Raw genomic sequence first — 144179 nt, forward strand, 5'->3', positions numbered from 1 at the left:
CACCTCTGTTTTCTTCCAAAATTTTGGATGTGTCCACATTGCACTTTGGGGCGTTTCCTGTCGCGGGCGCTAGGCCTACCCACACAAGTGAGGTATCATTTTTATCGGGAGACTTGGGGGAACGCTGGGTGGAAGGAAATTTGTGGCTCCTCTCAGATTCCAGAACTTTCTGCCACAGAAATGTGAGGAACATGTGTTTTTTTAGCCAAATTTTGAGGTTTGCAAAGGATTCTGGGTAACAGAACCTGGTCCGAGCCCCGCAAGTCACCCCTCCTTGGATTCCCCTAGGTCTCTAGTTTTCAGAAAAGCACAGGTTTGGTAGGTTTCCCTAGGTGCCGGCAGAGCTAGAGGCCAAAATCTACAGGTAGGCACTTCGCAAAAAACACCTCTGTTTTCTTCCAAAATTTTGGATGTGTCCACGTTGCGCTTTGGGGCGTTTCCTGTCGCGGGCGCTAGGCCTACCCACACAAGTGAGGTATCATTTTTATCGGGAGACTTGGGGGAATGCTGGGTGGAAGGAAATTTGTGGGTCCTCTCAGATTCCAGAACTTTCTGCCACAGAAATGTGAGGAACATGTGTTTTTTTAGCCAAATTTTGAGGTTTGAAAAGTATTCTGGGTAACAGGACCTGGTCCGAGCCCCGCAAGTCACCCCTCCTTGGATTCCCCTAGGTCTCTAGTTTTCAGAAATGCACAGGTTTGGTAGGTTTCCCTAGGTGCCGGCTGAGATAGAGGCCAAAATCTACAGGTAGGCACTTCGCAAAAAACACCTCTGTTTTCTTCCAAAATTTTGGATGTGTCCACGTTGCGCTTTGGGGCGTTTCCTGTCGCGGGCGCTAGGCCTACCCACACAAGTGAGGTATCATTTTTATCGGGAGACTTGGCGGAACGCTGGGTGGAAGGAAATTTGTGGCTCCTTACAGATTCCAGAACTTTCTGCCACAGAAATGTGAGGAACGTGTTTTTTTAGCCAAATTTTGAGGTTTGCAAAGGATTCTGGGTAACAGAACCTGGTCCGAGCCCCGCAAGTCACCCCTCCTTGAATTCCCCTAGGTCTCTAGTTTTCAGAAATGCACAGGTTTGGTAGGTTTCCCTAGGTGCCGGCTGAGCTAGAGGCCAAAATCTACAGGTAGGCACTTCGCAAAAAACACCTCTGTTTTCTTCCAAAATTTTGGATGTGTCCACGTTGCGCTTTGGGGCGTTTCCTGTCGCGGGCGCTAGGCCTACCCACACAAGTGAGGTATAATTTTTATCGGGAGACTTGGGGTAATGCTGGGTGGAAGGAAATTTGTGGCTCCTCTCAGATTCCAGAACTTTCTGCCACAGAAATGTGAGGAACATGTGTTTTTTTAAGCCAAATTTTGAGGTTTGCAAAGGATTCTGGGTAACAGCACCTGGTCCGAGCCCCGCAAGTCACCCCTCCTTTGATTCCCCTAGGTCTCTAGTTTTCAGAAAGGCACAGGTTTTGTAGGTTTCCCTAGGTGCCGGCTGAGCTAGAGGCCAAAATCTACAGGTAGGCACTTCACAAAAAACACCTCTGTTTTCTTCCAAAATTTTGGATGTGTCCACGTTGCGCTTTGGGGTGTTTCCTGTCGTGGGCGCTACGCTTACCCACACAAGTGAGGTATCATTTTTATCGGGAGACTTGGAGGAATGCTGGGTGGAAGGAAATTTGTGGCTCCTCTCAGATTCCAGAACTTTCTGCCACAGAAATGTGAGGAACATGTGTTTTTTTAGCCAAAGTTTGAGGTTTGCAAAGGATTCTGGGTAAGAGAACCTGGTCCGAGCCCCGCAAGTCACCCCTCCTTGGATTCCCCTAGGTCTCTAGTTTTCAGAAATGCACAGGTTTGGTAGGTTTCCCTAGGTGCCGGCTGAGCTAGAGGACAAAATCTACAGGTAGGCACTTCGCAAAAAACACCTCTGTTTTCTTCCAAAATTTTGGATGTGTCCACATTGCACTTTGGGGCGTTTCCTGTCGCGGGCGCTAGGCCTACCCACACAAGTGAGGTATCATTTTTATCGGGAGACTTGGGGGAACGCTGGGTGGAAGGAAATTTGTGGCTCCTTTCAGATTCCAGAACTTTCTGCCACAGAAATGTGAGGAACATGTGTTTTTTTAGCCAAATTTTGAGGTTTGCAAAGGATTCTGGGTAACAGAACCTGGTCCGAGCCCCGCAAGTCACCCCTCCTTGGATTCCCCTAGGTCTCTAGTTTTCAGAAAAGCACAGGTTTGGTAGGTTTCCCTAGGTGCCGGCAGAGCTAGAGGCCAAAATCTACAGGTAGGCACTTCGCAAAAAACACCTCTGTTTTCTTCCAAAATTTTGGATGTGTCCACGTTGCGCTTTGGGGCGTTTCCTGTCGCGGGCGCTAGGCCTACCCACACAGGTGAGGTATCATTTTTATCGGGAGACTTGGGGGAATGCTGGGTGGAAGGAAATTTGTGGGTCCTCTCAGATTCCAGAACTTTCTGCCACAGAAATGTGAGGAACATGTGTTTTTTTAGCCAAATTTTGAGGTTTGAAAAGTATTCTGGGTAACAGGACCTGGTCCGAGCCCCGCAAGTCACCCCTCCTTGGATTCCCCTAGGTCTCTAGTTTTCAGAAATGCACAGGTTTGGTAGGTTTCCCTAGGTGCCGGCTGAGATAGAGGCCAAAATCTACAGGTAGGCACTTCGCAAAAAACACCTCTGTTTTCTTCCAAAATTTTGGATGTGTCCACGTTGCGCTTTGGGGCGTTTCCTGTCGCGGGCGCTAGGCCTACCCACACAAGTGAGGTATCATTTTTATCGGGAGACTTGGCGGAACGCTGGGTGGAAGGAAATTTGTGGCTCCTTACAGATTCCAGAACTTTCTGCCACAGAAATGTGAGGAACGTGTTTTTTTAGCCAAATTTTGAGGTTTGCAAAGGATTCTGGGTAACAGAACCTGGTCCGAGCCCCGCAAGTCACCCCTCCTTGAATTCCCCTAGGTCTCTAGTTTTCAGAAATGCACAGGTTTGGTAGGTTTCCCTAGGTGCCGGCTGAGCTAGAGGCCAAAATCTACAGGTAGGCACTTCGCAAAAAACACCTCTGTTTTCTTCCAAAATTTTGGATGTGTCCACGTTGCGCTTTGGGGCGTTTCCTGTCGCGGGCGCTAGGCCTACCCACACAAGTGAGGTATAATTTTTATCGGGAGACTTGGGGGAATGCTGGGTGGAAGGAAATTTGTGGCTCCTCTCAGATTCCAGAACTTTCTGCCACAGAAATGTGAGGAACATGTGTTTTTTTAAGCCAAATTTGGAGGTTTGCAAAGGATTCTGGGTAACAGCACCTGGTCCGAGCCCCGCAAGTCACCCCTCCTTTGATTCCCCTAGGTCTCTAGTTTTCAGAAAGGCACAGGTTTTGTAGGTTTCCCTAGGTGCCGGCTGAGCTAGAGGCCAAAATCTACAGGTAGGCACTTCACAAAAAACACCTCTGTTTTCTTCAAAAATTTTGGATGTGTCCACGTTGCGCTTTGGGGTGTTTCCTGTCGTGGGCGCTACGCTTACCCACACAAGTGAGGTATCATTTTTATCGGGAGACTTGGAGGAATGCTGGGTGGAAGGAAATTTGTGGCTCCTCTCAGATTCCAGAACTTTCTGCCACAGAAATGTGAGGAACATGTGTTTTTTTAGCCAAAGTTTGAGGTTTGCAAAGGATTCTGGGTAAGAGAACCTGGTCCGAGCCCCGCAAGTCACCCCTCCTTGAATTCCCCTAGGTCTCTAGTTTTCAGAAATGCACAGGTTTGGTAGGTTTCCCTAGGTGCCGGCTGAGCTAGAGGCCAAAATCTACAGGTAGGCACTTCGCAAAAAACACCTCTGTTTTCTTCCAAAATTTTGGATGTGTCCACATTGCACTTTGGGGCGTTTCCTGTCGCGGGCGCTAGGCCTACCCACAAAAGTGAGGTATCATTTTTATCGGGAGACTTGGGGGAACGCTGTGTGGAAGGAAATTTGTGGCTCCTCTCAGATTCCAGAACTTTCTGCCACAGAAATGTGAGGAACGTGTTTTTTAAGCCAAATTTTGAGGTTTGCAAAGGATTCTGGGTAACAGAACCTGGTCCGAGCCCCGCAAGTCACCCCTCCTTGGATTCCCCTAGGTCTCTAGTTTTCAGAAATGCACAGGTTTGGTAGGTTTCCCTAGGTGCCGGCTGAGCTAGAGGCCAAAATCTACAGGTAGGCACTTCGCAAAAAACACCTCTGTTTTCTTCCAAAATTTTGGATGTGTCCACGTTGCGCTTTGGGGTGTTTCCTGTCGCGGGCGCTAGGCCTACCCACACAAGTGAGGTATCATTTGTATCGGGAGACTTGGGGGAACGTTGGGTGGAAGGAAATTTGTGGCTCCTCTCAGATTCCAGGACTTTCTGCCACAGAAATGTGAGGAACATGTGTTTTTATAGCCAAATTTTGAGGTTTGCAAAGGATTCTGGGAAACAGAACCTGGTCCGAGCCCCGCAAGTCACCCCTCCTTGGATTCCCCTAGGTCTCTAGTTTTCAGAAATGCACAGGTTTGGTAGGTTTCCCTAGGTGCCGGCTGAGCTAGAGGCCAAAATCTACAGGTAGGCACTACACAAAAAACACATCTGTTTTCTTGCAAAATTTTGGATGTGTCCACGTTGCGCTTTGGGGCGTTTCCTGTGGCGGGCACTAGGCATACCCACACAAGTGAGGTATCATTTTTATCGGGAGACTTGGGGGAATGCTGGGTGGAAGGAAATTTGTGGCTCCTCTCAGATTCCAGAACTTTCTGCCACAGAAATGTGAGGAACATGTGTTTTTTTAGCCAAATTTTGAGGTTTGCAAAGGATTCTGGGTAACAGAACCTGGCCCGAGCCCCGCAAGTCACCCCTCCTTGGATTCCCCTAGGTCTCTAGTTTTCAAAAATGCACAGGTTTTGTAGGTTTCCCTAGGTGCCGGCTGGCTAGAGGCCAAAATCTACAGGTAGGCACTTCGCAAAAAACACCTCTGTTTTCTTCCAAAATTATGGATGTGTCCACGTTGCGCTTTGGGGCGTTTCCTGTCGCGGGCGCTAGGCCTACCCACACAAGTGAGGTATCATTTTTATCGGGAGACTTGGGGGAACGCTGGGTGGAAGGAAATTTGTGGCTCTTTCCAGATTCCAGAACTTTCTGCCACAGAAATGTGAGGAACGTGTTTTTTTAGCCAAATTTTGAGGTTTGCAAAGGATTCTGGGTAACAGAACCTGGTCCGAGCCCCGCAAGTCACCCCTCCTTGAATTCCCCTAGGTCTCTAGTTTTCAGAAATGCACAGGTTTGGTAGGTTTCCCTAGGTGCCGGCTGAGCTAGAGGCCAAAATCTACAGGTAGGCACTTCGCAAAAAACACCTCTGTTTTCTTCCAAAATTTTGGATGTGTCCACGTTGCCTTTGGGGCGTTTCCTGTCGCGGGCACTAGGCCTACCCACACAAGTGAGGTATCATTTTTATCTGGAGACTTGGGGGAATGCTGGGTGGAAGGAAATTTGTGGCTCCTCTCAGATTCCAGAACTTTCTGCCACAGAAATGTGAGGAACATGTGTTTTTTTAGCCAAATTTTTAGGTTTGAAAAGGATTCTGGGTAACAGGACCTGGTCCGAGCCCCGCAAGTCACCCCTCCTTGGATTCCCCTAGGTCTCTAGTTTTCAGAAATGCACAGGTTTGGTAGGTTTCCCTAGGTGCCGGCTGAGATAGAGGCCAAAATCTACAGGTAGGCACTTCGCAAAAAACACCTCTGTTTTCTTCCAAAATTTTGGATGTGTCCACGTTGCGCTTTGGGGCGTTTCCTGTCGCGAACGCTAGGCCTACCCACACAAGTGAGGTATCATTTTTATCGGGAGACTTGGGGGAACGCTGGGTGGAAGGAAATTTGTGGCTCCTTACAGATTCCAGAACTTTCTGCCACAGAAATGTGAGGAACGTGTTTTTTTAGCCATATTTTGAGGTTTGCAAAGGATTCTGGGTAACAGAACCTGGTCCGAGCCCCGCAAGTCACCCCTCCTTGAATTCCCCTAGGTCTCTAGTTTTCAGAAATGCACAGGTTTGGTAGGTTTCCCTAGGTGCCAGCTGAGCTAGAGGCCAAAATCTACAGGTAGGCACTTCGCAAAAAACACCTCTGTTTTCTTCCAAAATTTTGGATGTGTCCACGTTGCGCTTTGGGGCGTTTCCTGTCGCGGGCGCTAGGCCTACCCACACAAGTGAGGTATAATTTTTATCGGGAGACTTGGGGGAATGCTGGGTGGAAGGAAATTTGTGGCTCCTCTCAGATTCCAGAACTTTCTGCCACAGAAATGTGAGGAACATGTGTTTTTTTAAGCCAAATTTTGAGGTTTGCAAAGGATTCTGGGTAACAGAACCTGGTCCGAGCCCCGCAAGTCACCCCTCCTTTGATTCCCCTAGGTCTCTAGTTTTCAGAAAGACACAGGTTTGGTAGGTTTCCCTAGGTGCCGGCTGAGCTAGAGGCCAAAATCTACAGGTAGGCACTTCGCAAAAAACACCTCTGTTTTCTTCCAAAATTTTGGATGTGTCCACGTTGCGCTTTGGGGCGTTTCCTGTCGCGGGCGCTAGGCCTACCCACACAAGTGAGGTATAATTTTTATCGGGAGACTTGGGGGAATGCTGGGTGGAAGGAAATTTGTGGCTCCTCTCAGATTCCAGAACTTTCTGCCACAGAAATGTGAGGAACATGTGTTTTTTTAAGCCAAATTTGGAGGTTTGCAAAGGATTCTGGGTAACAGCACCTGGTCCGAGCCCCGCAAGTCACCCCTCCTTTGATTCCCCTAGGTCTCTAGTTTTCAGAAAGGCACAGGTTTTGTAGGTTTCCCTAGGTGCCGGCTGAGCTAGAGGCCAAAATCTACAGGTAGGCACTTCACAAAAAACACCTCTGTTTTCTTCAAAAATTTTGGATGTGTCCACGTTGCGCTTTGGGGTGTTTCCTGTCGTGGGCGCTACGCTTACCCACACAAGTGAGGTATCATTTTTATCGGGAGACTTGGAGGAATGCTGGGTGGAAGGAAATTTGTGGCTCCTCTCAGATTCCAGAACTTTCTGCCACAGAAATGTGAGGAACATGTGTTTTTTTAGCCAAAGTTTGAGGTTTGCAAAGGATTCTGGGTAAGAGAACCTGGTCCGAGCCCCGCAAGTCACCCCTCCTTGAATTCCCCTAGGTCTCTAGTTTTCAGAAATGCACAGGTTTGGTAGGTTTCCCTAGGTGCCGGCTGAGCTAGAGGCCAAAATCTACAGGTAGGCACTTCGCAAAAAACACCTCTGTTTTCTTCCAAAATTTTGGATGTGTCCACATTGCACTTTGGGGCGTTTCCTGTCGCGGGCGCTAGGCCTACCCACAAAAGTGAGGTATCATTTTTATCGGGAGACTTGGGGGAACGCTGTGTGGAAGGAAATTTGTGGCTCCTCTCAGATTCCAGAACTTTCTGCCACAGAAATGTGAGGAACGTGTTTTTTAAGCCAAATTTTGAGGTTTGCAAAGGATTCTGGGTAACAGAACCTGGTCCGAGCCCCGCAAGTCACCCCTCCTTGGATTCCCCTAGGTCTCTAGTTTTCAGAAATGCACAGGTTTGGTAGGTTTCCCTAGGTGCCGGCTGAGCTAGAGGCCAAAATCTACAGGTAGGCACTTCGCAAAAAACACCTCTGTTTTCTTCCAAAATTTTGGATGTGTCCACGTTGCGCTTTGGGGTGTTTCCTGTCGCGGGCGCTAGGCCTACCCACACAAGTGAGGTATCATTTGTATCGGGAGACTTGGGGGAACGTTGGGTGGAAGGAAATTTGTGGCTCCTCTCAGATTCCAGGACTTTCTGCCACAGAAATGTGAGGAACATGTGTTTTTATAGCCAAATTTTGAGGTTTGCAAAGGATTCTGGGAAACAGAACCTGGTCCGAGCCCCGCAAGTCACCCCTCCTTGGATTCCCCTAGGTCTCTAGTTTTCAGAAATGCACAGGTTTGGTAGGTTTCCCTAGGTGCCGGCTGAGCTAGAGGCCAAAATCTACAGGTAGGCACTACACAAAAAACACATCTGTTTTCTTGCAAAATTTTGGATGTGTCCACGTTGCGCTTTGGGGCGTTTCCTGTGGCGGGCACTAGGCATACCCACACAAGTGAGGTATCATTTTTATCGGGAGACTTGGGGGAATGCTGGGTGGAAGGAAATTTGTGGCTCCTCTCAGATTCCAGAACTTTCTGCCACAGAAATGTGAGGAACATGTGTTTTTTTAGCCAAATTTTGAGGTTTGCAAAGGATTCTGGGTAACAGAACCTGGCCCGAGCCCCGCAAGTCACCCCTCCTTGGATTCCCCTAGGTCTCTAGTTTTCAAAAATGCACAGGTTTTGTAGGTTTCCCTAGGTGCCGGCTGGCTAGAGGCCAAAATCTACAGGTAGGCACTTCGCAAAAAACACCTCTGTTTTCTTCCAAAATTATGGATGTGTCCACGTTGCGCTTTGGGGCGTTTCCTGTCGCGGGCGCTAGGCCTACCCACACAAGTGAGGTATCATTTTTATCGGGAGACTTGGGGGAACGCTGGGTGGAAGGAAATTTGTGGCTCTTTCCAGATTCCAGAACTTTCTGCCACAGAAATGTGAGGAACGTGTTTTTTTAGCCAAATTTTGAGGTTTGCAAAGGATTCTGGGTAACAGAACCTGGTCCGAGCCCCGCAAGTCACCCCTCCTTGAATTCCCCTAGGTCTCTAGTTTTCAGAAATGCACAGGTTTGGTAGGTTTCCCTAGGTGCCGGCTGAGCTAGAGGCCAAAATCTACAGGTAGGCACTTCGCAAAAAACACCTCTGTTTTCTTCCAAAATTTTGGATGTGTCCACGTTGCCTTTGGGGCGTTTCCTGTCGCGGGCACTAGGCCTACCCACACAAGTGAGGTATCATTTTTATCTGGAGACTTGGGGGAATGCTGGGTGGAAGGAAATTTGTGGCTCCTCTCAGATTCCAGAACTTTCTGCCACAGAAATGTGAGGAACATGTGTTTTTTTAGCCAAATTTTTAGGTTTGAAAAGGATTCTGGGTAACAGGACCTGGTCCGAGCCCCGCAAGTCACCCCTCCTTGGATTCCCCTAGGTCTCTAGTTTTCAGAAATGCACAGGTTTGGTAGGTTTCCCTAGGTGCCGGCTGAGATAGAGGCCAAAATCTACAGGTAGGCACTTCGCAAAAAACACCTCTGTTTTCTTCCAAAATTTTGGATGTGTCCACGTTGCGCTTTGGGGCGTTTCCTGTCGCGAACGCTAGGCCTACCCACACAAGTGAGGTATCATTTTTATCGGGAGACTTGGGGGAACGCTGGGTGGAAGGAAATTTGTGGCTCCTTACAGATTCCAGAACTTTCTGCCACAGAAATGTGAGGAACGTGTTTTTTTAGCCATATTTTGAGGTTTGCAAAGGATTCTGGGTAACAGAACCTGGTCCGAGCCCCGCAAGTCACCCCTCCTTGAATTCCCCTAGGTCTCTAGTTTTCAGAAATGCACAGGTTTGGTAGGTTTCCCTAGGTGCCAGCTGAGCTAGAGGCCAAAATCTACAGGTAGGCACTTCGCAAAAAACACCTCTGTTTTCTTCCAAAATTTTGGATGTGTCCACGTTGCGCTTTGGGGCGTTTCCTGTCGCGGGCGCTAGGCCTACCCACACAAGTGAGGTATAATTTTTATCGGGAGACTTGGGGGAATGCTGGGTGGAAGGAAATTTGTGGCTCCTCTCAGATTCCAGAACTTTCTGCCACAGAAATGTGAGGAACATGTGTTTTTTTAAGCCAAATTTTGAGGTTTGCAAAGGATTCTGGGTAACAGAACCTGGTCCGAGCCCCGCAAGTCACCCCTCCTTTGATTCCCCTAGGTCTCTAGTTTTCAGAAAGACACAGGTTTGGTAGGTTTCCCTAGGTGCCGGCTGAGCTAGAGGCCAAAATCTACAGGTAGGCACTTCACAAAAAACACCTCTGTTTTCTTCCAAAATTTTGGATGTGTCCACGTTGCGCTTTGGGGTGTTTCCTGTCGTGGGCGCTACGCCTACCCACACAAGTGAGGTATCATTTTTATCGGGAGACTTGGAGGAATGCTGGGTGGAAGGAAATTTGTGGCTCCTCTCAGATTCCAGAACTTTCTGCCACAGAAATGTGAGGAACATGTGTTTTTTTAGCCAAAGTTTGAGGTTTGCAAAGGATTCTGGGTAAGAGAACCTGGTCCGAGCCCCGCAAGTCACCCCTCCTTGGATTCCCCTAGGTCTCTAGTTTTCAGAAATGCACAGGTTTGGTAGGTTTCCCTAGGTGCCGGCTGAGCTAGAGGCCAAAATCTACAGGTAGGCACTTCGCAAAAAACACCTCTGTTTTCTTCCAAAATTTTGGATGTGTCCACGTTGCGCTTTGGGGTGTTTCCTGTCGCGGGCGCTAGGCCTACCCACACAAGTGAGGTATCATTTGTATCGGGAGACTTGGGGGAACGTTGGGTGGAAGGAAATTTGTGGCTCCTCTCAGATTCCAGGACTTTCTGCCACAGAAATGTGAGGAACATGTGTTTTTATAGCCAAATTTTGAGGTTTGCAAAGGATTCTGGGTAACAGAACCTGGTCGAACCCCCCAAGTCACCCCTCCTTGGATTCCCCTAGGTCTCTAGTTTTCAGAAATGCACAGGTTTGGTAGGTTTCCCTAGGAGCCGGCTGAGCTAGAGGCCAAAATCTACAGGTAGGCACTTCACAAAAAACACATCTGTTTTCTTGCAAAATTTTGGATGTGTCCACGTTGCGCTTTGGGGCGTTTCCTGTGGCGGGCACTAGGCCTACCCACACAAGTGAGGTATCATTTTTATCGGGAGACTTGGGGGAATGCTGGGTGGAAGTAAATTTGTGGCTCCTCTCCGATTCCAGAACTTTCTGCCACAGAAATGTGAGGAACATGTGTTTTTTTAGCCAAATTTTGAGGTTTGCAAAGGATTCTGGGTAACAGAACCTGGCCCGAGCCCCGCAAGTCACCCCTCCTTGGATTCCCCTAGGTCTCTAGTTTTCAAAAATGCACAGGTTTTGTAGGTTTCCCTAGGTGCCGGCTGGCTAGAGGCCAAAATCTACAGGTAGGCACTTCGCAAAAAACACCTCTGTTTTCTTCCAAAATTATGGATGTGTCCACGTTGCGCTTTGGGGCGTTTCCTGTCGCGGGCGCTAGGCCTACCCACACAAGTGAGGTATCATTTTTATCGGGAGACTTGGGGGAACGCTGGGTGGAAGGAAATTTGTGGCTCTTTCCAGATTCCAGCACTTTATGCCACAGAAATGTGAGGAACGTGTTTTTTTAGCCAAATTTTGAGGTTTGCAAAGGATTCTGGGTAACAGAACCTGGTCCGAGCCCCGCAAGTCACCCCTCCTTGAATTCCCCTGGGTCTCTAGTTTTCAGAAATGCACAGGTTTGGTAGGTTTCCCTAGGTGCCGGCTGAGCTAGAGGCCAAAATCTACAGGTAGGCACTTCGCAAAAAACACCTCTGTTTTCTTCAAAAATTTTGGATGTGTCCACGTTGGCTTTGGGGCGTTTCCTGTCGCGGGCACTAGGCCTACCCACACAAGTGAGGTATCATTTTTATCTGGAGACTTGGGGGAATGCTGGGTGGAAGGAAATTTGTGGCTCCTCTCAGATTCCAGAACTTTCTGCCACAGAAATGTGAGGAACATGTGTTTTTTTAGCCAAATTTTGAGGTTTGAAAAGGATTCTGGGTAACAGAACCTGGTCCGAGCCCCGCAAGTCACCCCTCCTTGAATTCCCCTAGGTCTCTAGTTTTCAGAAATGCACAGGTTTGGTAGGTTTCCCTAGGTGCCGGCTGAGCTAGAGGCCAAAATCTACAGGTAGGCACTTCGCAAAAAACACCTCTGTTTTCTTCCAAAATTTTGGATGTGTCCACGTTGCGCTTTGGGGCGTTTCCTGTCGCGGGCGCTAGGCCTACCCACACAAGTGAGGTATCATTTTTATCGGGAGACTTGGGGGAATGCTGGGTGGAAGGAAATTTGTGGCTCCTCTCAGATTCCAGAACTTTCTGCCACAGAAATGTGAGGAACATGTGTTTTTTTAAGCCAAATTTTGAGGTTTGCAAAGGATTCTGGGTAACAGAACCTGGTCCGAGCCCCGCAAGTCACCCCTCCTTTGATTCCCCTAGGTCTCTAGTTTTCAGAAAGGCACAGGTTTGGTAGGTTTCCCTAGGTGCCGGCTGAGCTAGAGGCCAAAATCTACAGGTAGGCACTTCACAAAAAACACCTCTGTTTTCTTCCAAAATTTTGGATGTGTCCACGTTGCGCTTTGGGGTGTTTCCTGTCGTGGGCGCTACGCCTACCCACACAAGTGAGGTATCATTTTTATCGGGAGACTTGGAGGAATGCTGGGTGGAAGGAAATTTGTGGCTCCTCTCAGATTCCAGAACTTTCTGCCACAGAAATGTGAGGAACATGTGTTTTTTTAGCCAAAGTTTGAGGTTTGCAAAGGATTCTGGGTAAGAGAACCTGGTCCGAACCCCGCAAGTCACCCCTCCTTGGATTCCCCTAGGTCTCTAGTTTTCAGAAATGCACAGGTTTGGTAGGTTTCCCTAGGTGCCGGCTGAGCTAGAGGCCAAAATCTACAGGTAGGCACTTCGCAAAAAACACCTCTGTTTTCTTCCAAAATTTTGGATGTGTCCACATTGCACTTTGGGGCGTTTCCTGTCGCGGGCGCTAGGCCTACCCACACAAGTGAGGTATCATTTTTATCGGGAGACTTGGGGGAACGCTGTGTGGAAGGAAATTTGTGGCTCCACTCAGATTCCAGAACTTTCTGCCACAGAAATGTGAGGAACGTGTTTTTTAAGCCAAATTTTGAGGTTTGCAAAGGATTCTGGGTAACAGAACCTGGTCCGAGCCCCGCAAGTCACCCCTCCTTGGATTCACCTAGGTCTCTAGTTTTCAGAAATGCACAGGTTTGGTAGGTTTCCCTAGGTGCCGGCTGAGCTAGAGGCCAAAATCTACAGGTAGGCACTTCGCAAAAAACACCTCTGTTTTCTTCCAAAATTTTGGATGTGTCCACGTTGCGCTTTGGGGCGTTTCCTGTCGCGGGCGCTAGGCCTACCCACACAAGTGAGGTATCATTTGTATCGGGAGACTTGGGGGAACGTTGGGTGGAAGGAAATTTGTGGCTCCTCTCAGATTCCAGGACTTTCTGCCACAGAAATGTGAGGAACATGTGTTTTTATAGCCAAATTTTGAGGTTTGCAAAGGATTCTGGGTAACAGAACCTGGTCCGAGCCCCGCAAGTCACCCCTCCTTGGATTCCCCTAGGTCTCTAGTTTTCAGAAATGCACAGGTTTGGTAGGTTTCCCTAGGAGCCGGCTGAGCTAGAGGCCAAAATCTACAGGTAGGCACTTCACAAAAAACACATCTGTTTTCTTGCAAAATTTTGGATGTGTCCACGTTGCGCTTTGGGGCGTTTCCTGTGGCGGGCTCTAGGCCTACCCACACAAGTGAGGTATCATTTTTATCGGGAGACATGGGGGAATGCTGGGTGGAAGGAAATTTGTGGCTCCTCTCAGATTCCAGAACTTTCTGCCACAGAAATGTGAGGAACATGTGTTTTTTTAGCCACATTTTGAGGTTTGCAAAGGATTCTGGGTAACAGAACCTGGCCCGAACCCCGCAAGTCACCCCTCCTTGGATTCCGCTAGGTCTCTAGTTTTCAAAAATGCACAGGTTTTGTAGGTTTCCCTAGGTGCCGGCTGGCTAGAGGCCAAAATCTACAGGTAGGCACTTCGCAAAAAACACCTCTGTTTTCTTCCAAAATTATGGATGTGTCCACGTTGCGCTTTGGGGCGTTTCCTGTCGCGGGCGCTAGGCCTACCCACACAAGTGAGGTATCATTTTTATCGGGAGACTTGGGGGAACGCTGGGTGGAAGGAAATTTGTGGCTCTTTCCAGATTCCAGAACTTTCTGCCACAGAAATGTGAGGAACGTGTTTTTTTAGCCAAATTTTGAGGTTTGCAAAGGATTCTGGGTAACAGAACCTGGTCCGAGCCCCGCAAGTCACCCCTCCTTGAATTCCCCTAGGTCTCTAGTTTTCAGAAATGCACAGGTTTGGTAGGTTTCCCTAGGTGCCGGCTGAGCTAGAGGCCAAAATCTACAGGTAGGCACTTCGCAAAAAACACCTCTGTTTTCTTCCAAAATTTTGGATGTGTCCACGTTGGCTTTGGGGCGTTTCCTGTCGCGGGCACTAGGCCTACCCACACAAGTGAGGTATCATTTTTATCTGGAGACTTGGGGGAATGCTGGGTGGAAGGAAATTTGTGGCTCCTCTCAGATTCCAGAACTTTCTGCCACAGAAATGTGAGGAACATGTGTTTTTTTAGCCAAATTTTGAGGTTTGAAAAGGATTCTGGGTAACAGAACCTGGTCCGAGCCCCGCAAGTCACCCCTCCTTGGATTCCCCTAGGTCTCTAGTTTTCAGAAATGCACAGGTTTGGTAGGTTTCCCTAGGTGCCGGCTGAGCTAGAGGCCAAAATCTACAGGTAGGCACTTCGCAAAAAACACCTCTGTTTTCTTCCAAAATTTGGGATTTGTCCACGTTGCGCTTTGGGGCGTTTCCTGTCGCGGGCACTAGGCCTACCCACACAAGTGAGGTATCATTTTTATCGGGAGACTTGGGGGAATGCTGGATGGAAGGAAATTTGTGGCTCCTCTCACATTCCAGAACTTTCTGCCACAGAAATGTGAGGAACATGTGTTTTTTTAGCCAAATTTTGAGGTTTGCAAAGGATTCTGGGTAACAGAACCTGGTTCGAGCCCCGCAAGTCACCCCTCCTTGGATTCCCCTAGGTCTCTAGTTTTCAGAAATGCACAGGTTTGGTAGGTTTCCCTAGGTGCCGGCTGAGCTAGAGGCCAAAATCTACAGGTAGGCACTTCGCAAAAAACACCTCTGTTTTCTTCCAAAATTTTGGATGTGTCCACGTTGCGCTTTGGGGTGTTTCCTGTCACGGGCGCTAGGCCTACCCACACAAGTGAGGTATAATTTTTATCGGGAGACTTGGGGGAACGCTGGGTGGAAGGAAATTTGTGGCTCCTCTCAGATTCCAGAACTTTCTGCCACAGAAATGTGAGGAACATGTGTTTTTTTAGCCAAATTTTGAGATTTGCAAAGGATTCTGGGTAACAGAACCTGGTCCGAGCCCCGCAAGTCACCCCTCCTTGGATTCCCCTAGGTCTCTAGTTTTCAGAAATGCACAGGTTTGGTAGGTTTCCCTAGGTGCCGGCTGAGCTAGAGGCCAAAATCTACAGGTAGGCACTTCGCAAAAAACACCTCTGTTTTCTTCCAAAATTTGGGATTTGTCCACGTTGCGCTTTGGGGCGTTTCCTGTCGCGGGCGCTAGGCCTACCCACACAAGTGAGGTATCATTTTTATCGGGAGACTTGTGGGAACGCTGGGTGGAAGGAAATTTGTAGCTCCTCTCAGATTCCAGAACTTTCTGCCACAGAAATGTGAGGAACATGTGTTTTTTTAGCCAAATTTTGAGGTTTGAAAAGGATTCTGGGTAACAGAACCTGGCCCGAGCCCCGCAAGTCACCCCTCCTTTGATTCCCCTAGGTCTATAGTTTTCAGAAAGGCACAGGTTTGGTAGGTTTCCCTAGGTGCCGGCTGAGCTAGAAGCCAAAATCTACAGGTAGGCACTTCACAAAAAACACCTCTGTTTTCTTCCAAAATTTTGGATGTGTCCACGTTGCGCTTTGGGGTGTTTCCTGTCGTGGGCGCTAGGCCTACCCACACAAGTGAGGTATCATTTTTATCGGGAGACTTGGAGGAATGATGGGTGGAAGGAAATTTGTGGCTCCTCCCAGATTCCAGAACTTTCTGCCACAGAAATGTGAGGAACATGTGTTTTTTTAGCCAAAGTTAGAGGTTTGCAAAGGATTCTGGGTAAGAGAACCTGGTCCGAGCCCCGCAAGTCACCCCTCCTTGGATTCCCCTAGGTCTCTGGTTTTCAGAAATGCACAGGTTTGGTAGGTTTCCCTAGGTGCCGGCTGAGCTAGAGGCCAAAATCTACAGGTAGGCACTTCGCAAAAAACACCTCTGTTTTCTTCCAAAATTTTGGATGTGTCCACGTTGCGCTTTGGGGCGTTTCCTGTCGCGGGCGCTAGGCCTACCCACACAAGTGAGGTATCATTTTTATCGGGAGACTTGTGGGAACGCTGGGTGGAAGGAAATTTGTAGCTCCTCTCAGATTCCAGAACTTTCTGCCACAGAAATGTGAGGAACATGTGTTTTTTTAGCCAAATTTTGAGGTTTGAAAAGGATTCTGGGTAACAGAACCTGGCCCGAGCCCCGCAAGTCACCCCTCCTTTGATTCCCCTAGGTCTATAGTTTTCAGAAAGGCACAGGTTTGGTAGGTTTCCCTAGGTGCCGGCTGAGCTAGAGGCCAAAATCTACAGGTAGGCACTTCACAAAAAACACCTCTGTTTTCTTCCAAAATTTTGGATGTGTCCACGTTGCGCTTTGGGGTGTTTCCTGTCGTGGGCGCTAGGCCTACCCACACAAGTGAGGTATCATTTTTATCGGGAGACTTGGAGGAATGATGGGTGGAAGGAAATTTGTGGCTCCTCCCAGATTCCAGAACTTTCTGCCACAGAAATGTGAGGAACATGTGTTTTTTTAGCCAAAGTTAGAGGTTTGCAAAGGATTCTGGGTAAGAGAACCTGGTCCGAGCCCCGCAAGTCACCCCTCCTTGGATTCCCCTAGGTCTCTGGTTTTCAGAAATGCACAGGTTTGGTAGGTTTCCCTAGGTGCCGGCTGAGCTAGAGGCCAAAATCTACAGGTAGGCACTTCGCAAAAAACACCTCTGTTTTCTTCCAAAATTTTGGATGTGTCCACGTTGCGCTTTGGGGCGTTTCCTGTCGCGGGCGCTAGGCCTACCCACACAAGTGAGGTATCATTTTTATCGGGAGACTTGTGGGAACGCTGGGTGGAAGGAAATTTGTAGCTCCTCTCAGATTCCAGAACTTTCTGCCACAGAAATGTGAGGAACATGTGTTTTTTTAGCCAAATTTTGAGGTTTGAAAAGGATTCTGGGTAACAGAACCTGGCCCGAGCCCCGCAAGTCACCTCTCCTTTGATTCCCCTAGGTCTATAGTTTTCAGAAAGGCACAGGTTTGGTAGGTTTCCCTAGGTGCCGGGTGAGCTAGAGGACAAAATCTACAGGTAGGCACTTCACAAAAAACACCGCTGTTTTCTTCCAAACTTTTGGATGTGTCCATGTTGCGCTTTGGGGTGTTTCCTGTCGTGGGCGCTAGGCCTACCCACACAAGTGAGGTATCATTTTTATCGGGAGACTTGGAGGAATGATGGGTGGAAGGAAATTTGTGGCTCCTCCCAGATTCCAGAACTTTCTGCCACAGAAATGTGAGGAACATGTGTTTTTTTAGCCAAAGTTAGAGGTTTGCTAAGGATTCTGGGTAAGAGAACCTGGTCCGAGCCCCGCAAGTCACCCCTCCTTGGATTCCCCTAGGTCTCTAGTTTTCAGAAATGCACAGGTTTGGTAGGTTTCCCTAGGTGCCGGCTGAGCTAGAGGCCAAAATCTACAGGTAGGCACTTCGCAAAAAACACCTCTGTTTTCTTCCAAAATTTTGGATGTGTCCACGTTGTGCTTTGGGGCGTTTCCTGTCGCGGGCGCTAGGCCTACCCACACAAGTGAGGTATCATTTTTATCGGGAGACTTGGGGGAACGCTGGGTGGAAGGACATTTGTGGCTCCTCTCAGATTCCAGAACTTTCTGCCACAGAAATGTGAGGAACGTGTTTTTTTAGCCAAATTTTGAGGTTTGCAAAGGATTCTGGGTAACAGAACCTGGTCCGAGCCCCGCAAGTCACCCCTCCTTGGATTCCCCTATGTCTCTAGTTTTCAGAAATGCACAGGTTTGGTAGGTTTCCCTAGGTGCCGGCTGAGCTAGAGGCCAAAATCTACAGGTAGGCACTTCGCAAAAAACACCTCTGTTTTCTTCCAAAATTTTGGATGTGTCCACCTTGCGCTTTGGGGTGTTTCCTGTCGCGGGCGCTAGGCCTACCCACACAAGTGAGGTATCATTTTTATCGGGAGACTTGGGGGAACATAGATGAGCAAAACAAGTGCTATTGCCCCTTGTCTTTCTCTACATTTTTTCCTTCCAAATATAGGAGAGTGTGTAAAAAAGACATCTATTTGAGAAATTCCCTGTAATTCACGTGCTAGTATGGTCACCCCGGAATTTAGAGATGTGCAAATAACCACTGCTCCTCAACACCTTATCTTGTGCGCTTTTTGGAAATGCAAAGGTTTTCTTGATAGCAATTTTTTACTCTTTATATTTCAGCAAATGAATTGCTGTATACCCGGTATAGAAGAAAACACACTGCAGGGTGCAGCTCATTTATTGGCTCTGGTTTCCTCGGGTTCTTGATGAACCTACAAACCCTATACATCCCCGCAACCAGAGGAGTCCAGCAGACATAACGGTATATTGCTTTCGATAATCTGACATTGCAGGGAAAAGTTACAGAGGGAAACGTAGAGAAAAATTGATGGTTTTTTCACCTCAATTTCAATATTTTTCTTTTTCAGCTGTTATTTTCTGTAGGAAACCCTTGTAGGATCTACACAAATGACCCCTTGCTGAATTCAGAATTTTGTCTACTTTTCAGAAATGTTTAGGTTTCTGGGATCCAGCATTGGTTTCATGCCCATTCCTGTCACTGACTGGAAGGAGGCTGAAAGCACAAAGAATTGCAAAAATGGGGTATGCCCCAGTAAAATGCCAAAATTGTGTTGAAAAATTGGGTTTTCTGATTCAAGTCTGCCTGTTCCTGAAAGCTGGGAAGCTGCTGAGTTTAGCACTGCAAACACTTTGTTGATGCCATTTTCAGGGGAAAATCCACAAGCCTTCTTCTGCAGCCACTTTTCCAATTTTTTCGAAAAAAACAAAATGTTCACTATATTTTGGCCAATTTCTTGGCCTCCTTCAGGGGAACCCACAAAGTCTGGGTACCTCTAGAATCCCTAGGATGTTGGAAAAAAAGGACGCAAATTTGGCTTGGTTAGCTTATGTGGACAAAAAGTTATGAGGGCCTAAGCGCGAACTGCCCCAAATAGGCAAAAAAAGGCATGGCACAGGAGGGGGAAAAGGCCTGGCAGCGAAGGGGTTAATAGAACTGAAAAATTCTTAAGGTGAATGTTAGAAATGTTTTTATATTGTCCCACCTTCCTACAGCCAAGCTGGGTTTATGGGTTTATGATTGCTTCCCTGTTTTTTTTTTTTTTCACAGTAAAACAAAGGGACAGGCTTGGGCTTCCGATCACCAAACCCGGCCTCTCTTTCTCTGGGCGGCGGACGTGTGGTGAGTACAGTGTGGAAAATAAACAACTGCAGCTGGATGATAATTATTCGGATGGCTGCACTGCAACATTTACGATGGAGGAGCCTTGCCTGACTGTAAAACCTCTTCCCCTTGTTTCTCCTGGCAGGTAGGAAAAGTAGAACACAATGGCACATAATTTGCATGAGTGAAAGGCCCAATTGGCCACACCCATCAGCGTCTTCAGACTGCAGTGATGTTTGCTACAAAAAGCAAAAGTATATTATTATAATTTGCTTTGCACTGTCCCTCTTTACACCCAAGTGACCTTAATGGTTTCAATCACTCAGGTTAATATAAAGAAACTTTCGGTTCACAAAATGCCACGTGACACTGCAATTTATTTCTAGGTATCCACTGCTCGCAGATAAGAGAGCATTCAAAAATGTATGCAAATTATTGACAACAGGCACTTTTTCGCGTGTGCAGGGTCTCAGTTGGTTGTCCGCTGGCCTAGGGAACAGGGGCGGTTTCTCCAGTGGGAGAATGTGGGTGTTGCTCTCCCAACTATGTGGCAAACCCCCACACGCATTGACATTCATTAAAATGCCAGCGACGTACTGCAGCGTTATGTGTTTCATGTGTATAGCTGGACAGGGCAAGGTGTGGCCAATTCTGCTGATTGGCAGTCAGCAACTAATAAGACTAGTGTGCATGCTGGGTTGAGAAGGTGTCTTACTGTGCCCCACCTGACATGCACACTTGAACCCACACTACTAGGGAGCCAGGGGAAACACAGCACAGCTCTCCTTTGGAGCACTGTGTTCATCTGCTCACACCAATCGTAGCATTGCTCTCATTCTGTTTGCTACTGAAAAGAGCACCAGAGCAACGCACGGATTGTTCATGCCTTTGTTACTTGCGGAGACCTCCGATTGACTTCGTCATGTGAGACTGAAGAAAGCAAATGTGTGTTTTTGTGTCCTCTCCAACCAAGAATGTGTGCTTCCAGGCCCTAGTGAGTAGCTGTTGTATTACCATTTCCAAACCACACATTCTCTCCTTTTTAAAGTTTTTCACCTGCAGCATGCAATCTGACTTCTACAGCCATGCAAATGAGCCGAAAAGGCCTGGGATCTCCAAGTCTTTGCTGCTTACGTAGCAGCAGCTGGTGATCTGAGCCCTGGGGTCTTGGCCAGGGTAAAGACTCGAAAGAAACACAATACAGAAAAGCCAATGGGAGAAATACATTATCCCAATTTGTTGTTTTAAATCTCCAGCTTGCCTCTTATGAAATGTTGGCATGCATGCATGTCCAATTTTTTTTTGTCACAAACTACTTCTGGCTGCACATCTGAAAACTGAACCTAATTTCTGAGAAAACCGTGCACAGCAGAGCATCCCGTTTATTGTATCCTGGAGAGCATAAGTGACAATGCCCTGCTGAGTTACTGTGGGAGTGACACAAGCCCCGGGGGTAGGGCACCGAGGACATGGGGGAGAGGGGTGGTCCCAGGAGAGAGTGCAGCAGGGTGATAGGGAAAGTAAAGGTCCCTGTGGAACGTGAAGTGAGGCCGGGAGGGAGGAGAGAGGTAAGAACAAAGGGCCCAGGGAGAAGTGCAAGGGAACCCATGTGAGAGTGGATATCCTAAGGGTGAGTGCAGTAGGATCAGGAGGAGAGTAAGGGATGTCATGTAGAGAGACCTTGGGGTACTAGAGGAGAGCACTAAGGGGATGTGGATTAAAACAGAGGCAAAGCTGGGAGAAGTGAAAGCGCCCAGTGAAGAGTGCAGGAGAGGCCATAGAGGAGTGAGGAGACCTGGGCTAGAGCTGCAGGTCCCAAAGAACAGTGACCCTTGCAATAAAGCGAACTGCCCTTTGCTTCTTGGCACTACGTCCCCCACACTTTAGTAAGAAGCAGACCATTGTAGGAGGGTGGACCCTATAAACACTCCTCAGGTCCTGGGCAAGAAGAAGCTCATCCAGTGTATGTGCTCAGACTTCTTATGGTTCTGTTAAAGTGCCCTGCAGCTAATGCTGGTGGCCGGGTGCTGATAAGCTAGTGCTGCTCCCATGGCGAATGAGAGAGTTTCTCCCAGAAATCAGTCTGGGCTCAGGGTCAGCGTTCAGGGCATGTGTGTGGTGACAGGGAGCTGTGTTATCATAGGCAGTAGTCAGCGTGGGTCCAAAGCACACTTAAGGACACTAACTACTGTTGTATCCACTGATGGAGTGGCCTGTTTTAAATCCCACATAGCTGCACGATACTGTAGGCATAACTTTGAAGTGGTGTTCATAGCAGGTTACGCCCCATCTGCATCTGCTGCTCAGAAATCATCCCCCACAAGCCTTCATCTCTGTATTTTTGCTCCATGCTGAAACAATCACCACACACCTTGGGAGGTCACTTCCAACTCAAGCTTAAGATTTAAATATCCCGTCTGCAGCAGGAGACTGAAGTCTGATGATTATGTGAATACTAATGAACTACGGGGCAAGTGAGTTGTCAAGCGCACTCCACATGTGATTTAGATTCTTATTGCTTTTCAACAGATTCTGTAACAAAATTAGCTTTAAAAAAATATACAATTTTCCCCTCTTTCTTTCAAATTTTTTCTCTGCACAGAACCCCCTATGAGCCTCCCTTATGTCAGTTGGCCTCATTTGTTAAGTCAACCTTGCCCCTAACTTTTACACCCCACCACTTTGAAACGTCACCAGCCGCTACTGCCAGGTTAGTAAAGAGCTGACTGGTTATCATCAATCAATCAATCACTGCATTTGTAAAGCGCGCTACATACCCGCGAGGGTCTCAAGGCGCTGGGTGGGGGGGTGCTACTGGTCAAATAGCCAGGTCTTGAGGAGTCTTCTGAAGGCCAGCAGGTCCTGGGTCTGTCGTAGGATGGTGGGGAGAGTGTTCCAGGTCATGGCGGCGAGGTAGGAGAAGGATCTGCCGCCGGCGGTGTTTTTTTGGATGCAGGGGACTGTGGCGAGGGTGAGGTTGGCTGAGCGGAGGCTTCAGGTGGGGGTGTAGAAGCTGAGTCGGTTGTTGAGGTAGGTGGGTCCGGTGTTGTGCAGTGCTTTGTGTGCGTGGATCAGGAGCTTGAAGGTGATCCATTTGTTGACGGGAAGCCAGTGCAGGCCTCTCAGGTGGAGTGTGATGTGGCTGCGGCGGGGGACATCGAGGATGAGTCGGGCCGAGTCGTTCTGGATGCGTTGGAGTCGTCTCAGGAGCTTGTTTGTAGTTCCTGAGTAGAGGGCATTCCCGTAGTCGAGTCTGTTGGTGATGAGGGCCTGGGTAACGGTTTTTCTCGTGTCGAGGGGGATCCATTTGAAGATCCTGCAGAGCATACGGAGGGTGTTGAAGCAGGATGCGGAGACAGCGTTGACTTGCCTGGTCATGGAGAGAGGGGAGTCGAGGATGACCCCCAGGTTGCGTGCGTGGTCCGTGGGTTCCGGGGCTGTGCCTAGTGACGTGGGCCACCAAGAGTCGTCCCAGGCTGATGGGGTGGGTCTGAGAATGAGGACCTCCGTCTTGTCTGAGTTCAGCTTGTCTGCTGTCCTTCATCCAGTCGGCTACGGCCTTCATTCCTCGGTGGAGGTTAGCTTTGGCTGTGTGGGGATCTTCGGTGAGGGCTATGATCAGCTGGGTGTCGTCGGCGTAGGGGATGATGTTGAGGTTGTGTTGTCATGCGACGTAGGCGAGGGGGGCCATGTAGATATTGAACAGTGTCGGGCTGAGGGAGGATCCCTGTGGGACGCCGCAGATGATCTCAGTGGTTTTGGAGCGGAAGGGTGGGAGGCGGACACTCTGGGTTCTGCCGGAGAGGAAGGATGTGGTCCAGGCCAGGGCCTTCTCTTGGATACCGGCGTCATGGAGGCGTGCTGATAGGGTGCGGTGGCAGACCGTGTCAAAGGCTGCTGATAGGTCCAGGAGGATGAGGGCGGCTGTTTCTCCTTTGTTCATCAGGGTCCGGATGTTGTCAGTGGCGGTGATGAGGGCGGTCTCGGTGCTGTGGTTACTGGAAAACCGGATTGGGAAGGTTCCAGGATGTTGTTGACTTCGAGGTAGCGGGTCAGCTGTTTGTTGACAATCTTCTCAGTCACTTTTGCCGGGAAAGGGAACAGGGAGATGGGCCGGAAGTTCTTGAGGTCCTTGGGGTCCGCCTTGGGCTTCTTCAGAAGGGCGTTGATCTCGGCGTGCTTCCAGCTTTCTGGGAAGGTTGCTGTCTTGAAGGAACAGTTGATTGTTTTCCGGAGGTGGGGCGCGATGGCTGCGCTGGCTTTGTTAAAGACGTGGTGAGGGCAGGGGTCCGATAGGGATCTGGAGTGGATGGAGTTCATGGTTTTGATGGTGTCTTCGTCACTGACGCTGGACCAGACGGTCAGGCGACTGGTGCGAGTGGTAGTCGCAGGGGTGGTGGACTCGGTGGTGGGTGCGGGGGTCAGGGTTGAAGCTGTTGTGGATGTCGGTGATCTTGCGGTGGAAGAAGGTGGCCAGGGAGTCGCACAGGTCTTGAGATGGTGGGATGTCGTTGGTGATGGAGCTGGGGTTGGAGAGTTCTTTCACGATGCTGAAGAGCTCTTTGGTGTTGTGTGCATTGTTGTCTATGCGGTCCTTGAAGGCGGTCTTCTTGGCGGTCCTGATGAGTTGGTGATGTCTGCGGGTGGCGCTCTTGAGGGCTGTGTGGTTGTCTGGTGTTCGGTCGTGGAGCCATTTCTTCTCCAGCTTCCGACAGGTGTGCTTGGAGATCCGGAGGTCCTCGGTGAACCAGGCGGCTTTCTTGTTGGTGTGGTTGGTTGTAGAGGTCTTGAGAGGGGCGAGGGTGTTGGTGCAGTCGTTGATCCACTGTGTGAGGTTGGTCACGGCGGTGTCTGGGTCTTGGGGTCAGTGGGTGGTCTCCGGGCGAGGGCAGTAGTCAGTTGGTCCTCGGTGACCTTGCCCCAGCAGCGGCGTGGTAGCTGTTGGGTGCGGTGGTGTGTGGTGGGTTTTCTGAAGGTGAAGTGGACGCATCTGTGGTTGGTCCAGTGTGGTTCGGTGGTGTGGTTGAAGGAGACGTGGGGGCTTGCGGAGAAGAGGGGGTCGAGCATGTGTCCAGCGGCGTGAGTGGGTGTCGTTACGAGCTATTTGAGTCCGAGGTTGGCGAGGTTGTCGATCAGGGCGGTGGAGTTGGCGTTGTTGTTGTTCTCGAGGACGAAGTTCAGGTCCCCGAGGAGGATCTAGTCCGTGGAAGGGAGGGCGTGGGTGCTGATGAGGTCGGCGATGGTGTCACTGAACTGTGGGCGGGGTCCAGGAGGTCTGTAGATGAGAGTTCCTCTGAGGGTGGTGTTGGGGTCGGTGTGGATCTGGAAGTGCATGTGCTCGGCGGTGGTGAGGGTGTTATTGGTGTTCGTTGAGATTTTGATGGAGTCTTTGTGGATGATGGCGATTCCTCCTCCCACTCCATTGGTGCGGTCTCTGCGGGAGATCTTGTAGCCCCGTGGGATGGCTATGGCGATGTCTGGTGCTGAGGTGGCATTCAGCCAGGTCTCCATCAGGAAGGCGACGTCAGGGGCGGTGGAGTCTAGGAGGTCCCAAAGTTCGATGGCGTGCTTGCGAGCGGAGCGGGTGTTGAGGAGGATGCAGCGGAGGTGGTTGGGTTCTCTGGCTGCTGGTGTGGAGGGTTGGATGCTGGTGAATCTGCAGTTCCGGCAGGTGAAAGGCCCCTGGGTGCGTTTCGGGGTGGCCCGGTAGCAGGGGTGGTCTTGTCTAGTGTTGAGTGCGTGGAGGGTGCTTGCGTCATAGTGCAGTCTGGCGTTGCGGGGGTGCGGGTTCCAGGGGTTCTGATGCTGGGTGCGGTCCAGGCGCGGACGGGCGCAGACGGGCTTGCCTTAGGCGCGCCCGCTTCGCGGCCTGCATATGAGGGCAGAGGGAGGGAGGAGCAGCTGGGAGGTGGGACCGGGGCGGCCAATGGGAGTGAAGGGGGCGGGGCAGCAGGGGCTCAGCGGCGAGGGAAAAACCCTGGGAAAAAACAGCGGGAAAAGACGGCGGAAGAGGGACAACAGAGCACAGGGGTACAGAAAGCAAAACACAGGGGCACAGAATGAAAAAATTAAGTGGCCCAGAAGCCAAGCGCAGGGGTACAGAAAAAAGGGAGCGAGTAGTCAGGGGGCAAAAGCGGCAACGGAGGTTCAACCCACAGGGGGCTGCGTGGCAGATGGGGGGAGCGACCTGCCTGGTGACAGGGTCAAAGGTCGCTCTCTACCACTGCTTCGCGGCCTCCATATGAGGGCAGAGGGAGGGAGGAGCAGCTGGGAGGTGGGAGCGGGGCGGCCAATGGGAGTGAAGGGGGCAGGGGCTCAGCGGCGAGGGAAAAACCCGGGGAAAAAACGGCGGGAAAAGACGGCGGGAGAGGGACAACAGAGCACAGGGGTACAGAAAGCAAAACACAGGGGCACAGAATGAAAAAACGAAGTGGCACAGAAGCCAAGCGCAGGGGTACAGAAAAAAGGGAGCGAGTAGTCAGGCGGCAAAAGCGGCAACGGAGGTTCAACCCACAGGGGGCTGCGTGGCAGATGGGGGGAGCGACCTGCCTGGTGACATGAATGATACCAAGTCATCTCCACCTGGTATAACATGTGTACTGAATGTTCCACAGGCAGTTACAATGACATGGGAGAACCAAGCTGCATCCAGCCATTTCTTCACATGGTCTCCGTCCCCCTGTGTTGTAATTAAGTCATGCAATCCTGTTTTATGTAGGGTGACCAGGCATTCCGGATTTTCACCAGCTGTCCCAGCAGATTTCGGGAAATTTAGCTTTTGTCCCTGTTTTTAGAGAGATGGACTAAAAACGGTGGGCAATGCCTTTTATCTTATCCAAAGCAGGGATAGTTAGCAGCTGATATAAGAAAGGAATTCAATTAACAGGCATAATACTGGCTTTAAAAACTGCATTTTATTTACGTTCTTAGTGCCTCTTCTGTAATTCTGTGCTGATAAGTGCCTTCATTCTGTGCGCTCAGTTGAATTAAAAGTGTAGTCCTGCTTCTGTTTTTGTGAAATGTCCCAGTTTTTGGCTTTAAAATTCTGGTCACCCTAGTTTTAAGTCATTGACATTGTTTTATCTTCCTGCCACCCAGATGCTGGTAGCACCATAGGGCCCTGGATCAACAATGACTTTGTCACGTTGTGGATGCTGCTTCGTTTCTATTTTCGACAGTTATTGCAAGATATTCGGTGGTAGTTATGCAGCCCTTGTTTGCATTTCCTAAAGAGCACATTATTTTTTCTAGAGGCATCTCTGTAGTTTTTCCATGGATCATAATTGTAATTGTAATCGTATTTATATAGCGCTTACTACCCCTGACGAGGCGTCGAAGCGCTTTTCGATGAGTAGCACGCTACTCCGGTACCCAACAAGAATTAGTGATGGATTAGTATAATTTAATAAGGAGTACAGTTTTAGTATTATTATGAGTTAATTTGAGTTGCGGATATGAGAGTTTGTTAGTTAGATTTTCTGGAGTAATGGAGGGGTGGAGGAGGAAAGAAATCCAGAAGTGTTAATTGGGAGTTTATCCTTCATTTACTCAATCCAAAGGCTTGAGATGAATAAAAGGGGAGCGGAGGGGAAAGAGGATATGGAAGGGTTAGGGAGAGCATAGTAGCAGGGTGAGATGAATGCAGGAAAATTTAGTAGGGTTGTGTGGGAGGTCACAGAGGTAGAGTGAGGTTTGGTGAGTTAGATGTGGAGGTGGAGGGAAGAGCTTAGGCAGAGATATTTAGGAGATGAAAGTGGTCGAAGGGATTTGGGATGAGTCCGAGTGAGAATGGAGGATAGTTTGATAGAGACATGACATAAGAGTGATGAGTAGATAAGTGTGATAAAAAGAGAGCAGAAATTCATAGATATCTAGTATAACAACCCAAAAAAACCAGGAGCCATGCAATGATCCACAAACATGCCAGGCACAGAAACAACATATACACATACATACACATATATATATATATTTATACACACACACACATGAATACACACACATATGCACATACAATACATAATTAGAATCATGGGTAAAAAATACTTAGACAGGTTTAAAAGAGTGTGTGTGTATTTTATTGTTATTGGTTTAGTTTCTGTAAAATGAGCATCGTGGCCTACCCAACCGGAGTATTTTCTACGAGTATGTCAGTAAGCGTTACCTAGCATGTTTTATACGCCCCGTTTATATTGTACACTAAGGGTACGTGATGGGCCACGGGGTAAACGTCTCCAGCAACCTTGTGTGCCTTTGGCAATGTGATTGTTACTAGTGCGTCTTTGTGGAGATGTCCTTGTGCTTCTGAGCATCAACAACGCACCACCGGAATCGGCGGTAAACGCATTGGGGTCGTTTTGGAAAGCTGTCCATCATTCTGGTAAAAGGCGGGAATTCCTTTACCTACTTCGAGGGTCTTGTACAGTGCATTCTGTCTACAGAGTTGAGTCTAGGCAGCCATGCAGAAAGACAGTGAGGAAAAGAGGAGCAGACGTGAGTTATTTAGATGCATAATTTCAGAAAGATGTAGTGTGAAAAAGAGAGTAAGTGCCTAACAGGGTAAGACTGCGGAAGAACGAGGTGTGAAGGGAGGAATGGGAATGACTGAAGACCACTATCCCTTCTACAGACTTCTGTAATGTTTAATCTACAGTCTAATGTTTTTAGTATTGAAACATTTTCAATTCGAAGTATTCATAACAAAAACAATTATATTATTAGCCATTCAGCTGACTCGGTTACCAAACCTTGACAATGGCAATATGTCTGACTTGTTTTAGGGTATGTTCGTTGTTGTAGTCCATCTTGATACAATAACAGAAAAGTAACAGGAGAGGCTCCCAAATACTGGTTGCTTTGATTTACTCACAAAGTGTCACGCGAAGTGTCAAACATTTGGCAGTAGGATGTCACTTAAAAACACACGGAAACCAGGGAAAAGTCACACGACATAGCAGCTTTGTAATCCTATCAGTTGACCAATATGTTTAAAATGCAGTAATTTATCACTTTATATTTCTGTATTGGCTCTTGGTGTTAAGTCCCGTTTCCAGTGATGGACACCTTCCCCCCGTCCCACCACCCGCCACCACCCAAGGTTCGATTACAGTTGCGACCGTCCCGGCAGCTGCCGCAGAGACGTGATGTGGAAAGAGAGGATGATTCAGCTCAAGAAGGATCTACGGAAATTGAAATGTTGAGGGCTTCGGCCAGGGAAGGGAAAGCAGGCATTGGCAATGCAAAATGTTTTGCCTTTTTCCATGTTAAAAATATCTTCAGTATTAAACAGAAGAGTTACGACACGGTGTCCTAAGAGGACAACAAAAAACGTACAATAGCCGTGCATTGCTACGCTAATGCGAAGGCCGGAGTCCCCATCACTCCGGGATAGACAGAGTTAAAGGACATACGAGTCCGACGCGTAATCCCACTCAAAGATGGCGCAGGACCTGTGCCAGTATGTGGTGACAGTTGACGTTTCGCAAAGAACTGTGGGTTGAATAGGAACTGTGAGCAGTCAGCTGATACTGGGTCAGGCGGAGAAGTGGTGTTGGAAGCATGGAAGCAGCTCTGGAGCAGCATCTGGAGGAGACGTAAGGATTGGGCATGGGGAGGCAGGGGGCATTGTAGAAGCGCCGAATTATCACCTAGTTGATTTAGGCTTGCGGCCAGCGAGGGATGGATAAATAACGGGTAGAAGGAGGAAGAGGCAGGATGCGATGGGGGTGAGGAGTGATGGAAGCGTTTAGGGAACGCGAGCATAAAGGAGATGTTGCAGGGCTGCACAGGAGGCGGTGTGAGACTGCGAACAAGTTGGGAGGTTGCCGTAGGAGGGCAGTTTTGCAGAAGAGTATAGTGATCATGGGGCATTCAGTGGGGCGTTTATGAGTAGGACGGAGTGCATGGACCTCAGAGGCGACAGCATCATACAGGCAGTTCTGTTAGAGACATGATATAGAAAGAGAGGAAGCGGCGCCTGAGGAGGGTCCTACAGACATTGAGTTAAGGGCAGTGGCGTAACAAAGGCACCCGCGCTGGGGAGGATGGCGGATGGTCCGGGCTACAGGGGACCCCTCAGCACAATACTCTGGCTTGAGAACCCCCACGTGAGTCAGGGCGGAGAGGAACTCCCTGTACTGTGCACCCTCCCCCCCCTTGTGCTGTGTAGTCACCACCACCTTTCAAGTTTTCGTTACGCCACTTGGTAAAGGGTTGGGCACGGGCAATCAAGCATTTGGAAAATCACTGGCAATCTATTTTCCATATTGAAAACGTAGTGGGTAGTACACACTTGATTCTTGAGGTAGCGACAGCAGAGCAGCCCAAGACTTAATCAGGGAGTTGATTTGGGTTGGAAACTCAGAACTTCGAAACAAACATAATATCATTCAGTAAATCATTGGCTAGGCAGTGCCTTTACTTTTAAAACCGATATGTACTTTACTGCTCACAAAGTTAAATGCAACAAATATAGTTACAAATATTCATATACTGTTGGCAAAACTGAATACCAAATAGTACACAAGTTCTTGGTGAGATTAAGAATTCTGTGTCAGGACTGGAGGCGAGGATTATGCAGTTCTTTCTTCACTCTTTATTAAATAGCAAGTTCGAAGTTCAGCAAAAAACACAAAACTACAAGTCCCATGAATCTGCTTCCGTAACAACGATTGTCCAATGAGACTCCGATCCTGTCAACTGTATAAATGCCCTCGACAACGTCACGCTCCCTCTTTCTTCACTGCTTCAGTTATAGATAAGTGCCCTTACTGCAGTTTACAGTATTGGTGTTTGTTTTTGGTGACTGCTTTTCCATATATGTGCACGTTCGCGCTCAGTTTCAGTATTTGTTGTAGCAACTACTGTTGCTAGGTCGCGTTGCCTTCGCGCATTAGGCTTTTTAGCTCGAGCGCACTTTCGGCAAGTGGTGACGCATCGGGCCCACTAGGGGGCACGCATCGTTGTTTTCACACGTTTCCATAGCGCTCGAGTCGCTTTGCGCTCAGTGCTTGGTTTTTCTGCGCACTAGGGTTTATTAGCAGAAGCTTAGGCCTTCTTTCACCCCATTCATACCACGTTTGCAGTCAGTATTTAACCCTGAGCGGGAGGAGCGCTCTTAAGCCGTATTTGGACGCATTTTGAGCACGTTTTTTTTTTCTTCAGGCTTTTGCCTTTATTCGGCTCTGTTTAGTGACAAACGGGTGGGGGGGCTACTCTTTTTATTTTTTGGTTGTGTCTTCTGTCCAGTCACCCCTCTGTTGAGTGATGCAGCCAGCACAGGAACATGATTCCTTTTCCCTCATGTCCCCTGGTGAGGGCCCTTCTCATCGCATCCTACCCCCTGGGGTGGATGTGTTGCTTTCGCAGGTTATCGCCCAAGCTCTAGCCCCTGTTAAGGAGAGCGTGGCGCATGTTTGGGACTACAGGTGTTGAGTCTAGGGCAGCACCCAGGACATTGCGCGACGTGGGGCACCTTGAGAACATCGAGTTCCCCGCCAATGTCCCCAGTAAGAGAGTGCGCAGAAGCTCATACCCTTCCGGGAGGGCTCCCTACCCATCATAATGGGTGAAAAGCTTCACCACCAATTGGACCTCAATGTGGTTTCACCTAAAGGCATTGCAGGTGACTTAGATGGTGATTCCTCCTTGGTGGAGGACGAGGAATCTGGCCGCCCTGGGGCCTCTTTACAGGACCCACAAGATCTGGGGGACTCAGACATGTTCGAGCCTGAGGGTATATATCACCCTCGCTCTTCGGAGTGGCGGCCTGAACAGAAAGTGTCCGATTATGTGGCAAGCAAAATTCAGCAGCCTCTAGATAAAGAGGTTCGGGCCCGCCTGAAAGCCGAATGCCCACGTCCTACCTTGCCTGACAAGGTAGCTGCTACCCCAGACATTGACCCCAAAATGTGTACTTTCTTTGAGAAGTGTGTTAAAGGCCCTAAGAAGGGTTTTGATCGGTCATGGAGGGCGTGTCAGGACAAACTCCTGGACGTGTTGGGACCCTTGACTCAAATCATACAACTGGCGGAACGTGCCAAGCAGTCGAACACGCCCCAACCGACGGACATCGTAGCGGGGTGGGCCCAGAGGGCAGTTTGTCTCCTGGGCAATGCCATTTGTGCCATTTCGGCCAAGGGGCGCCGGTCCTTGCTCATCAAGTAGATCCCAAATTGGGAGAATTGTCTTCCTCGGAGGCAGGGGCAGTTGCCCAGGTCCACTTATTTGGGGACCCTTTAGTCAAGGAGTTAGGAAAGTTTGTTGCTACCTTCTCGGCCCTCGACAAGGCGTAGTCTTCGATCAAGAAGATTTTTCCGGGCAAGGTTTTTGGGGGGGCGGGACAAGGCAGGGGTCGCTCATCCAGCCGCCAGTACCAGCAAGGCCCCGGTTCCTACAGGAACAATGGATGGCAGGATGGTCCCCAAGGAACATTCTTCCCCAACAGGGGCAAAGGGAACTCAGGGGAACAGGGAAAAGGGAACAGGATCGCCCGGGGGGCAGCCAATGCCCCAGGAGGAACTTCAGGTAAGGATTAACCCTTCTTCCCCTCAAAAACTTGGAAGGAGGTTGCATCTTTTCCTAAACACAATTGGGAGCTCATAACCTCAGATGCTTGGGTGTTGCAGACAGTGTCTGGCTTTCACATTGAGTTTTGGGAAACTCTGATTCAGGAGAAACCTCCCACTCCTTTAGTCTATGTCATATGTGACACCTTGAGGCACTCCTGTTTTTAGATCTACAACATTTTTCTGTCTGTTGTCACGAAGAAATTGTGAACAATACAAATAAATGCAGTGGGCTTTGGGGCTTACCATTTATTTCCTTTCTCGTAAATCTAATTTGCTTGCATCTTATTCGATGACTGTACTTCCTCTTTTTGTTTGTCCCTTCCCTAGAGCATAGGTTCTTTAATATATTTTTAATTGGATGATTTCACAGCCACATATTATAGACCTTCTGTTTAGGTCTGGTGATTGCCAAGTACTTTTGTTTTTGATTTTTTTATGTTTCTTAATAGCAAATAGACTTATTAAGTGGGTTTTCAGCTAGCCTTCTTCATCGATTGATCGGTTTATTTGTAATTTATATTCTGCTGCCATCCACCACATCATACAACATGTCATGTAAGTCAGCCCACTTAAGCCACTGGTTCCTTTCTGTGTGAGATACAGCATTCTGCACAAGCGCATTGTCATTACCCATGGAGAAAATAGTTCCTTTCGATATCACAGACCTGTGGTCCTGTTGAAAAATAAATGTATGTATATATTTCTTTTTTAGTTATTTTAACCTTGCTAAGGGTCTAGCATCTCTCAAGACACTGCCGCTGAGCTCTCACCACGGATTAGTGTGTTTTGCATCACGCGGCGGGCACTGCTTGTATTGGCCAATATTTTTAATTGGCTTTTTACCCATTCTAAAAGGGCTTCCCTTGTATGCGCACACAAACTCAACCATTTTGGAATGGACTTTAAACCCATTACAGAATGGTCATCCTTGCATGCATGCAACTGCATGCAGTGCTGGCCATTTAAAAAAGTTTGTTAAACTTTATTTACCAAAACATTCAAAAACGTAAACCTGTGCATGCACACACATGAGACGCAATCTTTTAATGTTTTGGTTAAACTTTATTAAAAAAAAAACATTTACAGAGGTGTGGAATTCTTGTAGCCCAACACCCAGGGCATATTGTTTGCGGTCAAGGACAGCAAGATTTCATGTTTACTTTGCCGTTGGGACAAATAAGGCCCAACCCTTGCAGCACAAGCCCTTTGGCTGCCAGTTTACAGTACCACATTATGGAGCACGGAAGGTAATTGTCTGCAGTTGAGGTAAAATATTTATGGTTCATTAATGCAGAACCTCTATTGTTAGGATGAGCGCTAGATCAGGATGCTAGTTAATTCGTTCCACTAGATACTCTTTAATTTGTGAGCACACTCAGTATTCGAGTTTCATAAGTGCCTGTTTTCATCGGAGCCGGGTGGGAGCACCACCCTGTAGTCACACATTCGTTAAGGGTCCAGTGCTGCCGCTTGTTGCCTCTCCCCGGTTCCGCGCTGAGTGTGCTGACAAATTAAAGAGTATCTAGTGGCACGAATTAACTAGCCTCCTGATCAAAGGACAGGTAGGGCTTTTTCTTATAATACGGGGACAGGGCGAAAGTCCTGACGAAGGCCGCATGACCCTAGCTGGCATTAAAAACAGGCTGAAATATGTTGACTCTCTTCAGAGATTGGGGTGCACAGGTTGCTAACTCCTAAAGCACCACCAATAACATTTTAATCCTGTCCAGGCTGCACCAGAATAAAATAGGATAAGTGATCAGCCTGAGTCAGTTTTAGATATTTTTCTGTTGTTCGTCTTTGGTCCCTGTGCCATAATTGTTGGTCTTGTCTTTTGTGCTTACATGTTCCCCCACCCTTACTGCTCCACTCCAAAGGGGATTTATATCTTTGGAGTGTGTTAGCAGGGCCCTATGATGAAGCATGCCACAATTTGTGGGTGAGGGCCGTTTTTTAAAAATCTTGTTGATTTTTTAATCAGTCGGGTTTTGACACTTGACTACATTCCTAGTCCTTTTTGTGTGAAGACTTATTGGTTAAGGGAGGTCGGACAGGAAATCCCTCTCACCCCTTCATAGGGTTTTGATGATGATAATTTGAGCCCTGGCATAATCCGATATTCGATTATCAGAGCATTCATATAATGAGATTGCTGTCATAATTTATCGCCACACTTCTTGGCACCAAAAGGGCAATTAGATATTTTTACAGGACAAGAGGATTTATGGCACAATCTGTCCCATAGACAAGTAGATATTTTATTAAATTCCACATCCTTGTATTAAGAAAACTGCTCATACATGCGCATATGATTGCACACACAGAATCCCATTTTTTAATCTTTTTGTAAAATTATTGTTTTACAAAAACATTAGAATATACTGCAATTAGTAAAGGTATTATACTCCCTCTCTGTGAAAGTACGTTTTCTTGCTCTTTCCCCTGGGTGCTCCTTCCCCATCACACCCCTACCCACTAAGTGCAGCTCCACCCTCACCCCACAAACTTGTCCCTTTCTTCTACTGACCCTCACCATCAGTCTAGCTTATTTTCTGTTTGTAATCATTTATTGAAACATTTCCCACCAACCTCTTCCTTTTCGCCATCTAACACACCTCCCCCCCCACCCACGTTGAGATTTACTTTTCGTACCCACCTTTTCTACCCCTTCCCAGAGTGTTTTTTTTATTTTATTTTTTTATTTTTATGTTTTTGTTCTTTTTGGACGATCCAGCAGCTGCAACCTTTGCCATAGTTACTCCTCTCTTAAAAAAGGCCATTTGGTACCCTTTATATATATTTATACATATACCATTTCAAGATGGGTGTCCACCTCTCAGTAGATAAATAAAGCAAAGCAGGTGTGTTATCATGACATATGCATGTGCATGCCTTGTGATGCATGTATGTGCAAAAGTCACCACATTGGCCCACCTTAGAGTGATGACACATGCATATGAATTCATCACCACACTTTTTTCGATGGTGCATCCCACCTCAGTGATGAAGCATTTTAATTTGTTTTTTCTTTTTTGCTATGCAGAACAGAATCTCAAAAAAAAAAAAAAAAAAAAGAGTAATTCCATTGAAAAGCAAGACCTATTGGCTTTGCGAATGCTATATTTCAACAGTCATATTCTGCTTGTGGAACATTTATTGTGAAGCAAAACTTCATGTCCAGGAATGCATAGTTTTGTAGCAAATGGCTAAAACGGTTTGCATGTGTCACAGCACCAGCAAGTTGCTGCAACATGACTTGGTCAAGTGTCGGGTCTTCATGCCTCTCAACCACGTCTTCCAACAAAGTCATATTACCATTACAAACTTGTGCAAACTAACATACAAGTGTGTCTTGTTGACTGTTAAGTGATAAAAATTGTCATACTTGTCCCACACTGGACGAAGGCGTGACTAGAATGGGGTCATGGGACCATCGCTGAGTCATGACTACACGTTAAGCTCTGAAAGCAGCATGCCCATTTGGAAAATACCAGAGTTGCTGAATGTCAAGTCTAACACTGGTTAGTGCCACAGTTCCACATTTTTGGCAGTTGTGCAGTATACAGGTACCAGATAACATATGTACTAATTGTAAATGCAATACCAATTTCGAGATAACCATAGCCTGCAGGCAGCCACTCCTTCTCTGGAGTGGCTGAGCATGGAATTCCCTTCCAGCCACAGAGAGGAAACTACCTCTTCTTCTGGCTTTCAGGAAACAGTTCAAGAAGCACCTTTTTAATCAGTTACTGATTCCCCCTTGATCAAATTTTCCAGCTTATTAATCTCAGGCTGTCCTTCTTCATTACTCTTCCGATCTAAGTTATCTTTCCTCGTGTAAACCTGTATCAATTTGAGAATTAGTTCATGTACCTTGCTCTATCCTTTGATCTACTGTTTCCCTCTAGTTCAGAAATTTGATGTAAGACACCCTCGTACCTATTAGTCTCAGATGCTCTATACAAGTATTTAAATAAATAAATAGAACTGAGATATTCTAAATGTGGTATGCAGTAAGTAAGGGTGGTAAATAAACAAAAGAGATTTTTTGGCATCTTTGGAGGGTTCTGCTTTTTCATTTACACTCATGAACAACAATGTTTCTTATGTAACATTTCAAGTATTTTCATTTACCTTGCACTTGTGAAATATGTTTTTCCATACACAATGCCATTATACTGTAAGATGTGAAATACACCACAAGCTTGTCGAATTAATATTTTTGACATTGGGCAATGCATTGCTTGACTCATAATTCTATGTAGACCGATTTTTTTTTCTACTGGCACTAAAAACATTTAAACAGAAAAAAAGAATTCCTGAAGTTTGATGGTGGGAGCTCATTCATTGCTAAGCCAGCGTTTCCACTTCTCACACACAGCTCGTATTAGATGCTGCCGTTATTAATCTCTGGCAGATTTGAAGGCCACTTTGTGGCACCAGACTCCTGTCTGCTATGAAAATGTTTGGAAACTGATTCTGCAGACCTCCAAACGGTGTAGATGTGGCAGATTGTGATCTCTGTAAGTGCTTGTTTGCTATGAAAATGCATAAAATTGTCCTATATATTGAAGCATTTTCTGTTTAAAAAAAAAAAAAGGGGGGGTGGAAGACAGTATACACACATTTGAACTTTGTGTTCTGCATTTCTTTCACTGGATCACACTATAACTAATACCGGATTCAAAACTAATTATTTACTGCTCTGATATCAGAGCAGTGAAAAACAAGGCATTGCGGATAGTTCTTCTAGTGAATGCTAACTTACTGTCTCTCTTCAGTCTCCAGAAACCTAGCGGATGCTGACTTACTGTCTCTCTTCAGTCTCCAGAGACCTGAGGGAGATGGGGAAATGGCGCCTCACAGCCCACTTGCTACCTGCCTTATCCTACTTCTCTTAGGTCTCTGCTTATTCAGTGGGTGCAGCAGAATATGCGTAACACTATTGCAATATTAAACTCTGCTCCCCAAAGGTGTAGTGCATGCTGGTAGCTGTCCTCACAGAGCCACTGTCAGCTTACCTCTTACAGACTCAGAAGAAAATGTGGTTTTAGGTGGGCAGGGCAGTTGAAGGCTAAGAAAGTGTCTCGGGGTCTAGTGACTTTTACATGCCACTCGACCTTCGGCTTTGTGCTTTTTGTCAACACAACCCCAGAATGGCAATATTACACTGTTACCTTTTACAATATGTACAGATCCACTTTTCCTGAAATAAAAAATCACAAAAAATCGCCCCCTCTCAAGTGTGTGATTTCTGTCATGGAGTTACAACTTCAAATGGATGTTGTACAAGTGGCTCCTGCTTCACAGTACACGCTCTGCTTCGCTTTTGGAAAGTTTTGACTGGTTAGTTAAGCAGAGGTTGAGAAAAAGGTGGGAGCTTGAAAAGTTTCCCATTTAAATCTGCGTATGAATTATTGCTTACCGGCACAGGAAAAAGGGCTTAACGGTATTACACTAAACTTTGAACAAAGTTAGAACATTACTCAAGGATGGTGTTGTTGTTGGTTTGGTGTAATCTGTTCAGTATCTTATTATAAATTATCATTCAAAGAGGTGCTTAGTTGGGCATGAAGAGGTTACATTTTAGAGATATCCATTTGGAGATCTATTTTGTTAATTTGCCCAAAACGTCAGTACTGTTTGACTGCACAAAATGTAGCAGATGCTTAGCATGTTTAGCTTTTTCTTACTATTTTTAAATTTGGCCAGGTTCTTTGGGGGGCAGTTTTAATGTTGGAGGGGGTTCCAATTGTGTTAATTGCCTAATATATATGACACAATTTGACAAATCAACATGAAATTCAGCAGATGTTTAGTCTTTAGTGGGTATGCTGAATTTCCTGCCATGTTCGAATCCATTAATGGGGAGAAAAGTTGAAATGGTGGCAAAAATAATTTAATGTGCTATTAACTTTGGTGCTCTGTAATGAGTGCATGCAATTTGCCAAGCTTTTAGCACATTAAGGGGGTGATTCTGATTCTGGCGGGCGGCGGAGGCCGCCCGCCAGAATTCCGCCCCCATTATACCGCTCCGCGGTCAGAAGACCGCGGAGGGTATTATGAGTTTTTCCCTGGGCTGGCGGGCGGTCTCCAAAAGACCGCCCGCCAGCCCAGGGAAAAACTCCCTTCCCACGAGGATGCCGGCTCGTAATCGAGCCGGCGGAGTGGGAAGGTGCGACGGGTGCAGTGGCACCAGTCGCGTATTTCAGTGTCTGCAAGGCAGACACTGAAATACTTTGCGGGGCCCTCTTACGGGGGCCCCGCGACCCCCCCTACCGCCATCCTGTTCATGGCGGCTTTCCCGCCATGAACAGGATGGCGGTAGGGGGGGTCAGAATCCTCATGGCTGCGGAGCGCGCTCCGCAGCCATGGAGGATTCAAACGAGCAGCGGAAAGTCAGCGGGAGACCGCTGACTTTCCGCTTCTGACCGCGGCTGAACCGCCGCGGTCAGAATGCTTGTTGGAGCACCGCCAGCCTGTTGGCGGTGCTCCCGTGGTTGGTGGCCCTGGCAGCCACCGGCCGCCAGGGTCAGAATGACCCCCTAAGTCCAGGGCAGAAATCTACGGTTCCATGCAGATCAAAGGAAGTGGGGGCAGCCAAAGTTGTGAGATGGGAGATGGGGTTAAAAAAAATCATTGAAATGCTAATCATACTTTTAGTGCGCACCAGGGGTTGACTGTCTGTGGCAAATTCGTTTTAACAAATGAATAGTTAAGTGCCCTCCCTGTTGTAAGGGCAATATAAACATGCAAAGATTTTGCCAAATTTCAGACCAGATCAGTCCATGAAACAGAACCACAGATATTAGCAAAGAAAATACTTTTTCACCCATGCTTTAACTTTGTCCCTTGGTAAGCTGTGCCTGAAACTTGAAATCCAAGCTTTGCACTCAAAGTGATAACAGCATATCAAATATAATGCCAATTAGTTAAGCAGCCCCAAAATTATTTGCAAATGAGAACATTTTTACCTCTTTCACCTCATTTAACTCTGCACCTTGTTGATGGGCTTGCATGAAACTCAATACATCAAGAGTAAGCTTAACAATAAAGGCCTTTCAAAGTTCTTGCAGTTCTGGGGCTGATCCACTAACGGCACTAATGGTACGACCATATAAATATTTTGTAACCAAACCCTTTAAATGTGCCTCCTTTTGATTGACCTGCGTAAAACTTGACATACTAAGAGAAAATCAAACATGCTAAAGGTGTGTCTAGTTTTGTGCTGGTTTGGACCCCTCCCAATGCAAATATGCCCCCTTGATGAATCACCAGTAATTTTAATACATTTTGAGCAAAACATGATAAATGTGTGCCCCATTCCATGCAGATTCATCAGAGCTACACACACACACACGAAGAGTCAGTTAGTACCTAGTTTCCATAGGAAAAGCATTTTTTGTTTTGCCAATAACTTTGGCGCCATTTGACGAATCTTCGCGACGTTTTCAAAACTAGGTTACCCCTCACTTCAACTGCTCTCCTAAACGTTTCGGGATGATTCGTCAAGCACGGGCTGAGAAATAGGAGGATTCCCTAAATGTATTTTAGCCATGCAGTTTCCCATCAGGATTTTAGACATGATTTCAGCCCAAACCGCTTTATGGAATTACAACAAATTTGCCAGAAAGCTAGCTCTTGGTCCAAAAAGAGCTCTTTTTGTGATTCGGTGTAAATCTGTTCAGTAGTTTTGGAATTATTAAAGGAAAAATTAATTTATTTATCTTGGGCTGCAAATCCTTCGCGGATCTGACAGATCTCATGCTGAGATCCAAGAGACTAGGAAGTGTTGGCAGCTACCTTGGCATTTGGACTTATCCTAGTCCCAAAGAAAAAGGCAAAAAAACATAAGGGAGCAGGGTAGGGATACCCTGACCTTCGAGGCCCGGTGGTAGGGTACCACAGCGACCCCGCCGGGGGCCAAAGATTTGTTTTTTCATTTTTGCTGCAAAATCACAGTGGATCTGCAAATTGGCAGCATAATTGAAAAATAAAAACAGTTAATCCCACGGAAAGGGAATGCATTCTTCCATGGCAATTAGTAAAACATCATATGGTTTCTTGTGATGGAAAAACTTCACTGATCCTTTAGTTCATGTAAATTATTTCCCACATCAGTTTTTGTCTGCTTTGTGTACTCGCAGCATATGGTTGTATTAGGGCAGGTAATTTGTATGACTACTGACCCCACGGAGCTACAGCACAACGCAAGCACCAAAATCCGAGCAACAGTTATGATTGCAAATACAGTCTGTAGCTGTGTTTGGCGCCTCAAGGTTCAGTTTGCCTGCAGAAGAGAGGTGTCACCCACCATCTCTCTCCATGAGAGATTTGCTTGCCTGCCCTCCAGCTTTCACACCACAAGTATGCAGGTAGAAATACAAACTTGGCAGTCAGGATGCGCAACTCATACATGCTGTGGGATATTTCTAAATTTAAAAGTAAAGGCTTCAGCAGAAACATAAATAAGGAGAAGAAGGGAACTGTTAATGAGGACTGTAAGTGCAGTAACATCCTGCTACAGTGAGTTTTCCATCACAAAGGTTGCTGCGGTACAGCAAAGCAGAGCTAGATATTTCTGCTTGCATACAGTTACGTTTGTGTTAAATAAAAAAAAACAGCAATAATCGGATTTATAAGGGCTAGTCTTCAAGTGACAGTTTTCCTTAATGCGGGGCAGATGCTCATTAGGTTTCGTCTACACATCACTTGACCAGATCTTGTGAAATCTATTTTTAACAAATATCTTAAAAGGGGCCGACATCCCCTCCCTTACTTTACATTAGTTCCTGTGTTTGCCACTTATTTTACCTCTGTTTCTCTTGGCTGTAACATATTTCCTACATTTACCAATGATTGTTCCACATTTGTTTGCTCTTATCAGTGTCTGGAGGACAAAGTACTGTTAACATCTGCTTTTGGGGAACTTGTTTTATGTTTTGGCTGCACAGCATTTGCCTGCTTTTTTCCTTTGTCATACACCCTTTACCTAATTTTCCCATAGCTGCAGGCATTTCATGAGCAAGCATGTTTCCCAACCCCCTCCTCCCACTGTTCGTTCCTAAAATAGAGCAAAGTTATTTACATGAGCACCAGCTGAGTTAAGTGATTTGCACAGAATTTCAGGATGCTGAGCCTCCCTCCGAGACTCGAACCCTGTTCCTAAGTTTCAAAGTCGGCGCTGTACCCCTTACGCTACATTCTCTGCTCGAATCGAGAATATCCGCACATGAGATGGCTGGAACTCCTTTAGAACGCACAATTAAAATGCACTTCTATTGTGCCTTCCAAAGCAGTGTCAGACACTTTTTTTTCTTTTTTTTTGTATCAACTTGTTTGACAACAGATGCCTTTAAAGCTGTGTTGCCAACCACCAGGGATTGTTTTTCAGTGCCTTTTCTTTGCGTTTTGGTGCGTTTGTTTTAGGCAGTAGCATAATTCTACTTGAAAAGAGAAATTCTTTTTATTGGCTCTTTTCCAGACGCCACAGCAAAAGGTTTATTTGTTACTGTTATGCTCTCAGCTTGCGCTCCAGCCTTGGTCCTTTCGGCTGCCGAAAGCCATTTGCTGTGCCACTGGGGAGTGTAAATGTCTTCATTTGCCTCGCTGAAAGACCTTAGAAAACAGTATGCATATCAGTAGGCACTGCCCCTGGTTTCAAGACAAATAGAATAATGTATTCTCTATCAGGAAAGTGAGCTACCGCTCCAGATTTCATACCTAAAAGATTTCATATCTAATTACTTGGAGCGCTGCCACACTGCCCTCAACAGCTTTTACTTGTTAGAACCACCGTAGTTTGCTTTCAGAAAACATTGTGAATGGTCATAAGTAAACCTCAATGTCTATAGTAGCTCATGTTCCTTTTTGTTCAGCTAGGATTTGGTGCTGACATATTTTCCTGCATTTTTAATCCTGAATTGATGCCAATATAGTTGCCGTTACTTTCAGTTGTGTAGATACTTCCACACTGCACCAAACTATTCCAGCTATTTATCAACTACTTGCATGCGTTTCCCTATCATATCATTTTTTTTCCCTGAGGATTTTTTTTAGTCTGAACTGAAAGGAAAATTGACAATACATAATTATGATAGCAGTCCTTCCACAAATGCAGTAGTGGTAAAATGAAGCTTGCTGGAACAAAGTGCTTTTCTCCCAGAACCCCAGGGACATCAGTGGCATATTTCAGAATTGCCCCCTTCGAATGGCTTCCCCTAGGTCAGGGTTCTGCAAAGTCGGTCCTGGAGAGCCAGGTCCATGCCAGATTTTTAGCATATCCACATTTAGAAAACTGTAGATTTCTGAAACATCTTTTTTCTAAATGTGGATATGCTAAAAATCTGGCATGGATCTGGCTCTCCAGGGCCGACTTTGCAGAACCCTGCCTTAGGTAATCCCATCCACAGAGTTCATCTGCATAGCCTGACTGAAGGAGCACAAATTATTTTCTATTGCATTATTTTTCTGAATTACACATAGGTGCGTAATCTTGTTTTATGTTAGCTACACTTTTATCTTACTGCTGGCATTTGCCTTGTAAGTTGTTAAAAAAATTATGTTGTTCAGATGCATCAAAAATTCAAATAATCACATTAACTTTATATGTGTGGAAATTAAAACAAATAACATTAGAAACAAAGGAGCTTCAGGGGCCTGTGTTATGCTCAGAAATATTCTCCACAGCTCCAATCAGGTTTCAATCCCTGCTTTTCTGGTTACAGACACCAACCTCTGCAGTGCTTTAACTAATAGAGGTTTCATAAAGTACAATACTGCATTTCCCACTGACTAACTTTAACATGCATCAAATATGAATTACAAACAAAAAATTATTAAAAATCACATAGGTGAAATCTAATGCATTTACTAATGCTTGCTTTTGTTCTGCTGTTAGTGCCTGTCTGCCTAAGGGTGGTGAACATTAAGCTAGGACTTGGTTTCTGGACCAAAACACTACTGAAATGGCCCAAAACAAGTTCAAGGATTCTTAGAAGATCAAAGAAAGAGATGTATTTCCACATAGCATTCTTCTTTGGTTTCATCATAATTTCTTTAAATGCATGATAGGATAAATGCGGTAAATGAGTTGCACATTTCTGAGAGGTAATGGCGATGTTATGTCTTTAAGGTCTCGTGCTCCTCTACACTCCACATTCCAAGTTGGAATGAGAATGTTGTTTATGGACAATTGGAGCTGCGCGCTGAGGACGTGCCTTTTATGTAGGTGGTGCTATTGTGAATAAGATACTTCTAAAGTCATATTTCTGCTAGATCATGACTTTACAAGGTGGCAACGAGAATCAGTACCATCCGACGAACCTTCATGCATGAAAGTAACCTGAGTTGCAGTTTTTGATCTTCCTTCATGGTTCCTGCCTTCTACAAGAATATTTTCTTCATAATATTTTTAAGGGCTACTTTATCATCTAGCCATTCATCCCAGACCATGAGTTTCATATATTTGACCTTCATTTTCCTACTTGGATTTCAGTTTAATTTGAGCCATTATCCTCACATTTGAACGGTGGGAGCCCCAAGCTACTTCCTTTCCCAATCAGTGTTGCCAGATTTTAAAAGCCTTCCAAAGCCGTCGAACGACCAGCCCAAAGTAAGCCCAAATGAACCGGTCCCAGCCCAAAAAGTAGCCCAAACATTTAATACTGAAATAATGCAATGGTAGGCTGAAGCAAACATTATAAAGCATACATCAAATTTCTATTGTAAGCAAATATGTGAAACTGCACACACAATTGCAATCATTGTCCCTAGTTCACTGATAAGCATGTGTGAAGCAAAAACAAAATACTATCTAGAATTCCCAATGGTTATTGTAGCATACCTCTAGTTTAAGTGTCCAAGGATATCATGTACTTATTTTGGGGTACAACACCAGTGAATTCAATGGAGATACAAAGTGGTGTTGACTCTGCGCTGGGGCAAGTAATTTGTTTCAGGGCAGACAATTGACTCTTTGGATTTGTCATGTTTTGAAATGGAGAATGAGCCAAAGGATGCCAACTCCCTCATATTCAAGGTTAAATAAGATGTATGCTCTAGCTTTCAAACTGGTTTTATAGTAAAGCAAGAACAACTCACTGATAACAGTAAAAATGAATACATCCTAATGAACTGCCCCTCATACTTACTCAACTTTTCCTACCAAACTCAAGTTTGTGGAAAGCAGACCCAATCCTGTTTTCCCTTTGCATTTTACAGTTCAAGTCCTGTTAATCCCAATATAATGTCAGCCCCAACATGCAAAGATAACATTTGCTACATTCGCTCTACCATTAACCTATTATAATCAACACCCCACCAAATGGATTCAAAGCACAACCTGTGTTCTTTTCCCTGCTTTTCGGATGCACACGGTAGATAAAGGTGAAATACAAGTAGCCATCTAGCATTCCCAGTGTGTATCTGTAGTCTGCTCTACTACTGTTCTACTTTCTGGACTTTTCATTAAATGGGCAGCAGACCAGCATTTCACTAATTTCTTGCCTCCTTCAGACGTACTCAGGCACTACCCCTACACTTGTATTAGCGGGGAACCCCTACCCTGGAATTTGGAGGTCAACTGGGCCCTGCAGAAATATACATCCTTGTGTGAGGTGAAAAGGCTGTTTGTGTGAGGCGATAGCCTTCTGCAAATTCCTACCAGAGGCCAGAATACAGTGACCCAAACTCCATGAACTTAAATTTAAATTATTGGTAAAGGCTAGTGTTTTGTGTCAAATGCAAGCAATGGCTACGCTAAGCAGAGCATGACAAGTGATGTAAATAATTTAGGCACTAAGATCACGAACAGAACCATGCAGGGAGGCTGAGCACTGACCATGTACCCTCATTTCGCTTAGCTCAACCAATGAGACCACATTTGTGATTGCACTGCCTGCAACTGGAGTGAAATAAATGAATAAATCAGCTGAGCACATAGCTCAAAGTGCATTAAAAAAAGTATGGGAACAGTGATGCCGCATGCAATGGGGCGGGGATAAACGTGTGTCTAAAAAAAATATATATATATATTCTCTTTCAGGTAGCCACATACATAACTTATGCCTTAAACTAAAAAATTAAAAAGTTAAGTTAATCACTGCATATTATGAAACCTCTATTAATTAATGCACTGAAAGGTCTGTGTGTAACCAAAAAGCCACAGAATGAAATCTTCGTTGCTGCAATGGAGAATTGTGTGTTGTACAAATGTAAGTCATTAGGTTAAACTTGCATTACTGGCAGTGTAAGATTGACTGCTACCAAACGTGTAAAAAGGTTTCAGATAAAATGGTTTAAGTAATACCCAAACTGAATGATTTATTTTTATTTCACTGTCCTGTAAAGCACACACTGCAAAATTCAACTGGTAACCCCCTTGCATTACGAGTCGAAAACAATAACTCTTTGTCATCACCAACCTTCATGTGATTCCATCCAGTGCTTAATTTGTGCTTGTTGTGTCCGGTGCGGAGCACTGGCACTTATTTTTGAGGGACGGCACTATTTATTTCCTGCCTCAAGCATTTACTGCGAGCAAAAGACACATATGGGAAAGACGCAGGAATGCAAAAATGAAAAAAAGGTAGAGAGCAGAAAGCTGCATGAGTGAGGTGAAATGGCAGGGACTGGCTTAAAATGGACTAAAGAGGCCCAACATGGCTTAAGGATTATGCTGCCCTAGTACTCCATGTTTGCACATTTAATTGCAGCAGCTGCGTGTTTAAGAGGAGAGTTTTGGACACCGGCACGTTTTTATTTACAAATTATGCACTGGCTAGGCCACCCTGGATGCCACTCATTCTTATTCAATCCTGCCATGCTTTACATCCTGTGCACTCTCAATCCACAATTAGCCCCTGAATATTAAAAATAAGGAATACGTCTACTCACACATCACAAAGGCACAAATTGAAGTACACTTACCTTGTCTTCCGCAGCTGCGCACCAGCCGGTTGCACATCAGTGTAGGTAGGGGCTGTAGGTAGCGCCTACACCACGGGCTGGGCTGGGGTCTATTCGAGAAGAGACGTTTCCAGGGGGGGCCCACCACCACACGTGTGCAGGCTGAGGCTCACGGCTGGGCCCAAGAGAAGAGCCACCCACCCACGGACACAAGACACCACCACGTGGCACATGTGCAGCCAGTGAGAGACAGCGCGTTGCAGCCAGCATTTTAAGTAATGCTGCGGGAGCATGCCAATAATTTTTGTCAGGGCCGCCAATTGGTAGCGCTTTCGCGCACTCCTAGATCGACGGCCTCTGCCCCAACAGTTTCCATGCTCACATATGACAACTCACCGTCAGTCACGACACCAAACCAACTCTCACTCTCATCGGAGTCGGAGAGTGACGCACGTGACGTGAGTCGTCGTCACACGTGTGCAGGCTGAGGCTCACGGCGGGGCCCAAGAGAAGAGCCACCCACCCATGGACACAAGACACCACCACGTGGCACATGTGCAGCCAGTGAGAGACAGCGCGTTGCAGCCAGCATTTTAAGTAATGCTGCGGGAGCATGCCAATAATTTTTGTCAGGGCCGCCAATTGGTAGCGCTTTCGCGCACTCCTAGATTGACGGCCCTCTGCCCCAACAGTTTCCATGCTCACATATGACAACTCACCGTCCGTCACGACACCACACCAACTCTCACTCTCATCGGAGTCGGAGAGTGACGCACGTGACGTGAGTCGTCGTTTGTTATAATAATTTCACTGCGCAGCGCTGCCTGGCTGACACTGACAGGCTGCGGGCGGCGCTTTCTGTGGCGAAGCCCGTGCAGGTGCAGACCATGCTGCCGCAGCAGCAGACAGGCAGGCTTAGTGTGTTACCTGTCAGTGAGTCATCTCAGCGCAGTCTCCGCCTCCTCCCCCACCCACGAGACCACATTGGTCAAAATCACACAGGAGGTAGGCCTAAAAAATGAACACGGGCCGGTGTTCGCATTATGAATTGACTCCGCTCCAAGTGCTTGAGTTAATGACGGAGCCACAGAACCTGCATTTGTTTTGGCATGATGTCTGTGTGCGCTGCCGATTTACTAAATTTTGCGCACATAGGGGCAAGTATCGCCCAATTTTTACAAGCCCGTCTGGGGTGTTTTTTCCCGCACAAATGGGAAAATGTCACCCAATTGTGCGGGAAATCGCCCAGTCTGGCAACACTGTTCCCAGTAGTCGCATGACATATATTTTTATCAGTGGCTTCATCTGCTGCGCAGTGTATACGTCCTTACGCAGTTCACAACAAAGACTCCTTATTTTGCTGGATGCTGATCTAGTTGTTTAATTTCACCCTACGTTCACACGCTACGTGCCTCCATCTTGGATTTTGTTGAAAACTGCATTTAGTCTCATTGTTCCAGTTGTTTCACACTACGCTCGCACGTAACGTGCCTCCATCTTGGATTTTGTTGAAAACTGCATTTAGTCTCATTGTTCCAGTTGTTTCACACTACGCTCGCACGTAACGTGCCTCCATCTTGGATTTTGTTTAACGCTGCATTTAGCTTCATTGGTTTACACTGTACTGTTGGGGAGTTTCTGTATCATTGTACGGCAATATTATTTTTACCGCAACTGACAAGTCAGCATTAGTAGGTATTTCTCCCCATCTCTCTGCAAATAATTATTTTCGTTGTGCATGTCTCAACCTGAATATAATATCCATCCAGTGTCCGAAGAGTGAACACTAAGTTATACAGTAAACTAGTCCCTTGGGCACGCATACAATTTTCTTCTTTTATATTTGATTTACACAAAACTGATGGTGAAGGCTTCCTCCCTCCTCTATTTTTCATTTATTGGCCAGAGGGTGAAGAATGAGCACTAATGCATAGTGAAATAGTCCCTTTGGACACCTGTAAGTGTCACCTTAATTGCTTTTATTTTTATTAATACTATCATAAGGTGAATTTTGGACTTCAGTTGTGCTTTAGTGTCCTTTGCATCTTTTTATTGTTGTTTCTAGGGTGAAACTCTCTCCCTGATAGCCTTATCAGGGAACCCCTCTCTTTTCTATCATGTGTGCACAGATGTTTTTGTTGGCTCCTCCTCAATCTTTCTGACCTGCAGGGGGTGTTCCATGTATGAAATGGCCAGAATGGTAAGTTTTTTTCCTAAACCACATTGAAACTGTGGATGAGCAGGATAAAATGTTGGCACAACAGAAAATAATGTATGTTCTTACATTGAGTGGGTACAGAATGATTAAAAGCATATGAACAAATGCAAGGAAACAGGTGGGGAGAGGGATAGAAGTGTTTTTGCCTGTGGCATTGCTGATTTTGACAGATATTTCTCTCCCAAGGTTTCTATAGGTATTGTGTGATACAAAGTTTTCCACAGGAAGCTAGACAATAATGAGAGTATTGATAATTATGTAGCAGTACTTAGAACATTATCTCTGGATTTATGTTTGAGTGCCTACAAGAGGATCTAATAAGGGATCAGGTTGTAATGCATGTGAAAGTTGCGTCTATACAACAGAGATTGTGGGGGAATGGAGACACTAGTTTACAGCACATTTTGGATATTGTCAAAAAAGCAGAAACGTCCAGGAGAAGTGCTAAAGTTTTACAAATTGATTCTAGTACCAAACATGAGGAATGTGTTGGTAAGGTGCATAACAGATCCCAAGCTAAAAAAGGTTTCAAAAAGTGGATAAATGTAGGAGGCTGGCCTGGCTTGTAGTCCCAGGTCCAGTTATCCCTTATTAGTGTAGAAGAGGTGTTTCTAGCAGCTTAGGCTGATAGAAGGTAGCTATAGCAGAGCAGCTTAGGCTGAACTAGGAGACATGCAAAGCTCCTACTATACCACTGGTGTCATATGCACAATATCATAAGAAAACACAATACACAGATATACTAAAAATAAAGGTACTTTATTTTTATGACAATATGCCAAAAGTATCTCAGTGAGTACCCTCAGTATGAGGATGACAAATATACACAATATATATGTACACAATACCAAAAATATGCAGTAATAGCAAAAGGAAGTAATGCAAGCAGTGTAAAGTTACAATAGATTGCAATAGGAGCACATAGGTATAGGGGCAACACAAACCATATACTCCAAAAGTGGAATGCGAACCACGAATGGACCCCAAACCTATGTGAGCTTGTAGAGGGTCGCTGGGACTGTAAGGAAACAGTGAGGGTTAGAAAAATAGCCCACCCCAAGACCCTGTAAGGTAGGTGTAAAGTGCACCTACAACCCCCAGAGAGCACAGAAGTCGTGATAGGTGGATTCCGCAAGGAAAACCAACACCAGCAATGCAACAACAGTGGATTTCCGGACCTGAGTACTTGTGAGACAAGGGGACCAAGCCCAAGCATAGCGACAGTGTCGAGAGTGGGCAGGAGCCCAGGAAATGCCAGCTGTGGGTGCAAGGAAGCTGCCACCGGATGGCAGAAGCTTGGTGTTTTGCAAGAACGAAGAGGACTAGGAACTTCCCCTTTGGAGGATGGATGTCCCACGTCGAGAAGAAGCTTGCAGAGGTGTTCCCACGCAGAAAGACCGCAAACAAGCCTTGCTAGCTGCAAGGGTCGCAGTTAGGGTTTTTCGATGCTGCTATGGCCCAGGAGGGACCAGGATGTCACCACTTGGATGAGGAGACAGAGGCCGGGGCACCCAGCAAGTCAGGGAGCACTCACAGAAGCAGGCAGCACCCGCAGAAGTCCCGGATCAGGCATTTAGAAGAGGAGTGAACCGGAGTCCACCCGAAGTCAGAAAAGGGAGTCCCACGACGCCGGAGGACAACTCAGAAGGTTGTGCACTGCAGGATAGAGTGTCCATGACCCAGGCTTGGCTGTGCACGAAGGAAATCCTGGAAGAGTGCACAGGAGCCGGAGCAGCTGCAAATCATGCGGTACCCAGCAATGTAGTCTAGCGTGGGGAGGCAAGGACTTACCTCCACCAACCTTGGACTGAAGAGTCACTGGACTGTGGGAGTCACTTGGACAGAGTTGCTGAGTTCCAGGGACCACGCTCGTCGTGGTGAGAGGGGACCCAGAGGACTGGTGATGCAGTCTTTTGTTGCCTGCGGTTGCAGGGGGAAGATTCCGTCGACCCACGGGAGATTTCTTCAGAGCTCCTGGTGCAAGAAGGAGGCAGGCTACCCCCAGAGCATGCACCACCAGGAAAAAGGCGAGAATGCCGGCAGGATGAAGCGATACAAGGTTGCAGTAGTCGTCTTTGCTACTTTTTGCGGTTTTGCAGGCGTCCTGAGCATTCAGCGGTCGATCCTTTGGCAGAAGGTGGAGAGAGAGATGCAGAGGAACTCTGGTGAGCTCTCGCATTCGGTATCTGAAGAATTCCCCAAAGCAGAGACCGTAAATAGCCAGAAAAGGAGGTTTGGCTACCTAGGAAGGAGGATTGGCTACTAAGAGAGGTAAGAGCCTATCAGAAGGAGTCTCTGACGTCACCTGCTGGCACTGGCCACTCAAAGCAGTCCAGTGTGCCAGCATCGCCTCTGTTTCCAAGATGGCAGAGGTCTGGGGCACACTGGAGGACCTCTGGGCACCTCCCCTGGGAGGTGCAGGTCAGGGGAGTGGTCACTCCCCTTTCCTTTGTCCAGTTTCGTGCCAGAGCAGGGCTGGGGGATCCCTAAACCGGTGTAGACTGGCTTATGCAGAGATGGGCAGCATCTATGCTCATCAAAGCATTTCTAGAGGCTGGGGGAGGCTACTCCTCCCCTGCCTTCACACCTATTTCCAAAGGGAGAGGGTGTCACAACTTCTCTCAGAGGAAATCCTTTGTTCTGCCTTCCTGGGCCAGGGCTGCCTGGACCCCAGGGGGGCAGAAACCTGTCTGAGGGGATGGCAGCAGATACAGTGCAAACCCTTAAAAGGCAGTTTGGCAGTACCCGGGTTCTGTGCTAGAGACCCGGGGGATCATAGAATTGTCTCCCCAATGCCAGAATGGCATTGGGTTGACAATTCCATGATCTTAGACATGTTACATGGCCATGTTCGGAGTTACCATTGTGACGCTATACATAGGTAGTGACCTATGTATAGTGCACGCGTGAAATGGTGTGCCCGCACTCAAAAAGTCCGGGGAATTTGCCCTGAACAATGTTGGGGCACCCTGGCTAGTGCCAGGGTGCCCACACACGAAGTAATTTTGCACCCAACCTTCACCAGGTGAAGGTTAGACATATAGGTGACTTATAAGTTACTTAAGTGTAGTGGTAAATGGCTGTGAAATAACGTGGATGTTATTTCACTCAGGCTGCAGTGGCAGGCCTGTGTAAGAATAGTCAGAGCTCCCTATGGGTGGCAAAAGAAATGCTGCAGCCCATAGGGATCTCCTGGAACCCCAATACCCTGGGTACCTCAGTACCATATACTAGGGAATTATAAGGGTGTTCCAGTATGCCAATGTGAATTGGTGAAATTGGTCACTAGCCTGTTAGTGACAATTTGGAAAGCAGAGCGAGCATAACCACTGAGGTTCTGGTTATCAGAACCTCAGTGAGACAGTTAGTCATCACACAGGGAACACATACATATAGGTCACAAACTTATGAGCACTGGGGTCCTGGCTAGCAGGGTCCCAGTGACACACCCCAAACATACTGACAACATAGGGTTTTCACTATGAGCACCGGGCCCTGGCTAGCAGGATCCCAGTGAGACAGTGAAAACACCCTGACATATACTCACAAACAGGCCACCAGTGGGGATAACAAGGCTAGAAAGAGGATACTTTCTCACCATAACAAATAACAAGAAAAACTTAGGGAGAAGCTAAAAGAAGGATTCAAAGAAATTTTGAAGTGTTTTGGTGTGAAAGTAAATTACATTTACCCAATAGCAAGTTGTGACCAGTACTAAAACAAAAGTGTTTGATTTGTGGCATAGTTGGTCATTTCTCTAAAGTATGCAGGAGATGAAAGAAATAAAAAGTTAAGTATGTGGATGACACTAGTAATGATGTTACTTGCACTTTTGACACAGAGGAAGATGACGGACTTGTTTTAAATATTCAGGATAGTGAAAATAAAATTTTGAATATGGACAATGCTATGGTTAAGAAGAAACCTTTATGTGTAATGATCGTAGGAGGAGCGGATATACAAATTTACACTGATTCAGGATCCCCATATTATATTTTAAATGAGAATGTTTGGAAAGCTAAATTTGCTGAGAAACTTGGCAGTGTGCTGGATTGTCCAGATATTTCTCCTAAAGAATATTCAAGAGAGAGAATTGAAATGTTAGGTTTCTGAAAGCTAGTATTTATATTAGAAAACAGAGAGAGTGTGTGCAAGTTATATGCAGCCAGAAAAAGGCCTTCTGTTCTGGGGTGGTTCGACCAAGGCATCCTCGGAATTATACTAGACCCTAATAGCCCTGAACCAGTAATGGTAATTAGTGATAGCGAGTGTACGGGCAATGTGATGCTTAAAAAATGTCATAGGCTTTTCAGTGACAAGATTGGGAAACTAACCAATTTTGAACACAACATTGTGTTAAAAAAAAGATGCATGCCCTAAAGGCAAGAAATATTCCATGATGGTCAGGAAAGAAGTAGAAATGGAATTAGATAAGTTAGTGGCTGAAGATACAATTGAAAAAATTGATTTCCTCTGTCATAATTGCCAGACAGACCTGTGGGAATATCTGTTTATGTATTGATTTAATAGACCAATTTCTGTTGCCTCACATCTCAGACAAGTTGGAAAGGAGCAAACGATTTTCCAGAGTAGACCTTTCAGTAGCCTGTCACCAGATTGTTTTATGGGAGAGTTGTAAGAGTTACACTCTATTTATCACTCCTGTAGGCTGCTACCAATGTAATACAATGCCTTTTGGATTGGTGTTAGCTGCCTCCATTTTCCAAAGACTTATGCAGTCATTATTGGGCAAGCTACCCAACGTCTGTTGTTTTCAAGACAACATCTTGATCATTGGGAAAGCAAAAGCTGAACATTGATCAATTGCTAGAATACATATTAGGAATTTTGGACACAAAGGGTTTAACTGTAAAGTTTTCCGTCTGCAAATTTGCAGTACAATCCAAGACGTATTTAGGGCATATTTTAAGTATGGATGGCGTGAAGCCCACGCCAGAACTGGTGGAAGCGATACAATTGGCTCCAGCACCCACTTGTAAGGATGATATGAGGTCCTTTCTTGGGCTCACAGAATTCTATGCCAAGTATACCAGAAACCTTTCTTGTAGAATGTTTCAAATAAGGCAGCTACTCAAGAACAAAAATAAATTTAACTTAAATAAAGAGTGTAAAGGAGAATTTGAAGATGTCAAGTTACAGAATTATCTGGCTTTGATACACATTTCACCAGCTTCATCACAACTGATGCCAGCTCTAAAGGGTTGGGTGCGGTTTTGTCCTAGAAATTAGAGGGAGAAGTTGAGTGTATAATTGCCTACCCATCTAGGGCTCTCACCGTGAGGAGACAGAATATTTTTCCTCTGTCATGGTGAGAACACTAGATGCATAGGCAGAGGCATCTAGGGCTCTCACAGCAGCAGAGAAAAAGTATTCTGTTATCAAAAGAGAGACTTTGGCTTGCATGTGGGCCCTAGAGAGCTTAGAGCTTTTGTGTGGGGTAAGCTGTGTGAGTTGAGAAGCTATCATGAACCATTAGTTAGGTTGCTCACTACTAATGGCATGATTAAAGCATCTGCACGTATTGCAAGGATGTCCACGAGACTGCAAGATTTCATATACAGAATATTCTATGTGCCTGGTAAGGATAACGAGACAGCTGGGAAGAATATATTAAGGATATTGTGATACAGAATGTTTTGAGATACATCATTGATGGATGGCCAGCCAAAGGCTTGTTAAGGTCCGAGTTGAGGTGTTTCTGGGAAGTCAGAAAATAATTATCCCAGGCGAATGGTATTTTATGGAGAGGTGATGAGGCGGTTCCTTCAGCCAAGTTAAGAAAGTCTATTACCCTGCAATGCCATGAAGGACATGGAGGGATTGTGAAAACCAAACAGGCTGTCAGAAATGGTTTTTGGTGGCCAGGCCTAGATATGTTTGTGGAACACATGGTCATGAATCCTGTTAATTGTGCTAATGCTGACACATTTTTGAAAATTTCCAGGCCTCCTAAGGGGGGGGGCATCTTGTATTCCCAGGAATCCCGGGGGAACCATTGCAGTGGATATAAAGGGTCCGGTAGGCTTCAAGGAAAAATATGCCACTGCTGCAGTGGAGGGTTTTTCAAGGTGGCCTTCCATTAGGATAGTTGACAAAGTTGACACAGAAGCAGTTCTACATTTTTTAGACATAATTTTTACAGAATAAGGTATCCCTTCTCCATTAATCACAGATAATGGTGTACAGTTTCTATCAGTAAAAGCTAAAAAGTATTTTAAAAGAGTAGGTATAAAACATTGCACTACATCCCTTTATAACCCAAGTGGGAATGGCATAATTGAGAGTTTCAACATAGTGCTCAAAGGAGCCATTCAGTCTGCAGGTGTTGAAAATGACAAGTGGGAGTTGCAAATACATAAGACTGTCTAGATGTATCGTACCACTATTAATGAAATGACAGGGTGCGCCCCTTTTGAAGTTATGAGATGGAGGGTAGCTAGGACAAAAAGGAATCCCTCATGGTTGGTTGGAAATCCTGCTGGCATCATGGATGATACTGTGAGACAGAGAATAAAAAACACTCATAACATTTATAAATCCAATTATGACTGTAGAAGAGGTACAGCTAGCGGAACTAATATTAAGGTAGGAATGTCTGTTCAGGTTAAGATGACACAGAGGGTAAAAAAAAGTAGAGAGTCAATTTTCAGGGCTTTTTGAAGTCATGGCTGTTTTAAAAAATGCTGTGGGGTTAAGTGATGGGAAGGTATGGAACCTTAAACATATTGCTGTTCTAATGAGAGAAAAATATGTATATTCTAAAACTCTTTCCAATGTTGAGGATGATTTTGGATGTGACACAGATTCCTGTGGTGGAGAAGAGGGAATAAAGAACGATTTCGAAGTCCACATTGAGCAAAGGGAATTATCACAAGATTCCACTAAGGAAATTGAGAACTCTGGGTTGGAGAATTGTGAAGAGTCATTGAATGAAGAAAAAAGGATCAGAAAGAAACCTGTTTGGATCTCTGACTATACTGTTTAATTAAATCTTTTGTTAAGTTTATTTTGCTATGCCTTTTCTTTTCTATTTCTAGTGTAGTTCCTTGCATGTTATATTTTGTTTTTAGTTTTATCTCCTGATGGAGCAGATATGTTAATTAAGAAATTATTAATGACTTATATGTGTGTATACTAATGAGAAAAATGTGTAAAGAAATTAATAATAGAAATAATGTGCATGTTTAGAAATGTGCCCTCTGGGAGTGATCACCACATGTACTAATGTGACTAAATATGCGAAATAATGAAAAATATATGAGAAAAATGTACTAATATGTTAAAATGAGATGTGTAACCTATGTATTGTATTAATTCAATAATTTTAAGTTAGCCGTACCAGAGGCCTAGTTTCACTGGGCGTTGCTCGCTCTGAACATGGAGAATTTGAACGCCTTGCAAAGAAATGGTAACTGGAGACAGAGAACCGCTCAGAGTTCAAGTCGCTTAGCTAGAATGTTCTGCAATGTACTGAGGGACAGGAGCTGGTGAAGACAATTTTAAACAATTATGTGTAGTGTAGGCTAAATGTACTTTCCCAGGACTTGAACAAGGGAGGCACTGACTAGAGAACCATCTGCAACAATTTTGATACCTGAAGAGCCGGATGATGTCCTCATCGCAAGAAGAACCAATCAGCTTTTTGTGAAATATAAGAATATGATTTGGTAAATAAAAACTATAGGTTAGAGTCATATCTTGCGACCGATTGACCAATTAGCAAATAGTGGGATGGACTGGGAAACCCTAATAAAAAGTCACGACAAGGGGTGAGAAATCAGAACTGCGAGGAGAAAGTTGATGGCGTCAGGAGACGCGGTCCGAGGTGCTGATATTGGGCTCATACTCTATTAGCCTGATTTGTAGCTGACTATTGATGACCTGAAGACGAAGACTGACTTGTTGCTGATCCAGCTTGGATAGGTAGTTATGAAATGTGACTTACAATTTTGTGCCTTTTCTTCTAGGTACCAAATGTGCTGTTTTATAGAGATTCACACTTAGGTAGATTTTTTCAAATTAATGTTTTCTCTAAATTGTTTTGGCATGAAGACCCACATGCTAATGCTTATCTTGATTAGGTCGGTTGTTAGGGGTGACGTTGACGGTGACAAATGACTGACAAACTTAATTGCTGAGTTGCATTATCAATGCTGATATTCATGTCTTATGGCGTTGCTTTGTCGCATATATTTTCTTCAAGAGATAATGGCTATTAACTGATGAATTAATAATGAATTGATTTCAATAAAGATTGAACTAGAATTGTAAGCAATAGGGAATAAAACTTGTTAACCCTTTTCCTGAGTAGTGGTTATTTCTGATTAATATGGTTTCTATTGTGGTTCCATAAAGTGTTTATCCTTTTTATTGATGTTGGTTATTGGTTCAGTAGTCACTGCATGACTAGGATACACCATGCGATTCAAAGGGTTCATTGACCTATACGCGTCCCCTTGTAAGTTTACTTACTAAGGACCGGGCGCGCTAGCACTCCTTTTTTGTTCTTCATATAATTTTGTGATTTTATAAAGGGGAAAGATGTGTTATGTCTTTAAGGTCTCGCACTCCACATTCCAAGTTGGAATGAGAGTGTTGTTTATGGGCAGTTAGAGCTGCACAGTGGGAGGGGAAACATGACTTAAGTTTTATGTAGGTATGCTGTTATGAACAAAATACTTTGACATAGAGGCTTTTGTTGAGATTTAATATTGTAAAGTAACCGAGAACTAAAAAAACAAAACAAAGGGTAAAGTGTCGTTATAGTTAGGTTCAGATTTTACATGCTCAAAACCATAGAAACAGTTATAGTTATACTTATTTCGAGAAACTGTAACTCATTACTAAGGTAGCTATAACACGTGCCCTCGCCATGCACATATTACATCAGTCATGACATCTTCTATGACATCATTAATAATATCAGCGCAGCATTTGCAATAAAATTATTGATAAGTAAACTGTGCGATGGCTGGGCATGTGTTGTACTTACCTTAGGGCAAGAGTTACAGTTTCTTGGGATATGTATAAGTGTTGAATTTCCATCGTTTTGTGCATGTAAAATCTGAACCTAATTATAACGTCCAGGTAGTCTTTGGTTTTTTACTGTATAAATTGGTATATAGAGATAAATGTATTTTACTGAGTGGCGGTAGCCACTCTGTAGTTATAGTTAGATTTATCAGAGATAGGGGTTTCTTGGATTTTTGTCCCTTTATAATTGTGCACCTATTTGACTAATCTCTGTGAAAATTTACAAACCGGTTGCACCCATTAAATTGTTACAGGATTGAAGGTTTCTCGGCATTTGGTCAAGGGGTGAAAAGCAAAAAGGGGTGTCTCAAAACACACTTGAAATCCAATTAATTTATGGAGACTTTTGTATTTCATGTAGCAGAAAAACATCTGAATGGATTTTAATGAAATTTCACAGCAATGTACTTTAGACAACATAGATGATTCTGTTTTCTATTGCAAGAGGTGTTATGAAGTGGTTATGAAGTTTTAAAGCCTGACAACTTAGTGATATCTTGTAGCACAATACTACTAAAAGTAGCATGGAAGTAAAACAAAAGTAGACTGCATGTGCAAAATTTCAGATTTACTATATGAAATGAAAGACCCATTTATGGTTGCGTGCTGATGGAAACCTGTAAACAAATACACAACGAATAGAAATACATCTTAATCTACATACGTTTTCTTCGCATACTCTCTGACTGTCCAAACAAGCCGAACAAAAAACATCTTTCTTATGCATCCATATGCAACAAAATGAAACATTGACCTAGCAGTGAGCCTAACTGCTATTTGGAAGACCTGATAATTGGCCATTAGGAATTTATCATCTTAATTTTTATAACAGCAATGACTGGCTCTCATTCACTTTGGGCTTTTTTTGTAGCACAATTGTGCTAAAAGTAGCAAGGGAGTCCAAAAAATATACTAGACTGCTTATGTAAAGTGTCAGAATTACTACACGTACAAATAAGAGACACTTTTTGATCACATGGATATTTAAACCATAAGGAAATATATAACAAGCACATTAGATGGAAAGAAGGAAATCACAGTGAATCTGATTGCCGCTGTGTGGTTATAGTTACTATTCCCAGAGATATGAATTCCTCGGATATTAGCTCCCTAATAACTTTCTACCTGTTTGATGAATCACTATAAAACTTCTTAGACATATAACATTTTAGATAATGTACATTTTTATGGTGAATTATTAAGGGGGTGCAGAGACAAAAGGGAGGGACGGGATCCCAAAACGCATTTTTACACTAATGCATTTTCCGTAAATGATTGTATTTAGCGTAGTGGGAAAATGGCTGAAAGGATTGGCAGGATTATACATTATCTTGCAGAGATTATGCTTTTTGGGTTCTGCAGTTAAATAGGGTAAGTATGTTTTTAAGTTATAAGGCATTTAAATGTAGTGATATCTGTCACTGCAGTACTTTAGCAGAATTTCACAAAATTGTGTGAAACTACCGCAGTAGATGGCCATACACTTATTTGAAAATATATAAAACATATACATTTCCCTGCCTATTACCACCTTGCTAAAGTGGTAATAGGTAGGGACCTACTAGTTACCTATATCTAAGGCTCTAAGTTTGAACACAGCCAAAGGGTAGTAAAAACAATGTGGCTGCCTTTTCATTCTCTCAAAACAGCCATTACCCAATTATCCAATTATATACTGGATTGTCATCGCCATGTACCATGGTAAACCGGTATCTTCATATCACAATAAACTATGACCCAAAAAAAAATATTTAATGCCTAGCTGTATTATTGGATTGCTGTACCCTTATGTCATTCATGGGGAATGCAATACTTAAGTCAGATTTACAAAAGAACACAAAGCCACCATCCATGCGTGGCTCTGCATTGATTGGTAAATCTGGAGAAACACATGGCAGCGCAATTAGCTGTTTTGTGTTACTCTGCCACCATAATTTACATTGCTGCTAAACTTCAATTACATGCGAATGCCACACCACTGTAACCACTCTACTCTATTCCTTTAAACTGTGCAAGACTCCACTCTGCGCCATCCCACTCTATGCAATTATACTATTTGCAACATCACTGTGCGCCACAACACTCTACACTCTTACACTGTAGGTCCCTCGACACTATGTCACTTCAGTCTGCCACTCCACTATGCCCTACTCCAATATTCAGTGTTTCACTCTACCCCATTTTAAAGTACACCACTCCACTCTATTCCACTTTATGCTACATTCCCACTAAAACACTCCACTGTAAGCTACTCCACTGTAGCCCACTCCAGTGTATGGCACTCCCCTCTACGCCACTTCTTTCTACACTATTCGATTGGACCCCACTCCAGTGTACACCACTCCACTGTATGCTATTACATTCTATCCCACACCATTACACACCACTCCACAGTACACTACTCTTCTATAAACTGTGACACTCAGGCCATTTCACTGGACAACACTCTGTCCTATGTCACTCCACTCTACGGTGTCACACTGTACACAACTCCATTCTATGCCATTTAACTCTGCGCTATTACACTGTAAACAACTCCACTGTGCTCTTCAGTGAATGCCACTCCACTATACGTTTCTCCAGTATATGCTATTCCTCTCTGTACACTATTTCACTGTATGCCACTCAACTCTATGCTGCTTCACTGTATGCCACTCCACTGTATGCTACTTCCCTCTACATCACTCCAGTGTATGCTACTCCACTCTACCCCACTGTGTTGTAAGCTATTCCATTGGACGCCACTCCAGTGTATGCCACTCTACTGTATGCCATTATGCTGTACCCCCACTTCCAGTGTATACCACTCCAATCTACACCGCTTCAGTGTATACCACTGCACTGCATGCTTACTGTATGGTATTACACTTTACCCCCACCCCACAATACACCACAGTCTTCACCACTTCACTGTGTGCCACGCCACTGTCCGCTACTACACTATATGCTATTATACTTTACTCCACTCCAGTCTATCATACTCCACCCTACACTATCCCACTTTATGCCACTCCACTGTACACTACTCCACTCCAGTGTACTCTCCTCCACTCTATATAACTACTCTACAAAACTCTACTACACTCTATGCCACTTTACGTGACGCTACTCCGCTATCTCCATACACTCCATTGCCCAAATTTGCACCCAACTCTATGCCAGTTCACACTATTGTACCACACTCTATGACCGCTTCCAACAGTGTATGACACAGCACTCCACTCTACAAGATGGGATGCAACTCCAGTTTATAACAGTTTCCTCGACTTTACGCTACGCCACTTCAGTGTATGCCACCCCACTCTATGCTAATCCACTGTACCCTACTCCACTCTACGCCACTCCACTGTGCATCTCACCACTCTGCGCTATGCCACTCCTCTACATTCCACTGTATGCTATTTTACTGTATGTTACTGTACTTTACTGTAATCCACTGTACTCCATGGCAGTGTACGCCACTCCATCCTGCACCACTTCATTGTAAGACACTCTCCACTGTATAAAAAATTCATTTTTGGCACTCTACAACATTCTACTCCACTCTATCCCCGTACACTCCACTATCTAACTCTGTACTTCTCTACCTGCCTGTTCACTCCAATGTACAGCACTCTGTTCCACTACACAACACTTTTTTGTGTGAACCCCACGTCACTCTACTGTACAAGACCCCACTCCAATTTACCTATGTTATGCCAGTACACTTTATTCCACTCTGCTCTACCACACACCAAGACAATGTGTTGTGCATTACTCCACACTACGTTACACCACTCAACTTTAATCTACTCCACTGTACAAGACTTTACCTCACTGTATGCTACTATACAATAATCCACTCTATGCAGCTCCACTGTTTCACACACTAATGTACTCTATACAGCTCCACTCTCCAACAATCTACTACATTGTATGCTACTGTCCTTCACTTCACTCCTTTCTATACCCCTTCACTCCACGAACACTGTACTGTATGCCGCTGTACAAAACTCTACTCTCCAAAATTGTAGTCCACTATACGACACTGAACGCTACTCTTTATATACCACTGCACCCCACTTTACTCCACTCTACTCTGGCACGGTACTCCACTCTACTCACTGTACGCCACTCAGTGCCATTGTACTTTATAACACTGTATGCCAATCCACTCTACCACACTCTGCAAAACTGTACTGTACACCGCTCCACAAATAACAACTAGACTGTATGCCACTCTATTGTAGTCAACATCACTTTCCAGTACTGTACGACACCTCAGTATATTCTTCTGTATAACAGGGTACTCCAATTTACGACACTTTACACAACTGTATGCTACGTCACTCTGCTCCACAGCATTATAGTCTGACACTTTACTCCAGCTTGACACTTTACTCCACTCCACACTACCCCACTCCAGTGTACTCCGCTTCACCCTGCTCCACTTTACTCCAATTTATCCCACTCTATACCACTGTACTATACTGTGCCCTACTTGTGACACTGGATTCTACCAATGAAACACATTTTCATTAAAAATAAAAAAAACATTGACATTCAATGAAAAAGCCAAAGGTTAAAGCTTCATGATAACTAGGAAAACCCCTTTTCCCTATACAAACCAAGTTTAAACTACACAGACTTTAAAGATTCCAAAATCATAACTATAACTTTCATTTACAATTTATTCACCGCCTTCAGATTATTTTAAGAAGCAGACCTCATTTTAGCTCGCTAACCAGACAACACTAAATATAGCTCAACAATCCACCATGCCAAAAAGGGCCTGTGTGTTTTAAACAGAAAAAAAAAGTGTTTTGCCACAGGATTCACAGTAACACGGTATAGTACCATGGATCCAAGTAGGCCTCCAAAAGCAAGCATCCCTTCCATGGAACTGCAGTCGTAAGCAAGGAGGTTTGCATGTGACTGCTGTTTTTAGCCCCATTTCCTTGTGCAGAGAGGTTCAGAGCAAGGAGCACACAGCCAGGCCCTACACTCCTCCCTCTCCCTCTCCCTCTCCCGCTCCCCCTCCCCCTCCCCCTCTCCCTCTCCCTCTCCCTCTCTCCCTCTCCCTCTCCCTCTTTCCCTGTTTTTCTCTCTCTCTCTTTCTTTCTTTCTCTCTTTGTCTCTCTCTACCTCTCCCCCTCCCCCTCCCCCTCTCCCTCTCCCTCTCCCTCTTTCCCTGTTTTTCTCTCTCTCTCTTTCTTTCTTTCTCTCTTTGTCTCTCTCTCTTTCTCTCTCTCACTCTTTGTCTCTCTCTCTTTCTCTCTCTCTCACTCTTTATCTGCAACCTTTGGGATCGGGTGTCTGTGCAAGGCCACAGGCTGCACCATGCCCTCCTGTGCACAACTGAAGGCCATGCACATTGGCGGAGGCAAGGGTGCTAAAGGAGCATGGTATGATGACCGGTATTTCTAAAAATATTTGGGTGAGGAAAAATGCCAGAAGCAGCTGACTGTGCTTGTGGGTGATAAGACATAGGTTTATATTATGTTTTTGAGGTAGAACAGTGGGAGGGGGGCGAAAGAGTTGTATCCATGTTGTTCATGGCCCCCCCCCCATTACTCACCAGCTGGGAAGAGGAGGAGTATTTGAAGAAGGGAGCATAATGAGACAGAACTGTGTATGGATAGCTGGCAATAACATGGAGTGTCCCACCTTTCAGTTCCAAGTGAAGACATAGACAGTTTGAGCTTCACTCTCATTGATCTGAGATCACTAAGAACTCCTCTGTAGAAGATAGCATTGGTTATTTCATGCATTCTGTTCATTTGCTTTGGCAACACCTTGCTGACTTATCCTGTTATTCAAACACTATATTATTGTGAAAGTATGATAAAACAGAAAGAAAGGATAGCTTTTTTATGTCTGACATTTGTCTTTTTCTGTAGGATGAAGAATCCCTCCATCGTTGGGATCTTGTGTACTGACTCACAAGGGCTGAATCTGGGTTGTAAGTGTCTATACTCTTGCCACACCACATAATATGTTTAACAAACATTAGCAGAAGGCACTACACTATACGCAATTCCTATCAGACCTTAGCGATCAAATGAAATGCCGTCTAGGAGGCGATGGATGGAAGCATGCCTGTCCTTCTACCATCTTGACACTGTGGCCTGTGAAACAGATTTCCTTACGCAAGTGCTGATGAGATGTCCCAGGGTATCATCAGCATATGCTTGATCGCAGTCTCGAGATTAAGCATGAACATTTACTGCTATATGGCACCTTTGGACAGGAAGGCATGCCTGAGATGTAAATCCTACCGCACTGTAGTTTGTTTTGCCAGTTTTAAATCTGAAGGTACCCTACTGGGAGCTCTTTCTATATTTCTAGAACCAGTGGGCATCTCTGCACACTTAGTTGTCTTTTAACGAAGCTTCCACTACCACCTCCAACTGAGCTGGGGTTTCACAAAAACGATGATATGAACTTGAGACATCCCTACTTTTTGTTCAAAGACTTTGCGATTACATGTTCGGCAGGTGGTGTCTTCCAAATCTCCTCTCCTGCCTGAGGAACTGGGCACCATAGGAAGGGGAAGACACTGGTGGAAGATTTGAGGTGACCAGCAGATTGACTATGCCTTCATTGTCCAGCATCTTTGTTGGATGTGTAGTCCCTTGGCTATAGGTACCTGCCACTTCAGGTTAGTATTTGAAAAAGCCATCATTGGTGTCTTGTGTGGACTTGGCTTGGAATTAGAAAAGACTCCGTCATCCCAAGGTTCAAGGAATGAGAACACAGACCGACACTCAGACTGGAGCAGTGGATACTTATACTTAAGCTGCTGGAACTGGAAGAATAGGTACAAACACCAACATCCAATACCAGGATCTGAGTTTACTGATACAGGAGTGGTTCCAAAAGAGTCTAAAGAGATCCTTCTCAGAATGGTATCTGCAGTGTCTATGACGTTTATTTTGGTATTTAAGAAGTCAAACAATCTATCAGTAATGTGACAGATTGTTATAGAAATTTTGCAAACCTGCTAGTGCGCATTACTGTGGAACTTTGTACCTGGCTTGAACCCGAACGATGCTACACAGACTGATTGTGCCAATGCGTGAGGAGAGAAGAATGGGTAGGTGACAAATTCCACAGAAAATGCAGGTACTAATTACTGCAGAATTGTGATGAGTTTGAGAGAAGCAGGATCCTGTGAACACCAATTAGGGTGAAAGGGGGAACTATTTAGGACGAGTGTCCTAAACTGGAGGGTGGTTGGAGGGGGGGTTTGGGTCATGTATAAGTCCATACAATGCTTTGAGCTAGTTTAAGAGGCAGTATAGGGTACCAGCACTACGTAAACGTATGTCCGCAGGTTGAGAATAGAAGAAACTATTTATACAGGCTTAATGGTCACATTCCAAAAACCCTCCTGAAGCCCACAGCTTCATCTCAATCTCTCATACCTGAGATCTGATGTATAGGTTTTAATAATGGAATTTTAGTAGGATTCAGGCATTAATAACCCATGATTTTATTTATCTGTACCCTAGATATGATTTGAGACATATTAAAATGTTTTACTTCGGATGCTACTTTGTCATGCGTTCTATAGATAAGTTATTTTAAAATTATTTTATCAGATTACCAACCTTATAAAATTGATTCTAAAGCATTCAGATTCTATGTAGTTTTCTTCTTTGCAGCTCCGCAGGCCATAGTGTGAAGAACGTCCTCCTTATGGAACAGACTTGATACTTGGACAATTATATAATTAGCTTAACATCAAAAACAAACATCTATCTTTCTGACAGGTTATTTCTTCTTGACCAGTAAGGGAATGCACTCAAACCATGTGCCTAAAAACAGCATACACAAAATGTTTTTCAGTCATTTGGTTTTAGAGCTGTGGCTAAACTGGTGTAAACACTACACGCCACACAACAAGAGTCATATAGCAAATTCACCCGACCATTTTCTCACAGATTTTGATAAACATTTAATTATTTCTTGTTTAACAATGTAGGAAACTGATGTGGCAAATAACAATTACATAATAGATGTGACGTGTGAGAAACCTCTATTGTTGTACATGCACTTTACTGCCATTTAGTGATTGCATACCCATACAGATGTGCTTTTTGTCCTAGGTCGAGGGAGCCTTTCGGATGAGCATGCTGGTGTAATCTCTGTCCTTGCTCAGCAAGCAGCACAACTCACCTCGGATCCTACTGATGTACCAGTGGTTTGCCTCGAATCAGATAGTGGGTGAGTTTAGTTTTTTTGTTTTTGTTCTCACCTGTTTGCTTCACTCTGTAAGTAAACAGTGAACTCTATTGTGCAACCTGTGTTACGGTTTTCTTTTAAACTGCTGCCTGAGTACTTTAGTGTGCTCTTTCTACTAAGGGTGGGGGATGAGGGTACCATTTTAATACGTTGTACTGCAAAGGCATGCTCCTGCTAGGCTGTTCCTGGTATGTTTGTTTTTTATCACAATATTTGTGTGATCCCTGGCTCACTGCTCTTTAGGATGTTGTCTGCCATGCGACTCTTCCTAGCAGCATTCCTAGTATACTGTTCTAATAAATAAACTGCATTACTGTTCCTTGATTGTGCATGTTTTTAGTAGTGTAGAAGCACTGTATTTACAGTGCTCAGTAGCCGCAAAACCAATGTGGCCTGCTCCTTTGTATAATGTGAGCCCCTGCGTCCTACTGCAAGCCATGCAAGCTTAAGTCTTGCAAGCTTCATTATTTCGTTTGTCGTCCAAGATTCACTGATTATTTCATGTCCTTCAAGCAGCAGTTCTTCATACCAAAGCCTTGAAGCACCCAATGCTGTAACCTAAGTTCAATAATTTATTTCAGGTCTGATGACCCTTAAGAGGTAAGTAAGAAGGAAGTGCCCTGTAATCATAATTTAGCACTTAAAAGGTTTTGTCATGCCATTGTCACACTAGATGCTATTACATACGCCAGTACGCTTTCATTCTTCGCTGGAATTAAACACTTCACAGATGTCAACAGGACTTTAGACCCAAAAAGAAGTGTGGTGGACCATAAACAATTACTTCAACACCACCCCAGGACAAAGGTCACAGCTTTATTTAACGGCCACAATGTCTGTGTCATAAAGACAGTGCATAAAATCACATTATAAAGGTATACAAGCATTATAGGTTGCCCAAAGCAGCAAAACAAGTAAAAACAAATAGCAGCAACACAATTAGACATTCAAGAAGAATTATGCATATCATAAAATAAATCATCTGAGATACAGAAACATATCTCAGGTCAGATTGTATCAACATTTGTCAAGTTCAATTAAGCAGAGTCTGCAAATTTGAAAATAGGTTGTCCCTACAACTAAACAAATTAGGAAATGGATGTGTGGGGCAAACACATGCATGCAAAATACAAAAGGCGACAAAAATAATTTGAGAAAACTATCACTCGGTATACAGATTACTAGCTAGAAAAAATGAGTGAATGTCAGCATGATAGATTCTGTTCTATAAAATGGGACATGGCAAGGGAAATGGCAGTCAGCTGTGAAAGGTATACCACTCGAAGGAACAGCATTCAGGGATTCTTCATCAGCAAAGCAACCAGATCAGCAGCAAAGTTCAGTCAGTCATGTCCTCAGGCAAGGTGCAGAGAAGAATCTGACTAAAACTTTAAGTCCGCCCCTAACAGCACATATATCATGTTGATTCACTAGATCTGTGGTGTCAGTTCATGTAAAAAGGGAATAATCCAATCATCTGCAGCGGCGATATTGAAGTTGTTACAGTCCATTTAATTCTCAGACATTCCCAGAGAACCATCTTTCTTCCGTGTGACTCCATACACTGGTGGCAACTTTTTTTTTGCGTCCACATGCCTGGATGTTCCTCTCCAAGGTCACTAAACTTAAAGTCTTAGTGCAATTGAACAATGAACCTATTCCTACTTCCAAAGTGTCTCATGAGACCAAAACCTAGAAAACAACTCATGTTAAAAAGAACAATGATTTATCACTTTCACATGACTACAAAATACGAGCTTTGCAGGCCCCATTGAAGCTAACATAGGAAATCAATTTCATTACATTTAATCATTGAAGATAATAATCATTTAAAATATAAACTTATAACTCATTAATATTATTAGAGAAGCGCAGTTGTTATATCATTTCACATAACTTTAAACTCCTAAATCACACGTTAAACGTTAGAAAACTAAATTTGTTTCAGAACACATAATTAATCCAGAGTGTAAATTATACTTTAGCATCAATTTTATTTCATTAACATGTTTAATAAGAAAGGCACAATTGTGACCTCCAACATATGAAAACATAAGCGCATTTAAAATGCGTGTCAGTACAGTTTTCTGCTTTAGGCTGTCAAACATGACACATAAATCACCACCTTCTGCTGACGTCTTGGTCACTAAAAGCATTACTTAAAATTATGCTTCAACACATATTTAATACTCTACTTGAAATATCTGAATAATAAGCATGTGCTCAGCCACTGTGATTAGAGACATTATTTCAGTGAGGGTGTGGGTATACACCCCCATCTAACACTGATTTACTCTTGTGTCCTTTACAATTTATATCTTTTTCCAAATTGAAAATTGACTGAGTTCATAAAGAGAAAATTCAGCTTTACGAATTGCCAACCTTGAGCACTACCAAAGTTCCTAAACACTTTGGACCACATAGTGGTTATTAATTGTTGTAATTTTTTTTTTACATTATAGCTGTATGCCATCAGCATCCAATATATAAAATTATAAATGGGTAGCAGTGAATTACGGGGATGCTTTTCTCTGAGGGGTTCTGAGAGACATCAAATAGACAACAAGAGTGAAGTTCAAGTTATCTATGATGCCACTCAGAACACCAAAGAGAAAAACATCCCCATGTAGTGTTGTTAGGTATTACATACTTGTTTTTACTGCTGTTAGGATTTATGCAATTGCGCTTGTTGTGTTCCATTTCTAGAAGGGGACTGCTGGATTGACTTGGTGACAGTTGTAGCAGCGGCCTGATGGACAAACAGTTCTTGTGGTGTCCTCATATCCTAATAAATTTCGATGTAAGTCTTACTGCTATCCGGTTGTCATTACTTTTTGCAATGGGCTCACCCCATGGATAGAAAGATTGCCTTCGGAACCTACGGATTGTCAGTAGTTCTGATTCTGCATTGTGAAAACTATGCGGCCATTTTGCAGCCACCAGTGGTGTTCTTTATTTGACAATCATTTGATACAGTTGCTTTTCTGGGAGCTGTTTTTCTATGCTGTGCTGTGAGAAAACAGGGCTCATTGCAGAGGCCCCTGACTTTTTGCCCCCATTTTTCACTTTTTGCTGGTGTTTTTTCTGACTCTAATGGTGTCCTGGGTATGGCTAACCAGTCCCGGGTCCTGTGCTCTGTGTAAAATCCATATGCAAATTGGGCTAATTATAATTGGCTAAGTGAACCTAACTATAAGTCCCTAGTATGTGGTAGGGCATGTAGATTTAGGGACCCTAGCATAGGTAGTGCACCCATCGGTGCACTGCTGAGGTGCCCAGTGTCATTCTAAAGGCAGGCCTACCTTGCTGGGTGCTTTTAAACTAAAGTTACATGCAAATTCGACTTTAAAATTAAAAGTAGTTTCAAAGTTTTAAACTACCTTATTTTTACATATAAGTCACCCCTAACGTGTGCCCTATGTGCTCCTAGGGTTGGGTTCCATGTAACTATAAGCAGGGACCTTATAAAAATAGTTGTATAAGCCCTGGTAAGGTAAAACAGTCAAATTTGTTTTTTCCTCATTGTAGTAAATGGCCTTCATAGGCTAGAATGGAGAGACTTTATTTTAATTATAAAGTCCCCTTAAGGGTCATATACCTTAAGCATGGTATCAAATTAATTGGTATAATACAGTTGTTGGATTTAATATAACTTGTTCAGGTAAAGAGTTATAAACTTTACATGAAAAGTTGCCAACTTCATCCCTGCAGTGTTCTGCTGCTTTGCTCTGATTGGCCAGCCTCTGGCAGCCTGGCCAGGCTTCATTAATGAGGTCTGAAGTGGCCTGGCTCAGCACAAAGAGATGTGCCAGGGGGAGGAGATTTTCCCTCAGTAGATGGGGAAGCAAGAAGTGGGAGGGCTGCCAAACTGGTCTTCAAAGGCAGGGAAGGACATTTGGAGCAACCCAGCACCTCCCTCACATCCTGCAAACCCAGACAATTAGGTGCCCCCCTGATTAGATTAGGAGAGGACAGGAGAAGGGTGTGTTTAAGATTTGTAGCCACACCAGCAGGTGGGCACAGTCAGATGTAACCTCCAAAAATCACTTCCAGCTATGATGGATTTTGGAGTAATGTTGCTCCCTGGGATTGATTGTGCCACACTTTCCAGGGAGTGGTCATCACTGCAGGAAGGACTCTGTACCTGATTGGAGAACCAGGATACCCCTGTTTTCCACCCAGGAGCAAGGATAGAACTGGCAGACCTGCACCCATACCGCATATCCCTACCAGGAAGAACTACAGAAGAAGAAGGACTGCCATGCTGGACCCCTGACCTGCACCTGGACACTGCACTCTGGAGGACTGCACCAGCTGCACACTTGGGCTTCACCACACAAAGGACTTTGCCTGGCTTCAACTGGTTCAAGGATGGACTCTCTGTTTGCTACAGGTGAAAAATTGCTAACCAGAGTCCTCTGCACCAACTGCTGAAGAAACTGACCAGCTGACCACTGTCCAGTGGCTGTTTTGAGAGTTTGTGCCAGGTGCGTTCTGGGATTTGTAGTCCGCACCCTCAAGGAGCATCGCAGAGCTTCTGGAACCTTGGGGTGAGCTGTGGACCTCAAAAGAACCTTAAAGGAACATCTGGAAGAAGATCCAGAAGTTTGGAGAACTTTTGGAAAAAAGCTCCATAAAGAGACCCTCCATGGTAACTCTAGCTGGCTTGCCTCAACCGCGACCCGGCCTGACTTGCAGGTTCATTCCAGTGAAGAAAAAGTGACTAAGTCCAAACGTAGATAGTTGACCAGGACCTCCCAGGCAGTGTATCCGAAGAGGGCTCCAGGGACGTCGGATCAAGATTCAGGTTTGCCCCGTTCAAAGGATTTTCATCTCGAAAAAATGACTAAGTCTGAAGGTAAAAAATCTCCACGAGGGCTCCCGTGACGCGTATCCGAGGTAGAGTTCCAGGACGTCAGATAGGACTGGCAACTTGGTCCCGCTGATTAAAATCTTCAAGAAAACAACTAAGTCCAAAGAACCGAGGCCTCCTGTGAGCTGTAGCTGAGCAGGGCTCCATCGCGGCCGGCCTCGAACTTTGACTTTGCCCCTGTCGAGGTGCGACCAGATGACCAGATTGGCACTATTAGTTTTTAAGTGCTAAAAAGCATTAATTCTTTAAAAATTCATATCTCTGGTTCCCTTTATCCGATTATATTAGTTGTGGGGTCATTTTAAAGCTAAAATTATTACCAATTGTGATAAATTGGTGTTGAATTTTTAAACTGTTTCCTGTGTTTTATTTAAGTACTGTTTTGTGATATTTGAATGGTTTATGTCTTGTTGCCAAGGTACCCAGGTTTGAGCTGGGTTTAATTTATTGAGACCTAACTGGACCTAAGTGAAGGGTAAGTGGCCTATTGCTAGGTACCTACCTGCCCTTACCAATAACCCATTTTCCAACATGTGCTACCTGCGCACATAGCCAGCGTCTTGCACACTTACTTCACGCTGCAGTCACTGACAATGATAGGTCACAAAATGTGCCCCCAACATACTGCCATCTTTTATGGCAGCATTTATCAAAACATCTTCAGAACATAAATTGCTAAGCATTTCATGAACCCACTATTAAAATTCTATTGCTCCGCCAATAAGCCTGCATCATTCATTTTGCTGTAACAGTTGGGTGACATGATGTGTGCAGCACAGACTTCCCCTTCCTGCAGTTTTTACCTAGAACCGGTTATGGAATGGTCTCAATGGCGAGAATATTTGATGACTTATAGACCCGCAGTAGAGGATGAAGATCCACCATCAGTAAGGAAAAAAATACTGTTATGCTCTAAAGATGCAGGAAGTCTTAGTATTTACAATCAAGTAGAAATGAAATTGAAGTAGCAAGGAATCTGACCTGTTTAAAAACGCTATTGACAATTCTGACACACATTTTTCTCTTTCTGTGTGTGTTGCAGTAGACCAGTGTAATGTTTTCCAACATAAACAGGGACATTGGGCCCTCCTTCAGAATTTTTCACATACATTTTAGAAATATGCCAATTTTTAAATATGTCTAGACCTATTTAAACATTGCAGTTAAATACTGTTACCCATTTAAAAATGCAATAACATATTTCTGCTTAAAACAAAACACTGTTATCTGGGCAGAGCCTGGTGCCCCCCTAGGATCACTTGAGGCCCGCCCCCAGTTTGAAGACCCCTGATGTAAGGTCTTTCTTTGGTTAACTGAATTTTACTTCAAATTTGTAAAATACTTTGTCAAGGACATTTTTGAAATAAGACATTGGCCCACCAAGAATAACACATTTGAGTGCAGTAATAATCTACAAGAAATGTTGGCATCTATCAAAAGTGACATTTCTGATGTGACATTGTTGCATGGTTTTGACCCATGTGCAAGGTCAATTTTATCAAGTGAGTCAAGTGTGAAAGGCCTGGGTGCAGTTGTTGGACCCTATCCTTTTACTGGCTTTAGAACTCCTTGCACCTTACAGTAGGAAAGTATCTTGGAACCTTGGATCGTTCCTTTAACATGGTTGAATTGGCATATTCAACTTGCCTATAAGTCCCTACTTAGCGGTACAAACTGTGCCCGAGCCTGGTACTTGAATGCCACTAGTGGACTGCAGCACCTATTGTGCCGCTCACTTCAGTGGCAGTGCAACCATAGCTTCATGCATAACATTGTAGCTTTACTTTAGCAAGTATAAACTGCATTTCAACTGGTCAAAATATACCCGATTGACAGATAGAAACTCCCCCTTACATTTTATTAGGTCACCCCTATGTAGGCCATGTATCCCTCCGAGCAGGATGCATGTTATTAAAAGTAAAATATTAAGCAATTTCATGTTAACAGAGTGACTGGCACCCAAAATCTATTTTCAGTGTGAAAGGCCTGGCTGTCATATGTTTAAATCAAAACTATAGATTAAAATACTAATATTGTATCTTGGGGAAATGTCACCAGCTGGAAACGTAATTAAATGACTATTTTTTTATAGTCCTTACAAATCCAAATCATTTCTAAATATTAAGATAGCTTCTTCAAGCCATTAATTAGCTTTGAATAAGTGTGAAATGCCTCCCAGGAGGAAACGATAGGCAGACCTAGATGGGTAGAGATGACTCTTCTCAGTGCCGTAGGACGTGCAGTATGTGGCCTGTGGGCATGGTTTTTAAAATGTTGGTGTCAAAGCCTGCTTGACAGATCTTTTGGGTTTGCATATACTTTGGGGCTTACCTGAAAGGGGAGAGAAGAGGATTCCAGGATAATTCTTGCAGATCCACTGTCTGGTTGCTGTCGGACTCTGCTTTTGTCCTACCAGATGTCTGTCTATGATTTTATTGTGGGTGCAGTGGCTGTCTCAAACTGAAGTTCAGTGTTAGATGTGGGTGGACACTAGGATTACTAAAGAACACTCCCCATCCACACTCCAAGTCTTCAGAGCGCAAGTTTAGTGCGTCTGAAGACATTTGCCATTTTGAAAGTGCCCAAAGTGGGTAGGTTTGGCCCTGGGAACTTATACCCCATTGGTTAGGGGGCCCCCGGGAGACCTTTCTCCTAACTAGTGCCAAGCATATATGTCGCACCACCAGGCACCCAGTTCCGGACACTTCCTAGATGTGCGGATGATCAGAAGAGGACTGGGCCTGCCGTCTGTTACTTTAGATAAGCGCTGAAGGATGGGATCTTTTCTCTTCTGTAAGCAAAACAAGAAGTGGATTTCAGGAGTCATATGGCTGACCTCCTGTTCAAGCTACAGAGTTACAGCAAACTACAAGAGGTACGTGCCCAGCTGAGCAGTGGCAGTCCTCCTGGACTGGACCCTCTTGTTGGCCTTTGCCTGAGACTCTGATTCTTTATGTGCTACCCCTGAGGTCCCTGGGACTTTAGAAGTGTACACTTGTGGTTGACTGGGACCAGCACAAACCCAGTTTGTGGATCCAACATGTGGTTCACTGTGGCCAGCTTCAAATTGTGCTAAGTTCCAGGTCTACCATAGCCATTAACTATCAAAGGCACTTTTTTTTGTTGTGCTTTTTGGAGCTTTTTTTTCTTAACAAGTTTTAAAACTCCGATATCAAGTTCCCCTTAATAGTTTTTTTGCCATTATGTGCAATTTTATTTAATAAATGCTACTCTGTTTTTGTAATGCAGTTTTTTTTTTTTATTTAATTATTTAGCATTTTGACTTTTATTACTGTTTTGGTACTGAATAAATACTTTACACATTGCCCATTTCATTTGCTTCATACTCATGCTCTCTAGCTCCTACTGAGGGGCATTACTCTGTTATTAAATAGTAAATATTGGCGTGCATTTTTGTAATGGAGCATTTCAGACAATTTTTGTGGGATACAAATTTTTACTTTCTCGGATCATAAACCACTCTTGAAGGTTTTGACGCCTATGGGTTTGCTTAATGTCACCCCACTTATTGTAAGAATGTCTTTTATTCTAATTTCACTATTAAGTATTTACTAGGTGTCAGAAATAGTGTTGCTGATTATTTTGAGTACAGCTTTTTTTCCCAGAAAGGAATGTGTAGAAAGTTATTGGGATGCTTGCGCTAAACTGACTGTAAATTGGGTGGACCGTAATGCCATTTCGAACAAAGAATCCGAAGGATCCAAACTGGCGTCAGTCATACCACCATGATCTTCCCTGATGCTGTGTGGCATCCACCCTATCCTTATTATCGACTCTGACATGGAGCAGGACCGGCTCAACACCAATTCTGACTTCAACATGGGCCTCCCCCCCTAGATTGGTTCTTGACCCTTATTCTCCTGGGTTGGAACAGAAGTGGTCGCTGGACCCTTTGGAATATCAGCTAGAAGATCCCATGGACTGGGGATGGACCTAGGTGGGGTCAGTGGTCTGGACACGTCCCCTGACACTGGTATGCTTCCTCCCCCTACTGTGGCTATGGAGGTGGGCGCGTCGTACTTAGTGGTGGTGCAAAGAGCAGCCGAGGTCCTTGGCCTCCTGCCAGGCATTGCAGACTATGAACACCTTTCAGAAGTTCAAAATGCTTGCAAGGCGCTTACTTCCACATTCCTGTCCTGCCTGCCCACAGACGTTACTTGCGGTTCATGGTAGGCCATGAGCACTTTCAGTTCACCGTGCTTCTCTTTGGCCTTACCTGTGCCCCTAGGGGTTCACCAAGGTGTTGGCTGTTGTCGCAGCTCATCTACGCAGGTCAGCAATTTCAGTTTTCCCCTATCTCAATGACTGGCTGTAGAATGCGGGCTCACCCCAGGCTGTCATCTCCAAACTACAGCAAACCTCCTGCATTCACTGGAGTTCACTGTAAACATGCCAAAGTCTCACCTGACTCCCTCTCAGACACTCCCTTTCATCGGAGCTGCTCTGGACACAGTGCAGTTTCTGGCCTATCCTCCCGAACGGCAAGTCCAGGATATTCGGGCTATGATACCGATGTTTCAGCCTCTATCCTGGATTTCGGTGAATATGACTCTGAGGTTACTGGACCTTATGACCTCCTGCATCCTGCTGGTAACACATGCCACATGCCATATGCTAGCTCTGCAGTGGGACCTGAAGTTCCAGTGGGCGCAGCATCAGGGGAATCTTTCCGACATGGTCCCAATCTCGGAGGGAACTGTGCAAGATCTGCAGTGGTGGCTAACGAACTGCGATAGGGACGGAGGCATATCAATCTCCCTTTCCCAGCCAGATCTGACAGTAGTGAGAGATGCGTCACTCCTGGGATGGGGCGGCCACCTGGAAGAGGTGAGATCAGAGGCATCTGGTCTCCAGAGGGTCAGGACTCCACATCAACCTGTTGGTGTTCTAAGCGATCAGACTTGCATTAAAAGCATTTCTTCCCTCTCTCAAAGGGAAAGAGGTGCCATGTGGTACTGTAACAAGCAGGGCAGAGTAGGGTTGTTAACTCTTTGTTAGGAGGCTCTGCGCTTCTGGACATGGCTAGAACATCAGGCTATTTCCCTGGTGGTTCAGCACCTGGCAGGCTCTCTCAACCCCAGAGTGGATGAACACAGCCGCCAATCACAAATGGCATCTCCATCCGGAGGTGGCACAAGGTCTCTTTCAACAGTGGTGAGAGCCTTGATTAGATCTGTTTGCCTCCGTAGAGATCATGAAATGTCAGCAGTTTTGCATGTTGGAGTTTCCAAGGTGGCATTCGCTAAGTGATGCTCTTTGTTTCGAGTAAAGCTCAGGCCTCATGTACGCCTTTCCACCCATACCACTTCTGCGCAGAGTTCTTAAGAAGATGAAGAACAACTGGGCCCAAGTAATCCTAGTGGCTCCGGACTTGGCATGAAGAGTCTGGTATCCTGAGCTATTGAGCATGATCCTCCATCCTCCGATCAGACTGTCCCCTACGGAGTAGCTTCTTTCTCAGCAGCAGGAGAAGGTTCTCCATCCAAACCTGTCCATTCTCCACCTTCTCGTTTGGAGATTGAGCGGCAGCAGTTGACAGCTTTCGAACTTCTGCCTCAAGTCTGAAATGTAATCTTGGCAGCCAGGCGTCCCTGCACCTAAACGGTATACTCCTCTCATTGGAAGAAATTTGTGCCATGGTGCACAGACAAGTCTATTGATCCACTCTCTGCACCCTTCTCTGAGGTTCTACTGTTTATACTTTCTTCGGCCCTGCACAGTTCTGCTTTGGGCATCCTCAAAGGTTGTCTGCTATATCTGCATTTCTGAGATTACCTGACCACCCCTCTTTATGTCTCCTATTGTTAGTAGGTTCCTTAAGGGTCTTACCCACATTTCTTCTATCCCCATTCATCACGCCCCCAAGGGAATTGATTTTGGTTCTGGCATTCCTCATGTGTGCTCCCTTTGAGTCTTTTCACAATTGTCCACTCAGGCTTATAACATTAAAAACAGCCTTCCTTGTGACCATTACATCTGTCCACAGGGGAAGTGAGCTGCAGGCGTTGTCATGTAAGCCATCCTTCCATTACATCTATCCTTATAAAGTGGTGCTTCACACACGGGCCTCTTTTCTTAGAAGCGGTTACATCCTTCCATGTAGACCAATCCATCACCTTGCTTACTTTTTACGCATTCCCACATCCTTCTAAGGAGGAGGAGAGACTCCACCGCCTGGACCCAAAAAGAGCATTAGCGTTCTACCTTGATCATACTAAAGAGTTCCGGGTGAATGATCAACTCTTTGGATATGTGGGTGCGAAGAAAGGTTGGACAGTTCAGAAGAGAGCCACATCCAGGTGGGTCGTTCTCTACATTAAAATGTGCTATAGGCTAAAAAGCAAGCCTCGGAGCGTTTCACACACTCATTCTACCAGAGTGACGGCTACAACCACTGCGTTAGAATGGGGAATTCCAGCCCTGGACATCAGTCAGGCGGCAACGTGGGCATCTTTGCACACGTTTACCAAACGCTACTGCCTCGATAGTCCGGTCCAAAGAAACTGGTAATTTGTCCATTCGGTCCCGCAGGACTTCCTAGTATGATCTTGGTTCACAGAGCCTTTTCTGGGGATGGTATTGCTTGGGTATCTATTTTAAGGTAAGGAATATGCAACTAGAAGTCCCTTTCACATGAACAAGTTACTTACCTTTGGTAGGGGCTTATCTGGTTACCTATTCTATTTGCCGATTCCTTACTGACCCACCCATCCTTCCTACTCCTTCCTACTCTGCGAACTGATTTCTGGGGACAGGGACTTCTCTTTCAGGGCCCTAGTTTTGACGCACCAGTGGTCAGTGTTCTTCATGGCTCTGTGCTTCTGGTGTGGAAGTTTCTGAGAAGAAACAGACATCAGCAAGCAGGGTGGCGCCTATATAGGTCCTGCAACATCATATCCGGTGCACATGACACCGATGGACATGGAGCCAACCGACACAACCTGACGGCAAGCAGCAGTACTGCTTGAGAAAAATCTCTGGATCCACACTGACACCTGAGGGAAATTCTAAGCGAAGGAATCTGCAACTAGAATATGTCTCTACCAGATAAGGTGTTACCAAAGGTAAGTTAACTTGTTCGTTAGAAGCTGCTGATGGATGTCCAACATTGTAAGTGCATCAATGGAATAGAATAAAAAAACATTACATACTAAAATGATCAAAACTTCAGAGTGTGACCTCTCTACATTTATTTTCTTTCAGAAACATAATGATTCAGAGACATGACAGCATCACAGTGGCGGTACACAAAGTGGCATCCTGAAGCGGCCTTCTGTCTCACATCCTCCATTTTACAGCTGTTTTCATTGTTCTTGGTGAATTAAAATGATTTGATCAATGTTCATTTTTCCAAGCATTAACTTTGTTTTGTTTTTTGAAACACCAGAAGATTTTAAGACATAGTAGTCTCTCCTCAGAATGAGCCTTCCTTTGCAAAACAGAATAAACTGTATATAATTTTAGGAAATTAATCTGTGTCTAAAATCTTCTGTTTTGTAAGGGCCCACACCATTATTCTCTTCACAAGTGTTAGATCCAAATCAGGGGTGGCAGGCCAAGGAAGGGTTACTGTACCTCAGCCATGGGGTTTAGGTAGCTTTAAATCAAAAATACAGAGTATAGTTTGATGTACAGATAGGTTTATGTAATTGAAGATAAAACTACCAAGGTGTCATTAAATTCTAATCCAAACGAAAATGTACAGTTTCATTGTGGAATGTTTTGTACACTGTAAGAAATTGGGTTACTGGTGTGGCGGGGGAGAGAGGGGGGGTTTGAAACCCTTCTCAAGCAGCACTCACAATTCTTCTCAGGGTGAAGTCAAAAGCAAACCCTAAATTAACCTGTGCTCCGCCCTCTGGTAGCTTGACACACAGAGCCATCAAGTGCAACTCAGAGGCAACGTGTAAAGTATTTGTGCAACACTTCAAACAGTATTAAAGTTAAAACACCACCCAAAAAAGGATCCTACACCCAATTAGAAAAAATATAGTAATTTGTAGCAAATAAAACAAGACCAAAAGGCCAAAAATCGAATTAATAGAACTGGAGATGTTGAATTTTAATGTTTTTAGAGAAAATGATGCGAAGAGGCGTAAAGATCCAACTGTGGCTGTCTGGTCATGCCAGTCCGGGACAAAGTGAAGAGTTCAGGCCGACTACGATGGACCATTGGCCAACTGCAGTGACCAAGTTAGGCCCGCTCAACTGAGCACCTTAAATCCTGGTTAGCAGAGTGTTGCGTGGATCCGCATCAAAGATGAGTCGCTCAGCCGAAGTGATGCGTCTGTTCTGAGATGCTTTGAGGCTGTGTTGTCCTGTTACGTTGACATTAAGGATCCTGTTGACAAGGGCTTGGATGCGTTTTGCGGATGGAGTGAGTTGTCAGTACTGAGGAGCTACAAGGTGGAGTCCAACATCATAGCTGAGAATGCCTTCAACGAGAGATGCAAGGGCCTGCACCAAGGATGCGTCATGCAGTGGTGGTTCCGAAGGTGATGCGGGCTGCAGCAGCAATGCGAATCTCTGCAACGGATCCAATCCACTCAGCAGCAGAGATGTGTCGGTTCTGGTCGGGGTTGAGGCACACAGCAGAGGAAATGCATTGGTTCTGGTGGCTCTACAGAGGCTGATAAAGCACCTTCAGCTCACTTCCAAGGGTCCAGGACTGGGGTGGCATCACTTGGCAGGGTTGACTCACAGATGGTGAAGTCCAGGTAGAGATGCAAGGTTTTTGGAAGTCTATTATGCCCCTAAAGCTTCAGATCAGGAGGCCAATCAACACGCCCTTGGAGTCACTTTGGGGCCAAGAGTTGCAAGTCCAGTCTTTCTCACCAAGGCAAGAGGGCAGCAGATCAGCACATCAAAGCCGTAGTTCACCATAGTGGCAATCCTTCAGTAGCACATCAGTCCTCCTTCCTGGCAAAGTATCCGCATGTGAGATCCAGTATGTATACCCAGTTGTACCTTCGAAGTGGGAGAGAAGCTTCTAGAGGTTTCCCTTTGAAGTACCCATGCACCTCTCTTCCCTGATCTGGCTCCAGACTAACTAAAGGGGTATGCAGCTGTTTGTGCGGAGGCAGGACATAGCCCATCCAGGTGTAAGTTGTTCTATACCCATCTCTTCCCATCCTGCCAGTGATGGCCTATTCAAGCACACCTACGCTCCCTGTGGTGTGTGGCTGTCTTTGAGGAATACTTAAGGCCCGTTTATCAGCTGCACTTATTCATGTGACTAGAGACAGACTGAAGGCACTAAATGTATAAGGCAGAACAACGCAAACTTTCTAAAAGTAGCATTTTCAGAATAGCAATTTAAAAATCCAACGTTACTGTAAGTTAGGATTTTGAATTGTTACTCCAGAGACACCAAACTTGAACTGGTGATCTCTTCCCATTTGGAAATTATACTTACATTATTTAATATGGCAACTCCAATGTTATCCAATGGGAGAGATAGGCCTTGCCATAGTGAAAAACTAATTTGAGAGTTTCTCCCTGCCAGGACATCTAAAACTTAAAGGTACGTGCCCTACCTTTTAAATACATTGCACCCTGTCCTCTGGGCTGTCCAGGGCCTAGCCTAGCATAGGAGTGACGTATATGGACTAAAAAGGAAGGGTTGAACCTGGCAAAAAAATGAATGATTTTGCTAGGTCCAAATGGCAGTTCAAAACTGTGCACACAGACTCTACAATGGCAGACCTGAGACGTGCTACTTAAGTGGTTGGCTGAACCAGTGCTGTGGGCCCACTAGTAGTCTTTTATTTACAGGCCCTGGGTATATGTAGTACCACTTTATGAGAGCTATATGAGTAACTTAAATAAGCCAGTTGGAGATAAGCCAGTAGTATCATGTTCAGAGGAGAGAGCACAAGCACTTTAGCACTGGTCAGCAGTGGTAACGTGTGCAGTGTCAATGCCAGCAAAAATGAGATCAGGAAAAATGGGAGAGTAAGGCAAAAAGTTTGAGTGAAGACCACCCTAAGGCTGACAGGTCTAAGATACAGAAATGTGTCCCTATGGTATACCACATGCTTATGTTTGTGTTATAGTATAAGTCTGAGATAGGATGTGAAGGATACCTTAGCATCCCCTCGCTATTGTTGGGTTGTGAAGGGGCAAGAGGGACAAAAAGACCACGGGAGCCCAAGAAAAAATGGGTTCAGGGTGATGAGCGACAAAAAAGTGTTCTTTAGCATGTGGATAGAGGAATGGGAGTGAAACACAAGGGATTGTGGACCAAGGCACATATATATGGTGAGGCCTTAGAGAAATTGGGTAGGACCAACGTACAAATGCGACTGGGGATAGGGCACAAGGGAGACTGTGGGGGTAGGATATCCAGAAGGTATAGGCAAAAACAGGGGGTAAGAAAAAGACAAGATAGGCATAAGCTGGATGGGCAAAAGACATTGCGATAGATGAGGGCTGGGGCAGACACAAAAGGGGTCTGGGAGGACAAGGCAAATAAGAGATGTGGCAGGACAGACACAAGAAGGTTGGGAGACAGGCACACATGGGGTCAGTGGCATTTAACAAGTGGGATGGTTAAGGGCCATGCACAAGAGAAATAAGGTAGAACTGAGGAAGAGGACTGAGGCACCAAAGGGATGGGGTACAAACAAAAGGGATAAGTGGGCAAGGCACAACAGGGTTACAGATTGAGACACATGGGTTGTGGGACTGAGGCTTAAAGGAGTGGAAGGATGGGAACCAAGACCCAAGGGATTGGAGAAGCAAGGCATAAGAGGGATAAGGGGTAGCAATACATAAGAAAGATGGGACACAGGCACAAGAGGGATGATGGTGGGAAAAAAACGAGGGCTGGAGATGAAATCGAGGCAACAAAAGTGTACATGGTGAGGAATGTAAAATGCGGATATGATGAGGAACAGGAATGATGCATCATGGGCAGACACAGATGGCTGCCCAAGAGAGATAAGAGAAATCCTTGTGCACAATGTATACAAGAGGGACACCAAGGTGCATAACAGATTAGCGAGTGAGTCACGTGACAAATAACTGAGGTGAGGGGTGGACAATGCACATGAAGGGCAAGCATGGGAACTGGTGCATACCAAAACAGGAAGAACACCTAAACAAATTGTGGTTTGAGGAAGTACTGAAAAACAATGTAGATGAGGGTAGCACAAGGCATATTGGAGGATCTTGTGATACCAAATGGATGAAACAAGGGAAGTCTCAAGAAGGGTGTAAGACACATAATGGAGAAGAGTATATGAAGCAGCAGGACTTCGAGTAAAACAAGGAAACCGAAAGATGAGAAAAGTAGCAAGCATAATTTTCAATAAGTGGCAAGGTGATATTAGACCAGATGAGTGGAAGATGGCATCAAGGCAAGGTAAGAGGGGAAATCGAGTAACGCATGACAGTTAAAAATGGGACTGAGGCACAGAACAGATGAGTGTGGGAGTAGACACAAACCATGGATGAGAAAGTGGCACAAGACAAGGAAGGGCAAAACATATTCGGAGATGGACCAACACAGAAGACTGGTGATAGAAAGAAGCTAGATACAAAATAATGCCATGTTCGGCAAAAGAAAGGGTTATGGTTGTCAATAAAAAAGTGACGAGAACAAAACAAAAGAGGGGTGACAAGAAAAAGTAAACAGGCAGAGGAGAGCTAAACACATGCTGGATTAGCACGGACGTTGGCACATGCCAGATAAGTGAGGAGAGTGAGCACTAGGTGAATGAGAGAGTTTTGGGGCAGACAGCAAATGAGAGAAGAGACCAAAGCACAAGAGTGACAACAGAGGTTGGCATAAAAAGAATGAGGAAAGGGAACTAAAAGCAATCCACATGTTTGAGTAAAGCAAGGTACTGGGTAGATGACATGTTACTGTGGCACCCCATTAACTAGGGGGATCAAGGCACAAAACAGATAGGAGGTATAAGACAGATCAGAAGGATCTCAAAAATTGAGAGACTGGATTAAGGTAGAAGATGAATGGGAGATGGGAGTCATGTACAAGACAGAAAACAAGGGGGACCATGGTACAGGTTGGAATCGATCAGACCATGTCCCAGGACGGGTGGGAGATGGGAGTGGACCCAGTGATTGATTTGTAAAAAGACAAAAAAAGTGCCAGGTCCCTTGACAGGAGACCACTGGAGCTTGCACCACCCATTGCCCCTGCCAGCACTGCCAGTGACAGAACCAACAGAATACCTGAGCATCACACCCTACAAGCATGACAATTCCGACGATTCCAGGTTCCCTGAAGCTATAAGAATGGCTTGGGCAGCAGGTATTAGTAATTTTAATGCATATTGAATTAATAAACAGCTGTTGTGTTTATCCTAATTTAGACAAGCAGCTTCACCATGTGGCAGACTGTCATAAGTGTCAGTGTTGAAAATCAAGTATTGGTGCCAAGCGCTAGAAACCACCAACTCAAATTAAGCACTTAGGGGAGTATTTACAAGAAATGAAGCATCGCTGTATTGCAGCAGCGGTGCATCAAAAATACTTACGATGCTCAAAATGTTGTTATATTTACAATATGGGACGCCATGGTTAAAGGACCGAACGTGCATCAAAAATTCTGACACATCTGTGGGAACTTTGCCATAACGGATTACCCCCAAAATTGGCTCATCGCTGAAGTTGGCCTCAGAACTGCCGCAACTTTAGCAATGCGTCAAAATTTAGAGGTGCTGCGTCAGTTTTAAATTAGACTAGCAGCCTTTTAAATGATGCTAGTAGCCTAATTGTTTAGGACCAATGTAAAAGACTGTAAGATGGTGGAATATCACCTTCAATACTTTTACATTGACCCTGAAGGGAAGAGGTAGTGTATGCAGTATGTCTGTGTCACATTAGAGTGGGCATAGTGTACTTATGTGTAAGTACAGACCTGAGTATGTGTGACATAGTGAGTGACAGAGTAATGTAAGTGAATACAAGTATGTGTTGACATGTGAAATGGCAATACATGTATTACTTATGTTATGTGTGTACCTAACTGTTGTCCTTTGCTGTACGCAGGCCTGGACTTGGGGACCACTTCCTCAATGGAGAAGTGACAATCCTGGCCTGTCCCTTGCAAAATGTACGCAACGTCACATTTCCTTGCTGCAGAAGATGATGGAATCATAGGTTCCATGGTACCAGTTAGGTCAAGATGTCCTACTACATGATTAGTAGACCCACTACTTGTAAAGGCAGTGAAATACAGACATATTCCAGTCTGTTCAGCTGGTCAGATTTCTTTTGCAAAGAAAGTGCATCCTTTTTATGCCTGGATTAAGGAGATGTAGAAATACTGATGTATGTTAGACTGCGCGTAGATTCGCCCCCGATGCGTCACTTTCCTAAAAACTTGTAAATACGGATGTGTCAGTTCTGCATGGGATTTTAAGAGGGACCATCTACCTTGCATATGGTTAACAACTTGACACAGTGATTGTAGCACAGGTAAAAAATTACTCACTGGAGAGAAAAATGATACCTTATGCCTAATGTGTCACTTTGTAAATATGGATCACCTAATGCGCCGCCACTGCATAAAACAAAATGATGCAGCGGCAGACTCTCCTAGTAAATATGCCACTAAGTGTATAAGATAGATGAAAGAGCAGAGTGAGGCCCACCGTGGCTAGAAGCCAGCACATGACAGTTATGTGATTTGTCTCAAGAAAAAGAACTACAATTAAATAACGAAAAACAAAAAAGTGATGTCTGGGAACTTTGAATTACTCCCAGTCGCTGGGCTGCATTCCAATCCATCACAGACAAGAATTGACGTTAGTCAATCAGCATTAGTCCCGAACTAATATGGTCAATCCCAGCAGGAACTGCCAGGCCACATCCCCTCTCAGAGGTAAATAAAAGCAACCCCTGTCTAGGTTCCTCCTTCTTAGAGCACATCAGTGATATGCATCTTGAATCCTAAAGCACAACAAGCGTGGGGCCATAATCTGGGTAATCACACTCATGGCATCTCACTGTGAAAAAGCAAAACGAGCTGAGGGACTACTTGAAATCGGAGCCATTTGTAATTATTATGGACCCAATTTCAGTTCAGTTTGCTCACTGTGCCACCGCAGACAGGGATGATCCTCTTGCAAATCAGTTTTGGTCCGACTTCAGTAGGAACACTCCATCTTGAAGTTTTATATAATGCTAAAAAAGATATTAGATGCACTGATGCAGGCCAGATCTACCTAGAGCTATACATGTCTGGTATCACTTGTTGATCTAATATTTTCTTAGTAGGAGGGAGGCCCATAAAAAGGCAGAATTGGGGTGAAACATAGAAAAACTGATAACAGGATTGGATGCTCCTTCAGTCCCTCCACTTTGTACTGGCCCAAATTCAAGAGCAGTGCAGCACAGTGACCCCCATACTGATTAGAGGAGCTTGCAGAGAAGTGTAAAGGGGGCAGCTGACGTTGGCGTTGGGTCCCCAGTCCTTGCTACATCAGAAGCTGAGCTTCGGCTTCAGAGCTGCTTTAATGGTGAACGCTACCTAGATAGATCCCGGAAAGCACTCTAGCACCACGAGGCGATGGATCATTCAGCAATTAAGTAACTGTCTGGCACAGGAAGTGGGCACAGTTGATGATACAGGCTTCTATGATAGCAGTTACCTCAGTGCTAAAACCAGATGTTGACCGACAGAACAGAAGCTTACCAGCCCCCTCAAGATAATTACCACTGCACGAACAGCAGTGACTCAGGAGCTGACTGGAGTTTGTAGGCCCCATGGGACACACGTGAAACAGTTTTGAGTCCCTGGGGACGACTGCCACTGATTGACCGGCTACTACAACGGAGACCTCACCACGCTTATGACAGGAGACAAGGGATGATATCTGAGGCAGTTGCATGGGCTTCAGCCCTTTTGAGGGATCCACCGCAAAACGCTTTGGGCAACCCAGGTGGGGCTATAGACTTTGGGCCCTTACTGCTGTGCCCCTGCTGGACTGGCACAAGGGGCTTTTGGCTGGCCCTGGTGGTCATGGGGGCTCGGCTCCAGAAGCATCACCTGCACAAGTAAACTCAAGGCTCAAGACATAAGTGGAAATGCCTGTGTAACAGCTGGTTTCTTGGGGGCCTAGTGCACTGGCTCACCACTCGCTGCAGTGAGCTGGGACCTACTCTGTGCTGTAATCCTCATGCAAATTAGTGTTGGTCCAGTTCAAAGAGATATTATATGCACTGACGCAGGCTAGATCTACATAGAGCTACATTTGTCTGGTGTCACTTGTCTATCTAAAATGTTCTTCGTAGTAGGGAGGCCCATAAAAAGGCAGCGTTGTGGGGAACATAGTCAAAATGATAACGGTTTGGATGCTCCTTCTGTCCCTCCACCTTGTACTGGCCCAAATTAAAGAGCAATGCAGCACAGTGGCCCCCAAACTGATTAGAGGAGCTTGCAGAGAAGAGTAATGGGGGCAGCCGATGTTGGCCTTGGGTCCCCAGTCCTTGCTGTATGAGAAGCTGTGACTCAGCTACAATGCGGATTTGATGGTGAATGCTGCCTAGATCAATCCAGAGAAGCCCTTCAGCACCACAAGGCGGAGGACCATTCAGCAATTAAGTAAGCATCTGGCACAGGCAGTGGGCAGAGCTGATGGTACAGGCTTGTATGATAGCAGTTGCCTGAACCCTAAAATCAGATTTTGACTGGCAAAACAGAAGCTCAGCAGCCCCCTCAAGATAGTGACCACTGCCCTAACAGCAGTGGCTTGGGAGCCGATTCGAGTTTGTAGGCCCCATGGGACATATGTGAATGTGAAACAGTTTTGAGGCTTTGTGGAGGACTGCCACTTATTGGCCAGTTTTCACAACAGAGACCTCACCTCAACACACTTATGACAGGAGTCAAAGGATTGAAATCTGGGGCAGTTGCATGGGCTGCACACCTTTTGAGGGATCCGCCACAAAACGCTTTGGGCAACCCAGGTGGTGCTATAGACTTTGGGCCCTTACTACTGTGCACCTGCTAGACTGGCACAAAGGGCCTTTGGCTGTCCCTGGTGGTCATGGGGGCTTGGCTCAAGAAGCATCCCCTGCACAAGTTAACGCCAGACTCAAGACATAAGTTGGAATGCCTGTGTAACAGCTTGTTTCCTGGTGGCATAATACACTGACTCACTATGCGCTCCAGTGAGCTGGGAACTACTCACTGCAGGGTGTGTCCCAGGAGCTTATGGTTTGAGCGTAAGATAGTGGTGGAGCCCCTATTGTTAACTGTGCCTTGGAGGGGGCGCTAATAGTCAAAGGCCGATGACGATACTGCACAACGCTTTGGGCATTATTGAAGAGCCCTAGAGACACAATACACCTACTTCAGCCAAAGCATAGACTCCGAACACAGACTCACCAGTGTAGGCTGCGAAGCATATACCAGACACCACATGTAGCCTGGATTGAGACTCCAGATGGCTACAGGGAAGAACATGAAGCTTCTTAATTTAATAGACATGTTGACTTGATTTGTGATGCCAAAACAAGACTAACCCAGTGAGGAAGGTCACACATTTGGGATCGCAGGAGATTTCTTACACACTAAATGGTCTACATAGAACGTGCCCCATAAAAGAGCCTTTATGGAGTTCCTCTTTGCAAACTTAAGGGCAGACCTTTTCACAGGAAAACAAGACTTAACCAGAGAACTACGAGAATCTACAAGCGCATGCAAAGGACTTGGAAAATCGATCCTGTTGGCAAAACATATGAATTAGGGGTGCACCCACATTAAGAAAGGTTCCAATTTACAGCAATATGTTTAAAATCTTGTGTTTTGCTTTACTTTTGACTGAGCCAAGATATATACACTGAAAAGAGTTGAAAAGATTCTCTGGAATGCACTTCTTAATCTGAAGAAGACATTTATTATAGCTTTTTGCAAGGTTTGTGAGGTAAGGTTTCACTAGTAAAAAGTGTACGCTCAAAATGTGCAACAACGTAAGAAAGAATCTTCAATATATAAACAGCAAATATATACATTCAAGGATACAAACACTTATATTGATATCTAGATATATATTCATATGCAATGCAAAGCAAATAATTCATAAAACGGAATCACTGTAGGGCCTGTCAGATGCTTCATCTTTCTCATGCCAGCAAGAAGATGACCCCGTTCAACTGCGTGAAAGAGATCCTAACCCTCATGGGAAAAATGTCAGGCATTTGACATCCAATCCTGACCGAGTTCTCAGAATTCATCGCTACTGAGCAGTGCCACCTTTTTATAGCTTAAACAACCATGGAAAGAGCCTTCTAGAAGACCCCCCCTATCAGATGAAAATATACAAAAATGCTGGCTAGTTAAGGTAAACCTTGAAAGGAATGCGTCGGGAGCTGGCCACCTTCCCAAGGCACGCCTCCCAAAGTCAAACCGTTCTCTTGCCTATGATAAACACCAGCTTATCGTACTGACTGCTTACCTCCTACATATCGTGTACCAGTCCTAGCTCTTCAGTGAGAAAGAAAACACGCAGAAGTAGAAAAACACATTGCATAACATGTTTGCATGGAAAAATACTTTAACTGAAGCTAAGCTGAACACGAAATGGAGTCTAGGCTGAATACAAAATGGAGTCTATAACCAGTGACCACTAAAGTGACAATAGGCAGCTAAGCCAGGTGCAAAGCGGTGTGACAAGACATCAGTGGTCAATACTCAAATAACACTACATCTCGTCTGGCACATACTCTCAGCCTGACACTCTCAAGATTAAAATAGGGTTCTTGGGGCTTGACCTGGAGTGAAGATCCTCAAGGCACTGGACATTTTGGTATCCCTTCACAATTTCAAATTGAAAGAAGAAATCCTCATGGCACCAGGGTATAGGGGAAAACCTCCCTTTTCCAGGACCTCTTAGTGATCACCCTTCAGAAAGGCACAGACTTTAAACGAGTTAGTGAACTTCTGAGAGAAAAGAACAAACATTGTTTGGGGACACCTTTTTTCCCATTGTTAAATGGAAGAATCTGCATTTTGCAACTTCACTACCTAACTGAGGCCACAAAAATTCTAATTCAGAGTCTCAGTCCAACCAGTGCTCACCCCCCCTCTGGTGTGCAGTGGGTGGCAGAAAATTCCTCACTTCACAGAGAAAACTGAACTCGGATCATTCAATCATGGCCCAATAATGTTTGGTAGTTCTAAACAAGCTCTTGCAAAATGATAACTTACATGAGGACCTGTCTGTGAGGAAATGCCTCCTTGGCATGGTTACCTCCTAACTTTTTGCCTTTGCTGATGCTAAGTTATGATTTGAAAGTGTGCTGGGACCGTGCTAACCAGGCCCAGCACCAGTGTTCTTTCCCTAAACTGTACCTTTGTCTCCACAATTGGCATAACCCTGTCACTCAAGTAAGTCCCTTGTAACTGGTACCCCTGGTGCCAAGGGCCCTGATGCCAGAAAAGTCTCTAAGGGCTGCAGCATGTCTTATGCCACCCTATGGACCCCTCACTCGGCACATGCACACTGCTTCACAGCTTGTGTGTGCTGGTGGGGAGAAAATGACTAAGTCGACATGGCACTCCCCTTAGAGTGCCATGCCAACCTCACACTGCCTGTGTCATAGGTAAGTCACCCCTCTAGCAGGCCTTACAGCCCTATGGCAGGGTGCACTATACCACAGGTGAGGGCATATGTGCATGAGCACTATGCCCCTACAGTGTTTAAGCAAAACCTTAGTCATTGTAAGTGCCGGGTAGCCATAAGAGTATATGGTCTGGGAGTTTGTCAAACACGAACTCCACAGCCCCATATTGGCTACACTGAAAACTGGGAAGTTTGGTCTCAAAGTTCTCAGCACAATAAATGCACACTGATGCCAGTGTGCAATTTATTGTAACATACACCCAGAGGGCATCTTAGGGATGCCCCCTGAATACCTACCCAACTTCTAGTGTAGGCTGACCAGTTCCTGCCAGCCTGCCACACACCAGACATGTTGCTGGCCACATGGGGAGAGTGCCTTTGTCACTCTGTGGCCAGGAACAAAGCCTGTACTGGGTGGAGGTACTTCTCACCTCCCCTTGCAGGAACTGTAACACCTGGCAGTGAGCCTCAAAGGCTCACCCCTTTTGTTACAGCGCCCCAGGGCATCCCAGCTAGTGGAGATGCCCGCCCCTCCGGCCACTGCCCCCACTTTTGGCGGCAAGGCTGGAGGAGATAATGAGAAAAACAAGGAGGAGTCACCCACCAGTCATGACAGCCCCTAAGGTATCCTGAGCTGAGGTGACCCCTGACTTGAGAAATCCTCTATCTTGAGTTTTGAGGATTCCACCAATAGGATTAGGGATGTGCCCCCCTCCCCACAGGGAGGAGGCACAAAGAGGGTGTAGCCACCCTCAAGGACAGTAGCAATTGGCTACTGCCCTCCCAGACCTAAACACACCCCTAAATTCAGTGTTTAGGGGCTCCCCAGATCCCAGGAAATCAGATACCTGAACCTGAAGAAAGAAGAAGGACTGCTGACCTACAAGCCTGCAGAGAAGGTGGAAGACGACAACTGATTTGGCCCCAGCCCTACCGGGCTGTCTCCAACTTCGAAAAACCTGCTCCAGTGACGCATCCGACAGGAACCAGCGACCTCTCAAACCTCAGAGGACAGCCCTGGACTACAGGACCAAGAAACTCCCGTGAACAGCTGCCCTGTTCAAAACCAGCTACTTTTTTGCAACAAAGAAGCAACTTCCAAAGACTTCATTTTTCCTGCTGGAAGCGTGAGACTCTACACTCTGCACCCGACGCCCCCGGCTCGACCTGCAGAAAACCAACACCTCAGGGAGGACTCCCCGGCGACTGCGAGCCCGTGAGTAACCAGAGACGACCCCCCCCTGAGCCCCCACAGCGATGCCTGCAGAGAGAATCCAGAGGCTCCCCTTGACAGCGACTGCCCGTAACAAGGGACCCGACGCCTGGAACCAATACTGCACCCGCAGCCCCCAGGACCTGAAGGAACCAAACTTCGACGCAGGAGTGACCCCCAGGAGACCCTCTGCCTTGCCCAGGTGGTGGTTGTCCCGAGAAGCCCTCCCGTGCCTGCCTGCACCGCTAGAGTGACCCCCGGGTCCCTCCATTGAAACCTACACAAAACCCGACGCCTGCTTTGCACACTGCACCCGACCGCCCCTGTGCCGCTGAGGGTGTGTTTTGTGTGCCTACTTGTGTACCCCCCCCCCCAGTGCTCTATAAAACCCCCCTGGTCTGCCCCCTGAGGACGTAGGTACTTACCTGCTGGCAGACTGGAACCGGAGCACCCCTGTTCTCCATAGGCGCCTATGTGTTTTGGGCACCTCTTTGACCTCTCCACCTGACCGGCCCTGAGCTGCTGGCGTGGTAACTTTGGGGTTGCCTTGAACCTCCAACGGTGGGCTGCCTATGCCCCAGAACCTAGACTTGTAAGTGTTTTACTTATCTCCTAATCTAACCTTTACTTACCTCCCCCAGGAACTGTTAATTTCTGCACTGTGTACACTTTGAAAATAGCTTATTGCCCTTTTTACAAAGGCTGTACATGATATTGTTTCAATTTGAAGTTCCTAAAGTATCTAAGTGAAGTACCTTACATTTAAAGCTTTTACTGTAAATCTTGAACCTGTGGTTCTTAAAATAAACTAAGAAAATATATTTTTCCATATAAAAACCTATTGGCCTGGAGTACGTCTTTGAGTGTGTGTTCCTCATTTATTGCCTGTGTGTGCACAACAAATGCTTAACACTACCCTCTGATAAGCCTACTGCTCGACCACACTACCACAAAATAGAGCATTAGAATTATCTACTTTTGCCACTATCTTGGGCACCCCGGGGAGCGGATCGTAGCAGGCGGAAGAGGGGAGATGCCAGATACAGCAGCTGACAGAGAGGATCGGTGAGGCTCACATGCGTGTGGCCGACAAAGGCAGCGTGAAACACCGCAAGGTGGAGACTGGACAGGGCCCCTACCTTGGACCCGCGGCAGTGGGATGAGCAGCCAGAGAACAACAAAGAGTTAGTGAGTGGGCTCCTGGGGAAGTGCAGTGGTGTGGATAGATGTGGCCTGTGGGGGGACTTGCTCCCAGGGATCTTGTCAGACCAAGGAGCTGTGACACGCTCCTGGTCCCGTATGCGTGCTCTGTGCCTCCGCTCCCTCCTTCCCCCTCTCGCTATTTCCCTATGAACGGATGCAGCAGAAGCCCCCTGAGGGTCTGGGCAGCCAATAATGACAACATTATCTGCCTTGGCTGTGGTGGCGCCTCATTGATGCAACCTGATCCCCCCCCCCCCCTGGGAGAATGAACCTCAAGCCGCGTGAACTCAGAAGTGGCTTAGATACACAGAACACCCCATGAAATGACCGCAGCCCTAAGGAAGCCACTGGCCCGGTGAGGGCTGCTCCTGGAGAAGGGGCCCCTAGCGACACATGGTATTGCAGCGAGAGGTAGGCCTTCGCCCCCCACCCATCTTGACGGGAGAGATCAATGTAAAGACAGCGGAAGTAGCTCAGAGGTAGGTGCCACTGGAATGGGAAGCTGCTCGTGCTGTTGACGCAAGGTGCAGACAAGTGGGCTCCCCACGCACTAGACTTTCTATGCCCTGAGGTTCACCTACTGCGAGACAGCAGCCGTGAGCCAGGACAGGCTGAGACTGCAGTAGCGGTAGAAGCTGTACACCCAACGAAGTATAACGACTCTGCTACATCACTGCCTATCTGACACTGGGGCCTGAGACAACCAGACCAGTGTCACTGTTGCAATGTGTCGCCTTCGCTCTGGTTCGTGAAACAACCCACAGGCATTGAGACCTGAAGCTCAGGCCTCCACTGGTCACAAACTAGATGCGATACTAGCAGCTGTGTAGCGTAGAGGTGCAGCCGTTAATCAGACACGAACGTCACTGGAAAATAAAATTGACAAAGTAGCAAGTGACCTCAACCTATTACATGAAGACCATCGTAAACTACTGGACAAAACCCGACTACTGGAAGGTACCTTGGCTGATCTTGCCCTCAAGTCTAATCAAATGGATGCCTCACTGCGAGAATTAACCGACAGGGTCATGGCACTGGAATGCCGAGTGGAAGACGCAGTGAGACGCACAAGGCAGAACAACATTTGCGTGGTGGGCCTTCCAGAGGGAACAGAGGATGAGAATGCTGTCTCTTATGTAGAAAAGTGGATAGGCGACCCAGTCCTGGCAGACATTCTTACACCATTCTTACCAATGAGACCCTGGCCACCAGGTGCAGACCCAAGACCATTTGTGTTCCGCCTGCTGCCTTTCGTAGACAGAGACAACATTCTGCGAGTGGTGTGTTCGTTCCCTGCCTTCCAAGTAGACAATGCTAAGGTGATGATGTTTCCAGATTACACTATTACAGTGCAAAGACAAAGGGGATCCTATATGCCTGTGAAACGTAAACTACAAGCACTAGCCCTGATATATTCCCTCCTTTTCCCTGCTCGAATGAGAGTTGTAACCCAAGGGAAGACATGCTTTTTGGATACTCCCAAGGCGGTATGGGAATGGCTAGGATCGATGGGAATGGTCAACCAACAAGAATTAACGGCAGAGCAGGTGGAACAATGGAACCCGAAACCTCGCAGATGTAGGAGCCGCTGATGCTGCAGATCATCCCATGGACGCGGGGCCTTGCCCCAAACCTGGAGCAGATTATGCAGGAATAACCACCCCCGCTGCAGACTGCTGCGGCTATCAGGGAGCTGATGACTATCTCAGATACTGACAAAGAACTCAATGGTTCTGATGCAGACAGTGACCCTTTCGGCAGAAACCTTTCAGACACAGGGTCCATGACCTTACCTACTGTTACACCTCAGACGGGGGGCGACATGATTTAGACTTGTAATGATGCTGTGCTCTGATTTCTCTGACACTTAAGATTCTTGCAATGTGGAATGGATAGCTTGGGGTGAGCTACACGCTCCGTGGCTGCGCTGCATCTCTGGGTTGGACTCACCCCCCTCACTTAACACACTGTCCTGCTGGGTCACCTACGGAGCAACTGTGGCTTGCGCCATTCAACTGCCTCGCCTCTGTCTACACATGAGACGTGGCAGGGGTGCTGCCGCTGAGCCTACTGGCTATAGTAAAGACCCCCTCTTACCTCTTCACTTGTGGGTACCCTCTTTTTTCTGCAATAGTTGCACTGAATAGGTGAGTTAGATGGTTTGGGCAGATACATGTTGTCCCTCTGCTCAAATGGTATTTCATTGTGTTAATTCTGATGCTGCTGTTGTTTTTTTTTTTTTCTACTGTGTTCATTGGTTACTGGCTGGTGGCTGGGCCCCAGGTGTACCCCTCCCCTCCAGAGCTTCATATAGCATCCTGCAATGCTCGCTGCTGAAGTAGTAGACTCAAAGATCTTCTTCCGCCCACTCAACCATGGCTACTACTAACGGTCTCCCATGGCACGTGAGAGACATACACACGCCGGCATGCATATATTCCATTTATTCATACCTTAAGAGGCATAAAATACACATAGCACCACTACAGGCGACTCACCTCTCTCTGTTGGAGGGCACCAGGTTGCAGCAGCACTGGGGGGGGGGGGGCAACCATGTGCAACTAATTTCTCCTCATATGCCAGTGGGGCCCTTGCTTGGATTAAGCCGTGCACCTCGTTTGTGATGGTGTAATGGGAGGCAGACACAGAAGGCTGATATTGGTTTGTGCTTGGACGCCTAGAGGGGTGCACGCTGCTGCTGAGATCTGTCTACGTGCCTAATACGGACCAGGTTGTAGGAAAGTACCATCTTGCCTGGCATGTTACCCCCATTTTTCACTGTATATATGTTGTTTTAGTTGTATGTGTCACTGGGACCCTGGTAACCCAGGGCCCCAGTGCTCATAAGTGTGCCTGAATGTGTTACCTGTGTAGTGACTAACTGTCTCACTGAGGCTCTGCTAATCAGAACCTCAGTGGTTATGCTCTCTCATTTCTTTCCAAATTGTCACTAACAGGCTAGTGACCATTTTTACCAATTTACATTGGCTTACTGGAACACCCTTATAATTCCCTAGTATATGGTACTGAGGTACCCAGGGTATTGGGGTTCCAGGAGATCCCTATGGGCTGCAGCATTTCTTTTGCCACCCATAGGGAGCTCTGACAATTCTTACACAGGCCTGCCACTGCAGCCTGAGTGAAATAACGTCCACGTTATTTCACAGCCATTTTACACTGCACTTAAGTAACTTATAAGTCACCTATATGTCTAACCTTTACCTGGTAAAGGTTAGGTGCAAAGTTACTTAGTGTGAGGGCACCCTGGCACTAGCCAAGGTGCCCCCACATTGTTCAGAGCCAATTCACTGAACTTTGTGAGTGCGGGGACACCATTACACGCGTGCACTACATATAGGTCACTACCTATATGTAGCTTCACCATGGTAACTCCGAATATGGCCATGTAACATGTCTATGATCATGGAATTGCCCCCTCTATGCCATCCTGGCATTGTTGGTACAATTCCATGATCCCAGTGGTCTGTAGCACAGACCCTGGTACTGCCAGACTGCCCTTCCTGGGGTTTCTCTGCAGCTGCTGCTGCTGCCAACCCCTCAGACAGGCAGCTGCCCTCCTGGGGTCCAGCCAGGCCTGGCCCAGGATGGCAGAACAAAGAACTTCCTCTGAGAGAGGGTGTGACACCCTCTCCCTTTGGAAAATGGTGTGAAGGCAGGGGAGGAGTAGCCTCCCCCAGACTCTGGAAATGCTTTGTTGGGCACAGATGTGCCCAATTCTGCATAAGCCAGTCTACACCGGTTCAGGGACCCCTTAGCCCCTGCTCTGGCGCGAAACTGGACAAAGGAAAGGGGAGTGACCACTCCCCTGACCTGCACCTCCCCTGGGAGGTGTCCAGAGCTCCTCCAGTGTGCTCCAGACCTCTGCCATCTTGGAAACAGAGGTGCTGCTGGCACACTGGACTGCTCTGAGTGGCCAGTGCCACCAGGTGACGTCAGAGACTCCTGCTGATAGGCTCCTTCAGGTGTTAGTAGCCTTTCCTCTCTCCTAGGTAGCCAAACCCTCTTTTCTGGCTATTTAGGGTCTCTGTCTCTGGGGAAACTTGAGATAACGAATGCATGAGCTCAGCCGAGTTCCTCTGCATCTCTCTCTTCACCTTCTGATAAGGAATCGACCGCTGACCGCGCTGGAAGCCTGCAAACCTGCAACATAGTAGCAAAGACGACTACTGCAACTCTGTAACGCTGATCCTGCCGCCTTCTCGACTGTTTTCCTGCTTGTGCATGCTGTGGGGGTAGTCTGCCTCCTCTCTGCACCAGAAGCTCCGAAGAAATCTCCCGTGGGTCGACGGAATCTTCCCCCTGCAACCGCAGGCACCAAAAAGCTGCATTACCGGTCCCTTGGGTCTCCTCTCAGCACGACGAGCGAGGTCCCTCGAATCCAGCGACACCGTCCAAGTGACCCCCACAGTCCAGTGACTCTTCAGCCCAAGTTTGGTGGAGGTAAGTCCTTGCCTCACCTCGCTGGGCTGCATTGCTGGGAACCGCGACTTTGCAGCTACTCCGGCCCCTGTGCACTTCCGGTGGAAATCCTTCATGCACAGCCAAGCCTGGGTCCACGGCACTCTAACCTGCATTGCAAGACTTTCTAAGTTAGTCTCCGGCGACGTGGGACTCCTTTGTGCAACTTCGGCGAGCACCGTTTCACGCATCTTTGTAGTGCCTGTTTCTGGCACTTCTCTGGGTGCTACCTGCTTCAGTGAGGGCTCTTTGTCTTGCTCGACGTCCCCTCTCTCTGCAGGTCCAATTTGCGACCTCCTGGTCCCTCCTGGGCCCCAGCAGCGTCCAAAAACGCCAAGCGCACGATTTGCGTGTAGCAAGGCTTGTTGGCGTCCTTCCGGCGGAAAAACACTTCTGCACGACTCTCCAAGGCGAGAGGGATCCGTCCACCAAAGGGGAAGTCTCTATCCCTTTTCGTTCCTGCAGAAACCTCAGCTTCTTCTGTCCAGTCGAAGCTTCTTTGCACCCGCAGCTGGCATTTCCTGGGCATCTGCCCATCTCCGACTTGCTTGTGACTTTTGGACTTGGTCCCCTTGTTCCACAGGTACCCTAGATTGGAAATCCACAGTTGTTGCATTGCTGGTTTGTGTCTTTCCTGCATTATTCCTCTAACACGACTCTTTTGTCCTTAGGGGAACTTTAGTGCACTTCGCACTCACTTTTCAGGGTCTTGGGGAGGGTTATTTTGCTAACTCTCACTATTGTCTAATAGTCCCAGCGACCCTCTACAAGGTCACATAGGTTTGGGGTCCATTCGTGGTTCGCATTCCACTTTTGGAGTATATGGTTTGTGTTGCCCCTATCCTTATGTTTCCCCATTGCATCCTATTGTAACTATACATTGTTTGCACTGTTTTCTAAGACTATACTGCATATTTTTGCTATTGTGTATATATATCTTGTGTATATTTCCTATCCTCTCACTGAGGGTACACTCTAAGATACTTTGGCATATTGTCATAAAAATAAAGTACCTTTATTTTTAGTATAACTGTGTATTGTGTTTTCTTATGATATTGTGCATATGACACTAAGTGGTATTGTAGTAGCTTCACACGTCTCCTAGTTCAGCCTAAGCTGCTCTGCTAAGCTACCATTATCTATCAGCCTAAGCTGCTAGACACCCTATACACTAATAAGGGATAACTGGGCCTGGTGCAAGGTGCAAGTACCCCTTGGTACTCACTACAAGCCAGTCCAGCCTCCTACATTGGTTGTGCAGTGGTGGGATAAGTGCTTGAGACTACTTACCACTCTTGTCATTGTACTTTTCATAAGAGAAAAATATACAAAACAAGGTCAGTGTATATACACATAGCCAAAAAGTTTTGCATTTCCTCTTTTCACTCTTTTCTAAGTGCTGAAAAGTACTTCTAAAAACTTTCAAAAAGTTCTTAAAAGTTTAAAAAGTTTTTTTCTGTCTTTCCAAAAAGTTCTGAAAACTTTTTTCTCTTTTGCTATCACTTTAAACTCTCTCTAAAAAAATGTCTGGCACAGGAAAAAATGTTGAACTGTCCAAACTTTGATATGATCACCTTAGCTGGAAAGGAGCAAGGAGTCTCTGCATAGAGAGAGGTTTGAGTGTAGGGAAGAATCCTTCCTTAGAACTGTTAATTAATATGCTTAGAGTACAGGATAAGGCCATAAGTGCCCAATCTGTAGAAAAAGTAGCTAATGGTTCTCAATCTGATCCAGGGACTCCCCCAGGAAAAGGTTCAGGAAAGAAACTTCTCAGCCTGCCCATTACTAGACAGTCTAGCATAGTTGGTACAGAGGTTGAATCACACCATACTAATGGTGTGCTCTCACATTATACTGGTAGCCAAGCTGTTAGGGTGCCCTCTGTAAGGGACAGGTCTCCTTCTGTTCATTCCCATCACACCTCTGTATCTAGAAATGTCCCTCCCACCCACCCTGATGACAGATTGTTAGAAAGGGAGCTCAATAGATTGAGAGTGGAACAAACCAGACTGAAGCTCAAGAAGCAACAGCTGGATTTGGATAGACAGTCTTTAGAAGTAGAGAGGGAAAGACAGAAGTTGGGTTTAGAAACCCATGGTGGCAGCAGCAGTATTCCCCATAGTCATCCTGCAAAAGAGCATGATTCCAGGAATCTGCACAAGATAGTTCCCCCTTATAAGGAGGGGGATGACATTAACAAGTGGTTTGCTGCACTTGAGAGGGCCTGTGCTGTACAGGATGTCCCTCAAAAGCAGTGGGCTGCTATCCTATGGCTATCATTTACTGGAAAAGGTAGGGATAGGCTCCTTACTGTAAAAGAAAATGATGCTAATAATTTCCAAGTTCTTAAGAATGCACTCCTGGATGGTTATGGCTTAACCACTGAACAGTACAGGATAAAGTTCAGAGAGACCAAAAAGGAGTCTTCACAAGACTGGGTTGATTTCATTGACCAGGCAGTGAAGGCCTTGGAGGGGTGGTTACATGGCAGTAAAGTTACTGATTATGACAGCCTGTATAACTTAATCCTGAGAGAGCATATTCTTAATAATTGTGTGTCTGATTTGTTGCACCAGTACTTGGTGGACTCTGATCTGACCTCTCCCCAAGAATTGGGAAAGAAGGCAGACAAATGGGTCAGAACAAGAGTGAACAGAAAAGTTCATACAGGGGGTGACAAAGATGGCAACAAAAAGAAGGATGGTAAGTCTTCTGACAAGGGTGGGGACAAATCTAAAAATGAGTCTTCATCAGGCCCACAAAAACACTCTGGTGGGGGTGGTGGGTCCAAATCCTCCTTTAATCAGAACAAGGAAAAGAAACCATGGTGCTATTTATGTAAAATAAAAGGCCATTGGACAACAGATCCCAGTTGTCCAAAGAAAGGCACCACAGCTCCTACCACTACAACCCCTACTGCTACACCTAGTGTCCCTACTAATAGCAGTGGTGGTGGGAGCAAACCTACTAATAGCCAATCCAAGGGAGTAGCTGGGCTCACTTTTGGTAATTTAGTTGGGGTTGGTCTGATTAGGGAGACCACAGAGGCTACTTTAGTCTCTGAAGGGGCTATTGATTTAGCCACTTTGGTTGCTTGCCCCCATAACTTGGAGAAGTACAAGCAACTAACCCTAATAAATGGCGTTGAGGTCCAGGCCTACAGGGACACAGGTGCCAGTGTCACAATGGTGATTGAGAAACTGGTGCACCCTGAACAACACATACTTGGACACCAGTACCAAGTAACCGATGCTCACAACATAACACAAAGCCACCCCATGGCTGTTGTAAATCTCAACTGGGGGGGGGTAACTGGTCCAAAGAAAGTTGTGGTAGCTTCAGATTTACCTGTAGACTGTCTATTAGGGAATGATTTGGAGACATCAGCTTGGTCAGATGTGGAGTTGGAGGCCCATGCAGCAATGCTGGGCATCCCAGGGCATATTTTTGCTTTGACAAGGGCTCAGGCCAAAAAGCAAAAAGGACAGGGAAGCTTGGATCCTGGAACAATGGACCAAGTGCTCCCTAAAGCTAGGGCTAGTAGAAGCAAACCACTTCCTACTATCCCTCCCTCTACAGTGGATTCTAATTCTGAGGAAGAAGAATTCCCTCCCTGTGCAGAACCTACACCAGAGGAGCTGGAAGCAGACACTGCTGAGCTTTTGGGTGAAGGGGGGCCTGCCAGGGAGGAGCTGAGTGTGGCACAGCAAACCTGTCCCACATTAGAGGGTCTCAGACAGCAAGCTGTCAAACAGGCTAATGGGGATGTCAGTGACTCTCACAGAGTTTACTGGGAGGACAACCTCTTGTACACTGAGCATAGGGATCCTAAACCTGGAGCTGCCAGGAGATTAGTGATTCCTCAGGAGTACAGAAAGTTCCTCCTAACACTGGCACATGACATTCCCTTAGCTGGGCACCTGGGTCAAATGAAAACTTGGGACAGATTGGTACCATTGTTTCATTGGCCTAGGATGTCTGAGGACACAAAGGAATTTTGTAAGTCCTGTGAAACCTGTCAAGCCAGTGGCAAGACAGGTGGCACCCCAAAGGCACCCCTTATCCCACTGCCTGTGGTTGGGGTTCCCTTTGAAAGGGTAGGGGTTGACATAGTTGGCCCCCTTGACCCTCCTACTGCTTCAGGCAATAGGTTTATCTTAGTGGTAGTGGACCATGCCACAAGATATCCTGAAGCTATTCCTTTAAGGACCACTACAGCTCCTGCAGTGGCAAAGGCCCTCCTGGGAATATTTTCCAGGGTGGGCTTCCCAAAGGAAGTGGTATCAGACAGAGGAAGCAATTTCATGTCTGCATACTTAAAGGCCATGTGGAAGGAGTGTGGTGTAACTTACAAGTTCACAACACCCTATCATCCACAAACAAATGGACTGGTGGAGAGATTTAATAAAACTCTCAAAGGCATGATTATGGGTCTCCCTGAAAAACTCCGCAGGAGATGGGATATCCTTCTTCCATGCCTCCTTTTTGCCTACAGGGAGGTACCCCAGAAAGGAGTGGGCTTCAGCCCCTTTGAACTTCTTTTTGGACACCCTGTTAGGGGTCCACTCACACTTGTAAAGGAGGGTTGGGAACAACCTTTCAAAGCTCCTAAGCAGGATATTGTGGACTATGTACTTGGCCTCAGATCAAGGATGGCTGAGTACATGAAAAAGGCCAGTAAAAACCTTCAGGCCAGCCAAGAGCTCCAGAAGCAATGGCATGATCAGAAGGCTGTTTTGGTTCAGTACCAACCAGGGCAGAAAGTGTGGGTCTTGGAGCCTGTGGCCCCAAGAGCACTCCAAGATAAATGGAGTGGACCCCACACAATTGTTGAAAAGAAGGGTGAAGTCACCTACTTGGTTGACTTAGGCACTGCCAGGAGTCCCCTTAGGGTGCTCCATGTCAACCGCCTGAAACCCTACTATGACAGGGCTGATCTCACCCTGCTCATGGCAACAGATGAGGGACAGGAAGAAGACGGTGATCCTCTACCTGATCTCTTCTCTTCCACAGAACAAGATGCTCTTGTGGAAGGTGTAGTTTTGGCTGATTGTCTTACTGCTGAGCAGAAAGATAATTGCATAAATCTCCTAGGACAATTTTCAGAGCTCTTCTCTATTGTGCCAGGCACCACTTCTTGGTGTGAGCACACTATAGATACTGGAGACAGTTTACCTGTCAAAAGTAAGATCTATAGGCAGCCTGACCATGTCAGGGACTGCATAAAGCAAGAAGTTCAGAAAATGTTAGAACTAGGAGTGGTTGAGCACTCTGACAGTCCATGGGCTTCTCCTGTGGTACTGGTACCAAAACCCAATTCTAAAGATGGAAAGAAGGAAATGAGGTTTTGTGTAGACTATAGAGGTCTCAACTTGGTAACCAAAACTGATGCTCACCCTATACCCAGGGCAGATGAGCTCATAGATACACTGGCATCTGCCAAGTATCTAAGCACTTTTGATTTGACTGCAGGGTATTGGCAGATCAAATTGTCAGAAGATGCTAAACCTAAGACTGCATTTTCTACCATTGGAGGACATTACCAGTTTACTGTAATGCCTTTTGGTTTGAAAAATGCACCTGCCACTTTTCAGAGGTTGGTGAACACAGTCCTGCAAGGGCTGGAAGCTTTCAGTGCAGCATATTTGGACGATATAGCTGTCTTTAGCTCCAGCTGGGATGATCACCTGGTCCACCTATGGAAAGTTTTGGAGGCTCTGCAAAAGGCAGGCCTCACTATCAAGGCTTCAAAGTGCCAGATAGGGCAGGGTAAGGTGGTTTATCTGGGACACCTTGTTGGTGGGGAACAGATTGCACCACTTCAGGGGAAAATCCAAACTATTATTGATTGGGTTCCCCCTACCACTCAGACCCAGGTGAGAGCCTTCCTAGGCCTCACTGGGTATTACAGGAGGTTCATTAAGAACTATGGCTCCATTGCAGCCCCTCTTAATGACCTCACATCCAAGAAAATGCCTAAAAAGGTATTATGGACAGCAAGCTGTCAGAAAGCTTTTGAGGAGCTAAAGCAGGCCATGTGCTCTGCACCTGTCCTGAAAAGCCCTTGTTACTCTAAAAAATTCTATGTCCAAACTGATGCATCTGAATTAGGAGTAGGGGCAGTCCTATCACAACTTAATTCTGAGGGCCAGGATCAACCTGTTGCTTTTATTAGTAGAAGGTTGACCCCTAGAGAAAAGCGTTGGTCTGCCATTGAGAGGGAGGCCTTTGCTGTGGTCTGGGCTCTGAAGAAGTTGAGGCCATACCTGTTTGGCACTCACTTCATTGTTCAGACAGACCACAAACCTCTACTTTGGCTAAAACAAATGAAAGGTGAAAATCCTAAATTGTTGAGGTGGTCCATATCCCTACAGGGAATGGACTATACAGTGGAACATAGACCTGGGAGTAGCCACTCCAATGCAGATGGACTCTCCAGATATTTCCACTTAGACAATGAAGACTCATCAGGTAATGGCTAGTCTTATTGTCCTTCGTTTGGGGGGGGGTTGTGTAGGAAAGTACCATCTTGCCTGGCATGTTACCCCCATTTTTCACTGTATATATGTTGTTTTAGTTGTATGTGTCACTGGGACCCTGGTAACCCAGGGCCCCAGTGCTCATAAGTGTGCCTGAATGTGTTACCTGTGTAGTGACTAACTGTCTCACTGAGGCTCTGCTAATCAGAACCTCAGTGGTTATGCTCTCTCATTTCTTTCCAAATTGTCACTAACAGGCTAGTGACCATTTTTACCAATTTACATTGGCTTACTGGAACACCCTTATAATTCCCTAGTATATGGTACTGAGGTACCCAGGGTATTGGGGTTCCAGGAGATCCCTATGGGCTGCAGCATTTCTTTTGCCACCCATAGGGAGCTCTGACAATTCTTACACAGGCCTGCCACTGCAGCCTGAGTGAAATAACGTCCACGTTATTTCACAGCCATTTTACACTGCACTTAAGTAACTTATAAGTCACCTATATGTCTAACCTTTACCTGGTAAAGGTTAGGTGCAAAGTTACTTAGTGTGAGGGCACCCTGGCACTAGCCAAGGTGCCCCCACATTGTTCAGAGCCAATTCACTGAACTTTGTGAGTGCGGGGACACCATTACACGCGTGCACTACATATAGGTCACTACCTATATGTAGCTTCACCATGGTAACTCCGAATATGGCCATGTAACATGTCTATGATCATGGAATTGCCCCCTCTATGCCATCCTGGCATTGTTGGTACAATTCCATGATCCCAGTGGTCTGTAGCACAGACCCTGGTACTGCCAGACTGCCCTTCCTGGGGTTTCTCTGCAGCTGCTGCTGCTGCCAACCCCTCAGACAGGCAGCTGCCCTCCTGGGGTCCAGCCAGGCCTGGCCCAGGATGGCAGAACAAAGAACTTCCTCTGAGAGAGGGTGTGACACCCTCTCCCTTTGGAAAATGGTGTGAAGGCAGGGGAGGAGTAGCCTCCCCCAGCCTCTGGAAATGCTTTGTTGGGCACAGATGTGCCCAATTCTGCATAAGCCAGTCTACACCGGTTCAGGGACCCCTTAGCCCCTGCTCTGGCGCGAAACTGGACAAAGGAAAGGGGAGTGACCACTGCCCTGACCTGCACCTCCCCTGGGAGGTGTCCAGAGCTCCTCCAGTGTGCTCCAGACCTCTGCCATCTTGGAAACAGAGGTGCTGCTGGCACACTGGACTGCTCTGAGTGGCCAGTGCCACCAGGTGACGTCAGAGACTCCTGCTGATAGGCTCCTTCAGGTGTTAGTAGCCTTTCCTCTCTCCTAGGTAGCCAAACCCTCTTTTCTGGCTATTTAGGGTCTCTGTCTCTGGGGAAACTTGAGATAACGAATGCATGAGCTCAGCCGAGTTCCTCTGCATCTCTCTCTTCACCTTCTGATAAGGAATCGACCGCTGACCGCGCTGGAAGCCTGCAAACCTGCAACATAGTAGCAAAGACGACTACTGCAACTCTGTAACGCTGATCCTGCCGCCTTCTCGACTGTTTTCCTGCTTGTGCATGCTGTGGGGGTAGTCTGCCTCCTCTCTGCACCAGAAGCTCCGAAGAAATCTCCCGTGGGTCGACGGAATCTTCCCCCTGCAACCGCAGGCACCAAAAAGCTGCATTACCGGTCCCTTGGGTCTCCTCTCAGCACGACGAGCGAGGTCCCTCGAATCCAGCGACACCGTCCAAGTGACCCCCACAGTCCAGTGACTCTTCAGCCCAAGTTTGGTGGAGGTAAGTCCTTGCCTCACCTCGCTGGGCTGCATTGCTGGGAACCGCGACTTTGCAGCTACTCCGGCCCCTGTGCACTTCCGGCGGAAATCCTTCGTGCACAGCCAAGCCTGGGTCCACGGCACTCTAACCTGCATTGCACGACTTTCTAAGTTGGTCTCCGGCGACGTGGGACTCCTTTGTGCAACTTTGGCGAGCACCGTTTCACGCATCCTCGTAGTGCCTGTTTCTGGCACTTCTCTGGGTGCTACCTGCTTCAGTGAGGGCTCTTTGTCTTGCTCGACGTCCCGTCTCTCTGCAGGTCCAACTTGCGACCTCCTGGTCCCTCCTGGGCCCCAGCAGCGTCCAAAAACGCCAAACGCACAATTTGCGTGTAGCAAGGCTTGTTGGCGTCCTTCCGGCGGGAAAACACTTCTGCACAACTCTCCAAGGCGAGAGGGATCCGTCCACCAAAGGGGAAGTCTCTATCCCTTTTCGTTCCTGCAGAAACCTCAGCTTCTTCTGTCCAGTCGAAGCTTCTTTGCACCCGCAGCTGGCATTTCCTGGGCATCTGCCCATCTCCGACTTGCTTGTGACTTTTGGACTTGGTCCCCTTGTTCCACAGGTACCCTAGATTGGAAATCCACAGTTGTTGCATTGCTGGTTTGTGTCTTTCCTGCATTATTCCTCTAACACGACTCTTTTGTCCTTAGGGGAACTTTAGTGCACTTTGCACTCACTTTTCAGGGTCTTGGGGAGGGTTATTTTGCTAACTCTCACTATTGTCTAATAGTCCCAGCGACCCTCTACAAGGTCACATAGGTTTGGGGTCCATTCGTGGTTCGCATTCCACTTTTGGAGTATATGGTTTGTGTTGCCCCTATCCCTATGTTTCCCCATTGCATCCTATTGTAACTATACATTGTTTGCACTGTTTTCTAAGACTATACTGCATATTTTTGCTATTGTGTATATATATCTTGTGTATATTTCCTATCCTCTCACTGAGGGTACACTCTAAGATACTTTGGCATATTGTCATAAAAATAAAGTACCTTTATTTTTAGTATAACTGTGTATTGTGTTTTCTTATGATATTGTGCATATGACACTAAGTGGTATTGTAGTAGCTTCACACGTCTCCTAGTTCAGCCTAAGCTGCTCTGCTAAGCTACCATTATCTATCAGCCTAAGCTGCTAGACACCCTATACACTAATAAGGGATAACTGGGCCTGGTGCAAGGTGCAAGTACCCCTTGGTACTCACTACTAGCCAGTCCAGCCTCCTACACAGGTCTCTAGTCTTCTTAGACTATCTAGGGTTCTCTCCCACTGGAGCAGCCTCCCGTTGCTTGTTGGTGATTTTAACAGTGTCCTAGACCCTGGTCTTGACTGATCCTTCCCCCATGCAGTTACTGCCTCGTCTGGTCTCATTGACTGGGATGCATTCAAGGTTTACATACGTGGGCACAGCCTGGGTACACAGGGGAACATGCGTAAATCCATTGAACATGACCTCCCCAGAGTGGAGAAAACCCTGTTGCAATACAAGAAAGGTGCCCTCCGGGACTCTCTAGGGTCACGAACGCTAGCAGAAAAGAGGACTGAGCACTTGACTCTGGTAGAGAGGTTGCGCTGTCTTAATTATGCAGCTCATTCGGCACACATGCATGCTGTGGCTGACGGATCGGGCAGATTACTGGCCTGATTGATTCGCCAAGAGCAGGAACGCACCCCTATTCTAGAGCTACGTTTGGTGACAGGTGGCACACTGTACACGCAGGGTGAGATACAAAACAAGCTGACACGTTACTACGCCACCCTATATCAATTGAGGGTGCCAGCGGGACTTGCAAACCGTATGGATTTTTTCTCCCTACTTACACTGCCTGCCTCACAGATGAGCAACGGGCAGAATAAGATGAATCATTAACTCTAACAGAGGTACTGGAAAGCATAAACGTGTTGCCCACTGGCAAAACCCCAGGCCCTGATGGTCTGGCACTGGAGTTTTACGAGGCATATGCCTCTATGATTGCACCTCGTCTGCTGCGGCTCTTTGAGGAGCCCCTGTCTGTGGCATCCTTGACAGCATCCCAACTGGAGGCATTGTTGATCTCCCTCCCTAAGCCGAGCAGAAACCCAGTGGAGCTGCGATCATACAGGCCCTTGACGATGCTTAATACAGATGATAAAATCCTAGCTAAACTATTGGCAATGCGGCTATTGCAAATGGTGCCTCACCTGATCCATACTGACCAGAATGGTTTGTGCAGGAGCATAGCACTTCCCTGAACATTAGATGCATGTTCTGGGTGATGAGGTACTGGGTGCAGAACTGGCCTAACACGGACTGCCTAGTGCTAGACTTGGAGAAGACCTTCGACTCCCTGGAATGGCCCTTCCTATTTATGGTGCTCCCCCAGTTGGATTTTGGACAAGGCTTTGTAAGACTGGTGAAGCTACTGTACACACGTCCGCAGTTCAGGGTCCAAACTGGCTCAATTATCTCATATCCGATTGAGGTGGGCAGGGGAGCTCGGCAGAGTTGCCCCTTTTCCCCACTGCTGTTCTAGTTGGTGATTGAACCCCTGGCGGCAGGAACAACCTGGAATATCCTGTTGGCGGATGGTGGACATACCATGTCCCTGTACTCTGATGATCTCCTCCTGTATTTCAGGGCCATCTATAATATTCCAGAGGAAGTTGCACCTATAGTGCACCCATTTGACACGTTGTCAGGGTTACGTGTTAACTGGGCAAAGTCGTGCCTTTTCCCTTTCATTCCTGATCGGACAGATCTGTGTCTCCCTGGCAGCCTATGACATTTCAATACTTGGGCATTAATGTCTATCACATGTCGGATGACCTGCGGGCTGGAAATTTCAAGAGAGCTGTGTCCTCTACTTGTGCCCAAATGACCTTTTGGCAGGTGCTACCGCTCTCTGTGGTAGGGAGGATAGTGCTCCTGAAAATGGTGGTCCTTACTCGTCTGCTTTAGTATTTCTCCAACCTACCAATGTATGTCCCAATCAAATTTTTGAGAGAACTGGAGTACAGAATTAGGGAATTCATTTGGAACAGCCGCTGTAGGGTGGCACTAACTAAATTATACTTGCCTCTGGAAAAAGGCGGACTAGCAGTAATGAACAGGGAGCACTACTATCTGGCCTCCCGGCTGCAATAGGTGGCCAAATGGCTTTCTGGGCTTCAGATGTCAGACACAGCAGCAGGGACACAGTCCTGATTGTTCCCGGAGAAATTGCATTGGTTCCACCCAGCTACATGGGCGAAAGCACCGAACCTGCTCCTGATGGATGTGGCCCACCATCATAGTCTGCGCCTCACCCATGCAGTTACTCCTTACGCGCTGGCACTGGCCCTACTAGGCACACCCAGCGGATCACAGTACACAACTTCAGCCGAACTGCAGCCCTGGCATACTGTGGCCCTGCACATGCTGGGAAATCTATATACTGAGGGAATGCTTACACCATTTGACACACTGGCAGAGACAAACCTCTCGCTGGGATAGTTCCTATTACATAATTCTCTGACAGCGTCAATTCTGTATCCTGCATAGGACGTACCTCACACCAGCGATGATTAATCAGTATTTTCAGCACACAGACGCAGCATGCCCTCGATGTGCGTTAATGGCGGACGATCTGCTGCACATGTTATGGTCCTGTCCCTCATTAGGTACTTACTGGCATGCAGTGTTGGCGCAGCTGTCCGAATGCACGACACGCCTGCAGCGGACCACATGGGAGGAATGTATCTTAGGCCTTTTTCCCAGAGCTAAAAAGCATAAAGCATCAACGAGGTTTCTATATCTAGGTCTCTTGACGGCTAAGCACCTTATCACCAAGAGATGGAAATCCGCAGAGCTCCCTCCGATAGACACATGGAGGAGGTTGTTTATGATATGGGCGGAGAGAGAAGGGGTGGCGCTGCGAGAGAAGATCACCTGGAATGCGAAGTCGCAGGGACTCCAAGAGCAGGAGTAAGGATTGACGTAGATTCGTACATGCAGTGACTATGCCAGCGGAGGGGTGCTGAGTTAGCTGAAAGGGGTGGATTGACAGCGTCCCGGCTGGGTGACGAACCAGACACCCCCTTGCTATGGGGTTGGATGTGGTAAGCAACATGGGACCTTACAAAGGAGCGCCGATAAGCCTTGACTGAATGTCTGAGAATATCCACAGGGGTCATTGGCAGGCGGGGGTGGAATGGGAGACCAAGAGGCAGGCGCTAGCCAAAGTTCTTGTTCTTTTACTGTATTGTTTTGACTATGAAATTTACACTGAATCTTAACTCCCTCTCTGTGTAATGTACGGCAAATACCTAAAGAAAGAACGTAATGACTTATTATCTATTGTGTGCTCATAACAGCTCTGTAAACTGGTGACGTATGATACATCGCAATTATTTTTGCCATCCTCAACCAAATTAGCTGGAAAGCAAAGGAACGCACAAATGATGCACCCCAGATATTGTAACTCTCACCCTCAAATAATAGCTAATGTGCACGAAATGTATTTGTATTCTCTCTTTGAAGAAAAAAAAGATTCAAGCAAGAGGCCCTGCTAAGAAGGAAGGTCCTGATCTCTACATGAAAGGAATTTAATGGAGAGATTAGGGAAAAGGTGGGAAGAGTACTAGCCTTCCGTGTTAAGGTTGAGGATTAGACTTTCACGCTGGGTAATATTTATGCACCTACAGACGGCCAGGACACGTTTATTCAGTGGGCGATGACAGATGTACTACTGACACCTAGCAAACTGTTTCTGATGAGAGATAACTTTACCCGTGACATGGACTATGAGGGTAAGTTCGGCTAAAGGTTTGGCCTATGTGGAACCTTTTCTGCCAAAGGCATGAGATAGCTGAGAGATGTGGGTTTAGAAGACGCCTGGAGATAGATGCACATGGACTTTACCTACTGCTCAGCCTCGCATAAAACATATGCCCATCTTGATTATTTCATCAGTTTAGCCCCCCTTCTTGGAGAAGATTGAGGAGGCTGCAATAGATGTCATGATCTTTGGACCATGCCCCAAAATGTTACCTTATGTCTTACCCGAAAGAGAGGACATTCCAGGCCCTGGAGGCTCAAGGGCAGCATCACAGAGAAAGATACACACAGGGCTGCCATATAGCTAATTATCACTAAGTAAATGTCTGAAATCGACACGAGGGTGGTTTCTAAAAGCACTCTTTGGGACGCCCTTAAGTTGGTCATTAGATGAAACCTAATAGATATTTCGGCAAAAGAAAACAAAGATAGAAGAAAAAAAAGAGAGATGAGTTGGAAAACACAGTGAAAGAACTATACACAATACATAAGAGAAATAGTGCCCCCAGTTTTGGAGGGCCCTAAGCACTGCACGCGCTCAACTGCGCCAGCTTGATTTAGATACAGATGATTATGCCATGCCCCCCCCTCAAACATAAGTGCTACGTGGAAGATAATAAGTGCAGAAAATTGCTGTCCCGCAGGCGACGTGCTGAAAATTGCTGTCACACAGACTACTTGCAGAAAATCAACAGGGATATGTTAGAATACTTAAATAAACAAGGAGGGGGAAATAGTGGCAATTGATCCAATTGCTGAAGAATTCAGGGGCTCCTATAATCCCTATATACCGTACAAATATTAAACCATATCTCGAGTGGGCTCAAGTAATTAAATTGACCCAACAGCATGCTCAACAAACCCTTTGCACTCAAAAACGTTATCTCCAACATCGCAAGGTTAAAACCTAACGTGTCCATGAGGCCGGATGGGTACATGTCTTACACCTACAAAACCTTCTGTGGGAGTTTAGCCCCCTATATTGACAGATCTGTTTAATACATTTTCCGAGAGGGGTTCCCTCACTCCTGTGATTAAGGCGACTACTGCATCTATACCTAAAACAGGTAAGGATGCTTCATTGTGTGGCTCCTACAAACCTATTCCCCTTAATAATGTTGATGCAAAGGTTTTTCCGGCATCCTAGCAGCCAGGCCTAATCCAGTCAGATCAGGCAGGATTTATTTCGGATCAGCGGAGCGCTGACAACACGAAAAGAGTTCTCCATATTATTGACAATGTGATAGGAGCAAAGAACATTACTTTTCACTATTGACACAGCGAAAGCATTCAATAGTTTGCTGGCCATAACACAAAGAAACCCTTATAGGTTTAATGTTTGGATCGAGATTTTTATACTGGGTCCAATGTGGATACTCATCCCCTGTGGCTTATATGAGAATACCCAGAGCCCTGTCCAGTATATTTTCCATTCAAAGGGGTATGAGAAAGGATTGCCTCCTGCCTTCTCTACTATTCTCCCTTTACCTGGAGCCCCTGGCCCAAGAAATAAGAGCTAATATAAACCTCACAGTTGTTGCTATTCGTTGTAACTCATGCATGATTAGTCTGCATGGAGACAATGTGATATTTGCTCTAACAGACCGTTGTGTTCCCTCCCGGCGCAAGTGAATGAGATGCGTAGCTTCATGGATGTCTATGGGTTTTAATTAAATTTATAGAAATTGCAAACACTCTACCTTTCTGTCTCACCAAATCAGCAAGATACGCTGCAAGCCATGTTTCAGATCACGTTGGCCAACCAACAGATCTCCCTGGGAATAAAACCGGTATGGTCCTTTAAACAGGCATATAGACATTTAATTTTCCAAATATTACACACTACTATAAAGCAATGCAACATGTAGGGCAGGGAAGTCTAGAAAACATTGGTGTTTTATAGACCAGCTGATAGCTCGAATACACATTTGGAAGGTGTCCAAGCTTCTTGAGGAAATAGGGTATGGGGCATGTATTCCTCTCTGATTACAAGATCTACCTTAGCAGTTCAGAACAGCGTCTTGAAGAAAACGGATCTGACAACGTTCCTGTCCCTATTAACAAAGGGTGACCAGACATCCAGGTTTAGCCCAGTCCTGGTTGTTTAAGGACTGTCCTGGCGTACCGACACCCTTTGTCAAAACAAAGACATGTCCAGGTTTCTTAGAGGGTCGGATAAATGTGCATATTAATCACAGAGGTGTGCAGGCTCACGTTACATCAGGCTCTCTCATCACACCAGAGTCACCACTTAAAATCTACACAGTCACCTGTTGTGCTGCCTTGCTTCATTCAAGTAGCACAGCAGGCTTTAATGAGGAGTGAATGAGGTCTGCCAAGTCCATAAGCAAGGGCCGGGCACATCAACAGTCAGACCCTGGAGCTTTTGACAGCAATGAGGGGTGGTGGTATTATATATATATAGCCTGCTAATGGCCTGTTAAAGGCTAAGGCCGAAACGCGTTGCAATGTTTACAAGCATCGAGCACTTTAAAATCTAACAAATGAAAAAATAAGGAATTTGAATTTTTGAATCTTATTCTGGTGGTGCCGCCTTATTTCTCCTTTTTGGGATTGGAATTTTCAACTAGGCTCCTGGAGGGGAGAAAAGATATATATATATAATATAATTAACTGTGTATTCACAAATGCAATTTAGCATTTTGGTGATTGATTTCTTCTTTCCAGTACCCAGTACCTCTTATTCAAGTACCTTTCCACTGCTCCTGCTTGCTTTGCAGTTCATTCATGAATAAAAACCAATTATTCCTGTTTTGTCCTTTCTAGTACTAGTGTAATGACTATGCACCGACAAGTCACGCAAAGAAGTACTCCAGTGACATGTTACTTTTGGGGTTGGTGGTAACCTAGCTCCAATCACCGGATCACTTCTCAAAATTTGCCAGCGTCTCTTTAATCTGTTGTATAACCATGTGGAGTCCCTTGGAATAGGTTGTGGACACGTGTGGTAATTAGCTATCAGATTAACATCGATTGGTTTAAATATGTAGTATTACACTTTGATTCAACTCTGTTGATTGCCCATCCAAGGCTAGATGTTTGTCTGAAGTACCCAGGAGTGATTATGGGGGTGGGTAGATAATTGACACCCATTTATAAATTTGATTGTTTATAATTTTTACCTTTCATTTATCTCATATATGTTCTTTGATTATTATTAGGTTTAATTTGCATTAGCAACTATTGCAGCATTTATCAATGATATGATATTGCATTCTAGATACGTTTAATGGTTATTTCATGCAATGTAATTAGATATTGTAGTAGTGGCAGTAGGATCAATTGATATGATGTATTTATGTGATTCAACATAGATTGTGGTCATTGATCATTTATATGACTGTAGTTTATTTTTATGTTTGTTGCTTGAGATCAATATTTGTATAATGAATTTGTGTGTTATAAGATGGCCGCCAGCAGATTATAGTGTGCATGGAGTATTCTAGTCCTTTCACTGTTTTTATTATATGACGTTCAATTGCCCCAGACTATGAATTTGATTGCTCATTCTATGTCAGGACCTGAGGCGAGGATTATGCATTACTTTCTTCACTTTATTTCCACAGCAGATTCAAAGAACAGAACAAAAAGTAAAAGATAAACAAAGACTACATGTCCCATGAAGCTTATAACATTAAAGTCTGTAAATAGTCCAATCACAACACAGCCCAGCCTATCTGTAGATATGATGTCCCTTCCTGTTCCTCTTTCTTCACTGCTCGTCAGTTAAGTGCAAACCTTCTTCTAAACGCTTTTCCTTAACAATATTATTAGCACTGTTTATATATTTACATATTATCCATTTTATCTAGAAGAGCGGTAGTCTTCTTGCCCGAGCTCTCATTTTATTATTTTTTTCCCGGAGCTCGACGGAGCCTCATGGTCGCCGCTCGTCAAACTGTCAGGCGCGTCAGCTGTTTCTGAGGCAGCTCTCTTAGAGCGTCTCAGCTGACAGCTACGAGCTTCGGGGAAATGCTGACAGGAAATTCTTTGAATTCCTGTCACACGCCGCTTTCTGCGGACCAACCCAATGCGTCAAACACCTTTCTGGTGGTTATATTTAACAAAATTGCTCCACCTTCTGGTCATTTTTTATATTTTTTCTTTTTCCTATATCTCTTCAGTTAACATTAAGAGCACTAGCGAGGAGGCTGCCCACTTATTAATTGGTTGATAATATATTTTTACTTAAAATATTTTAGTCCTAAAATATATAATTTAAAAAAATCAATTTTTTTAAATATATACTCTTATTTTGAGTTTGGTACTCTCACCCTCATAATGGATTAGTCTATTGGCAATGAAAACTTATCCTTTAAGGATGCACAGCAAGAGTGGCCTCCCCAACGTCTTCCCCCAGAGGTGAGTCAAGCGCTTTCCATTTCCATTTCCAATGCACTTCAACCCAAACCAGGTCCTAGTGGTGTAAAATCAGGGGGAAAGAAGGCCTCAAAGCGGGATGACCAAAACTTTCCATAAGAGTGCGCGCATGCTTAAACATTTGCCCTACCAGGAGGAAGATCAACCCGGAAAAATGAGCGAAAAATTCAGGCCCTTTCTTTCAGGTCTCCCATGGAGGGGAGGGTGTTTCGGATGCCGAGTTTTCCTCAGATACGGACCAAGAATTGAGTAGACCTTGGCGTCATAACTCAGTTTCCCCTGATTCTCCTGAAGAAGACACTGACATGTTTAACCCTTCAGAAATTTATCATCCCAGGTCTTCTGAATGTGTTCCTGAACCTAGGGAAGCGGATTATGTGGCTGATAAATTACTCCAACCCCTAGAGAAAGAGGTCAGAACAAAACTTAGGGCAGAATGGCCCAGACCTTATCTACCGGGCAAAGTGGCAGTGACTCCCAACATAGATGCAAAGCTATGTGCATTTTTTAGCAAGTATATTAACGATCCTAAACAAGGTTTTGACAGGTCTTGGAGAAATTACCAAGATAAACTTCTTGACATAGTTGTCCTTCTTACACAGATTATCCAGTTAGTGGAGCAGGTTAGGCAATCTTGAACCCTGCTGTTGGCGGATGTTATCGCCGGTTGGGCTCAAAGAGCTATTTGTCTCTTGGGGAATGTGAACTGTGCTCTCGCCGTAGAACGCAGGAGATCCCTGCTTATCAAAATTGACCCCAAACTTGGTGAATTGGCAACATCTGAGGCAGGCGCTATAGCCCAGGGCAATCTTTTTGGGGAACCTTTTGTAAAGGAATTATGCAAGTTTGTAGCAATCTTTTCGGCTTTAGACAAAGCCCAACCTTCCATTAAAAAGATCTTCCCTGCCAAGAGTTTTTGCTGGGGCCGGACAAGAAAGGGGCAGCTCCTCTGGCCGTTTTTACCATCAAGACCCCTCTAGAGGATACTGAAAAGGAACAACGGCTGGAATGACGGTCGTCAAAGAGCATTTTACCCTTCTTGAGGGTCCAGCAGAGCCAAAGGCAACCGCATCAGAGGAGGAGCTAACACACCAGGAGGAGTTTCTGGTAAGCATTATCCCTTCTTCCCCTCTAGATTTAGTGGGAAGACTTCTAAGATTTGCTCACAATTGGGAGACAATAACAAAGGATCCTTGTATCCTTCAAACAGTTTGTGATATTCACATAGAGTTCAACGGAACTCCAATCCAACAAACCCGCCCCAGACCTTTAGTTTTCTCAACACAAGAAATTAATCTCATAAATTTAGAAGTGGAGGATCTCGTACAGAAAAGAGCAATTTGCAGATCTGTTCTTCACCCGAGCAGGTTTTTGAGCAATGTTTTTCTGGTAGAGAAGAATGGATAGCTTACCTTCACTTAAAAATGGAAGGCATCCATCTATTGAGAGACATTCTACTTCCGAACGATTCGATGATCAGATTGGACCTCAAAGATGCATATCTTTCAGTCCCCATTTTTCCTCCTCACTGGAGATTTCTTCAGTTTACGTGGAAAGGTCAGATTTATGAGTTCAATTCAAAGCTCTCCCTTTTGGTCTATCCTTAGCTCCTTGATGTTTTACCAAACTCATGAGACCGGTAGTAGAATTTCTTCATACCAAAGAAATAAGGATGATAATTTATCTAGACGATATTCTTCTGATGGACCAGTCCATAGCTCCACTCAAATCCAATCTGAACATGACTATTGCGCTCCTCCAAAATCTCGGCTCTATGATCAACAAATCCAAATCAGAACTGAATCCAACCCAACAAATAGTATTTCTAGGTTTCCTTATAAACTCGGTCACAGCATCTCTCAGCCTTCCATTATCAAAACTTCCCAAGATTTGGAAAGAACTCAGGAAGGTTCTCAGAAGAGAGAGAATTTCCCTGGCCAGAATAGTGGGATTTCTCTCCTCATCAATCCAAGCCATCTTCCCAGGTCCTCTTCATTACCGTGCATTACAGAGATTAAAAGCTACTCATCTCCGAAAAGGTCTAACTTACTCAGAAATTATTTATCTCCAGAAGCAAAAACGGAACTCCAGTGGTGGATAGATCACATGGAAGCTTGGAATGGCACTGCAATATTCTGCATGTCACCAGACATGATTATAGAATCAGATGCCAGTCATCTGGGATGGGGAGCCAGATGTGGGGAAACATGCATGGGGGGCAGATGGTCAGAGGAAGAACTCTCTCTCCATATCAATTGTCTAGAACTTCTGGCAGGATCCTTCGCAGTCAAGTCTCTAATGAAGGACAAAGTGTGTTGTTCCATTCTCCTGAGGATGGACAACATATCAGTAGTCCAATATATCAATCCCTTGGGGGGGAACTCGATCGAAGGCCCTCTCAGAACTAGCAAAGGATTTCTGGCACTATTGTCTTCAGAAACAGATCTCTGTAATGGCAGAGTATCTTCCAGGGATCAAAAACACTGTAGCAGACTGGAACTCCAGGAACGTGACAGACAACACAGACTGGAAAGTAGATTGAAACATTTTTCTAACCCTGATAGAAAGATGGGGGGTCTTGCAACCTAGACCTCTTTGCTTCCTGTCTGAATCACCAACTGACGAGATATGTCAGCTGGAGACCAGATCCGGAAGCAATAGCGATAGATGCTTTTCTTCAAGATTGGTTGAAGGATCTTCCATATGCCTTTCCCCCATTCTTAATGATTCCCAGAGTAGAAGCTCAGGTAAGATGTCAAACTGCATCCTTGGTCCTAGTGACTCTGATTTGGAAATCTCAAGCATGGTTCCCAACACTAATGGAATTGTCTTGGGATTTCCCAATCAGACTACCATCACTCCCTTCGATACGTCTCGATCATCAAGGATCTCCTCACCCGCTAGTTCTCCAAGGCCATCTTTTCCTCATGGCCTGGAGGATTTCTAGGGATGTTGGAAAAACAAAAACCTTTCAATAGAAGCTAATCAGTTCATTCAACAGGCCTGGTTTACAAGTACTACCAAGTCATATAAATTGGCTTTGAACCGATGGAATCGTTGATGTATGGAGGAACATCTTGATCAGAAGGGGCAGAACTTACGTATATCCTAAATTTCCTGGCGGATCTGGCCCATTCGGGTCTAGCTTATCGTACCATTAATTCCTTTAGGTCAGCCATCTCTGCAGGACATATCTCCATTAATAACTAACCTGTAGGTGAACATCCATAGGTATGTAAATTAATGAAAAGCATACATTTTTCTAAACCCCGTGAACCCAGATATTCAGGACTTTGAGACGTTAGCGTAATTTTAATTTTTCTCTCCCAACGGCAGGGTATTCACCTCTTATCTTGTAAACAATTATCAGCTAAATTGGCTATCCTACTATGCCTCATTTCCTGTAAAAGAGTATCTGATGTTAGCGCTTTAGATCTATCTGCTAGAGCCTTTACCCCCAAAGGTGTTGCTTTCACTATTTCTAGAAGAACCAAAACTAATATCAGAGTGGTCTCTTATCCTGCTTTTGCGGACCATCCAAAATTATGTGTAGTTAACTGTATCAAGGCATACGAAGACATAACTCTGGATGTCAGACCTGCAGGTGAGAATCAACTTCTCATTGCCTTACAAAAACCATTTAAAGCAGTTTCATCCCCTGCTATTGCCAGAAGTGTTAGATGGATCATGACAGAGGCAGGTGTTGATATTCATAGATTTGGAGCTCATTCCACGAGAGGAGCAATGGTTTCTAAAGCCATGTAGGTAAGTGGTAGACTTAAAGACATCATGAATGCAGCGGATTGGTCAACAGAATCTACTTTCGAAAAATTATATTTTAAACCCATTTTAGAACCTGCATCTCTGGTTGTCAGTAACCTTTAAACATGCATAATCCTCGCCCCGGTCCTGACATAGAATGAAAAATTTCCAAGCTAACGAGAAGGAAAATTTCAATTCTGTTAAGGACACGGAGGCAAGAATTATCCCACCCAGGCTTTTGTTCTCCATAAAAAGCCCCTCCCTCCCTTCAACTCATACCTCTCTTATTCCAGTAAGTAACCATCTTATTGCAATGCCTTTAATGCTTTAAATACTTGACTGTTTGAATACAGATTAATCTTTGCATACTTCACATTAAAATACATTTCTTCCCCTTCATCATTGTATGCTTTTCTGCAAAATAACAAAGTTATATAAAGAACTAGATAATGTGTTTATAATTTACTTTATTTACTCAGGCAATAACCAAGGAATGGATAAAACTAGTTTCACCTTTTTCCTTAATTGAAGAAGAGGAACAGCAAGGGACGTCATACCTACTTATAGGCTGGACTGTGTTGATATTGGACTATTTGCAGACTCTAATGTTATAGGCCTCATGGGACATGTACTCTTTGTTTATCTTTTACTTGTTATTCTGTTAGTTGAATCTGCTGTAGAAATAACGTGACGAAAGTAATGCATAATCCTCGCCTCTGTATCCTCAATAGAATTTAAACTTTCCTTCTCATTAGTTATGAAATGTTTAATTATACACAATGGTAGACATTGAGACAGGCTTGTTTGGCCGAAACACGTTTGTCATTTTTCACAGATGTGGTCTATTAAACTCAGGTTGTAAAAACATCCGAAGTGTCTTTGAGAAATATCCCTGTGACTGCCTGACTTCCAGAAACGAAAATACAAGAGGAAGCTGTCCTCTCCTGTCGGTAGCACCCGTCGTGTGAGAGGTGCAGAGGCGTTTTGGTGGCTTAGGAAACAAATTAATATATATATATATATATATATATATATATATATATATATATATATATATATATATATATAAATGTTGACCCGTCATTCAGCGATCTATATATTTCTATGTTTTGTGCCCATCCCAGGTTTTGATTGTGAAAATCTGGAATCTGGTCACCCTACATTAACACCCAATAATATCAAACACAGATTTTGACCTGGCCCGTACTGGAAATCATTTTAAGACCTGGTAACAAAGGAGATGTAAACGAATAGGAGATGGGGTCTGATCTACTTTGATCAATTAAAGAAGACTTCACTCTCCCACAAACAGAACACACACAATACTTGCAAATGAGACACCTGGTGCCCTGTAAATCAATTAGAGAGTCTGCCAGTAGGCTTCTAACAACATTAGAGCGATAGATCCTCTTTAACAGCTACAGCAATCACTTACTCTACAAAATCTTCTCTCACATGTCGCAAGCCCTTCCTTTGGCGAAATCTGCAGGGCAGAGGGAAAGCGAGCTGGGGAGCACTTACACTGAAAATAAAGTGTAGAAGGTTGTGTTTAATTGAGCATGCACCAGTGCACGTTCTGTCCATGACAATAGTGACGTACTGGTACACCCCGCTTGCATCACTGCTACCAAGGGAGAGGCTAACTCGCTACAGCCACTGAGAGAGCTAGACGACATTCATGAGAAAACAATTCTGTGCTTCCCGGTATACATTGGGCATCCCGGACAGACACATTTACTCTACGCTCATTTACAGGGAGGCAAATAGGGCTTGCAGTCTGCGCGGAGCATTAAGCAGTTCTCGCGCCTATGGGGGGATCTAATAAAACCCTGGGCCACAGCAATTTGTTGTGTGTATCTGTCTTGCTGAGTATGGCAAAAAAACGTACGTCTCTGGAACACTTATAAAGAGATTTCTGTGGCGTTTCGGTCCACTTCACAACCTTTCTCTCTGTGGAGTTTAATGAACTAACATGCCCCAAATAACTAAAGGTGTTTCAAATTCTGATTTAGTGGTGATCACCACTAAGTAGTTATAGTTAGGACCTAGTTTCTATAGAAAAGGCTTTTTTTTTTTTTACTTGCCAAAATCTTTGGCACCGGTTGATGAATCTTCATGAAATTTTCCAAAACAATTTTGTCATGTAAGCTGCTGTTTGGAAAGTTTTGGAGTGATCTGTCAAGCAAGGGCTGAGAAAAAGTGGGGTCCCAAAACTTATTTCCCCATGTTAATTCCCATAGGGTTTATGAACTGGTGTACAGCCTGAACCGCTGGACGGAATTACACCAAATTTGGCAGAAATGTAGTTCTTGGTCCAGAAAGTGCCCTTTTCGTTATTTGGTGTAAATCTGTTCAGTAGTTTTTGAGATATTTAAGAACATTCAAGGTTGTATATATATGGATGCAAAGGCTCCCCAGACCCTCCCAATCTTGTGCTGAGATCTGATTTGCTGCAAGCACTTCAACAAGGTAGTGTTGGCAGCAATCGTGGGACTGGGCTTCAGCTGAGCCCCTGAAAAAAATAAAAATAAAAAAAGAGGCCATGGTAAGGACACCTTAATCCCTTAGCTCTGGTGCTGGGGTCCCAGATGCAGCCTCCCAGGGCAAAAAAAGCACATTTAAAAAAAGAAATGACTGCAAATAAGCTGCAAAAGTTTTTCAGAAAATAAGCACTATCTCCGTTGCTTGTTTTAGTAAAGCCCCTGAGTGGGCCAGGTCTTGGGGACACTTCAAAAATAAAGACAGGCCGCACATGGACCCCCAACTGGGCATATTTATGCCCCGAGGACTGCCGCCTTCCCGGGACTTAAATCACATAATAGGCCCCCACACCACGCAGACCACCACCTCCCAGAGGCAAAATCTTTTAACTATAGTAGGGGAGGTCATGTGGACTGCCTGGGCTCAGGGGACTTCCACCTCCCAGGGGCAGTTGTTTCAAACTAATTGGGGGGACTGTGCAGCCCTCCTGCAGCTCCAGGGGCTACCACCTCCCCAGGGCTGTTTTGATTATATGCAGCGACATAGCTGTTTGCTCTAAGTCAGAGCAAACACACCTCCAATGCCAGCAAGCAAGAGCTGTCAAACAGCTTTCACTTGCTGGGAGCGGAGGTTTTTCTCAGACATGCAGGCAGGGGAACAGAGAAAATGATTTCTCACACAGACAAGAAGCTGCATGTTTTGCAGCTCCCTTTCTGTGATAGCAATGCTGGCTCCCACAGGAGACAGGGAGCCCGATGGGACAGCGGGGGGCCTTGAGGCTTCCCCTAGTGTCCCATTGCACACTGGCTGCCCTGGAATGCACCTAGGAGAAATGGCCAGGCCCTGGAGGACAGGGTTCCCAAGGCCAAAATCAGCCCGGGAGGGGGCCCACGCGGCCCCCTCTCCTCTGTTTAATTAAGGCAGGGGGATTGGGTCCCCAGGCTATAATTGGCTTGGGGAGGGGGGAGCACAGCCCTCCTCCCCTAGAGTCTGTGGGTTTCCCTTTAAATTGCTAAGAGTACGCAAATGTGCAAATCATCTAGAAGCTGCACCTGCTTGGCACAGCTCCATCTACCTTAGTAGTATGCATGTCTTCCCCCCCGTTTGCCAGGATGATGGACAGCTCCCCAAAGGCCCCCAGTGCTTTTTCTGCTGATTTTGATGGCACGTTCTTGATGCCGAGGAATATGAGGACATCTCTACAAAACAAAGAAGCACTTACTTTATACAGATAAGAGATAGGACCCTGGCTTAGTGGAGATTTACTTCTATTTAGTCTCATTGGCCTGTCTACAGTAAGATTCATCTTATCACAGAATTCTATAGAAACAGGCAACAGAAACAATCATGTTGCCTGCGTGGTGAGGGGGAGTGGGGCCTATTATCTGATTTGATTTTAATCATGGTGCCAAAACTCACACAGTGGACTGATGAGGTTTCCTTGTGCTCCATTACATGGTAGTAGTGTAGAATACATACTGGACGTTTACCCAAGGAGGCAGAAAAGATTCCACTTGGGTAGTTATTTCATGCAAAGCTGTGGACTCTTGTTGTATAAAAGGGCAGATGAGGTTCCTTTGTGGCAGAGTCACCAGTACAGCTACTGACACACCCACACAGACACTCACACACCCACTCACAGATGCACTCAGAAACTCACACACCTACTCACAGACCCACTTACAAACTCATGCACCCACTCACACTCAAAGACTCACGCACCCACTCAAAGTCCTACTCAGAGACACACGCACCTACTCACAAACCCACTCAGAGAGACATGCACCCACTCACAGACCCTCTCAGACACTCACGCACTCACTCACAGACCCACTCAGACTCATGCACCCACTTACAGACTCACTCAGACACTCACTCACCCACCCACTCACAGACACACTCAGATTCAAGCACTCACTCACAGATCCACTTAGACCCTCATGGACTAACTCATAGACCCACTCAGACTCTAACACGTATACTCACAGACCCACACAGACACTCACACGCCCAATTACAGAGACACGCTTGCACCTCCTGTCACACCCAGAGACACCATTTTACTCCATACTCTCACACTGTGACACTCTCACACCCACTCTTACATCCACATAGACCCTCTCACACCCAGAAACACCTGCTCACACCCATTCCCATGCCCAGAGAGACAAGCCCTGTGGCCAACTCCCACTGTACATGGCCAAAGGCCGTGAACAGCGCACGGTTAGGTGGTTGGCTACAGGGGCTTTTTTGAGTGAATATATATAGCTATATATATATATATAAATATATATATATATATATATATATATATTTAGATTTAGATTTATAAATTCACTTAAAAAAAAACCACACAAAACCAGAGAAATTCAGCAGTTATAGTTAAAGTTATTTGAAGTAACTATAAGTTGCAGACTGAGGTAACTAAAGCTCGCATCTCCGCCAAGCACAGTTTTTTCTTCAATAATTTGACTTATAATTTTGTTTCATTGATATTTTTATTGATGTTATAAAGGTTGTCTTGAGTTGAATATCTGGGGTAATTAGCAGTGCATGGCGCGGGCACTAGTTATAGTTACCTTAGGCCGGGAGTTATAGTTATTTGAAATAACTCTAACTGCTGAATTTCTTTGGTTTTGTGCGAGTAAATTCAGAACTATAACATCCCTGTAACCTTTGTTTTTTTAAGTGAATTTCTAGGTTTTTTAAATTTAATTTCCTAACTATAATGTCCCTGTAACCATTTTTTTTCCCAGTGAATTTTTATACATTTTATTTTTACATAAAGTAATTGTCATTACTATATGTTAATCCAACCAACCCTGCACATAGCCTTTGGCTGTGTGTGGCAGGGGTTGCCCACCGGGCATGACCTGTGGCTAGGCCCTGCGGCCAACCCTATATAATCCACCCCCCATTAACCATCAAACTCTATGCTACATGCCAACCCCATATAATCCACCCCCTTTTCACCACCAAATCCACTGTGCGCTCGGCCTTTGGCCGTATGCAGCAGGGATGGCAGCAGAACGTGGCCTGCAGCTATCCATGCGGTAACCTCTCCTAACCACCCAACCCCATGCTGCACATAGAATTGGAGTATGGGAGAGATAGGGTCCATCCTGCACATGAATTCCATGCATTCTCCCGGGTCCTTCCTCATACCTAGAAAATACAACATTTAAAAACATGTATCAGTGAATCCCAGACCACTTTGAATTAAAAAAAGTTGCTTCTATACACATAAAAACAAACATTATCCTGTTGCTTCATGGTTATGTAAATAAAATCCCTCTGCGCTACTCTTCGTACTAGTGTATTCCCAATTCCTCATCAGTATTCAGACCTGTCGGGGTCTTAGTCTCAAATTCCAAAATGTACTTTGATTCCTGTTTCCTCAATCGTAACATTCTATTACCTCTTCTTGCACTCTATGCTTTATGCTCAATAGCATAAAAAGACAAAAGGGCACTATTCCCACCATGCCTCTCATTAAAATGTCTGGCTATTGGATAGTCGGGATCTACATTTGTGATAGCCCTCATGTGTTCTCTTACCCTCTTTTTTGCCATCTGTGTTGTGCTCCCTATGTATCTCAATTGGCATGGCCATTCAAATACATATATTATATATGCAGTGCTACAGGTAAGGAATTGTTTGATAACCCATTTCTCATCCCCATTTGGTCGTCTCATTTTTTGTATACTCTTGCTGTTCCTACATGCCCTACAATGTTCACAGGGAAAAAAACCTTGTAAAGTAAGATCTTTCATGCTTTTTGTTACGGTAATGTCACTGTGCATAACCATATCCTTAAAGCTGTGCACTTTCCTGTAAGTTATGTTAGGGTGTTCCTCTACTTTTCTGCCAATGTGCAGGTTGTTTTTACTATGTCCCAATGTTTGCAGAAAATCCCCTGAATCTCTTTGGCCTCATTACTAAAGGTCATGAAGGCTCGTGTATTGTCCTCTTTCCCATCAATAGTGGTGTTCTCCTTATATACTATGGTCTAGTTTCTTTAAATTTTTCTCACTTTCTTGTGGTCTTCATCTAAAACCCACATTGGATATCCTCTCTCTTTGAACGTATTGATCACAATACTTTCCCCTTCAGGTAGGAGTCTTCACTGCTACAATTTCTCTTCACTCTCAGCAGTTCCCGAAGGGAATACTCCACTTCAAATCTGTAGAATGGCCACTGAGAGCATGTAGGAGACTGTTGCCTGCTGTAGATTTTCTGTGGAGCCTAGTCTCAAAAATGTTGTTCATTACTTCTACCTCAACATCAAGGTAGATCACACTTTTCTTGCTGATACTTTGGGTAAATTCCGATTGTGAGGATTGTGCAATTTCTGCACAAATAATTCAGCCTCTTCCTGAGTCCCTTTTCATACTACAAATAGATTGTCAATGTACCATAGCCACAGTATCAATTGTTGGTGTGCAGGGAGATTCTCCATATGCTGAAACAGTGACTCCTTCCACAACCCCAGGAACAAGTTCGCTAGACTGGGGGCTAAACAAGAACCCATCGCTACTTCAAGTTTCTGCCTGTAGAGTATGCCATTAAACATGTATATGTGTTTTAAACAGTATTCAATCATTTCCAGTAACATTGTCGGTATTGGCCAGAAATCTTACTAATCTGGCTTCCAAAAAACCTTTGCACATCTGTAAGCCTGTCTGACGTTCAGTGATGGAATATAGGGAACCCACATCCAGGGTCCTAAAGAGATAGTCTTCATCCCAATGTAGATGATTTATCTTCCCTAGGAAATCTTTCGTATCTCTCACATATGAAGGAAGACTCACCACATATTCTCCTAAGACCAAATCTTAATATTTTTGACCCATTTTCAAGGGCACTGCCCCTTGATCAAACAATCAATCAATCAAAGCATTTGTAAAGCGTACTACTCACCCGTGAGGGTCTCAAGGTGCTGGGGGGGGGGCTGCTACTGCTCAAACAGCCAAGTCTTGAGGTGTCTCCTGAAGGTAAGTAGGTCCTGTGTCTGTCGCAGGTGGGTGGGAAGAGTGTTCCACATCTTGGCGGCGAGGTGGGAGAACGATCTGCCACCGGCAGTCGTTCTGTGGATACGTGGGACGGTGGCGCGGTCAAAGTCAGCGGAGCGAAGCTGTTGGATCGGGGTGTCGAAGGAGAGACGTATTCTGGTCTGGTTTTGTGCAGTGCCTTGTGAGCACGGGTGAGGAGTTTGAATGTAATTCTCTTGTTGATGGGGAGCCAGTGCAGGTCTCTCAGGTGGGCTGTGATGTGGTTGTGGCGGGGGATGCCCAGGATGAGGCGTGCAGAGGCGTTCTGTATATGTTGCAGTCTTTTCCTGGAGCTTGGCCGTGGTTTATGCATAGAGGGCGTTGCCATAGTCCAGTCTGCTGCTTACGAGGGCTTGGGTGACCGTCCTTCTGGTTCCAGTGGGGATCCATTTATAGATTTTCTGAAGCATGCAGAGGGTGTTGAAGCAGGAGGAGGAAACGGCGTTGACTTGCTGGGTCACTGATAGCAATGAGTTCAGGATGAATCCAATGTTGTGTGCGTGGTCGGTGGGTGTCAGTGCGGTTCCCAGTGTGGCAGGCCACCAGAAGTTGTCTCAGGCAAAAGGGGGGTGGAGCTGAGGATGAGGACCTCATGAATGAGGACCTCAGGATTGATGACACAATGGGTCTTTCCCTACTAAACCCTAATAAATACACAAGAAATTAAGAGCACAATCCTAAAAAAATTAATGTACATGGAAAAAAAAATAAAAAAAATTGGATTAACCTACTAACTACTAATTTTGGGTTCTGGAGTAGTGTGGTACTTGAAGAAATAGGTGCTCAATGCCTTGTCAGGGGTTGAAAGCACTATAGAAATACATTTACAGTTTACATATTAAGCTTCATCACTTTGCCAGCCCAGCATTTGCAATAAGGACTGACACACATCAATGGGTCCATTAAAGTGTTCTCAATCTTAACTATGTGGACTTGCGAGTTGACTCTTCTATTCTTTGGGGCTGCCTTCTAAGAAAAAAGGATTAGGGTGTAGAGTGTGCTAGAAGAAGGATTGGTTAATGTGCAAATAGGGATCCCAAAGCACAACTGTACATGCCAGGTACCCCAAAACTCAGAAGAGAAAAGAAATACGCACCCAATATATCAACCACCTTTTATATTTATAAAGATTCTAAACAAATGTCTGGTTTTTGGAAATTCCAGACAAAGAAAAGGCCAACATACTCAACACTATCCGCAGATGTTGAAAATATATGGTTGAGGTTTTTTCCTTCTGCACTAGTATTGTTCTTCATGGAAACGTATCTATAGCATACAAGGCTTTACTAGAAGGGGTGGGAAGAGCTGTATTTCTGCGCAAGAGATCAAGACTGCTAGGTGTAATTATACATTTCTGATATCTGGGAAGTCAACAGACCTTGTAGTTAATCTGATGTGCACCCAACAGGCCATCTTACCTTTTCCTGAAAAGGTGGCTAAACAAACTGAATTTTCTAGCAAAAACAACAGGAACCACATATTCATCATAGTGCTCAAACAAGCCATTTAGGGACATGGTAGCCATACCACCTTAAATATATTCCCACTAGTGGGTAGATGTTGAAAATATATGTTGTGGTATGGTACCTTGCATTCCAGGGGATGATACTTGGGGCTCAGTGACAGGTACCCTTAGCTTCTCTGAGTACTAAATTGTGAATTGCTGTAGACTACTAGTCATTTAATTTTGGAATTGATAAATCCTGTGTTTAAGTTGTGTGAGTCGCAAAGAGGAAATAAGTGCAATGTTGAAAAATGATGACTCACCTGTTAGGGTGAGGATGCTCCTCCAGAGGGCACACCTGCATGCAGTAACCACTAACATTGGACTTCACACATGTGTTTAGGTCAAAGTATGGAATAAGTTCACAGATGATGGGTGTTACCAATTTTCCCTGTATGGCATGTTCAATGTGAGAAAAATCTTTAATTTGAGAAGAGCGATGTATAAGATGAACCCTCAACCAAGACCTGTACAGTTTGAAGCACCAAATGCATGGGAACATGCTGCACGTGAAAAGGAAATGCAGAAATATAAAACACAAATGAGAAACAAAATCTATAGTTGGATGAGATCAAATGGAATGTAAGACAATATGGATGATGAGAGAGTGTGCGTAAGGGTATGATTGTAAACTAAGAGGCAGAGGCAAGAAAGTGAAGAGAGGCAGATGGGGATGACAAGAGAGAGCTTGAGAGTGATAGCACTACGGATGATTAATTTTTGTTTTGGATGATTCTCTGAATTCTCAACTACCTCCATCAATTGTATTCCCTCAACCTGTTGTGTGACCTCAACAGCAGTTGGGGACAGAGAAAGCGGGGACAGATTCCGTAGAGAATGTAAATGCATCTGCTGAGCAAGGTCCTCCAGGGGGAAGTTTGCATCTTCCCACTTCAGGTCCATTTCTGAAAACCACTTGTACATCTTTGGTCACTACAGCTTTAGCTTCAGAATCCCAATTTTAATTAGAAGATGATCTCTCCAAAGATATTTATGCAGTAAAATTAAGAGCTGACATTGAGGAGCTTGTATAGTGGGGACTCTTGATCTAGAATTTGTAAACACAAATAATGAGACTGAACATGTGTTTTTGAGTAGAGAGGCTGCAAGATTCACTTGCGAGGTGCATGCCACATGGGAAGAGTTGGCTGATGAGTTTGGGATTGATTTGATTGAAAATTCTGAACTTGTAGAAGACTTTCAGGATGGCGATGATCGCTAATGAATTACAGCAAATGAGATCCTCAAATTTGAAAAGTCCCTGTTAAGCAGTTGATAGAGTGTATTAGAAAGTGGAGGAAAGCACAAAAATATAAGAACTGATGGTCAAAGCATAAAAGGAATAATTAAAAAAAGAATGAGGGATCAGAAGGAATGGAAGGAACTAGTGTGATTGAAATGGAGGCTGTAGAGTTTCTGTTGAGAGAGGTACACTGAGGTACATATATTCATGTGTCTTGGAATCGTGGTGATCTTTTTTTCTTTCACAAACCAGGTCCCGAAGTTGAAAAGGAATCCTGACAAATGGTACACTGAGGTGTAAAGGATTGTGAAAATCTCGAAAGTGCTTTGGGTAGACTTGAAACGTTTTTTGAAATTGTAATCCCCAGGGATTTGTGGACAGAATGTAAAGTGGTTGGGGGTTGGCCCGACGATGAGCCACAGCGAGATACCCATATAAATGCACCTTCCCCCACTGCAATGGACAAGTATATCCAGGTAATTGCTCATATGAAAACAAGACCACACAGAAAGAGGTGAATTGGCTCATAATAATTAGAACTACTCAAGAGTTAGTACACGCTTATTATGAGAGGGTGATGTAAACTTCTACACAGCATGGTGGCATTAAATACAACACTACTTCAAGAGTGTTCAATATATCTGAAATATTGGGATGACATAGAATTTAACATTGCATTTTTACAGTGTTTAACTGAACAATTAACAATGCAATGTCCAAACCTTTGTCTTCTAGGTGGACATATCCCATACAACCAGGGAACCCCAATGCAACCCGTAAGTGTAATAAGTACATGGATGTACCTTTTTGACGTCTGTGTGTGATCTATGTGATTTGTAACATTTTTCATCAATCACCCACAACCAATTTACAGTCAGTGTGCCAACACAACAAAACATGGGAACAGATTAATTTGGAATGAACAAGGAGGCATGCCATTGTGAATGTAGAGGCAATGTAAGCAGGCCCACAAGATATAAGCATGTTTATATATATAGTGATGTTAGCATATTTATAGTCTTGATGTTTTTGGCACAGGAACCATCATCTAGTGCATAATCTGCAGGTGTTTATTACAAACAAATTTGGTTGCACCACAAATGGACCATACTTAAAAAATCATGTTTCAACAGATGTAGCAGCAAATTTTAACGAACATTCATAAGCTTGTCTGGACAAGTTTATGTTGCATATGCCCAAATTTGTGCATGACACAAATGCTGATAATGTGCAATAGTAATACACAGCCAATGTTACCAAGTGTGAATAGGAAGGTATCACGAAATCAGAGTAATACAAAATGTGTGTCAAGCGTCACATATATTCCTTCATCATGCAGCATACTATGCTCATATTTGCTGCATTCATTTGACCTCTCCTGCAACATAATTCCAGTGTGGTTGACCATAGGTGTGGCTTCTGATACTTGGTGTGGAACACTGAAAACATTTGTAGATACATACCTGACCTTGTAGCTGTGTGTCAAATCAAAAGCCAAATTGTAAAATTACCTAGAACAGTGTCAGCAGGATAGCCATCACAATCTAACAGTTTTTACTATGAGAGATGCTGTGAGTGTTGTTGTGACAAGGCTAAACTTTCTAAATCATGGATTTGACCCATGACAGAAAATAAAAAACATGGCATCATGTTTTTCTGTAATGGAGCTGGTACATTATCCTACGAACTTTAAAAACATCAATTTCTCAGCCTAACCAGAGGTATGGCTGTTGTTATCAAGCCTCAGAGTTACATGAGCCTCCCTCAGAGTAGGCTATGTCATCACTATGTGAAATGGTGCGACAGAGTGATATTTACATTATTGCTCTGGAGCCTTTATGATTGTAGGCCTGCTACTCGAGGTAACCATGGTGTTGTCCAAATCATTACCAGAATGACTGACTGATGCACATGTCGTTTTGCAGGTCTTAACTGGAGGTCAGCTTTCAAGTCTCAATGCAATGTGTATTTTAAGCACCTTGTGCAATTGCAATTGCTGTAAAACCTATGGAGTTTAAGTAGGCCTCAATGCATGGATTTAGTCCAATTGGCCTGGTGTGGCCAGCTGGACGTGTGCACATGGATTGGCACTGAAATGTCAAACTCATGCCCGTATATCCCTTATGTCCCGTTTCTGGAGGTATTTATACAATGCACAGTGAATATTATTGTTGCTGCACTGTGTAAATGTTCACATGAAGGAATGCACATACTGGTGGGCTAAGTTAGACTGGTTATCACCAACGTAGTCAAGCTGCATCATGGTGTAAGGATCCCTGCCTTTTATGTCAGTTCTTGTACAGATGAGTACTCCAGCATGCATTCTCACACTACTGACATGGATTGTCTTATTTAAACTGTGCACAGATGAATGCAGCCCTGGGAGAATGAGTGCACTGATATATGTGTAGGTAAAGGTCAAAATGGTTTTGTTACAGGTGTGTACCTGAAGCTATATGTCATACATACATATATCAGATTTCAGTGCCTGTGCCTGAGGCTTAATTTGTGAAATGCACACCAGTAATGTTTTGTAGGAGATAAATAACTATCTCCATCCATTTATTGGCTACCTGACACTAAGGGGGTCATTATGACCCTGGCGGTCGGTGTAATTGTGGCGGTAGTACCGCAAACAGACTGGTGGTACATACCTCCACTATTATGACATTGGCGGTTTTGCCAAGTTAACACACCGACCGCCACAGCGGTAATGACCGCTGGGCTGGAGACCACAGTCTCCAGCCCGGCGGCCGTCACTAGGCCGCCCATGGAATTTTGGCCCCACCCACCGCCATGGTTTGCATGGTTTCTGTACTGCCACGGAAACCATGGCAGTAGGCTTCTATCAGTGCCAGGGAATTTGTTCCCTGGCACTGATAGGGGTCTCCCCCACCCCCTCCCAAGAGTCCACCCCCACCGTCCCCCTCCTGACCCTCTATATACACACATACATGCACATACATACACACCCATACACACATTCACCCATACATGCATACATTCATACACACTCACAGAAACACTCACGAACATACATCCAGGCAAACACCCAATCACATGACACAACATGCAAGTACTGACACACCCACTCATGCACTCACGCATTACACATGCATGCACACATTCAAACACAGTCACACACACCCCCACACACGCACACAACACCCCCCACCCACCCTCTCCTGTCGGAGAACCCGACTTAGCTGCTTGCAGGGGGTCCTCTGGCAGGAGACAGGACGCGGCCCTGCTGCCATCACCAGCGTCCGCCAGCAAAACACCGCCAGGCCGCATCATGGGACAGAAGGCTGGCGGAATTCTGGCTACGGTCATGATTCGATGGAGGGTCGGTAGCCATGGCAACGGTATGTTGGCAGCCGTCGCCGTGGCAGTAGGCAGCATTAGATGCCAATCTTGTAATGAAGGCCTAAGTAAGTAAAGACAGCAATGTCTGCTGCCCAGTGTGACTCAGGATGTGTTATACAATGCAGAAGCACACTACCTGGATTGTCTTACCTTAACAACTTTCACATATGTTGATGAGCAATTTTCAGCCCACTTGCATGATGCAATACCAACACACAAAGTTTCAATTTGTGTATCATGTGTCCAATTTTCAACTACATACATCATGACTGCATTTGACTTAGTTTGCCTTGCTCAAGTCAGAGATGTCTCTGTACTGAAGGTATAGTGTCCATACCTTCATCTCCAATTTTTCGAGTTGGTCTGGAAAGTCACATATGGTTGTATAACAATGTCAGCCTATTTTCACACACATCATGTACATTTACAGCTTGCACTAAGATTTTTTAATGTTACCTTCCTAAATAACATTACAGTTGACCAAGCAAAAACGTCTGAGTTGTGAAAGGATCACTATTGCCACACCAGGCACATCTCAAAGACCTTCAGGTAGATGGGAAACTTTGTGAGTGGTCCAGGGCAGGGGGGTCCTGGAAGTACCACAGCCAATCTGAGAAAGCAGCATCTGGGGTTTCCAAACCCACAAATGTTCAACATCAGCAGCAGCCACCCCAGATGCCAACCACACTGGCTAGGAGACCAAGAATGCCCAAGAGATCCATCTTTAAATACTTTATCCTGAGGGAACTTCAGAAATTCACTAGAGGATGGATGACATCCAACAGGAGCAGGCCAGCCTGCGTGGACATATGCTGAATATTAAGGACACCATTGGTGCAGGTTCAGAGCTTGTCTGAACTCTCCCTCAGGACATTACCTTTCCTTTTTTATTATGTTGTTTGAAATTTATAGTTATTAGGCATAGTGTTAGTTAGGTTTTAGTAATTGCTTAGTCTAGTTTTAGATATTTTATTAGGTAGTTGTTTTTAATTCTGTTTTTATACTTTTAGATTTTGAAGTGGGAGAGGGGGTTGATGTTAAGTGTTTACTAAAAAACAAATATGAAAAACAAAAGTACCAAAAATAGCTTTACATGTGTAGTTAGTATATACAGTTGGGGGTTGATTGGACTGAGTGTAGTGGGTTTGATTAAGTGTTGTGGATTAGATTGGGGTGGGGTGGATTGGATAGGGGTGGGGTGTGGTGGATTGGGGCGCGGTGGACTGGATTGCGGTGGGGTGGGATGAATTGAAATGTCGTGAGGTGGATTAGACGGGTGGATTCGAGTGCAGTGGATTCGATTGGAATGAGGTGGGTGGTTTGGATTGGAACGATAGGGCTAGGGTGGGGTGGGTTGATTGAAGTGGGGTGTCTTGGATTGGAGTGAGGTGTGGTGGGGTGGATAACAATGAGGCATAGGGGGGTAGATAAGACTGGACTGAGAGGGGTGCATTGGATTGGAGTGAGGTGGATTGAATTCACTGGATTGGAGTGGGGTTTGGTAGGTTGAACTAGAGAGGGGTGGACTGGATTCGATTTTATTGGATTGGAGTGGAGTGGGGTGAGGTGGATTGGAGTGGGTAGGTTGGACTGGGGGGCTGGGTGGAATGGATTGGAGTGGCATGGACTGAACTGGGAAGGAGTGGGGTGGGTTGGATTGGGATTCAGTTGGGTGGATTGGAGTATAGTGTGGAGGATTGGATTGAGTGGGGTAGACTGGAGTGAGGTGGATTGGATTGAGGTGGGGTGAGGTGGATTGAAATTGGTTGAGGTAGGTAGGGTGGGGTAGAGTGGGGTGGGGTACATTGGGGTGGGGTGGGGTGGGATGCAGTGGGATGGATTGGATTATGGAGGGGTGGGGCAGATTTGATTGGAATGTGGTGTGTTGGATTGGAGTGGATTGGATTGGGCTGGATTGGATTGGAGTGGAGTGGATTGCATTGAGGTGGGATAGATTGGATTGCAGTGGGGTGGAGTGGATAGACTGGATTGGAGTGTGGTGTACTGAACTGGGGTGGGGTGGGGTGGATTAGGGTAGGGTGGATTGTAGTAGGGTGGATTGGATTGGGGTGGATTGGATTGGTGAGGGGTGGATTGGATTGGATTGGAGTAGGCTGATGGATTGGATTGCATTTGAGTGTGGTGGACTGAACTGGGATGGGGTGGGGTGGATTGGACTGGGGTAGAGCAGATTGGATTGGAGTAGAGTGGTGGATTGGAGTGGGGTGGAGTGAAGTGTACTAAAATGAGATTGGGTGGATTGTGGTGTGGTGGGTGTACTGGAGTGGTTGAATCAGATTAGAGTTGGGTGAGTTGGATTGGGGTGGTGTGAGGTGGATTGGAATAGAGTGGGGTGGACTGTATTGGGTGGACTGGAGTGTGGTGGATTGTATTGGGGTGGATCAGATTGAGGTGGGGTGGATTGGATTGAATGGGGTGGAATGGATTGAGTGGAGTGAATTAGGGTAGAGTGGATTGGATTTAGTGTGGTGGATTGGTTTGGGGTGGACTAGAAGGGGTGGGTGGGTGGATTGGAATGGTGTGGGGAGGGTTGGAGTGGGGTGGGGTGAGGGAAGTGGGGCGGGGTGGATTGGAGTAGAGTGGATTGGGATAGGTTGAATTGGAGTGTGTTGGATTGGAGTATGATGGATTAGAGTGGAGTCAGGTGTATTAGTTGGAGAGGGGTGGACTGGATTGGAGTGGGTAGATTAGGGTGGTTTGGAGTAGGGCTGATTGGACTGAGTTAGAGTGAATTAATATGGACTAGATTAAAGTGGATTGTATTGAAGTGAGATGGATTGGGGTGGTGTGGGTGGACTGGATTGGAGTTGGGCAAAGTGTCGTGGGGCAGATTGTTTTGGATTGGAGTGGGATGTTTAAGATTGGGGTGGGGCAGATTGTTTTGGATTAAAGTGGGGCAGATTGGAGTGGGGTGGTTTGGAGTGGGACAAATTGTTTTGGATTGGAATGTGGCAAACTAGAGTGGGGCAGATTGTTTTGGAGTGGATTGGGGCAGATTGGAGTGGGGAGATTGTATTAGGGTGGAATGGAGTGAGGTGGATTGGATTGGAGTGGGGTGGACTGGGTTGATGTGGGGTGGATCGGATGGGAGTAGGGTGGATGGGAGGGGGGTGAATTGGGATGGAATGGGGTAGATTGGATTGGGGTGAGGTGCATTGGATTGTAGTGGGGCATATTGTTTTGGATTGGAGTGGGGCGGTTTGGAGTGGGACAGATTGTTTTAGATTGTAGTGGGACAGACTGGATTGAGTGGGTCAGTTTGGAGTGGGTCAAATTGTTTTGGAGTAGGGCGGATTCAAGTGTGACAGTGTTTTCGATTGGAGTGGGGCAGATTGAAGTGTGGTAGATGGGAGTAGGGCATATTGTTTTGGATTGGAGTGGGGCAGATTGTTTTTGGATTGGAGTGTTTTGGAGTGGTGTAAATTGCTTTGCATTGGAGTGGGGCAGATTAGATTGGGGTGATTTGGGAGATTTGGAGTGGGATAGTTTGGAGTGGATTGGCCTGGGGTGGGGTGGATTGGTGTGGGGCTAAGTGTGGTGGATTGGAGTGGGCGGATTACAGTTGAGTGGATTGGGGTGTACTGCACAATTAAGTGTTAAAGAATCGTTTCAGAAATTACACATAATAAAGAAACAATGTCACTTTGCAATATTTAGAACACGATAATCATCATCTTTTGATAACAGCGCCCACAAACAAAATCAGAAGAAAACATGAGTGCAAAATGAGAAAAGACGACTTGACAAAATAAAAGAAAATTAGCTATAAAAAATAAAACTTTGCAATTTTGTTTGTCCTGCTGGGTACGTTTTTGATAGTCACACACCTTCTGTTTATAGGGCACTAAAAGTTAACAAACATTTACAATGCAATGGGTCTTGGTTTGCTCGAGTTAGAGCTGTTAACGTTGTAAATTCCTAACTGGAATTTCCTTGCCACTTACATTGAAAATAAAAAGTAAAACAGCTGACATAAGCGAGCGTGCAGTGGAACTGGTTAGAAGCCCACAGATAGTCTACAACAGGTCAGAGCACTTGCACGCTCAACCTAAAAAGGACAAAATAGTCCCACGATCATGTAGGGAGCGCAGGACGGGCACTGTTTAAGCTGAATAAATTAGTGCTTGGTCCTTACTCCACAAAGAGGAACAGAAATTATGCCAGGCCTGAAGTGACAAATTACAAGGCTGTAAAGCAGAGTGCGATGCAAGCCAACAAATGAGCCCTTTACTGAACACAACAGAGTCTCGCAAGCGAGGCACATGCAGTAGCACATGCCCTCACAGACTCGACCCTAAAAACAGAAATAAATAAATATATATATCCTCGTTGCCCCTCATCTGGGGAGGTGTAGGATTTAGGCGCATTCCCAGGTTTACCAGGGTAGGTAAATATGGGAATACATCAAAAACCATGGGAGTTGCATAGGAACAACCACGCAATGCCAGTGGAACGCCTCCCTAGTGCAGAATAAGGCAATGCAGTGATTTGACTTAGTGGCACAAACTTAGTGGTTTGCGTGGTGTAAGCATGGCGCAAACCCCTCATAAATATGCCCCTCCATTTATAGCAGGTAAGTATTTATGTTTTATAAAGAGCTTTTCACTCTGTGTCATTCAAGTAATTGCAGCTTTTTATCGCACTCTGACGTTCCATTGGGAGACAACATATTCCCCGTTTTGCAATTGCAATGGATGTACTCTTGGTAGATGCATATCCAAAGACAGCATGTGCAAGTGACTTTAGCTCACTCTTTTTGAGATGCAAAGAAGTGGGTTATACATCACACTTCCACCATGGTATATGTAAGTCTTTCAGCAAAAACACATACAATACTCTGTAGTTGGGACAAATTGTTGTTTAAGAGTTATTATTATTATACAAGATTGTAGGTTCCACACATTGTTTATTATAAGTAAGCATCAAGATTTATTGAAAGCTTAGATGGCCGCAGTCCATTTGTAAGACATGTCAGGTGACATGTTGAGATGAGGTCCATTTCGGCAAGAAGGTACAAATTGCCATTAGGGAAGGTAGGGCGTTTTGAAAGTCTACAATTGAATAAAATGAATGTGCACAATGAGTACAGTACTGGGTGACAAAGGAGATGGCATGATGTTAAACACAGGGCCACTAGGAAACTGGTTAGGGGGCAGAGACAAATGTTATCTAGATGTTCGCTGACAGAAACTGGGGAACTTCACATCTTCATCCTATGATGAGTTTTATGCCTCCCCTGCAGTTGGTGGTGTTTGTAGGGAAGGCATCTAAATGTGGCTTCCCTGTTCAAGCCAGGTTTTGTCATAGCCAGTAAGGCAGCCACCAAATCCCTGACAAGGGTCTGTTGGCTTGCCAACAAAGCAGCAATGTTGTGCTTAAGGTCAGCCATTGTATGCAGGAGTCCAACTTGCACTCCATGGATTCCATGATGTTACAGGTGGCCCCCAGCTGCATTGCTACTTCATTGGTGTAAGAAGTAGAGAGCTAATATTGCTTCCTCTGCATCATGACACCAACGATGTCAGCTAGGGACTAATCAATCGAATGGAGCCACTTGTAGGTTTCTGCAATAGCCTTAGCCATACCCTTATTAGGGCTCAAACTCCTATGGGACTCCTAGTTTGTCCACTATGGTCCCCATCCTCACTCATCTCATCAACCATTCGCTGCTGGACTCCTAGCACTCACTGTTGAAATTAAACTGGAGGGCCTCTGGAGTCTCCAGCTGGGATCGCACAGCTAGATTGGGCCTGTCCTGTGAATGGCCGTTTCTTCTGGAGACCCTACAACGTCATCTTCACTTGCCAAGACTGGAGAAGGTGAATCAATAGAGTCAGGGAATTGTTGAAAGGTGTCATCATCCAAGGTGGGGCAGGATGGTATCCTCAAAAGAATGGTCGTTATGGACTGGCTACTCTACAGGAGGTGTTGTGTGTCCCTCTGGAAAGAGGTAGGAATATGTCAATAATGAATCATGATATATGTAGACATAAATGATTTTGGTGGCATCCAGAATGAGTTTTTTCACTTTCATGTACACAGGGATAGGTTGAACACGTTACTACAAGTAGAGTAGACCATGTTGCACTACTGAAGCCTTTCACATGGCAATACCTTAACATTGTTCACGCTACCTCCATATGAGCATAGGGGACTATTTGTTTAATAAAACAATGCAACGCAGCTCAGCAGCTTGCTGACTTTCCCTGCATGAAAGAGTGAGTGCAGGTAAAGGGTCCATTGTACATTTGATATTGTTTTTCTTGTTTGTGCCTACACTTAGGTTACATTTGCTTCTTTACACCACTGATGAGACCATTGCACCATGTTGCTAGGGTGCTAGCATTCCCAGTATTCCCTCTAACCATCAGTTTACTCCGCATCAGTGTCCAAATCATGTTAATTTTTTGTTTTACAAATTGTCCTGCACTCTGCCTTTCACACAGTAAAACACACCAGTCTGCCTTGCTGTACTCTACTGAATGCATGTTTAACAAAATAAGTGGCCTAAAGGTCATATTAGTCATACACCCACATAACCTGGCACAGCAAACAAACTTGCTACACTGCAGGAAGGGGTAAGGACATTTACATACCATACTTCAACTTTTTATGTATTCAAGTAGTTTTCTAGCACACACATACATCTCCAGAGTTCATAACAAGAGACACTGTCAGCCACCATCACAATTGGAAATATGCAACATAACAAGCTCACTCCATTTCCTCTAAACCCAAGACATTCATCTGCAGATTCCCGCTATTATCTTTGCTCAGCCACACTCAGTTGTACTTGAAGATGACTCCTTAGGCAATCATCATTCAGACCCAGGGACTCAACCTAATCTCAAACACTGACGACACCCAGATCATACACTGATTCTCAGAAGACGCAAACACCACCAACATTTGTTACATTATACTATTGTCCAGCATGCCTACTTGTACGTGAGAGTAATGGGTCATAATGAACCTCACTAAATGTTAGTGAGGATATTCTGCAACATGTACCTCTCCTGGTTGCCCACATGACTATGCCCAAACCTTTCACACTCCAAACTATCCCGGACACCTAGCTCACCCTGGCACTTCACAAATTCCTGCTTTTCCTCTATATTCTGTCATATATGTGGCATAGTCAGACTCTTCTTCTGACTCCCTCTGCTACCTGTGACACCATCCCCCAGACCCTAATCACATGTAGACTGTAGTACACCAATGCCCTTTACAACAGCATCTATGCATTGCTGCTATACAAGTGTTAAACTATCATGCACAGCAGTGGCTGACTATTACTTAGCCTACATGTCACCCCTCTTCTCCTTGAAATACGTCTCCCCATTCAGAGACACAGCCAGTTCAATATGCTCCGTCACACCTACAAGACACTACACTACCTGGGCCACACCTAGCTCACACACCATCTAGGCTTCCATCAAACAATCATGGAATTCTGCTGTGTATCACTTGCATTAACCCCCCAGCCCCAATAGCCATATGAACAAAGCAGGAGGTAGGGTGGTCTCTTACATGGCAGCCAACACCTGGAAAAACCTCACCGAACACATCAGGATAGTTGTATGCAAAATTGCTTAGTGCTAAGACTGTACACCTGGCTCTTGAGGTGATCCTACTTAAAGGGCAAGGCACAAACTAAGCACCTGGATACCTTCTTGGATGACAAGGTAGCACTCTGGCAAAGCACATTACTTTACATTACATTACAAGACAAGCACACTGGCTTCATGGTGCAAGGGAATCAGCATTTGCATGAACATATCTGCACAGTTTCCAAAATCCATGCATGATGTGATGTTCCAGTTTTGTTTTTTTGCTTTGAATTGTTGGACTTGTAGCCCGAGTCTTTCATGTTGTGGATTAGACTACAAATCCCAGGATTTATTTGAGAACTTTGACTGGTCCAACATATCACACATTGGTCAGAGAAATGTGGCAGGGCCGGACACAAACATAAGTGACCGGGAAATTCATTTATAGTTATATCATGCATGAGTTAATATGAGAAAAACTATTGTCCTCTCATATGCACACAGTGCACCTCACGGCAGCAAAGTGTCTTGCTGTACTGCACTGAATGACAGTTTCAACCATATGGTCCTTTGTTTTCCTTTACCCTGTAGTTCTTCCTGGTCCTCAAATGCAGCACTGTCCTGCCCAGCAACTCTTGCCACCAACTCTGTTGGAATAAGTGAATCCTCCTCCTCCTCCACTGGGTCCAACTCCTGTAATTCAGGTGCTACTCCAGTCCTCATGGCTGCCCTAAGGATCTTGGCCAGTCTTTCTTTGGTCCTGCGGTTATAGTCATGCCACTTTTTCTACAGTTCCTTCACTGTCTTTTTTGTTTGCCCTACACTGTTGACTACATCAAGTACAGATTGCATAATGGCTTCCTTCTTCCCTAATGGCAATTTGGAGGTGACAAAGAGAAGGTGTTAATTTTTGTCCCATCAGCTATTAATATTTGGTTCCCCTCCTCGCTGAAATTGGTCTTCCTCTTCCTCCTCCCCTGCGGTCTGGTCATCTTGGCTGGGGTTGAGGTTGTTGCCGTTATGACTGGTAAATTGTGCTCCCTCCATTTTTAAAAATTAGCTTTGGTCTGCTGTTCTGTGTTTTGAATTGCATAATTTTTTTACGCTTCCAGCCACACAACACACTCCTAAGTGAAGCAATACTGATTTGTGGCACTTACAAGTGCTTTATGATATGTAAATCAGCTTTAGGCCACATAAGTGCCAGTTTCCTGACTCAACATTGTGTTATTTTTTAAAAAGATGCGTCAACATTTTTGACGCACCTTCAGAGCTTGCAACACAGTGCACCATTCTTTAAAACAGTGCATCCGTAAAACAAGTAAGTGGTGCTACACCGCTGATGCAATGCAGTGCTGCGTCAGTTTTCATAAATATGCCCTGCAGTTTGTGTCCAAAAATTAGTTCTCATATACAGCAGAATGTGAATTTTGATGATTCAAGTCTTTGGACGAGATTCTTAGTAATGTAAAATACTACAGTGATAATTTGGGAGCAGTAGAAGATTAAGAACAAATTCATGTTGGCACACATTGGGGCCTGATTTAGAGATTGGCGGATGGGTTACTCCGTGTTAGACCTGACAGCCTTAGGGTGGTCATCCCTCAACTTTTTTGCCTGCCTCCCTCCACTTTCCTGACACTGTTTTTGCTGGTTTTAGGAGTCTGTGCACTTTACTAGTGCTAACCAGTGCGAAAGTGCATATGCTCTCTCCCTTAAACATGGTAGCATTGGTTCATTCCCAAATGGCATATTTGATTTACTTGTAAGTCCCTAGTAGAGTGCACTACATGTGCCAAGGGCCTGTATATTGAATGCTACTAGTGGGCCTGCAGCACTGGTTGTGCCACCCACATAAGTAGCCCCTTAGCCATGTCTCAGGCCTGCCATTGCAAGGCCTTTGTGTGCAGTTTCACTGCCACTTCGACTTGGCATTTAAAAGTACTAGCCAAACCTTAAACTCCCCTTTTTCTACATATAAGCCACCCCTAAGGTAGGGTCTAGGTAACCCATAGGGCAGAGTGCTATGTAGGTAAAAGACAGGACATGTACATGTGTGTTTTATATATCCTGGTAGTGGAAACTCCTAAATTTGTTTTCCACTACTGTGACGCCTGCTCCTTTCATGGGATAGTATTAGGACTACCCTCATATACTGTTTGAGTGGTAGATTCTGATCAGAAAGAGGTGACCAGGTCATATTTAGTATGGCCAGAATGGTAATAAAAACTCCTGCTTATTGGTGAGGTTGGATTTTATATTAATATTTTAGAAATACCACTTTTAGAAAGTGAGCATTTCTCTGCACTTGAGATTCATCTGTGCATTACAGCCTGTCTCCGATCAACATCTGGGCTGGGATGGTTGACAGCTTCCTTGTGCATTTCACCCAGACAACCACAAACACAGGACCCTCGGTCACACCTGCACGCATACTGAATGGGTCTTCCTGGGCTGGAAGGGTGGAGGGCCTGACATTTACATTTCAAAAGCTAGTGGCCTGCCCTCACACAATGGACCGCCAACCCCCTACTGGGACCCTGGCAGACAGACCTGTACTGAAAGGGGAACTTGTGCACTTCAAAACCACTCTTTGAAGCCTCCCCCACTTCAAAGGGTTTTTTGGGTATATAAACGGAGTCTCTGACCCCACCAACTCAGACACTTCTGGACCTGAACCTGCAATCTGTCAAGGGGAACTGCCTGGCTGACTCATCTGCACTGCTTTGCTGTTGCTCTGCTGCCCTGCTGACCTCTGACTTTGCTGAGAAGTGCTCTCCAAGGGCTTGGATTGAGCTTGCCTCCTGTTTTCTGAAGTCTCAGGGCCAAAAAGACTTCATTGTCTTCAGGAAACTCCTTGTGCGCTGACAGTCGCTGCACAGCCTGCCGGAAATGATGCACAGTCTGCCTTGCGACCGAGAAATCACAGGACAGCCGAAACGGAACCACAAGCCCGATTTTTGGAGTGGAAATTCGACTTAGCGCCTGCCTAGCGACAGAAAATTCTACGCACAGCCCTACCAGTTTGCCGCACAGCCAAACCAGAACTATGCAGACGATTCCCCAAGTGGAAAATTAACGCAGCACCTGCTGTGCAACAGAAAATTTGACTTATCGCCCTACTGGATCGGCGCAACGCCTGGGACTTCATCTAGTGCACCCAGGATTTTCCCGCATCGTCCCTTGGTGTCAAAAGGATTCCCGCATTGCAGTGAGGAACCAAGACTGTGCACTGAAAAATTACACTACCACCATGGAGCTTGGAAAGAAACAACGCTATGTCTGTGCCACGTTGGACAATCCAACTCACACCTTATTTTTCCACGCATATCCTCTTCTGCGGTCTCCATGCGTGTTATTTTCGATGCAAACCAGGTACTTTGTGTAATCATGAGACAACTGTTGATTTCTAAAATTTAAGAATCTTTTTAAACTTGCAAAAGTGATATTCCAGCTTGTGCTCATTGACTCTTGATTGTTTTGACCTTATTTTAATCAGCTAAATATCAACTATCTTTTCTAATCCTGTGTGGTGCATTTCTGTGGTGTTTTCACTGTGTTACTGTATGATTTAATGCACAAATACTTTACACATTGCCTTCTAAGTTATGCCTGACTGCTCAGTGCCAAGCTACCAGAGGATGGTCACAGGATAATTTGGATTGTGTGTGACTTACCCTGGCTAGGATTGTGGTCCCTACTTTGACAAGGGTGTTTACCTCTGCCAACTAGAGACCCCATGTCTAACAATCCGTCACAACGGTAATGGATATCCTGTAAGCCGAAATCCAAATCCCATTATTTCCTATCGGAAATGATGGGGTGTTAGAAATGGGTGAATGAAATTGAAGTCCAATGTTGTGCCAATGTAAAAAAAATCCCACTGTGATTCTCTCCTAGATTCTATCTGATGCTGAGTGGTTTCCAGTCATCAATCTGGGCAAAAGAATCTTTTCCATTTCTTTAAATGAGGATAGTCAATTTCTTTTTGCTTTCTGATTTTTTGACAAAATCATCTGTGGTCTAGGGTCCCTCAGGTGTATACAGAGAGTCCTTCGACCTTTAACCAGATACTAAAGAAAAATCTGGAGACCCTACTGTTACCTTGCAGTTTGGTTCTGTTGCAGTACATAGACAGCCTACTGGTGGCATCTATAACTTGAGAGGCCTGCATGCAAGGCATATGTGCCTCACTGAATCACATTGCATAGAACAGACGCAAGTTGTCCCTTACGAAACTTCAGTAATGTCAGAGGGAGATTCTCTATTTGGAGTTATGAGTGTCCAGAGAACACGTCTCTATAATCTTGATAATTACCCCCCCTCCTCCATGACACATAGAGAGAAGTCCGGATGTTCCTGGGAATGGTGGGCAACTGTTCTCAGTGGATTACCAACTTTTCCTCAGTGGCTAAGCGTCTGCAGAGAATTACATTCAATGATGTGAATGATCCGCTACCCTAGGATAACTAATGCATGAGTGGTTTCCTAGAGCTCAGAGAGAAACTGTGCTGTGCACTAGCCCTAGTAGTGCCCAATTAAGACAAGGATTGTGTCCATGATTGTCATGAGAGAGATGGCTGCACGCTATCTGTGCTTACACAGATACATGGGGAATCAAAACAGACAGTGGCTTATTTTCCTGCCACACTTTTTTGAACAAGTGGCCGTGGCACTTCCTGGGTGCCTCAAAGCTGTAGCTGCAGTCAGTGTTAGTATCTAACAATGTGAGGGCATCAATATAGGGTACTCACATAGCATGCTGGTCCCACATTCAGTCGAGATTTTAGTGAGCCGCACTCAAACTCAGCACATGAAAAACAGCAAGCTCACTAAATATAAACAGATGACCGTGGCAGTAGAAAATGTTTCTCTTAGAAGGTGCAATGCCCTAAATCCTGCTCTTTTTCCCCTCCTTGTGAGTGTCCCTGATAATAAAGATGCTGACCATGATTGTCCTTATGCTACTGAGTTGTGCACCAAGCAAAGACCTGACATTCGAGATGTCCCCAAGGAAGAGCTCTATCTTACCTCGTTTGTTGGCAGCTCCTTTTTTATGAGGAATTCTGGGAGCAGCATATGCTGTGTGCACTGTAAATGGTGTTGTGGAAGCCTCCTATTTGTCCAGTGTAACTTCCACACAGATGGCTAACTTGATTGCACTGGCTAGAGGATGCTGCATTTTCAATTATTTGAGTGTCACTAGTTACATCAATGGTCAACATAGTTTTGGCATGGTAAATGACTTTGATCAGTTGTGGTCACAGAGGGGTTTCATAACCTCTGTTTCTACATTCAGGAATGGAAGATATGTCATGAACTTGCTTGAGGTATTGCAGCTTTGTAGAGTAACATGTGCACCACACAAGAGCATATGTTATTTTGTTACATCAGCAAACTGCTATGCAGATGAAATGGCCAGGTATTGTGCTTTTGAGTCTGTACATCTAATCAAGATGAACGATGGTAATTTGAAAATGAGCGTGTTTCAAACATGTTACTGAATATTGTAAACACTTGGGAAGAGTTGAGGGAATTGCAGAGTGAATGAAACACCTGAAATAGAGAAGGATGATGTCTGGATATGTAAAGACCAAAGTGATATTTGGGTTTTGAGGGATGGGAGACCTGTTTTACCTAACATTATGCTTTCCCAAATGGCCATACACTTCCAAGGCTATGTATGCACAGGAGGGGATGCCATGGTTCGCACCTTTCAAGATTATAGGTACAATCCTAATATCCTTGTCATTGCTAAGAATTTGTGTCAAAGGTGTGTCACTTGACTTCATTATATATGGGCAAAAGAACTGTTGTAACCATGAATAAGGTAAAAAAGTCCGATGGTTCCTTTAATCTCATGCAATTAGACTTTGTTGAGATGCATGTATGCAATGCGGTTCACTACATTTAAGTGATACTTTGTCTCCCACTGGGTTGCAACATACCCAACTGGGAGGTAAGACAGCCTCACTGTTGCCAAATGATCATTAAGGAAATGTATACCCAGATTTGGCCCACCGGT

The 144179-nt window shown here is 45.2% G+C and overlaps 1 protein-coding gene across 1 annotated transcript; it reads left to right on the top strand.

Moving 5' to 3' along the window:
• The first annotated feature begins 28791 nt into the window (after positions 1-28791).
• On the top strand, positions 28792-77908 carry LAMTOR5 (late endosomal/lysosomal adaptor, MAPK and MTOR activator 5). The gene is made up of 4 exons (XM_069238332.1): positions 28792-28934; positions 62970-63031; positions 65181-65298; positions 77414-77908. Exons 1-4 carry the CDS (start codon positions 28900-28902, stop codon positions 77472-77474), a joined length of 276 nt encoding a protein of 91 aa, XP_069094433.1. The 5' UTR covers positions 28792-28899; the 3' UTR covers positions 77475-77908.
• Positions 77909-144179: the final 66271 nt, after the last annotated feature.

The sequence above is a fragment of the Pleurodeles waltl genome, chromosome 6 (genome assembly GCF_031143425.1).
Source record: "Pleurodeles waltl isolate 20211129_DDA chromosome 6, aPleWal1.hap1.20221129, whole genome shotgun sequence".
In the NCBI taxonomy this organism is placed as follows: Eukaryota; Metazoa; Chordata; class Amphibia; order Caudata; family Salamandridae; genus Pleurodeles; species Pleurodeles waltl.

Excerpts from the sequence above, each read along its gene's own strand:
- LAMTOR5 (XM_069238332.1), top strand. The coding sequence starts at position 28,900 with ATGGAAGCAGCTCTGGAGCAGCATCTGGAGGAGAC. Across the intron at positions 28,935-62,969 it reads GAGCAGCATCTGGAGGAGAC|GATGAAGAATCCCTCCATCG; the intron begins GTAAGGATTGGG and ends CTTTTTCTGTAG. Across the intron at positions 65,299-77,413 it reads TGCCTCGAATCAGATAGTGG|AAACATAATGATTCAGAGAC; the intron begins GTGAGTTTAGTT and ends ATTTTCTTTCAG.